This window comes from Chiloscyllium punctatum, chromosome 11 (assembly GCF_047496795.1).
Source record: "Chiloscyllium punctatum isolate Juve2018m chromosome 11, sChiPun1.3, whole genome shotgun sequence".
NCBI lineage: Eukaryota > Metazoa > Chordata > Chondrichthyes > Orectolobiformes > Hemiscylliidae > Chiloscyllium > Chiloscyllium punctatum.
The window spans coordinates 102,843,159-102,987,337 of NC_092749.1; positions in this window are offsets into that span (position 1 = coordinate 102,843,159).

Below are 144,179 nucleotides of genomic sequence, written 5' to 3' on the forward strand. Positions count from 1 at the left end.
CAGGTGGAAGAGCTGAGGGGTATGGTCATGCAGAGGACGGTAGGTCATATAATCTAGCTGCGGCACTGCTGCATGTTTCTCTGGACTGTGGACCCTGCACTGACACAGTGGCTACTTCAGACAGGGCTGTGTTTGGGAATACTATCTAGCTCAGTGTTTGCCTTGGGATCCCAGCACTATAAGCATCCCTCCACTGCCCAGTTCAAGAGCGGTACCCTGTAGGCATGGCACATGCTTAATGAGGAGAGTCGCTTAACCCTCCATGATACTCCCCAAAACTGATACAACCAAACTTTGGGCAGATTCAGCTCAGAGTTAACATTTTGAGTCTTCTCCAGATCTTTGTTCAAACAACATTACCTTCAATCCAGAAAACCAACGTCTCTGTAATCTCAGTCATCGAGTTTCATTGTATGTAGTGACACTTACGTGCACATTCACACAACAACCCCCTGATTCAAGACAGTGTCTGTACCTTCAACACAGTCACTATACCACCCCCCCCCTCCAAAACCTCTTCCCTGTTATTGATGGGAATCCCAGTCTCTTGGCTCCAGTTGTCTCTATCCAATCAAAGGAATCACTTAAAATGGCTGCTCTTCCTGCCCGCACATTATTACCACTATTGATCGATCCTTGAGTCTTTCTCAATTCTCACCTTCACAATGTCCCTTAGCAGTATCATTCTAAAGTACTTTATTCAATTCTACATGGATGTTGGTGACACCCAGGTCTATTTCATACGCCAGGTCTCTCAATCTGATGTTAAATTATCAACTGGCTTATCCAATATCCAGTTTTTGATGAGCAGAAAGTTTCTCCAATTAAATGTTAGAAAAACTGAAGCATTGTTTCTGGTCCACTCTTTAAAGTCAGTTCCCTGGCTATCGATTTGGTGAACTAATATCCAATATGATCTTAAAATGATCGTCTGATCTCCTCTTCATGCCATGAGGAAGACCATCTATTTCTACCTCTCATTATTTTGCTTTAACCCCTCCCTCAGATTGTCTGCTGCTGAAACCCTCACCCGTGTCTTTATTCCCTCCAGGCTCAACTATTGCAACACATTCCTGGTCATCACTTCATGCACTTGAGTTCTTCACAAGCTCTGCTAACTCACAGCAAATTCTGCCTTATTTCCCCTTCCTCATTGACCTACCTTGGCCCTCATTGAAGGAACTTCTTGACTGTAAAATTCTCAGTATTTCAAAACCCTTCTCAAAGCCTCTAAGCTCCCTACCTCTATAATGTCCTCCAAAGCCTCAATCCTCTAACATAGCTGTACTCTTCTAACACTGATTTTTTTTTTTGCATTCCAGCTTTAATTGCTCCACCAATGGTGGCCAAGCCTTGGCCCCAAGATTTGGAATCCCCTCCCTACATCTGTTGGCATTTCTACCTTGCTTTGTTTCTTTAAGACACATACTTCTTTCAAAAAAAAACCTTTGGCTTGTTAACCTAGTATCAACTAGGTGGCTCAGAGTCATACTTAGATTTAGAATTCTCCTGAGTTTATTATGTTAAATGTGCGAGGAAATTTGTTGCTGCTCATGACTCCAATACTGCAGCTGAGCGGGGGTCACAATTTGTTGACTATGTCTTAGACCATAAGACATTGGGGCAGAAATTAGGCCTTTCAGCCCATCAAGTCTGCTCTGCTATTCAATCATGGCTGATAAGTTTCTCAATCCCATTCTCCCATGATCCCATTGACAATCAAGAACCTATCTATCTCAGTCTTAAATATACTCAATGATCTGAAGCTTTTAGGGGTGACACAGTGGCTAGCACTGCTGCCTCACAGCACCAGGGACCTGGGTTCAAGTTGCACCTCAGGTGACCCTCTGTGTGGAGTTTACACAGTCTCCTTGTACATGTGTGGGTTTCCTCTGGATGCTCTGGTTTCCTCCCACAGTCCAAAGATGTGCAGGTTAGGTGAATTGGCCGTGCTAAACTACCCATAGTGTTAGGTGAGTTAGTCAGGGGTAATTATAGGGTAGAGGAATAGGTTTGGGTGGGTTACTCTTCGGAGGGTCGATGTGGACTTGTTGGGCCAAAGGGCCTGTTTCCATGCTGTAGGGAATTTAATCTAATCTTTTAAATTTGAAAATCAGCATCAGCAGCCGGTGCACATTGTAAAGGACAAGCTGTGGCTATGGATATGGTCAAGTTAACAGAGAGGGCCTCAAAGGCATATTGGGAATTGGCACCCCCCCCCAAGATGGAATTTTCCAAGTCATTTCCTGTGTAGCATGAGATCCACAAAACTACCGTAACAGCAGTAACTGCCTTTCCAAATTTCTTGTACCAAAAGGAAGAGGTAGGTGGGGGTGTCATTGAGGGTAAGGGTGGGTGCTACCAAGCAGTCTGAAAAATCACAGTCAGTTTCTGACAACAGTACCCCCCACATTGATTATCTACTTTCTCTTTTGGATGGAAAGCCCTTGAATAGTCAGTCAGCCCTCCCAGGAAATGACCAGAGGGTAAGATGATAACTTAGGAAGGCAAATGCAAATATAGCATTATTTTGAGGGGACTTGAATATGAAAGGAAGGATGTACTTCTGAGGTTCTATAAGGCTCTGCTCAGATCACATTTGGAGTATTGTGCACAATTTTGGGCCCCATATCTCAGGAAGGATGTTTTGCCCCAGGAGCAGGTTCCGTGGAGGTTCACAGAATGGTACCAGGAATGTAAAGCTTAATATATGAGGGACATTTGCAGACTCTGGGATTATACTCAATGGAGGTTAGAAGGATGAGGCGGGGGATCTAATTGAAAGTTGTAGAATACTAAATGGTGTGGACAGTGTGGGTGTTGGGGAAGATGTTCCCATTGGTATGAGAGACTAAGACCCAAGGGCATAGCCTTAGAGTAAAGGGAAGACCTTTGAGAACAGATAAGGAGAAACTTCTTCAGCCAGAGAGTGATGAATCTATCGAATTAATTGCCACAGAAGGCTGTGGAGGTCAGGTCATTAAGAATATTTAAGACTGAGATAGATAGGTTCTTGATTGTCAACGGGATCATGGGAGAATGGGATTAAGAAACTTATCAGCCATGATTGAATAGCACAGCAGACTCGATGGGCTGAAAGGCCTAATTTCTGCCCCTATGTCTTATGGTCTAAGATAGTGCTGGCACAACAGCACGCCAACTTGTGACATGAACATTCACTCTTACCCATCTGCGGTTCACAGCCAGGTGGGTTGAAAATCTTGTAACACTCCTCTGCCTGCCTCTCAATTTGGACATGCCAATTAATAATGTCTCCTCTTGGTCTGGCCTGCTCCCTGTGGATTGCAGCACCCTTCATTGATCCTCTCAATAAGAGGTCTATTAAAATCCCAAACTGGCTACTAAGCTGCTTGTTCCCCACATCATTGCAGTCATGATTTGGAGATGCCGGTGTTGAACTGGGGTGTACAAATTTAAAAATCACACAACACCAGGTTATAGTCCAACAGGCTTAATTGGAAGCACACTAGCTTTCGGAGCGACGCTCCTTACCACCTGATGGACCGTCGCTCCAAAAGCTAGTGTGCTTCCAATTAAACCTGTTGGACTATAACCTGGTGTTGTGTGATTTTTAACTTTGAACATCATTGCATGTTACCATAACAAAGGAAACACAGAAATCTGGAAAGAAAATTTATCAGTGCTGCTCCACATACGATTTTATTAAAGAATGTAATCCTTACAGGTTAACTATTGACCAAGGACAGAATTAATTTCTTCATGTTCATTGTCACTTTGGATGGTTCAGAAAATGTTTCACATTTAAACTTTGGAGAGAAAACCATTCCAATCAGTCACTTTATTATTGAGTGTTTAGGTAGCTCCAATACTGTTCTATCAGAGAACCTTTACTGTCTTGTTCTGTTTGAACAGTTTTGTCACCGTGAGACTCACATGAGGAGTAAGCTCCCTTTGAAAGACAACAGCAGACAATGTTGGTGGTGCCAAAGGCTGCTGTGCCTCACTTGGAACAGTAGGGGCCACCACAGTCTGCACAGTCACCTCCAGCAAGGCTGAAGACAAACCTTTCAGAGGAATGTGGACAGGTCTCCATGTTCGTGGCTTGTAAATAAATGTGCACAAACCCCTCTCAGTGGTGTTTACTGCATTGTCGCACACAAATGATGATTGATATGTGACATTTCATGGTCTCCAAAATCCAAATAAAAGGTCATTTTTCTAACCTGCAACTCAAGCCATATTAAGGAGTGTAAGTACATGTCAAACTGCTCTCCTTTAACTCAATTTTGCTTTCATTGGTGCAGATGTGTTCTGTTTGGGAAGCAGGCAACAGCATTCTATTGGCATTCTGGATTTCTGCTCAATACAGATCCCAGTCTCTTCTGGTTCAGTGAAGATTCTGCTGTTTGTTGGTCTGCTCACCTGCAATTTCACCTACTTTTCTCTTTTGAATTGCAAAATCATACCCCAAATCAAGAGCTGCTTGAAATGTTCGTCTACCTATTATGTTGAGGTTGGAAAGGATGTTAGTGAGGCCTCTTCTGGAGTACTCTGTCCAGTTCTGGTCGTTTTGCTACAGGAAGGAGATTATTAAACTGGAGGAGGTTCAGAAGAGATTTACCAGGATGTTGCTGGGAACGGAGAGTTTGAGTTAGAGGGGTAAGCTGGATAGGCTGGGATTTTTTTCGCTGGAAAGGTGACCTTATACAGAGGAACCTCAATTACCAACATTCGATTATCTGAATTTCGGATTATCCGAATAAGATCGCGAGCTCCCGATCCTTGGCTAACTATACTATCCAGTGTTTGATTATCTGGCAATCGAATAACCAAATGAAATACTCCCCGCTCGTGTCCTTTGGGTAATTAAGGTTCCTCTGCAGAGGGTTATAAAATATTGAGGGGTATAAATAATGTGAAGGGCAGGTGCCTTTTCCCCAGGATGGGGGAGACTAGGGGGCATATTTTTAAGGTGAGAGGAGAGAGATTTAGAAAAGACATGAGGAGCAATTCTTTACAAGAGTGGTTTGAACTTTCTGAGGTGGGTGCAGGCATAGTTACAACATTTAAAAGACATTCGAATAAGGACAAGCATAGGAAGTGTTTGGAGGGATATGGGACAAGCGCAGGCAGGCGGGACTAGTTTAGTTTGGGATTACGGTCGGCACGGACTGGTTGGACCGAAGGGTCTGTTTCCATGACTCTGTAACTCTCTACCTCAGTATGACCCTTACTCCAGATCTATTCACTTATTCAGTTGTGGGGTGTGAGTCTAATTTACAAGGCTGGTATTTATTGCCTATGCCAAATTGTCCTTCAGCCAGTAATGGTGTGCCACTTTCATCGACGCAATTGATTTATTCTTAACTGTCCTGTGCAAGCCACGTTGTTGTGGATCTGGAGCTACATAAAAGACCGGCCCAGACAGGAAATGCAGATTTTCTTCTGCAAGGGATATTACTGAAAGAAATGTTTTTTTTTCTTTAATAAGGATCTAGTCATTTCAAGGTCACCGTTATGGATACTCGCTTTTTAATTCCAGGTTTTCTCCTTAAAAAATGAACTGGGACTTGTCAGCAGTCATGGTGGGATTTGAGATCATACTTCTGAGATCATCACTCAAAGGCAATCCATTCCTCATCCAGTAATGTAAGCACAATGCTGCTAAGGGGCACACACACAAGCCTTTTCCTGTTGCTATCAGTTTCAGTCATAGAGCATCATCGAGATGTACAGCCCAGAAACAGACCCTTTGGTCCAACTCGTCCATGCTGACCAGATATCCCAACCTAATCTGGTCCCATTTGCCAGCACCCGGCCCATATCCCTCTGTACCCTTCCTATTCATATAGCCATCCAGATGCCTTTTAAATGCTATAATTGTACCAGCCTCCACCACTTCATTTGGCAGCTCATTCCATGTACGCACCATCTTCTGTGTGATAAAGTTGTCCCCGTTGACCCTTTTAAATCTTTCCCCTCTCACCTTATAGCTATGCTTTCTAGGGCTCCCTTACCCTGGGAAAAAAGACCTTGTCTATTTATCCTATCCATGACTCTCATGATTTTATGGACCTCTATAAAGTCACCCCTCAGCCTCCTATATTCCAGGGAAAACAGTTTCATCCTACTCAGCCGCTCCCTATTGCTCAAAACCTCCTATCCTGGCAATAGCCTTGTAAATCTTTTCTGAACCCTTTCAAGTTTCACAACATCCTTCCTACAAGAGGGAGACCAGAATTGCACACAATACTCCAAAAGTGTCCCAACCAAAGTGCTATACAGCTGCAACATGATCTCCCAACTCCTATACTCAATGCTCTGACCAATTAAGGAAAGCATATCAAATGTCTTCTTCACTATCCTATCTTCTGCACATCCTTAAATGTTTCTGTCCAGTTTAACAGCCTCGTATTCCCACCTCTTTTCTTTCACCTCTCCCACATGGCAGCTTGCACACTCCTGTACTGGAAGATTTATCCTTACCTTCTCTCTCTTCTTCCGGAACAAGGTAAGCACATAGCCCCCAACAGAGGCAGGGCACAGAAGAGGCATCACTAGTGTCAGAAGAGAGCCGTGGAAAGAGTGAACACTTTGCCAGTTACAGCTTCAAGGCTGCACCCCTGAATTGTCACCCTGGAGTCTGTGTGAGGCACAGGGTGCTGTAACCTCTTGTAACATCTAACCTTGAACATGTTTATGACAGATTGAGGTGAAGTTAAAAATCAGGTGGTTGTGAAGGAACAGAGCTCCGAAAGCTAGTGCTTCCAAATAAACCTGTTGGACTGTAATCTGGTGTTGTGTGATTTTTAACTTTGGACACACCAGTCCAACACCGGCTCCTCCACATCAAGATTGAGGTAAGGCAGACAAAGAAAAATTGTTCCCATTAACTAATGCAAAACTGTTCTCTTTCATTAATACAGCACTGTACCCACAATGTCAATCCCATTACAAATGCATAATATTTGTTGATTATTGCCCAACCTGTTTCTTTGCTTAATGATGGCAATATTAGATGATGTGTTGGAGCAGGGAAGGAAGAGCATCTAGGTGGTAACATTTCATATTGACAGAACTACTCAGTAGAAATGTAGCCACAGGAAGGACTTCCATGTTAACTGGGCTAGTGTCACTGAAGAATTCTCACTGCTGTATCCAGTGAATACTCTTACCCAAGGATAAGAAATTAGGACTCTTGTGATGCAGTGGCAGTATCCCTAGCTCTAAACCAGGAGGCTAAATTCAGGTCCCACCTGCTGCAGAGATGCATAATGTCGCTGCTGAACAAATTGATTGGAAAATATGTACAATCACACTGGAGGAGGATGATAATTACTCTGTGCAATAAGAATTTCTTAGTTTTTGTAGTTTTGTTCCACCTTTCTGACAACATGGGGAGTTATAGGAAGGGCGTACAGTATGTTGCCCTAAGCACATTGACAAGACCATAAGACATAAGACAATAAGACACAGAAGCAGAGATTAGGCCATTCAGCCCATCGAGTAAGCTCCACCAATTGATCATGGCTGACAGGTTTTTCAACTCCATTTTCCCGTTTTCTCCCCATAACTTTTGAACCCCTTGGCAACCATGAACTTATTTATCTCTGTTTTAAATATACTCAATGACCTGGCCTCCACAGATTCACTACATTCTGAGAGGAGAAATTCCTCCTCAGCCCTATCGTAAGGGCGTGACCCTTTATTCTAGGTTTATGCTGTCTGGTCTTAGATCCTCCCAAAAAGGGCAAGTAGCACTCCACACTTACCATGTCAAGTCTCTTAGGAATCTTGGATGTTTCTATAAGGTCACCTCTTTTTCATCTTCAATCCAACAAACACAGGCCCAACCCACTCAACCCTTCCTCACACGACAATCCCTCCACATCCAGTATCAGCCTAGTGACCCTTTTCTGGACTGCCTCCAATATCTATATATATATTCCTTAGATAAGGGGTCAAAACTAGTCAAAGTATTCTAGCTGTGGTCTAACTAGCATTTAGCATTGCTTTAGCAAAGCCTCTATCACCCCCACCCTGACTCCAAATGCTCTTATACCCGACTCTGTTTGAAATTGAGGCCAACATCGCTCGCTTTCCCTGTTCCTTGCTGAATTTGGACTTGAGCTTTTTGAATTTCACACATGAGGATTTCCAAATCCCTCTGTTCCATAGCTTTGTGCAGTCTTTCTCCATTTAAAAAACGTTCAGCTCATCCATTCTTCCTGCCAAAGTGTGTAACCTTACATTTTGCCACTTTATATTCCATTTGCACACTCACTTAACCTGACTATATTCTCCTGCAGACTCTTTGTGTAACTCTCACCACTTGCATTAGCACCTATTGTTGTGTTCTGTCGTATGTTCACTTTCCTCATCCAAGTCACTTTTAACTTTCTTGAATAGGTGGAAGGAGAGGGGTAGTTGAGGGGTGGTGATAGGCAGACAATGGTGGATTATAGATTTCAGAATGCTACGCTCACCTGAATGAATATTGGAGTCTCAAAATGCGTAAACATTCATCCTGCTGCCTCAGGAATCTAAAGCGAAAGCAGAAATTGCTGGATAAACTCAGCAGCACCCTGAGGACGGAAAACAGAGTTAACATTTCGAGTCCAGTGACCCTTCTTCTGAAACCTATGTCCTTTGTCGTTGTGAATAAGACAGAAATCTGTTTCATTGAAAGAGAAAGTGGATTTCCTCTCATGATTTCAGTGCATCCCCATACACTTTCCATCCAATACTTCTGAACTGTAGACATTGCAGTAATGTTGGAAACAGAGCAGCTAATTTTCAAGCAGAGTGAACTCCCAGGAAATGCAATATGATACGGACCAGGTCATCTGTTTCCATTCTATGATGATACTATGGCTTTAAGAGGTGTATTTTGGCCTGAGGTTTTGTTTTGAAGAGAGCTTTGAAGACCAAGATGATAAGCTGTCTATTGAAAGCCCATATGTAAACAGCTTGTGATGCTTTGGATTTTTTTAAAAAGTAGGAACAATAGAAGTAGCCTGAATGGGTGGGCTCCCACATAACCAAGATTTTTGAGTTTAGTTTTTTCGTAGCAGCTGCTGGGGGCTTGAAGATGTGGAAATCTTAATTCCTCTCACGGTTACAACTAAAAGCTAGGATTCACTCCCTGCTGCTGGAATTGCATGTGAAACAACCTATTTTTCTGAATTTGACTTTGTCAATTTTTTGTGTGTTTATGGGATGTTACTATATTGGAACAACCGCTATTTAGTAGTTAAATAATCTATTCTTCCGTTAAGTTTTCCGATAGAGTTAAGTTCTTCCAATTCCTTCTTTCTTTTGTTGTATTTTAACTATAGTGGATGAATAAAGCGTGTTTTGCCTTAATGTTAAGGAGTTTGACCGATCGAATTGCATCCGGAATGCAACACCTTACACTTAGCCTTAAAATAAGTAAAATTTAAGGTCTAGGTTATCTTCTGAATATATCTTGAAAGGGTTTGTTCTGGTACATAACAATTCATAAAATTGATTGAATGATCTAATTTGGCCAGGGACACCTGGGGAAAAAACAATCCCTGCTGCTATCTTTACTTTCCCTTTTCTTCAACCTTTGAGTTCACTGGGGGTCTCATCTGAAAACTGAGCATCTCTGACAGTGTGGCACTCCCTCACTGGCAGCTGTAACACCATTTTGTTCCCCAACAGCTCAGTGTTTTGCTCAGTCTTTCTGGGATGAACCATCTTTGTCGGTGTATTTTCAGTGCAGTGCCTCATTTGGCCACATGATGGCTCTGTCTAATAATGTTGAGGTAATGGTCACAGGCTGGATCTAAACCGAGCTTTGCTATTGGATTGAGGATATGATAATTTTCCTATTCTCTCCCTCCTTGCCCTTGTGGTCCAGGTACTAGTGAAGTGGAATACACCTAACGCAATCTGGATGATCTACATCCCCGTGTCCACCCTACTTACACGATCCAGATGTTCCCACATGGCTCCAGGAATACTCCCCCATTGCAAGGAGTCACACCTGGAAGTGATGCACTGACCGAGACCAAGACCGAGACTGGGCCAAGCTTCATCCAATCACCTTTCTCACAGAAGTGGCACGGTGGGTAGCACTGCGAGGAAGAGGCAGAGCGCCGTGGGGAGAAAGGAGGGCAACACCGCCCAAGAAGGAAAAGACGATCCCTCTGAGGGGATGGGTGAAGGCCTCCCCCTACCCGGTGAGAACCAAGGGGTATCCACCGGCCCACAGCTCCAGGGAACTGGGAGCAGCGTCCCAGTGACAGCCCTGCTGTCAGATAGAGAACGGGGCGATGCGGACCCTGGGTCTGACACGATGACACCAGAGCGGGGAAATGACTCCAACGTGGAGCCGGACAACTACCTCAGCCCTGGGAAGGTCCAGCAGTTTGCTGTCACCACGGGGATGCACGCAGCTACCCCACTGGAGCAAGACCAGAAGAAAATGGACACTGGTAACCCCGTAAACTGTTAAAATGGGGTTTAAAATTGCCAGCATAAATGTGCGTAGCATTAAAGCGGCTACGCGATGTGTTTCAACGCTGGCCTTCCTGGCCAACGTCAAAGCCGATATCCTGTTTCTGCAGGAGTGTGGGATACCGCACCTCAGCAGTTACAGGAGATGGTCGAGCTTGTGGGCCCACGGGCCGTCAGTGTGGTCGGGGGGCAACGATAGCCGCGCCTCCGGCCTGGGTATCCTGTTGCGGGGAGGCAACTTCACCATCTCCGAGGTTAAGGAGGTGGTGGGCGGGCGCCTCCTCGTCGTGGACGTCAAATACAGAAACGCTCCCGTGAGACTAATCAACGTGTACGCCCCAGTGGGTAAGAGTGAACGGTTGGCCGTCCTGCAACAGCTTCCACTGCTGCTGGCTACGTCCAGGCCGGTCATTCTGGCCGGAGACTTCAACTGCATCATTGATGCTGATGGACGATCCGGCGGGGGGGACAGTAAACCGGAAGCTACGTCCAGGGCCCTGATGGAAACGGTCAAAGACGCCAAGCTGCACGACGTCTTCAGCGCCCCTGCAGACGGAGCGCAGCGTAGATACACCTGGTCACGGGCAGACGGGTCTATCTGCTCAAGGATAGATTACCTGTTTGTGTCCCGAACGCTCTCGGTCAGATCCACCGACGTCAAGCCGGTGTTCTTCTCTGACCACTGCCTCCTGCTGGCCGACTGTCACCTACAGGACGAACAGCGGGCGGGCAAGGGAACGTGGAAACTGAACACTAAGCTGTTGACCCCGGGAAACATCGAAGAGCTCAAGAGGGATTACGCAGGTTGGAGAACCGTGAAGCCCCTCTTTGAGTCTCCAGCGGACTGGTGGGAAACGGTAAAAGGGAATATCAAGAGGTTCTTTATCCTCAAAGGTGTCCAGGAGGCGAGAGAGAGGCGGGGAAAACTGTCCCAGCTCCAGGAAAGTATGCAGAACCTGCTCCTGCTGCAGACGATGGGGGTGGATGTCACGGAGGACCTCAAGGAGGTGAAGGGCCAGCAAGCCTCGCTCTTTGCCTCGGAGGCCTCCAGGATAATCTTCCGGTCCAGGGTCCGCTCGGTGGAGCAGGACGAGACGTGCTCACGTTTCTTCTTCCAGAAGGTGCACAAAGAGAGCTCCGTGCTCAGCAGCCTGAAGAAAGAAGATGGCTCGGTAACGTCATCTCAGGCTGACGTCATGAGGATCAGCAAATCCTTCTACGCCAGCCTGTATGACTCGAAGCCGACCGACAGCGCGGCCTCCCAGTCGTTCCTGTCCTCTATCACGGAGGTCCTAGATGACGGAACACGAGAGAGGCTGGACCAGCCGCTATCTCTGGATTAACTGACCAAGGCCCTCGAGTCCTTCGAAAAGAATAAAACTCCCGGAAGCGACGGCTTACCGGTCGAGGTTTATTCCGCTCTTTGGGACTTGATCGGCCAGGACCTGCTGGAGGTGTATGTCAGTATGCTCCGGGCAGGTACCATGAGTGAATCCATGAGGAAAGGCATCATCACCCTCGTCTACAAGCGGAAGGGGGAGAGGGAGGAAATTAGAAATTGGAGACCGATCTCACTGTTAAATGCAGACTACAAAATCTTGTCAAAGGTCATCGCCAACCGGGTCAGGTCTGCTCTGGGATCGGTGATCCACCCGGACCAAACCTGTGCTGTACCGGGCAGGAAGATCTCTGAGAGTCTAGCACTCCTCAGGGATACGATCGCCTACGTGCAGGACAGGGGGGTGGACACCTGCCTCATCAGCCTGGACCAGGAGAAAGCCTTTGACAGGATATCGCATACATATATGAGGGATGTCCTCTCCAAAATGGGCTTTGGGGAGGGAATCGGAAATTGGATCAGACTGCTCTACACCAACATTGTCAGTGCAGTCTCAATCAATGGGTGGGAATCAGATAGCTTCCCTGTAAGATCTGGAGTCAGGCAGGGATGCCCCCTCTCACCCGCCTTGTTTGTGTGTTGCATAGAGCCATTTGCCGAATCCATCAGGAAGGATGCGAGCCTGAGAGGGGTGACTATTCCTGGCAGCGGGGGCCTGCAGGTTAAGGCCTCCCTGTACATGGATGACGTCGCTGTTTTCTGCTCGGATCCGCTGTCCGTGCACAGACTCGTGTGCATCCGCGACCAGTTCGAACGGGCCTCGGGGGCCAAGGTAAACCGAGGCAAGAGCGAGGCCATGCTCTTCGGGAACTGGGCCGACCAATCCTCTATCCCCTTCACCGTCAGGACTGACCACCTGAAGGTGCTGGGTATTTGGTTCGGGGGGGCTGGGGCGTGTGCCAAGACCTGGGAGGAGCGGATCAGGAAGATGAGACAGAAACTAGGCAGATGGGGGCAACGGTCGCTCTCCATCGCGGGAAAAAACCTGGTCATCAGGTGTGAGGTCCTCTCAGTATTGCTATATGTGGCACAGGTCTGGCCTATCCCCAGGACCTGTGCCGCCGCAGTCACCCGGGCCATCTTCCAATTCATTTGGAGATCAAAGATGGACCGGGTCCGAAGAGACTCTATGTACAAAGACCGGTGCAATGGGGGAAAAAACACGCCCAATGCCACCCTCACCCTGATGGCCACCTTTGTGTGCGGCTGCATCAAGCTGTGCGTGGATCCCCGGTACGCAAACACCAAGTGTCACTACGTACTGAGGTTCTACCTGTCCCCGGTGTTGCGAAGGATGGGCCTGGCCTCGCTGCCGCGGAACGCTCCGAGTAGTTGGACCGTTCCGTATCACCTGTCCTTCGTGGAGAAATTTATAAGGAAAAACACCTTTGACCACAAGTCCATCAGGAAGTGGTCAGCACGTAGCGTCCTTGAGACCCTTCGGGAAAAGGAGAGGGCGGATCCTGTCGAGCGGTTCCCTGAGCAGACTGTCAAAGCCATTTGGCAGAATGCCTCATCGCCAGAACTTTCCAACAAGCACCAAGACGTGGCTTGGCTGGTGGTGAGAAGGGCTCTGCCTGTGAGATCCTTTATGCACGCCCGGACTCTCTGCCGCACCGCACGCTGCCCTCGAAGTGGCTGCGGGGGGGACGAGACTGTCACACACCTCCTTCTGGAATGTGCCTATGCAGAGGAAGTCTGGAGAGGAATGCAGTGGTGCTTGTCGAGGTTCGTCCCGAGCAACGCCGTGACGCGGGACTCCGTGCTCTACGGCCTGTTCCCCGGGACTCACACCGAGACGAACATTAACTGCGCCTGGAGGATCATCAACTCGGTGAAGGACGCTCTCTGGGCGGTCCGAAACCTGTTGATCTTCCAGCTGAAGGAGTTGACCCCGACCGAGTGTTGCAGACTGGCACATTCCAAGGTCCAAGACTACGTGTTGAGGGACGCGCTGAAGCTTGGGGCAGCTGCCGCCAAGGCGCGGTGGGGAAAGACCACCGTGTAAGATCGGCCTGCCGAAAGAAGAACAGGGGGCCCATACAGACGTTTTTTTGGGCTCTGCTGATGCCTCAGCCAAATATATGTATATATACAAGATTGAAAAAATGCACAGGATTGTAAAGGACAAGAATAAAGTCGAATCTGTGTTTGTAAATATGGACATGTGTATGGCATGATCCAATGTACAGACCATCAAATCATTTATGAATAAAGTATATTTTTGAAATAAAAAAAAAGCACTGTGGGTAAACTGGCTAAGATCAAGTGTCTGTTCTTATCAGGACAGGTGTCGAGTTGCAAGTCATCTGAGCTAGTGAAGAGATCATCGCTGGATCGTGATTGGGCATTGGAGGATCGTTTGGTTGTGCTGACCTGTGCTTGGTGGATCTTCATACTGGCTTCGGCCTAACGCCAATTCAGGGACCAGCCAACCTCAGAGCTATGGCCTCGACAGCTGCCCGCAGCCCTGGGCAGGGGGTTCGGAACACAGTCAGGGAGACTGTGAAGAAGATTGAGGATCGTACGCCACTCAATCGCACCCTGTTTATTAAGAAGGTACTGTTGGGATGCTGTGGGTTCGCTGCAGTGGACGTGTACTGCCTGCAGGATTTCCCTGGGGCAGGCTACTTCGATGTGACCTTCAGAAGCGTGAAGCAGTGCGAACAGCTCCTGAAGGTCTTCAAGGAGAAGGAAGGGGAGCCGCTGTTTTCCATCTTGTCAGCGACCCCATTGTGTGTGCTTCCTGCACAGAGGAATCGGGCTGTTACAATCCATATGTACAACCCTTACGTTCCAGCGGCTGATGTCCTGACCTTCCTGGGAAGGTACGTCCAAGTTGAGGGAGAAGCCACTGATGTGATCGACCCCTTTGGGATCTGGACCAGTGAGCGGCAGGTCAGGGTAACTCTGAGGGCCGATGACAGTGGGAACATCCTCCACCCACCCTCGAGCTTCGCAATTGGAGGGAGCAGAGGCTACCTGACATATGCAGGGCAGCCGAAAGTGTGCCGAACCTGCGGGAAGTCGGGACACGTGGCGGCGGATTGCAAAGTGACCATCTGCAGGAACTGCAAACAGGAGGGTCACTTGACTAAGGACTGTCAGGAAGAAAAGAGCTGCAACCTGTGCGGAGAGGCGGGCCACATGTATAAGACCTGCCCAAGACGGGGGGGGCCCCACTTACGCACCGATGGCGGGAGGTGGCAATGTGAGCCGTGGACCCCCAAAGACCAGTAAGGTCCACCCAGAGAGCAGGGAAACGGAGTCTGGTGGCACCCAGAAAGAAGAACAGGCTGGAGTGGAGGAGGCGGCAGCCAGCGGAGAGACACAGCAGCTGATCCTAGCTCTAGCCAAGCAGATGGAAGAAATGGAGGAGGAGGTAATCAAGCAGGCGGAGGAATGGATACCTGTTAAAAACAGGAAGAGGAAATGCTGCCAGGCCCCCAAAGCCTCCCAGCAAAGGGGGAAAAGACAGCTGCACGAGGGAGGGACGGCCAGCTCTTCGGAGGGGGAAGATGGACGCAAAGAAGGCCATCACCACCAGAAGAAGAGACAGAGCGCCGTCGGTAAAGAGGAGGGCATTTCCTCCCAACCAGGAAACAACGGACCCCCGAAGTCCACCCTCCACCCAGTGAGAACCAAGAGGTACCCACTGCCCCACAACTACAGGCAACCGAGAGCTGTGATCCTCTGACAGTCCCATTGTCAGACACAGAACTGGACAGTGAGGACCCTTGCCTTGGCTCAATGACACCAGAGCGGGTAAATGACCCCAGTGAGGAGCTGGATAGCTACCTCAGCCCAGCGAAGGTCCAGCAGTTCGTGCTTACCTTGGGGATGTAGACAGCCACCCCAGAGACAGGACAGTCAAATGGACAATGGTAACCCCATAAACTGGGGGTTAAAGAAGTTTCATTTGCTTTCATATAACAGGGCACCCACTCAGTAGGTGGCTTCTGCTGAAGCCACATTCAAATACCAAGAGACTGGACTTTTTTCTTCTGGTCAATGGTAACTGAAATAACTGCACAGGGATCGGTGTTCTGTCACCAAGTCACCGTTTATTTACAAGTGCACAGTACACTGGCTGTGACCAGCCAGATTGGAGTCAGTCCTCAACTAAGGAGATTTTAATCACCTGCTTATACTTTTTTGAGAGTTGGTTCCCTAAACTGAGGAGATTCTAAATCTCCTGGTTATATTTTTTTTAACTCAAGTGGCCAGTCACAACTCCAGGGTGTTGGTGGACACCGCGTGCTCCTTCTCCAAGGACACCCGGGCCCAAGAGACTGGATAGTTAATAAAGGTAACTGTTAATAGGATAACTGTGAAATCGATTAATTCAATTTGTTCTTTTGTAATGTTAAGACATGCAATGTATATAACTATGAACAACATGGAAAATTGTACAAGTACCAGAGATTTATTTACATGAATAAAGTATATTTTGAAATAAAAAAAATGTACTGCTGCCTCACAGCGCCAGAGACCTGGGTTCAATTCCCGCCTCAGGTGACTCTCTGTGTGGAGTTTGCACATTCTCCCCGTGTCTGTGCGGGTTTGCTCCGGTTTCCTCCCACAGTCCAAAAATGTGCAGGTTAGATGAATTGGCCATGCTAAATTGCCCCAAGTGTTAGGTGAAGGGGTAAATGTAGGAGGGTGGGTTGTGGGTCGGTGTGGACTTGTTGGGCCGAAGGGCCTGTTTCCACACTGTAAGTAACCTAGTCTAAAAGTTGACAGATAGCACGACCTTTTGATCGCTCCTATCCTCTATCATGGAGATTCTTGGACAGCAACACGTAGGAGAGGTTGGACCAGCCATTATCCCTCTTTGAGCTGACTAAGGCCCTCGAGTCCTTCGAGATGTGTCAAACTCACAGAATTAATAGACAAAGTCTTTTCCTTGGAGTGGGGGAGTCCAGAACTAGACAGCATAGGTTTCTGGTGAGAGGGGAAAGATATAAAAGAGACATAAGGGACAACTTTTTCACACAGAGGGTGGTGTGTGTATGGAATGAGCTGCCAGAGGAAGTGGTGGAGGCTGATACAATTGCAACATTTAAAAGGCATCTGGATGGGTATATGAATAGGAAGGGTTTGGGGAATATGGGCCAGGTGCTGGCAGATGGAACTAGGTTGGGTTGCGATATCTGTTCAGCATGGACAAATTGGACTGAAGGGTCTGTTTTTGTGCTGTACATCTCTATGACTCTATGACTCTAAGTGATAGCTTACTGGCCAAGTTATATTCATTTCTGTGAGATTTGATTGACCAGAACCTGCTGATGGTGTATGACAGTGTGCTTCTGTCAGGTCGCATGTGGGTGACTGCCCCTATGGAGTTTGCACATTTTCCCCGTTTCAGCGTGGATTTCCTCCAGGTGCTCTGGTTTCCTCCCACAGTCCAAAGACGTGCAGATTAGGGTGGACTGGCCGTGCTAAATTGCCCATAGTGTCAGAGATGTGTAGGCTAGGTGGGTTAGTCACGGTGAATGTGGGGTTATGGGAATGGGGTGGGGGTCTGAGTCTGGGTGGGATGCTCCTGAAGGGTCAGTGGCGACTTGATGGGCCAAATGGTCTCTATCCACATTGTAGGGATTCTATGACCACTAATTGCCATTGTTTCAGCTGCCTCAGCAATAGGGTCTTGAATCCCCTCCTTAAATCACTCCAACGTGCTCCCTTCTCTTTGGCTATCTCTTTAGGATATCTGGACATAATTACTCCTTATGTAGCCTGAAGTCATATTTTTATTTAATCCCTGTCACCCTAGTTTGATCACATTGAAGGTGCTATACAAATATAAATTGTTCTGTATTCCTAATTTTTCCAACAGAGGGTGTGTGTGAGGTTTAATTTTAATGAATGAACCCCATTGATAGATGAACTTTTATTAAATCTACAATTAATTTGCTCAATTAGGTTAATTCTTCATTTTGTAGAATTTGCATAAACATGCAAGGAAACTGTTGTTTTCCACAGGTGAATTCCCGAAGGCTGATATTTTGGAATCTGAGTGATAGGAACACAAGGGTAGTAATCGGGGATCCAACACTGAGACTGCATTTCTTCATTGGTACAATTTGCCTTGTTCATAGTGAACTTTGATTGAGCGAGGGCCACCATTGCTGCAGATGACATTGCCATCCCAATAATTGCATGTCGCATGTTGCAATGTGGGAGAATACAAGAACCATTCTTTTGATATTTGTGAATATGTGCTGCTTTCCCTTTTTTTTTGGTGTTATTCTTGGTTGTTTCTTCTGTTCCCCTCCTTGTATTTCTGTAACTTTGCCACTCTCTCTGTCTTTAGAATAGAATCCCTACATTGTGGAAACAGGCCCCTTTGCCCAACAAATCCATATCGACCCTCTGAAGGGTATTTGGGTGGGATACCCAAATTACTCTACATTTATCCATGACTAATGCACCTAATCTACACATCCCAAAACACTGTGGGCAATTTAGCATGGCCAATCCTGCACATCCTTGTGTTTGTGGAGGAAACCAGAGGAAACCCATGCAAGTACTGAGAGAATGTGCAAACTCCACACAGACAGTCGCCCGAGGTTGGAATCGAACCTGGATCCCTGGAGCTGTGAGGCAGCAGCGCTAACCAGTGAGCCACCATGTTTATTTTTCTGTAGTCCTACTCCTTGCTGGGGAGGTGGTGGCTATTGTGTTATCATCTTTGAAGTGATGTCCTTTTAAGAGCTCAATATACAAATGAGTCAAGTGCCCAGATATTGTCAAATAACCTACAGGCCTCAGGCCCTCTGCAGTGTAGTACTCAAGGCACAGGCTGTATCTGCAGATAGCTCTATGTTTATTTCATGGTAAGCAACTCCATCGGAGATCTTTGGAAACCATATACTTCATTTGCATCATGTTAAGATGACACACAAGTATCATTTCAATAGAATAGTGTTATTATCATTGGACCAGTAATTTAAATAATCAGGCTGATATTCAGGGGATGTTGCATCAAATCCTGTCACAGCAACTGTTAGAATTTAAAATTCAAGAACTAAATCTTGAATTAAAGTGTGATGACCATCAGTGATTGTTGCAAAAATGCATCTGGATGATTGAAGTACATTAGGGAAGGGAATCTCCCATCCATACTGTGGTCTATGTGTGACTCCAAACCCATAGCAATGAGGTTAACTCTTTACTGCCCTCAACAAAGACTTAGCAAGTCAAGGTGGAAGCAGAAAAAACAGTGTCTCTGTTCTTCTTCAGCGCTGTGCTGTATACCCACTTTGTTGATCCATTTTGGGATTACGGTACGTTTGTAACTATTGAAGTGAACTATACCAATCAACAACATTGAAATGTTATTTGAAATGAGATAAGACATTTGATATTAAACACACAGACTCCATTCAGGTCAGGAAGGGGAGGGATGCTATCACCTATCTTTCGTTGCAACGGCTTTGTCATGATGGCCGAATTTGAAAGGGTTTTCAAGAGGAATAATATTCAGCCAAGGACTGGAGTCATTCCAGTGTGATGGACAAATGAAGGGGATAAATACAGAATACTGTGGAACTCAGCATCATGCCTACAGGTCAAATAATCACATTATTAATTCCTCTACACTAAGATTCCAAATTGGATATTAAGTATTAACAGACATAATCTGGAATAGGGACAGCAGCAGACAAATTTCTTCAACCATTCTATAATGGTAGCCTATGTGTGTTATATCTCAGAGCCGTGCAGAGGTGATACTTGTTTCTAAGTCTGCAACAAGTTTGTTCACAAGAGTTCTGAAATACCTCTGTAACCATGAAATATCTCCACTCAGGCTCGGTTTCCATCTTTATCCACGGTATCCATTCACTCTGCGTCCACATCCAGGCATAAGCAGTCAAGCACCATGTGCAGAGATAGGTTAACAGGCACACATAAGCAAAGCAGAACCATTCAACCCCAGGCAGTCTTTTGGACCAAGCAGGGTAATGTCATGAACTGACTCCAGGGCACTGCATGTGAACAGTACATGGCATTCCAATAGGACCTCAACTGACAGGACCAATCTACAAGGCAGTGGGCTGGATCCAGTAGAGATTATTGGGGTGAACATCAATTCCTGAAAATATCAGGGGGTGTATGATTATGTTAAGGGACAGGCACAGAAGAGATCCAAACACATGCTGGCTATTGGGTGACACCTTCAAAGCTAATCCAATATCCTCAGCTGTCAATAGGGCAACAACACCAAAAGGAAGGGTTTTGGTTATCCACCCTGACACAGTTGTCCATTAACAGATTAGTGACTGCTACAGACTGAATATTGTCTCCTCTTCCACTTCCAGATGGCTTGTACCCATGCAATCACAGAAGGTGCAACATTTCCCCATTTCTTTCCTCCCTCCTCAATACCCAAGTCTCCAGACACACACCTCCACTTCACTCAATCTGGTCTACTGTATTTGCTGCTCACAATGTGGTCTCCTATAAATTGGCGGGGGAATGAAACTGTGGTGACTGTTTTGTTGAATACCAGCATTCTGTCCATAGCATTCAGCCCACAGATGCCAGGTAAAAGACCATCTCCAATAACAGACAATCTAACTACCGCCTTTGATGTTCAATGCTGCACCATCACTGAACCATGGACCCCCGCGCCCCCCCCCCCACCCCCCCCCACCCCCCCCCATTTCCCCCCCACCCCTCACTATCAGAATCCGGGTGGTTAGCGTTGTTCAGAAACTTAACTGGACTCACCGCACTGCAAGACCAGATCAGAGACTAGGAACTAGACTGTGGTGAGTAACACACCCCCTGACCCTTCCAGAGCCTGTCCACCACTGACTAGGCACAAGTCAGGAGTATGATGGAATATTCCCCACTTGCGTGGGTGGGTGCAGTTCCAACAACACTCAAGAAACTTGATACCATCCTGGACAAAGCTGCCCACTTGACTGGCACCACATCCACAAACATCCACACCCTCTGCCATCTATGCTCAGTAGCAGCAGTGTGTACCCTCTACATGGTGCCCTGTAGAAAGTCGCTAAAGATCCTCAGACAGCACCTTCCAAACCCATGATCACTTCCATCTTGAAGGACAAGGGCAGCAGCTACATTGGAACACCACCAGCTGCAAGATTCCCTTCAAGCCACTCACCATTTTGACTTGGAAGTACATTGTCGTTCCTTCAGTGCCGCAGGATTGGAATCCTGGAATTCCCTCTCTAAGTGCATTGTGGGACTACCTACAGCACATGGACCGCAGCAGTTTGAGAAGGCAGCTTACCCCGACCTTCTCAAGGGCTAACTAAGGATGGGCAATTAATGCTGGCCCAGCCAGCGAGGCCAACATCCCATGAGTGCATAAGAAAAAAGATCCTGAGCCTATTCCACTAACCTGCCACTCCATCATACCAACCTGTTCCCTGGGCAACATCTCTGTCTTGGGCTAGTTGCAGTGCTCCAGCGAAGATCGGCACAAACTGGAAGAACAACACCTCATTTTCTACTAGGGGATGGCATGGTGGCTCAGTGATTAAGACTATGTGTTTAAGGTTAGTTAGCAACCTTAACTGGGAGAAAGGGAGCACTGCAGATGCTGGAGATCAGAATCAAAAAGAGTGGTGCTGGAAAAGCACAGTGGATCAGGCAGCATCCAAGGATCAAGAGAGTCATAGAATCATAGAGATGTACAGCATGGAAGCAGACCCTTCGGTCCAACCCATCCATGCCAAACAGATATCCCAACCCAATCTAGTCCCACTTGTCAGCACCCGGCCCATATCCCTCCAAACCCTTCCTATCCATATACCCATCCAAATGCCTTTTAAATGTTGCAATTGTACCAGCCTCCACCACTTCCTCTGGCAGCTCAGTCCATACACCTACCACCCTCTGTGTGAAAAAGTTGCCCCTCAGGTCTCTTTTATATCTTTCCCCTCTCACCCTAAACCTATGCCCTCTAGTTCTGGACTCCCCGACCCCAGTGAAAAAACCTTGTCTATTTATCCTATCCATGCCCCTCATAAGTTTATAAACCTCTATAAGGTCACCCCTCAGCCTCTGACGCTCCAAAGAAAACAGCCCCAGCCTGTTCAGCCTCTCCCGATAGCTCAAACCCTCCAACCCTGGCAATATCCTTCTAAATCTTTTCTGAACACTTTCGAGTTTCACAACATCTTTTCGATAGGAAGGAGACCAGAATTGCATGCAATATTCCAACAGTGGCCTAACCAATAACCTGTACAGCCACAACATGACCTCCCAACTCCTGTACTCAATTCTCTGACCGATAAAGGAAAGCATACCAAACACCTTCTTCACTATCCCATCTACCTGCGACTCCACTTTCAAGGAGCTGTGAACCTGCACTCCAAGGTCTCTTTGTTCAGCAACACTCCCTAGGACCTTACCATAAAGTGTATAAGTCCTGCTAAGAGTTGCTTTCCCAAAATGCAGCACCTGGCATTTATTTGAATTAAACTCCATCTGCCACTTCTCAGCCCATTGGCCCATTTGATCAAGATCCTGCTGAAATCTGAGGTAACTTTCTTCACTGTCCACCACACCTCTAATTTTGGTGTCATCTGCAAACTTACTAACTGTAGCTCTTATGCTCGCATCCAAATCATTTATATAAATGACAAAATGGACCCAGCACCGCTCCTTGTGGCACTCCACTGGTCACAGGCCTCCAGTCTGAAAAACAACCCTCCACCACCACCCTCTGTCTTCTACATTTGAGCCAGTTCTGTATCCAAATGGCTAGTTCTCCCTGTATTCTGTGAGATCTCACCTTGCTTACCAGTCTCCCAAGGGGAACGTTGTCGAATGCCTTACTGAAGTCCATATAGATCACTATCTCTTTACTCTGGAGGCTTCCTGCCTCTATTCCTGATGAAGGGCCTTTGCCCAAGACGTTGATTTCCTGCTCCTCGGATGCTGCCTGACCTGCTGTACTTCTCCAGCACCACTCTGATCTAGATCTAGATCTAGATCACATCTACCACTCTGCTCTCATCAATCCTCTTTGTCACTTCATCAAAAAAGTCAATCAAGTTTGTGAGACATGATTTCCCATGCACAAAGCCATGTTGACTATCCCGAATCAGTCCTTGCCTTTCCAAATACATGTACATCCTCTCCCTCAGGATTCCTTCCAACAACTTGCCCACCACTGACATCAGGCTCACCGGTCTATAGTTCCCTGGCTTGTCCTTACCACGCTTCTTAAACAATGGCACCATGTTAGCCACCCTCCAATCTTCTGGCACCTCACCTGTGACTATTAATGATACAAATATCTCAGTAAGATGCCCAGCAATCACTTCTCTAGCTTCCCACAGAGTTCTAGGGTACACCTGATCAGGTCCTGGGGATTTATCCACCTTTATGCATTTCAAGACATCCAGCACTTCCTCCTCTGTAATGTGGACATTTTGCAAGATGTCACCATCTATTTCCCTACAGTCTATATCTTCCATATCCTTTTCCATAGTAAATACGGATTCAAAATATTCATTTAGTATCTCCCCCATTTTCTGCGGCTCCATACAAAGGCCGCCTTGCTGATCTTTGAGGGGCCCTATTCTCTCCCTCGTTACCCTTTTGTCCTTAATGTATTTGAAAACCCTTTGGATTCTCCTTAATTCTATTTGCCAAAGCTATCTCATGTCCCCTTTTTGCCCTCCTGATTTCCCTCTTAAGTATACTCCTTTATACTCTTCTAAGGATTCACTCGATCTATCCTGTCTATACCCGACATATGCTTCCTTTTTTTCTGAACCAAACCCTCAATTTCTTTGGTCATCCAGCATTCCCTATACCTACCAGCCTTTCCTTTCACCCTGACAGGAATATACTTTCTCTGGACCCTTGTTATCTCATTTCTGAAGGCTTCCCATTTTCCAGCCATCCCTTTACCTACAAACATCTGCCCCCAATCATCTTTCGAATGTTCTTACCTAATACCGTCAAAATTGGCCTTTCTCCAATTTAGAACTTCACCTTTAAGATCTGGTCTATCCTTTTCAATCACTATTTTAAATCTAATAGAATTATGGTCGCTGGCCCCGAAGTGCTCCCCCACTGACACCTTAGTCACCTGCCCTGCCTTATTTCCCAAAAGTAGGTCAAGTTTTGCACCTTCTCTAGTAGGTACATCCACATATTGAATCAGAAAATTGTCTTGTACACACTTAATAAATTCCTCTCCATCTAAACTCTTAACACTATGGCAGTCCCAGTCTATGTTTGGAAAGTTAAAACCCCCTACGAAAACCAACGTATTATTCTTACAGATAGCTGAAATTTCCTTACAAGTTTGTTTCTCAATTTCCCTCTGACTGTTAGGGGGTCTATAATACAATCCCAATAAGTTAATCAACCCTTTCTTATTTCTCAGTTCCACCCAAATAACTTCTCTGGATGTATTCCCAGGAATATCCTCCCTCAGTACAGCTGTAATGCTATCCCTTATCAAAAACGCCGCTCTTCCCTCCTCTCTTGCCTCCCTTTCTATCCTTCCTGTAGCATTTGTATCCTGGAACATTCAGCTGCCAGTCCTGCCCATCCCTGAGCCATGTTTCTGTAATTTGTACCTGTCAGGAACAAGTTGAAGCTTTTGGACACAGTAGAGTCTGATGACACTGCCAGTTCGCAAGGCGGCCATGTTTGTCAATCAAAAGTTGCCGCAGAAGCAGAGCGGAAGAGTCGGACATCGCACAGAGCCGTGGTAATAGGGGACTCCATCGTGAGAGGAACTGACCGGGGTTTTTGTGGCAGCAGACGGGATTTAAGGATGGTGTGTTGCCTTCCTGGTGCTAGAGTGAAAGACATCACGGACAGAGTGCAGGACATCCTCAAGGACGAGGGTGAAGAGCCCGAGGTGGTGGTACACGTCGGCACAAATGATGTCGGGAAGAAGAGGAGGAACATACTACAGCGAGACTTCGGAGAACTAGGAAGAAGGCTAAAAATCAGGACGTCCAAGGTGGTTATCTCCAGTTTGCTTCCAGTTCCTCGGGCTAGTGTGGCCAGAAACCGGGAGATAATGGACTTGAACGTGTGGTTGGGGAACTGGTGCAGGAAGCAAGGTTTCAAGTTCTTGGATCACTGGGGTATATTTTATGGTAACCATAAATTCTACAAGAGAGACGGCTTGCACCTTAATAGATCAGGGATCAGCATTCTGGCAGGCAGGTTTTCTGCTGCAACACCGCTACATTTAAACTAAGTAGCAGGGGGGAGGGGACAAGCTGGATGTTTAAAAAGGAAATTGAAGGGGTAGTTAGAACAAGAGAAGTCAAGAAAGACAACTGTATCAAGGAGGCAGAAAACTGGAAAAGGCATCATGCTGTAAAGTTGAGTGAAGTAAGGGTTGAGGGGAAGGGTGAGAGCAGTAACAAATTAAAAATTCTATATATGAATGCACGAAGCATTAGACACAAGGTGGATGAGCTTGAGGCTCTTTTGGAAATTGGCAGATATGATATTGTGGGGATAACTGAGACGTGGCTTCAAGGGGACAAGGCCTGGGAAATGAATATTCAAGGCTACACGTGCTATCGTAAGGACAGACTGATGGGCAGAGGGGGTGGGGTGGCCTTGTTGGTAAGGGAGGATATTCAGTCCCTTGCGCGGGGGGACCTAGAGTCAGGGGATGTAGAGTCAGTGTGGATAGAGCTTCAAAACACTAAGGGTAAAAAGACCCTCATGGGAGTCATCTACAGGCCCCCAAACAGTAGTCTGGATGTCGGATGTAAGTTGAATCAGGAGCTGAAATTGGCTTGTCGCAAAGATGTTACTACAGTTGTTATGGGGGATTTTAACATGCAGGTAGACTGGGAGAATCAGGATGGTATCGGGCCTCAAGAAAGAGACTTTGTGGAGTGCCTCAGAGATGGATTTTTAGAGCAGCTGGTGCTGGAGCCGACCAGGGATAAGGCGATTCTGGATCTGGTATTGTGTAACGAGCCAGAATTGGTCAGTGATCTCGAAGTGAAGGAGCCATTGGGAAGTAGTGACCATAATACAATAAGCTTCAATCTGCAATTTGAGAGGGAATGGGTACAATCGGAAGTGACAATATTTCAGTTGAATAAAGGGAAATATGGAGCTATGAGGGAGCAACTGGCCAAAGTTCAATGGTGCAATACCTTAACAGGGAAGACCGTGGAGGAACAATGGCAGATATTTCTGTGTATAATGCAGAAGTTGCAGGATCAGTTCATTCCTAAAAGGAAGAAAGATCCCAGGAGGAGACATGGGCGGCCGTGGCTGACGAGGGAAGTAAAGAAACATATAAAGTTAAAAGAGAAAAAGTATAACTTAGCGAAGATAAGTGGGAAAACTGAGGACTGGGAAGCTTTTAAAGAACAACAGAGGATTAGTAAGAAGGAAATACGGAGAGAAAAAATGAGGTACGAAGGTAAACTGGCCAAGAATATAAAGGAGGATAGTAAAAGCTTTTTTAGGTATGTCCAAGGCAAAAAAATGGTTAGGACAAAAATTGGGCCCTTGAAGACAGAAACAGGGGAATATATTACTGGGAACAAAGAAATGGCAGAGGAATTAAATGGGTACTTCAGATCTGTGTTCACTGGGGAAGACACAAGCAATCTCCCTGAGGTAACAGTGGCTGAAGGACCTGAACTTAAGGGAATTTATATTTGCCAGGATTTGGTGTTGGAGAGACTGTTAGGTCTGAAGGTTGATAAGTCTCCGGGACCTGATGGCCTGCATCCCAGGGTACTGAAGGAGGTGGCTCGGGAAATCGTGGATGCGCTGGTGATTATTTTCCAGAGTTCAATAGAATCGGGGTCGGTTCCTGAGGATTGGAGGGCGGCTAATGATGTGCCACTTTTTAAGAAGGGTGGGCGGGAGAAAGCAGGAAATTATAGACCAGTTAGTCTGACCTCAGTGGTGGGAAAGATGCTGGAGTCTATTATAAAGGATGAAATTACGGCACATCTGGATAATAGTAACAGGATAGGACAGAGTCAGCATGGATTTATGAAGGGGAAATCATGCTTGACTAATCTTCTTGAATTTTTTGAGGATGTAACTCGGAAGATGGACGAGGGAGATCCAGTGGATGTAGTGTACCTGGACTTTCAGAAAGCTTTTGATAAAGTCCCACACAAGAGGTTAGTGAGTAAAATTAGGGCGCACGGTATTGGGGGCAAAGTACTAGATTGGATAGAGAATTGGTTGGCTAATAGGAAACAAAGGGTAGTGATTAACGGCTCCATTTCGGAATGGCAGGCAGTGACCAGTGGGGTACCGCAGGGATCCGTGCTGGGACCGCAGCTTTTTACAATATATGTAAATGATATAGAAGATGGTATCAGCGATAACATTAGCAAATTTGCTGATGATACAAAGCTGGGTGGGAGGGTGAAATGTGATGAGGATGTTAGGAGATTACAGGGTGACCTGGACAAATTGGGTGAGTGGGCAGATGCATGGCAGATGCAGTTTAATGTGGATAAATGTATGGTTATCCACTTTGGTGGCAAGAACAGAAAGGCAGATTACTACCTCAATGGTATCAAATTAGGTAAAGGGGCTGTTCAGAGAGATCTGGGTGTTCTTGTCCACCAGTCAATGAAGGCAAGCATGCAGGTTCAGCAGGTCGTGAAGAAGGCTAATAGTATGCTGGCCTTCATAACAAGAGGGATTGAGTATAGAAGCAAAGAGGTGCTTCTGTAGCTGTACAGGGCCCTGGTGAGACCACACCTGGAGTACTATGTACAGTTCTGGTCTCCAAATTTGAGGAAAGACATTCTGGCTATTGAGGGAGTGCAGCGTAGGTTCACAAGGTCAATTCCTGGAATGGCAGGATTGCCTTACACGGAAAGACTGAAGCGACTGGGCTTGTATACCCTTGAGTTTAGAAGACTGAGAGGGGATCTGATTGAAACGTATAGGATTATGAAAGGATTGGACACTCTGGCAGGAGGAAACATATTTCCGCTGATGGGGGAGTGCCGAACCAGAGGACACAACTTAAAAATACGGGGTAGACCATTTAGGACAGAGATGAGGAGAAACTACTTCACCCAGAGAGTGGTGGCTGTGTGGAATGCTCTGCCCCAGAGGGCAGTGGAGGCCCAGTCTCTGGATTCATTTAAGAAAGAATTGGATAGAGCTCTTAAAGATAGTGGAGTCAAGGGTTATGGAGATAAGGCTGGAACTGGATACTGATTGGGAATGATCAGCCATGATCATATTGAATGGCGGTGCAGGCTCGAAGGGCTGAATGGCCTACTCCTGCATCTATTCTCTATTGTCTCTATTGTCTATTCTCTATTGTCTATTGTCTCTATTGTCTCTATTGTCTATTGTCTCTATTGTCTATTGTCTATTGTCTCTATTGTCTATTGTCTCTATTGCCTCTATTGTCTCTATTGTCTCTATTGTCTCTATTGTCTCTATTGTCTATAATTGCTATGACTGATGTTTCGAACATAAGCTCTTCATCAGAAATATTTGTTTGGATGTGGGAGGATACGAAGGAGAAATTGTTGACATTCAGGACCAAATCAGCCAATCGAATGAGTGCGTCTATGGAAAGGGACTCGTTGGGTTGGTGGGAGAGGAAGAAGCAGAGGGCTTGGAGGCCTTAGTCATGGCAGATGGATGTGTATAGGGATTAGATGTCCATGGTGAAGATAAGGCGTTGGGGGTTGTGGAACCAAAAGTCATGGAGGAGGTGGAGGGCATAGGTGGTGTCCCAATTGTATGTGGGGATATCGTGGACTAAGGGGAACAGGACAGTGTGAAGGTATGCGGAGATATGTTCGGTGGGGCAGGAGCAGGCTGAGATGATGGGTTGACTGAGGCAATCAGGTTTGTGAATTTTGGGTAAGAGGTGGAACCAGGTTGTGCGAGGTTCCTGAATGATGAGGTTGGAGTCTGTGGATGGGAGATCCCCTGAGGTGATGAGGTTGTGGATGGTTTGGGAGATGATGGTTTGGTGATGGGAGGTGAGGTCATGGTCCAGGGGATAGTAGGAGGAGGTGTCTGCGAGTTGGCGCCTGGTTTCAGCAGTGTAGAAGTTGGTGCACCAAACTACCACAGTGCCCCCCCCTTGTCTGCTGGTTTGATGGTGAGCTTGCAACTTTAACTGTTGTAAATTAGGAATAAACTGGATTCCTAGGTATAATGGAGCAGCATGGTGGCTCAGTGGTTAGCACTGCTGCCTCACAATGCCAGAAACCCGCTTTTGAATTCACCCTCAGGTGACTGTGTGGAGTTTTCACATTGTCCCTGTATCTGCATATGTTTTCTCCAGGTGCTCTGGTGTCCTCTCATAGTCAAAAAATGTGTAGGTTAGGATTGGCTGTGCTAAAGTGCCAACAGTGTTCACGGATGTGCAGGCTAGGTGAGTTAGCCATGAGCAATTCAGGGTTACAGGGATAGGGTAGGGGATGGGCTTGTGTGGGATGCACATTGGAGGGTTGGTATGGATACAATGGGCCGAATAGCCTGTTTCCACACTGTCAGGATTCTATGAACTGCTGGAGAGTTGAGTGGGAGGAAGTGATGGGTTCTCCTGATTTTTCCATTAGCAGAAGAGGAAACCTTGGAAAAATGTTGTAAAATTCAATTTGAAGCCATCTCGGCAGTGACGTTAGAGCGGGCAACTTGGGGAAATCCCATAGGAGGACAACTGCTCCCCTCAAAAAATAAGCTGAGCCAGTTCAACAAAATGGGAAAAATTCCCACTTCAAGAGGAGGAAGTAGGGTAGAGACTCAATACATTTTATAAATGCTTTTAATTTATGTAGTTGAATCATAGAGATGTACAGCACAGAAATTGAGCCTTCAGTCCAACTTGTCCACACCGACCAGATATCCTGAATTACTCTAGTCCTGTTTGCCAGTATTTGGCCAAAATCCCTCTGAATCTTTCTGATTCATGTACCCATCCAGATGCCTTTTAAATGTTGCAATTGTACTAGCCTCCACCACTTCCTCTGGCAGCTCATTCCATACACGCACCATCCTCTGTGTGAAAACATTGACCCTTAGGTCTATTTATATCTTTCCCCCTCACCTTAAACCTATGCCCTCTAGTTTTGGACTCCCCTACCCTGGAGAAAATACCTTGGCTATTTACCCTATCCATGCCCCTCAAGATTTTATCAGCCTGTACAAGGTCATCCCTCAATCCTCCAGTGCTCCAGGGACAATAGACCCAATCTATTCAGACTTTCCCTGTAGCTCCAACCCTCCAGTCCCAGCAACATCCTTCCTGTAGCATGTGCTATGATGCACCTCAGGAGCAGATTGAAATTAAACTGATGTCTCCTGTCTCAGAGGTAGGGACATTATGACTGTATCACAAGAGGCCTCAGCTAATATTTTACCTATACTTGATAACCAACTCTATCAAAGTGAACAGAATGACCTATCCAATGTGAAGTCCAAAAGAGGACCGATGAGATCATGGTCTCCCAGTGTTACAAAACCAACTTATATTCACATAGCACCTTTAATGTAATCCATGCTAATTTCTACCCTTGCAATCCCCGTCATTGAATATATGTCATCTTAAAATCTGATGTCAAAAAAACTCTAGCATAACAGGGTGCTGTTGCCAGGATGGTGCCTGGACTAGAGGGTTTGTGTTTTGAAGAGAGGTTGACTAAGCTTGGAGTTTTCTCTCTGGAGAGAAGGAGGAAAAGAGGTGACCTGATTGAGTTATACGAGATAATGAGAGGCATAGATAGAGTCAATAGCCAGAGACATTTCCTCAGGGCAGGACTGACTGGCACGAGGGGTCATATTTTAAGATATTAGGAGGAAGGTATAGAGGAGACGTCAGAGATAGGTTCTTTACACAGAGAGTTGTGAATGCATGGAATGCGTTGCCAACAGTGGTGGCGTTGGAAGCAGAAACATTAGGGACATTTAAGCAACTCAAGTGAATTGAGGGGTGCGTAGGTTCGGTTATTATATTTTACATTAGGATTAATCCTCGGCACAACATCATGGGCTAAAAGGCCTGTTCCTTGTTGTATGTTTCTATGTTCTATGTTCTAACAAAAAAAGAGATCTTGAGCATACTGGAGCTAAAGTAGTTACAAATCACACAACACCAGGTGATGAAGGAACGGCGCTCCGAAAGCTAGTGCTTCCAATTAAACCTGTTGGATTATAACTTGGTGTTGTATGATTTGTAACTTTGTACACCCCAGCCCAATACCAGCATCTCCAAATCATGGAAGCTAAAGAAACAATTATTAACATCTAAAAGGGAAAAATGTATTTTATTGACAATTACATTCACTCAATTTCTTGTTTTGTCCTTAATTGCAATTAAATTACCCTGTGCCATAAACTGATTCATCAAATGATCTAATCACCAGCAATTTAAAGAGGTTAACTGTGGATCTGTTGCTACACAATCACTGCACTCCCTTGCTGCCTTGGATCAAGGCATCGCTGTGATTCTCGATAGCATCTTGTTGAGAAGTACTTGAATTTATTAACCAGCCAATGTCAACAAATTAATTGAGGCTCTCAATAAAACGGCTTGTATCCTAGATCTTACCAATTGTTCCGATCATTTCCATGAATTTAATTAAATAGGATTTTCATGCTATTGAGTAACTACCTCAGCTGTTGTTGTGCCAAAGTGGACGTAGTATCATGCTGAAAACAGTGTGATCTGATACCTAATTAAAAATGAAATCTCAAGGGTACACTAAATGACGATGTGGCTATATTACAGTAAGCATACTTTTAATATGAAGACACCAGCATAAATTGCATTTTATCAAAGCTTCAGTTTAAACACACATAGTAAAAATATCTATCCTCAACAGCATTATGTCGAATGTTAGTTCCAATTCCACACTCAAGCTGCTTGGTCACAAGCGCAGACACATTTGTTCTCAACGTCGTCCTGAATTAATGAAACATGAATTAACATTTTGACCATGGACAATATTAAAAGACAACAAGAGTGATTGGGAAGATTACAGAACAGAGTGGAACGATGCAAGGCCATTTATCCCATTTAATCCATTTCTTCCACGTTACATACCATCTATTTTACCATGGCCTCCACTGAATACGTTGGTGCGGCCACATTTGGAGTACTGCGACCAGTTCTGGTTGTCCTACTATAGATATTACTAAGCTAGAAAGAGTGCAGAAAGGATTTGCTAGGTTATTATCTGGATTGGAAGGTTTGAGTTAGAAGGGGAGGTTGGATAGGCTGTAACTTCTTTCCCTGGTGTGTAGATGACTGGGGGGTGACCTTATAGAGGTCTATAAAATCATGAGAGGTAGATAGCCAACAGCTTTTCCCTAGGATAGAGGAGTCCCAAGCTAGAGGGCAGAGGTTTAAGGTGAGAGGAGAGAGATACACAGGGGTCCAGAGGGGCAATCTTTTCACACAGAGGGTGGTGAGTGTCTGGAATGAGCAACTTTGTCATTTGACAAACATTTTGTCAGGTACATGGATGGGATAGGTATGGAGGGATAGGGGCGAAATGTAGGCAAATGGAGCTAGTTTAATGTGAAAACTGGGGCGGCACAGGTAAGTTGGGCCGAAGGGCGTGTTTCCATGCAGTAGACCTCTATGACTTCACTCTGAGCTGTTGAACAATATTCCTTGCCGCCGAAAGATGAGAAGTAATCACTGAGCTCAGTGAAGGCAAATTTAATTGTAATGTTCAAAAGGGATTCTGATCGTTGTCTGCAGATGTAAGATTTGGAAATCTAAGAGGAAATGACAGAGGAGTGGAAATTGCTGAGTTGTTCTAATGGACATCCATACCAATATGATCGGCCAAATGGCCTTCTTCCTTGCTGTAAATATTCTATAATCCTGTAATGCTACAAAATTTCCAGTCTATTTGTTCATCGCTGAATTCCCACTATCCAGCTATAGTGAGCTGGTCACCATAAGTAAACATTCTGCCCAAGCCCTCCTTCCTATATCGAGTCACAAATATCATTGTGTCTGGTGTGATATTTGTTTCTGGGACTTTTTTTTCGAAGTCCTATACCAACTCCTTCCTGAAGCTCAAATTGATGTTGTGCTGCTTAATGTCATTTCTTGCATTATGTCACTTCTGCATTTTCTTTGAAATGAAATTGAAATTGGTACTGAGTGCCAGCTATATTGAAATATTCATAACTTTGCTAGGTAGGAAAAAGTGCTGCTCTGCTCTCCAGTCATACTATTGTCAAACTTTTATTTTATTTATTAGATTCCTTACTGCATGGAAACAGGCCCTTCAACCCAACCAGTCCACACCGACCCTCCGAAGAGTAACCCACCCAGACCCATTCCCCTCTGACTGGTGCACCTAACACTATGGGCAATTTCGCATGGCCAATTCACCTAACCTGCACATCTTTGGACTGTGGGAGGAAACCAGAGCACCCAGAGGAAATCCACGCAGACACAGGGAGAATATGCAAACTCCACACAGACAGTTGCCTGAGGTTGGAATCAAACCTGGGGCCCTGGTGCTATAAGGCACAGTGCCAACCACTGAGCCATCGTGCAGCTTAATTCTTTTCCTTCTTTTCACTTAAGATTTTGTACCTGGACACCTAAGATGGCACCATGAATTGAGACATTGCACACTTTTCACTGCACTCCTGTATCCCTTTACTTGAGTACACATAACAATAAAACCTAATTCTAATTCTACTGCACTCAAAACATTAACTCTGTTTCTCTCTCCATACATACTGTCAGACCTGCTGATTTTCTCCAGCAACTTCTGTTTCCATTTCAGTTTTCCAGCATCCGCAGTTCCTTATTTTTATGTTTAAGACATGATCTAACTGTCTGTTTTGCAACAATAAATCAATACTTCAAATCCAAAAGGAAGATAAGCGAAGTAGCATTTGATTTTTGGGCGTGAATATTTTCTGCAGGCTTCTGAACTCTTTCAAACAAAGTGAGGGTGTGAGGGCAGGAGTTCAGAGATCTGTGTGGACTCATTGTGATTGTGCCTGGGAGATACAACCATCAACACAAAAACAGTCAAGTTGTTTTTTGGAACACCTCCATAGGAAGGATGTAGAGGCACTGGAACGGGTGCAGAGAAAGTTTACCAGGATGTTGCCTGGTATGGTAGGAAGATCCTATGAGGAAAGGCTGAGGCACTTGGGGTTGTTTTCATTGGAGAAAAGAAGGTTTAGGGGTGACTTGATAGAGGTGTACAAGATGATTAGGGGGTTAGATAGGGTTGACAGTGAGAACCTTTTTCCACGTATGGAGTCAGCTATTACAAGGGGGCATAGCTTTAAATTAAGGGGGGGTAGATATAGGACTGATGTTAGGGGTAGGTTCTTCACTCAGCGAGTCGTAAGTTCATGGAATGCCCTGCCAGTAGCAGTGGTGGACTCTCCCTCTTTATGGGTATTTAAGCGGGCATTGGATAGGTATATGGAGGATAGTGGGTTAGTGTAGGTTAGGTGGGCTTTGATCGGCGCAACATCGAGGGCCGAAGGGCCTGTACTGCGCTGTATTCTTCTATGTTCTATGTTCTATGTTCTATTTCTTCAGGAGTCTCAACCATTTTCTTATACTGCTGTGAGTTCCATTGGAGTCCAGTCAAAACGATGGTAAGAGACCTCAATGAATTTTTCAATGAGATTTGTAAAGGAATGTCAACCACACCAATGTTCACCCTACCTCAGAGAAAGGCATTCCTCCTAGGTACAGACACAGTGCCCAGTGTTTTTGGATATCATGCCTTTAGATAAACAAACTTTAGGCCAGTGGTGGATTACACAGCAGAAACTGGCTCTGAAAGTCTAATAAAGTAGGTTTCTGGAGGAGTTAAGCGGCTTATGCGGAATAGAGTTAGCTCAGTTGGCTGGATCATTGGTTTAGAGAGCAATGTGAGGCCAACAGTGTGGGTTCAATTCCCCTCACTGGTTTGAGGTTACCATGAAGGACTCTCCTTCTCAAGTTCTTCCATCACCTGAGGTCTGGTGATCCTCAGGTTAACTCACCACCAGTCACTTCTCTCTAATGTGAGAGTAGCCCCTATGGCCTGGTAAGGCTATGGTGACAAAATGCCAACACTGGGCTCGTTTATTGGTGATTCCAACCACAATGTCTGTTCTGCAGCAATCCCAGTACATGTTCAATTTGGAAAATTCTTATTAACCTGTGAGGTTTGTTATGAATTTGCTCATTGTGTCCATCAAACAAAAAAAGGGGAAGTATAAAGGGGCAGCATCTGCAGTCCTTACTTTTACCCAAGCCACCTAACCTGCACATCATTGGACTGCAGGAGGAAACCCATGCAGACAAGGGGAAAATGTGCAAACTCCACACAGACAGTTTCCGAGGCTGGAATCGAACCCAGGTTCCTGCTGCTATGAGGCAGCAGTGCTTATTAGAGAGAGATAACTCGTGGTGGTTTACCACACCTCAAGTGAGAAGGAGAATTTTTGATGGAAACCTTAGCCAGCACAGGAATTGAACCCATGCAGTTGGCATCACTTTGCAAGAACTGACCAGCCATCCAATCGAACTGACTCCTCAGATAGAAATACACATGCAAACAAACAGGAATATGTACAGACTGAAATACACAGACAAATACATACAGAAATGTGTACACACTGAAATACACACACAAACAAACAGAAATAAACATAGGCTGAAATGCGCACACAAACAGAAATATATACAGACTGAAATACATGCACAAAAACAAACAGAAATATGTACAGACTGAAATACACACACAAATAGAAATATGTACAGACTGAAATACACAAATACATACAGACTGAAATATGTACAGACTGAAATACACAAATACACACATACAGAAATATGTACAGACTGAAATACGCAAATACACACATGCAGAAATATGTACAGACTGAAATACGTAAACACAAGCAAACCGAAATATGTACAGACTGAAATACACACACAAAAACAAACAGGAATATGTACAGACTGGAATACACAAACACATACAAACTGAAATATGTGCAGGCTGAAACACGCACACACAAACAAACAGGCATGTGTACAGACTGAAATACACAAACACAAACACGTACAGACCAAAATACACATGCACACTCAAAGAAATGGGATGCACACAGATAAATGTGGGTATAAAAAACGCACACTCATACCTTCTGTGCTCGTGAACTATCCTCCCCTTCCTATCCTGTTCCACTGTGAGAAACTGTCCAATTATCCTTATTCATCTCTCTGCTGCTGTGCTAATATCATGAAATGATACTACTCATAAAGAATTGATCTTCCACACCTGACTGGAGCAAGAAATCATTTTTCAACATGAGTCATGATTGTGCAATACTATACAAACTCACTGTGAGTGACTTTTTTCAGAACCTTCCAACTGCCAGTCAGACTCATGGAAATGCTCAAAACAAGGACCAGGAGAGAATCATTAGCACTTTCTTCCAATATTCCACCCCGTCTTTACAAGTTGTCTTTTCTCATTAAGATTGGCAAACGCCGGCCTCTATTCTTTTCTCCTTGCTTGAATCCAATGGACACATAGATTAAAAACATTGAAAAGTGGTAACATCTGTTACTTGATGAGCCCTGGGTTGAGAGCTCATGATCCATACTTCAGGAATGCAGGATAAAACAGAAAAGATGACAACGCAATCAAAACTGATGTATTTTTCTCGTCAAAATGGTTATCAAAATTTGAAGAGCAGTTGTAGTCACTAGAAATGGCAACTTTCTAGTTAATATTGCCTCTGTTTTGTGTTTCATTCTGCTTATAGATTATTTTACCATTTAACTGTAGTGTGCCTCTTCACTACTTGTTTGCATGCTTTCCCTATTCAGCTCTGTGGAGCTCTTTCAAATGTAAAATGCCTCATTTTGATTTTCTGACCCAGTTAAAGACAATTGTTAGACAGATTCCTGTGTGGTTTCTGTGGTTAAAGGCTGATTCATGTCAGTCACATTCTGTGGCTTTCAATTGCCAGAAGTAAATGGGTGTACAGCTGTTGCAACTATCTTTACATACTGATGGTGGTGACCAGTGGCCACAACAAACACTATCGCTCTGCATCTACACTGCACTTAAAATGTCAGTCACTTGTGTTCAAGACTGGGCATTTCATCACCTCTTGTGCTGGAAAGCTCAACTGTTAACTGCACAGAATTGACCATTTTAATTAGTTTGCTTTTGACAACCATGTAAACCCTGTTGAACGAACTATGGTGGTTTGAAAGATACATGTCAATAGTTGTGCCATACGAGAAGTCTTTGCCACAGAATTCTGCACTGTTTTACTCTCAGTCCTCCAACAAGGATTTGACATTATACCACAGGGAAGCTAGTCAATCTAGAGGATTGATTGCTTATATAAACTGGCAGCATTAATTTGGTCCCTGAGGTGAGGTATAACACTGTTACATGAGTAGCGTTCAAGTGTTAGAAGAGCAAAAAGTAAGTGCTTTTGTTACTCAATACATTTTCATACAAATTATTTTTCTAAATATGTATAGTACAGCCCAATTCACAGTATTGTTCCCAGTCATAGTATCAATGAAAGGCTATTGCACTAATGCTCAACTTTAACACTGAAATTTGCAAAGAATACTTGTTACATAGAGTACATGAGGATCCATTAGACATTCCTGTTGCTGATATCAGTGGCCGTCACAAGTTGATACAACAGATTTCTATGCCATTCCTTCCATTATTTTAAGACAAGCTTTTGCCTACTTGTGTTTAAAAGATGTAACATTTCCACTAGTGAACAGCAGACAGCCAAGCGAGATGGGTAAGTGATCACCCGTTAATATCACCAGCAACAACTTCTCAGCTGAGACAGACATGATACTAAGGTGCTCACTGTTTATATCACGTCATATTTCTTCCGTGCACTTGGTTTTACATTAACTGCTGAAATCTGGTCTGAAATGTGCAATACAAAGTCTGTGAACAGTGCTGTCCCAGGGCTATTAGAAATGCATGCTGGATGTTTGCCAGTGTTACAGGGAGCCACTCACAATATAATTATAATGTGATGATGGCGGTTTTGCACTGTGGTGGGCAAAATTTTAAAAATCACGCAACATCAGGTTATACTCCAACAGGTTTATTTGGAAGTACAAGTGCTTTCAAATAAACCCTTTGGACTATAACCTGGTGTTGTGTGATTTTTAATATAATTATAAACGGTGCTAGGGACCTACAAGTTTGGTGATATACTTGATACAGGGTATGGAGAGAAACTGGGAATGGGATGCTGAGTTTGTATGATCAGCCATGGTCATATTGAATGGTGGGGCAATCTCGATGGGCCAAAAGGCCTACTCCTGCATCTATTTTCTATGTTTCTATGTTATCATCATATTGTTGCACTACTAGACTATTGGACACACCTGACTTAAGGTCAGAAACAAACATTGTAACCAGCTTTAATATGGTACATGAATTTGCTTGAAATCAATGGTAGCAAATGGTATTGCAGTAATCCTGAGATACTGGACACAGCCAGGGTATCAGGGCCATCTCTTTGAAATGGTGAAGGCAAATCATTTTCAACTAAATAATGAGCTAGACGGCAATGACAAAAACAAAATCAAATTAGAAGTCAAATAAGCAACGACTATAGTAAAGTCAGTTCGTATTCTATTATTGCCACGGACAATTTTAATTCACGCATTGTGACTGATGTAAATTTTCCTTTTGATTCAACAGAGGGGCAACATAAATATATTGACTATGCAGAGGTTAAGGAAATAGGCTACAGCTTAAAACGCACCCACAGCGGATGTAGCAGGCTAATATTAACCCTTTACCAGCTGTTGTCACTTCGGGGGGGGCAATCTGATCAGAAAATACATCTGCGAAATGCAAAACTAGCCTCTTGCAGTGCAGTGGTAGTGTTCCTAGCGCCTGAGCCAGGAGACCCACGTTCAGAGGTGGATAATAACTTGGTGGCTCAGTGGTTAGCACTGCTGCCTCACAGCACCAAGGTCCCAGGTTCGATTCCAGCCTTGGGTGACTGTCTGTGTGGAGTTTGCTCATTCTCCCCGTGTCTGTGTGGGTTTTCTTGGGGTGCTCCGTTTTCCTCCCACAGCCCAAAGACGTGTAGGTCAGGTGAATTGGCCATGCTAAATTGCACATAGCGTTATGTGCATTAGTCAGAGGGAAATGGGTCTGGGTGGGTTACTATTTGGAGGGTCGGTTTCCACACTGTACGAATCTAATCTCTGACCAGATTGATTGGAAACCATATTTAGCAGATAACCATATTTAGTAATATTCTTCCAAAGATTCTGAAATTCGGGCATTCTTGCCTGACCCAAAAGTGATTTGTAGTGCCTCAGATCACAGAGATTGAAGTTCACAGAATGAAGCAGTTCCTGTATTAATACTGATTCCAACTGCAATCAAACTATCTCCAAACCAGTACTGTGACATAGACATCATTCTGCTACTGGCAACCTGTTCTCATTTCCATAGGAAAATAGACATGTTTCAGGCGGTTACCGAGATACCACATGGAATAGCAACAGATACATCGCTACTTCAATGTTAATTCCTACATGGCAAAGCACTTAAAACCAAGTGAAGATTTCTCTTGACTTGGTGTTAGAGCATATGGAACAGGTGAAGCAGAAGTTCATAGTAGAGGGAAGCTTAGTTCACCAAAGACTTACAAGGATGTTGCCAGGATTGAAGGGTTTGAGCACTGGGAAGAGGCTGAATAGGCTGACGCTATTTTCCCTGGAGAGTCAGAGTCTGAAGGGTGACCTTATAGAGGTTTATAAAACCATGAGAGACATGGATAGACATGGAAAGATCACTGAGTGAGGTCTTTGTACTGAAGTTAAATGGGGTCCATTCAATTATCAGGCCCTCCTGGTGCCCTAATGTAAATATAGTCTGGTTCAAGTAAGAGATGCCTTTGACTTGCTTGGACAGAGTCAAACTCCAATGTTTGTTTCCTTGATATGCTCCTATACAGAACCTAACTGTGTTTGTGACTATTTATATACATAAATATATTTTTTATAAATAAAGTATATTTTTAAAATTAAAATCATTTTGAAGTATAGTAGGATAGTGGTGGTTAACAGGTAGATAACCAAGAATCCTAATTTCAAATCCCAAACATGATGGCAGCATGGTAGTTCTGTGGTTAGCACTGCTGCCTCACAGCGCTACGAAACTGGGTTTGATTCCAGCCTCGGGTGACTGTCTGTGTGGAGTTTGTACATTCTCCTCGTGTCTGTGTGGGTTTCCTCCCACAGTCCAAAAGATGTGCAGTTTAGGTGACTTGGCCAAGCAAAATTGCCCATAGTGTTTGGGGATGTGTAGGTCAGGGGTAAATGTAGAGTAATAGGGGAATGGGTCTGTGCGGGTTATTTTTGGAGGGTCGGTGTGGACTTGTTGAGCCAAAGGGGCTGTTTCCACACTGTAGAGATTCTATGAATTTACAAATCTTACAGTTTGAGTGTTAGCACCTAACATTCCACTCAGATACCAGTGAAAGATTAACACAGTCATGCCTGCCTTTACTTTAATCTTTTTAGTTGAAGAATTCTTGAACTGTCCTGATCAATAGATATGAGCTTGAAGTTATTACAAACAGTGTGTAGATTTGATTTCTTTCTTCTAAGTAGACTGTTTTTGTATATGGAGAAGGTGAGGACTGCAGATGCTGGAGATCAGAGTCGAGAGTATGGTGCTGGAAAAGCACAACAGGTCAGGCAACATCTGATGAACAGGAGAATCAATGTTTCGGGCAAAAGCTCTTCATCAGGGATGAGGGCTTGTATTGTATATGTATCACTCTTGACAAAACCTCTTCAAAATCTAAATTTCAATGTGTAATTCACAATACATTTGAGTTAAGCAATAAGCTGAATGTAGGTGATAGAAAGTAAATGGAATTGAGTGGGAACAAATCACTGCAGATAATAGACAATAGACAATAGGTGCAGGAGTAAGCCATTCATTATGATCATGGCTGATCATCCACAATCAGTATCCTGTTCCTGCCTTATCCCCATAACCCTTGATTCCACTATCTTTAAGAGCTCTATCCATCTCTTTCTTGAAAATATCCAGAGACTTGGCCTCCACTGCCTTCTGGGCCAGAGCATTCCATACACCCACCACGCTCTGGATGAAGAAATTTCCTCTCACCTCTGTTCTAAATGGCCTACCCCTTATTTTTAAACTGTGTCCTCTGGTTCTGGACTCAGCTTGGAATCTATCTTCCTGTTCTTGCCACCAAAATGGATAACCACACATTTATCCACATTAAACTGCATCTGTCCACTCACCTAGCCTGTCCAAGTCACCCTGTATTCTCATACATCCTCCTCACATTTCACCCTGCCACCCAGCTTTGTGTCATCAGCAAATTTGCTAATATTACTTTTCATACCATCATCATTAATGTATATTGTAAACATCTGCAGTCCCAGCACTGAACCTTGTGGTACCCCACTGGTCACTTCCTGCCATTCCAAAAGGGACCCGTTTATCACTACTCTTTGCTTCCTGTAAACCAGCCAATTTCCAATCCAAGTTAGTATTTTGCCCCCAATACCATGTGCCCTAAATTTGCTCGCTATTCTCCTATGTGGGACTTTATTAAAGGCTTTCTGAGAGTCCAGGTACACTACATCCACTGACTCTCCTTTGTCCATCTTCATAGTTACATCCTCAAAAAATTCCAGTAGATTAGTCAAGCACGATTTCCCCTTCATAAATCCATGCTGACACTGATCTATCCTGTTATTGCTATCCAAATGAGTCGTAATTTCATCTTTTATAATAGACTCCAGCATCTTTCCCACCACTGACATCAGGCTAACTGGGCTATAATTCCCTGTTTTCTCTCACCCTCCGTTCTTGAAAAGTGGGACAACATTAGCCACCCTCCAATCCGAAGGAACTGATCCTAAATCTATAGGTCATTAGAAAATGATTACCAATGCCTCCACAATTTCGAGAGCCACCTCCTTGAGTACCCTGGGATGCAGACCATCAGGTCCCGGGGACTTACCAGCCTTCAGACTTAACAGTCTTCCCACACCATTTCCTGCCTAATATAAATTCCCTTCACTTCATCCATTACCCTAGGTTCTTCAGCCACTACTACATCTAGGAGATTGCTTGTGTCTTCCCCAGTGAAGATAGATCCAAAGTACCTATTCAACTCTTCTGCCATTTCCTTGTTCCCCATAATAAATTCACCTGTTTCTGTCTTCAAAGACCCAATTTTAGACTTAACCATTTTTTTTCTTTTCACATACCTAAAAAGGCTTTTACTATCCTCCTTTATATTTTTGGCCAGTTGCCTTCGTACCTCATTATTTTCTCCACATATTGCCTGTTTAGCAATCCTCTGTTGCTCTTTAAATGTTTCTCAGTTCTCCGGCTTCCTGCTCATCTTTGCTATGTTATACCTCCTCTTTTATCTTTATACAGTCCTTAACTTCCCTCGTCAGCCCCGGCCGCCCCTGCCTCCCCTTAGGATCTTTCTTCCTCTTTGGAATGAACTGATCCTGTACCTTCTGCATTATATCCAGAAATACCTGCCATTGTTGTTCCACTGCCATCCCTACTAGGGTATTGCACCATTGAACTTTGACCAGCTCCTCCCTCATAGCTCCATAGTTCCCTTTGTTCAACTGCAATCTGTAGTTGATGGAATCTGTACAGAAAACAACAAATGCTGGAGATCACAGCAGGTCAGGCAGCATCCATGGAGAGAGAGCAAGCTAACGTTTCGAGTTTAAATGACTCTTCATCAGAGTATGTCTTTTTCAAATATCTTGCAGCACATTGACACCAAATAACTAACCAAACCAATTTAAATTGCTGTGCTACATGAAAATCTCATTGCTTTCACTGCCCCCAAGGTAATGAGAGACAATGATTCAAAGAATTTTGTGAGATAAGTTATGATTGTTATTGAAAGTAATTTGAAAAGCCATTTCTGACACTGCCTAATAAGTCGATCTAACATCTTGTTTATTTTATTTACTGACTGCGTACAAAATTATGGGTTAGAATGTATTGTGCACCATTCATCGCACAATTTGAAGCTTCTAACACACTTCCAATTAGCCCTGTGGGTGCACATTGCTTGGGCTGCAATTTGAAAAAAAAGGCAGCTCACCAAAATCCTCTCAAGTGCAATTAGGATGGGCAATAAATGTTGGCCTAACCAGCAATGCCCACACCTCATGAACAAATAAAAACAAAATCTCAAGCTCAACAAAAGGCTAAAGGACGAGAAAAAGAAATCTTGATATTTTCGGTAGTTTCCAATCTATCTGTTAAGAGATGTTATTACACACCTCTGGTGAAAATGGGACTTATACCTTGGTCTCCTGGCTCAGAGATCGAGACACTACCAGTGCACCTAAGAGCCCAGCTTTGCATTTCATCAATGTCTTTCTTTTACTTTTAAGGAGACAATTATTCTTGAATTGCACAGGCAGACCTGGGTTTTACTCTTTAGTTCTAAGATTTAGTTTATTTTACATATCAACTTTCAGATGTTTTATTACCAACATATATACACTGTCAGGTCATGAACATGCCATGTTTTCACTCATGACTGGTCTTGCAAAGAAATTATTTTATAATGCCACACTATAAGGAGAATGGTAACGGTCTTTTCCCCAGGGTGGGTGACCTCAAAACTAGGGGACATATGTTCAGGTGAGAGAAGAAAGATTTAAAAAGGAGGGACAACATATTTTACACTCAGAATGGTTCGTGTGCAGAATGAACTGTCAAAGAAGATGGTGGATGCAGGTTACAATGTTTAAAAGATATTTGAATAAGTTCTTAAGTAGGAAAGCTCTGGAGGGATATGGGCCAAGTGCAGGCAGTTGGCAATGGTTGAGTTTGGGAACACAGTCAGCATGGGCTGGTTGGACTGCAGGGTTTGTTTCCATACAGTATGACTCAATAACAGTAACAAACCATAATTATAAATTCGCCATAACCCAACTTTGGATGATCAAGTAGATATAGCATCTCAATTCTATTGTCATTGAAAGATAAGTACTTAATAATCAGTAGTAAATAAAAGTTGAATTTTAAATAATGCCTGCTATAAAGCATGGTCCAAACAGACTGTGAGAGAGCTCCTCCAACATCTTGCCAGTAGCACTGTCCTTGATGCTCATGGTATTTTTAATCAAATTCTTCAGAGATGTTACTATTCTTATCTGGAGTAGACAGGATTTATACCTGGGTTCTCTGGATTAGAGACAGGGACGCTACCACAAAATCACTACCAATGCCTTCTATAGAAGCACAAGCTTTGGAACAGCTTCACTGGACTTGAAATGTCAACTTTTTCTTTCTCACTATAGATTCTCCCAGACCTGCTGGGTTTGTCCAGCACATTCTGTTTTCTGTTTTGAACCAAAGCATGTTCATAAAATGAGACACTCACTCCATTGTACACATGGATTCAATCAAATTGACTATTACTATTTTATTAACAAATTAGATTTCAACAACTTTCAAGTTAAGACAGTTATTCCCAAATGGGGCATAAAATCAGTGCCATAGTTTTGAATTTTCCAAGCATCCTGTGTCTGTTAAAGCATAATCCTGCCTCAGAGCATAATTTCAATTCATCTCATGAGGAAAACCTTTGAGAATTCTGAATCGATGGCTTTCTGTCAGTATGAAAACTGAAAATGCTATGTCACAAGGAAGGAAGAGGTTTCATAGGAAGTGGTGGAGGCTGGTACAATTGCAACATTAAAGAGGCATTTGGATGGGTATATGAATAAGCAGGGTTTGTAGGGATATGGGCCAGGTGCTGGCAGGTGGGACTAGATTGGGTTGGGATATCTGGTCAGCATGGACGGGTTGGACCAAAGGGCCTGTTTCCATGCTGTACATCTCTATGACTCTATGTCTGCAAGCAAGGTTTTGGATGACAGTTTCAAGTCAGTTGTGAATCTTTGAAAACTGTGACTTTTGTGTTTGTTGAAAATTACTTAAACAGTCCTTGATTGTTACATTTTGTTGGATTATCACAGAATCCCTCCAGTTTGGAAGCAGGCCATTAGACCATCAAGTCCACACCAGCCCTCCAAAGAGTATCCCACCTCGACCTTCCCCATCCCTGTAGTACTGCATTTCCCACAGTTAATCCACCCAGCCTACACCGCTCTGTGACACCATAGCAAACCCATCTAACATGCACATCTTTGGAGCGTAGGAGGAAACCAGAGCATTTATAAGAAAGCCATGCAGATACAGGGAAAGTGGGTAAACATCCCCACAGACAGTTGTCCAAGAGTGGAATTGAACCTAGAACTCTTGCACTCTGAGGCAGCAGTGCTAACCACTGAGCCCCTGTATCATAGTCAATAAAGTTTGATATTATTCAGTGTTCTAGTTTTGCCTGATGATTTATCTTTGTTGAATTTGAAACACCTGAACTAAACAATTCAAGCAGTTAATTGGTACCATTTAATTAGGCTTGCGCAATCAAGTTGAACGAACCTAAATGATCTAACCAACCCATTAAAACTCCCGATTGTGAATGTTTTCCATTAACTTTTCGAGCAAGTTGTTGAGGATTTTCTATTCCAACATAAATTTAAACAGTATACCAGGGTTTTGTGCCACAGTGTAGGATCCCTATGTCTGAGACAGAAGAGTCTGGGTTCAAGTCCCATCTTCAGGCTCTGAAGGTGTGTCAAACTGAACAGGTTGGTTTGAAACAACTAGCAAGGAAATATTGTTAAGTCCGCTGCTTCAGCATAGTTACTGTTGACTGTAACCATCGTCTGAATGTACAAAATCATGGAAACCTGTCCAGTTGCATGCAGCTCTGATGCTATGCGTTGGTTGAAATGGTACCTGTGGCCATTTGCTGAAGAATTCTTGTCAAATTCCTCCTCCCAGTCTCAAAGGTAATCCAGCAAGCTCCTGGACAGCAAGGTTACACATGCTGTATAAGAACATAAAGAAACGGAGAAGAAGCAGGCCATCTGGCCCCTTGAGCGTGCTCCGCCACTCAATAGGATCATGGCTGATCTTTTCACGGATTCAACTCCACTTACCTGCCCACTCACTGTAACTCTTAATTCCTTTACTGTTCAAAAACTTATCTTTACCTTAAAAACATTCAATGAGGTGGCCTCAACTGCTTCAGTGGGCAGGGAATTCCACAGATTCACAACCTTTTGGGTGAAGAAGTTCCTCCTCAACTCAGCCCTAAATCTCCTCCCCCTAATTCTGAGGCTATGCCCCCTCTTTCTAGTTTGACCTCCAAGTGGAAACAACCTCCCTGCTTCTATCTCATCTATTCCTTTCATAATTTTATATGTTTCCATAAGATTCCCCTCATTTTTCTAAATCTCAATGATTATGGTCCTAGTATTATCAATCTCTCCTCATAAGCCAACTCTCTCGATTCTGGTATCGACTTAGTGAACTCCCTCTGCACCCCCTCTTACTGCATGACTACATAACAAAATTCTCATGCTTGATACTACTTTGCAAAGTCCTGAGAGCCTTTCTTTACTAGAAAAGACCAGTCCCACTCAGGGGCCAGCCTAAATACTCATAGACTCCATATTCTGCTGAACCGCTCTTAGTTTCAGTAGCTTTGTTGTAAATGACAAACTTTAAAGCATCTTCTACCTGCTAAACTCTGCAGGCTAGTCAACTCTACCTATCCTTTGCCTACATTTCTTTTGTATAGATTAGAATCAGTCTTTCAGAAATTGTGTTAGGGTGCAGAGCTTCTTCTGAGATCCAACTATCTGTTGCCTTTGAGTGTGTTAAATAATCTTGCAAGGGTTTTCTTTTTATCTGCCTTTTTTTCCAATACAAATAACCCTATGCCTGTGGTTTTATATCTTCTTTCAACGGCATGTTTAAAACACGAATTCCCACAACTCAGGCCTTGCTTTACTGTGTGCAATCGTTCTGTAAACATACTGGATCTACTATGGCCACTTTCACAGGAAACCCAGTTTTAAAACAGCACAAAATGCTCTTCTTAGTACTCATTCCAAAGGCAGGGAAGTGAGTGCTTCAGTGCCCAGCATTCTACACCATTCTCCTAATTGAACAGTTGACCAATGTTTACTGCAAAGCAGCTATTACTTCCCGTGTCTTATTAAGTATTACAACACAAACATCCATTCAGCTCATCTAGTCCATGCCAGTATTTAATATCCGACATAAGCTTCATCAATCCACTCTTCTAACCCTATCAATATATCCATCTATTTTTTTTCTTCTTATTTACTTTCCATTTGAAATCATCTATGCTATTGGCATCAATGAGTCTCTGTGGTAGCAAATTGCACATTCTGAATTTGTGCTCTATTCCTTAAAATTAATGTCATGGGAGATTCTGTTTATTTTTGAGACTGAAGGAACAACTATAGGTGCGGTATCTTCGAATGACATTAAAGGTCAGAGAAAGGTATTAATGTCATGTGACCACCATAGACACATGTACCAGCAGAGGGAGTCTCTGCTAGGAAGTGAAATATAGGATCTATATTTAACAGCATGTGAAATTATAATTCTGAGTGACTCTAATGGAATATATTGTTGTTTCTGTCCCAGGAACATCATAATAGCATGGTAGAGATTACTAAAGGAGGGGACCTCAAAAATAAGGGCATAATTGCTTTGAAGGATGAAAGGCAGAGACATCAAGAAATAATTCAGTGTCTGAAAAAGTTGAGTTGGGATAGCTGTTGCAAATGGTTCTCAAAGTAGGACCAGGCAAGGTTGTAAAAGGATGCTTTGAAGTACATGGGGACCGAGAAGTAAATGTGTTAATGTAATAAGGACTCGTGAAGCTTGCAGGGACAAGGAGAATATGAGAGCAATGTAGGACTTAGAATCATAGAGTCACAGCACAGAAACAGGCCCTTCAGACCAAATCATCTGCGCCAATCAGACATCTCAATCTGACCTATTCCTATTAGCCAGTATTTAACCCTAAACCCTCTGAACCCTTCCTATTCATTTACCCATTCAGGTGCCTTTTAAATGCTGTAATTGTACCAGCCTCCACTACTTCCTCTGGCAGCTTGTTCCATAAATGCACCACCCTCTGTGTGAAAAAGTTACCCCTCAGGGCCTTTTTAAATCTTTCCCATCACACCTTAAACCTATGAACTCCCCTGTGGAAAAGACCTTGCTTATTCAGCCAATGCAGGCCCTCATGATTTTATAAACCTCCACACATCACTCCTCAGTTCCAGGGAAAATAGCCCTAACTTATTCAGCCACTTCCTATAGCCCAAACGCTCAAACCCTGGCAATATCCTTGTAAATCTTATCTGCACCCTTCCAAGTTTCACAATATCCTTCCTATAGAAGGGCGACCAGAATTATATGCAGTATTCTAAAAGTGGCCTCACAATATCCTGTATAGCTACAAAATGACATTCCAACTCTGACACTCAATGTTATGACCAATGAAGGCAAACATGCCAAATGCTGCCTTCACCACCCGGTCTGCCTTCAACTCCAGTTTCTAGGAACAATGCACCTGCACCCTTAGGTCTCTTTGTTCGGCAACACTCCCCAGGCCCCAACCATTAACTATGTAAGCCATGCCCTAGTTTGCCTCATCAAAACGCAACACCTCACATTTATCTAAATTAAACTCCATCTGCCACTCTTAGTCCATTGGTCTATCTGATCAAGGTCCCATTGTACTCTGTGATAATTGCCTTCACTACCCATACACCACTTATTTTGGAGTCATTTACAAATTTACTAACTATACCTCCTATTGTCACATCCAAATCATTGATATAAATGACAAAAAGTAGTGGACCCAGCAACAATCCTTGAGGCACACCACTGGTCACGGGCCTCCAATCCTAAAAACAACCCTCCACCACCACCCTACCTTCAAGTCAATTTTGTATCCAATTGGCTGGGTCCCCTACCTTCAAGCCAATTTTGTATCCAATTGGCTGGGTCTCCATGGATCCCATATGGTCTAACCTTATGAACCAATCTACCACATGGAACCTTGTTGAACGCTTTGCTGAAGTCCATTGCCTTTATTAATCTTCTTTGTCACCTCTTCAAAAATCTCAATCAAGTTAATAAGACATGATTTCCTATGCATAAAACCATACTGACTATCCCTAACCAATCTGTTCTTTTTCAAATGCTTGTAAATCTTGCTTCTCAAAATCCCCTCCAACAACTTACCAACCACTGACATCAGGCTCACTGGTCTATAGTTCCCTGACTTTTCCTTACAGCCCTTTGTAAACAATGGCACCATGTTAGCCAACCTGGGAATCTGTTTAGCCTAATTGGCCGGATCGTTGGTTTCTAGGCAGTATGATGCCAACAGCGTGGGTTCAATTCCTGTTACCGTGAAGGACCCTCCTTCTCAACCTTTTCCCTTGCCTGAGGTCTGGCCCCCAGGTGAAATCACCACCAGTTGCTTCTCTCTAATGAGAGCAGTCCCAATGATATGATGACACAATGACAACATTAGCCAACCTCCAGTATTTCAGCACCTCACCCATGGCTATCAATGATAAAAGTATCAAGGAGTCCAGCAATCGCTTCCCAAAAAGTTCTGGGAAACACCTGATCATGTCTGAGAAATTTATCTACCTTTACACATTTTAAGACCTCCTGTTCTGTTGTATGAACTCTTTTCAAGACATCACTATTTATTTCCCCAAGTTCCCTAGCTTCCATGTCCTCCTTCATGGTAAATACTGACACAAAATATTCATTTAATAGCTTGCCCATCTCCTGTGATTCCACATGTAGAGAGCACACTGACCTTTAAGGAACCCTATTCTAACCCTGGTTACTCTTTTGCCCTTAATGTATTCAGAGAATCTCTTTAGATTTGTATGGAAGAGAACTCATTCAACTGATTTCAGGATTAGCGGATGTTTGCAAAAGGTGAAAGTGGGGAATCTAATGAAGACAATAATAAAAATCAATCCTCAACTGATGAAAATACAGATTGCAGCAACAAGGGATTGAGACTGGGAGATTGACAGGCAGTACGCAGTGGAAATGAAGTAAGGTGGTTTAGTTGTCATAGACTATCAACCGAGTATGCGTTTGGAAACTTCACTCACGGTCAAAAAAGACAAAGCATTGTAAATCAGGGTGGCGCGGTCGTTCAGTGGTTAGCACTGCTGCCTCACAGCACCAGGGTCCCAGGTTTGATTCCTGCCTCAGGTGACTGTCTATGTGGAGTTTGCACGTTCTCCCTGTGTCTGTGTGGGTTTCCTCCCACAGTCCAAAGATGTGCAGGTTAGGTGAATTGGCCATGCTAAATTGCCTGTAGTGTTAGGTGCATTAGTCAGAGGGAAATGGGTCTGGGTGGGTTACTCCTCAGAGGGTCGATGTGGACTGGTTATGCTGAAGGGCCTGTTTCTTCACTGTAGGTGATCTAATCTTAAAAAAAAAATCCACCTGCTGGAATACAACCACCCTGAGGAAATTTCAGCTCATCTTGATTTCAGAACAGGTGGAAGGCTGAATAAGCAGCAGCAGGAAATTTGAAATTAAGGATTTATTTTTATTCGTTTTCAGTGTGTGGTTTGTTGGTCAATACTAGTTGCCCCTGAGATGATGGTGGCGAGCAGCTATCTTGAACTGCTGCACTCCTGTATAGCACAGTGCTGTTAGGGAGGAACTTCCAAGATTTTGACTCCTAGACAGTGGAGGAACAGTGACACGTGTCCTATTGAAAGGTCAGGCAGGTTGGCAAAGGTGCCAGGGTTACCTTGTTAGTAAGAAATGAAATTAATTGGATAGCAAGAAGCGATAGAGAGTTGGTAGGCATACAATCTGTATGGGTGGAGTTGAGGAACTGCAAAGGGAAAACAGAGCCTGATGGGAGTTTAGTACAAGCTTCCTAGCAGTGGTCAGGATGTGAGGCAGAAAATAAATCAGGAAATACGAAAGGTATGTACTATTACAATAATCAGGTGGGAGCTTCAATATGCAGATGGATTCGGGAAAATCAAGTTGGTAGCAGATCCCAGGAAAAGGAATTTGTGGAACGTCTACAAGACTTTTTTTTATGGTGCAGTTTATGGTTAGCCTGATCTTGGTTGTTGGTAATATTTTAGAGTCCATTCGTAAGGATAAGATTGCAGAATACTTGGAAGCGTACGGTAAAATAGGGCTGAATCAAGGGAAGGTCATGCTTGACAAATCTGTTTGAATTCTTCAAGGAGATAATGAGCTAGTTGGAAAAAGGAGAGCCAGGGGATGTGACCTTTTTGGATTTCCAGATCACCTTTGACAAGTTGCCACACAGGAGGCTGCGAAATAAGATAAGAGCCCATGGTGTTGGAGGCATGATACTGGTGTGGATAGGGGATTGGCTGACTGGCAGAAGGCAGAGAGTGGGGATAAAGGGGTCTTTTTCAGGATGGAAGCTGGTGACCAGCTAGAGGATTCAATGTTGAGGCAACAAATTTGCGTTAGAGAGTCATAGAGATTTACAGCATGGAAACTGACCCTTCAGTCTAACTCATCCATGCTGACCAGATATCATAAACTGATCGCCAGGATTTAACACGTATACCTCTAATTCCTTCCGATTCATGTACCCATCCAGATGCCTTTTAAATATTGTACCAGCCTCCACTACTCCCTCTGGCAGCTCATTCCAAACACGCACCACCCCCATGTGAAAACGTTGCACCTCACGGTCCCTTTAAAATGTTTCCTCTCTCAACTTAAACATATGCCCTCTCTAGTTCTGGACTCCTCTAACCTGGGGAAAAAGACCTTGTGTATTCATCCAATCCATGATTTTATAAACCTCTATAAGGTCATCCCTCAGTCTCCGACGCTCCACCGAGAACAGCCCCAGCCTATTCAGCCTCTCCTTATTGCTCAAATCCCCCAACCCTGGCAACATCCTTGTAAATCTTTTCTGACCCCTTTGAACAACACACTTCCTACAGCAGAGAGACCAGAATTGTACACAGCATTCCAAAAAAACTCATCACTGTTATGTACAGCTGCAACATGATCTCCCAACTCCAATACTCAATGCACTGACTAAGGAAGACAAGCATGCCAAACGCCACCTTCACCAACCCGTCTACCTTCTACTCCACTTTCAAGGAACTATGCACCCTTACCACTAGGTGTCTTTGTTTGTTATATGTGTACGATTTGGATGAAGGAATTGGGGGCATTATTGCTGAGAGTGGAAATCATACAAAGACAGGTGGAGGAAAAGGTAATTTTGAGAAGGCAAGGAGACTGCAGAAGGACTTGGATTAGTGGTGGTGGAAGAGCACAGCAGTTCAGGCAGCATCCAATGAGCAGCGAAATCGACGTTTCGGGCAAAAGCCCTTCATCAGGAATAAAGGCAGTGAGCCTGAAGCGTGGAGAGATAAGCTAGAGGAGGGTGGGGGTGGGGAGAGAGTAGCATAGAGTACAATGGGTGAGTGGGGGAGGAGATGAAGGTGATAGGTCAAGGAGGAGAGGGTGGAGTGGATAGGTGGAAAAGAAGATAGGCAGGTCGGACAAGTCCGGACAAGTCAAGGAGACAGTACTGAGCTGGAAATTTGAAACTAGGATGAGGTGGGGGAAGGGGAAATGAGGAAGCTGTTGAAGTCCACATTGATGCCCTGGGGTTGAAGTGTTCCGAGGCGGAAGATGAGGCGTTCTTCTTCCAGGCGTCTGGTGGTGAGGGAGCGGTGGTGAAGGAGGCCCAGGACCTCCATGTCCTCGGCAGAGTGGGAGGGGGAGTTAAAATGTTGGGCCACAGGGCGGTTTGGTTGATTGGTGCGGGTGTCTCGGAGATGTTCCCTAAAGCGCTCTGCTAGGAGGCGCCCAGTCTCCCCAATGTAGAGGAGACCACATTGGGAGCAACGGATACAATAAATGATATTAGTGGATGTGCAGGTAAAACTTTGATGGATGTGGAAGGCTCCTTTAGGGCCTTGGATAGAGGTGAGGGAGGAGGTGTGGGCACAGGTTTTACAGTTCCTGCGGTGGCAGGGGAAAGTGCCAGAATGGGAGGGTGGGTCGTAGGGGGGTGTGGACCTGACCAGGTAGTCACGGAGGGAATGGTCTTTGCGGAAGGCGGAAAGGGGTGGGGAGGGAAATATATCCCTGGTGGTGAGGTCTTTTTGGAGGTGGCAGAAATGTCAGCGGATGATTTGGTTTATGCGAAGGTTTGTAGGGTGGAAGGTAAGCACCAGGGGCGTTCTGACCTTGTTACGGTTGGAGGGGTGGGGTCTGAGGGCGGAGGTGCGGGATGTGGACGAGATGCGTTGGAGGGCATCTTTAACCACGTGGGAAGGGAAATTGCGGTCTCTAAAGAAGGAGGCCATCCGGTGTGTTCTATGGTGGAACTGGTCCTCCTGGGAGCAGATACGGTGGAGGCGTATCTGCTCCCAGGAGGACCAGTTCCACCATAGAACACACCAGATGGCCTCCTTCTTTTGAGACCGCAATTTCCCTTCCCACGTGGTTAAAGATGCCCTCCAACGCATCTCATCCACATCCCGCACCTCCGCCCTCAGACCCCACCCCTCCAACCGTAACAAGGACAGAACGCCCTGGTGCTCACTTTCCACCCTACAAACCTTCGCATAAACCAAATCATCCGCCGACATTTCCACCACCTCCAAAAAGACCCCACCACCAGGGATATATTTCCCTCCCCACCCCTTTCCGCCTTTCGCAAAGACCGTTCCCTCCGTGACTACCTGGTCAGGTCCACACCCCCCTACGACCCACCCTCCTATTCTAGCACTTTCCCCTGCCACCGCAGGAACTGTAAAACTTGTGCCCACACCTCCTCCCTCACCTCTATCCAAGGCCCTAAAGGAGCCTTCCACATCCATCAAAGTTTTACCTGCACATCCACTAATATCATTTATTGTATCCGTTGCTCCCAATGTGGTCTCCTCTACATTGGGGAGACTGGGCACCTCCTAGCAGAGCGCTTTAGGGAACATCTCTGAGACACCCGCACCAATCAACCAAACCGCCCCGTGGCCCAACATTTTAACTCCCCCTCCCACTCTGCCGAGGACATGGAGGTCCTGGGCCTCCTTCACCGCCGCTCCCTCACCACCAGACGCCTGGAGGAAGAACGCCTCATCTTCCGCCTCGGAACACTTCAACCCCAGGGCATCAATGTGGACTTCAACAGCTTCCTCATTTCCCCTTCCCCCACCTCATCCTAGTTTTAAACTTCCAGCTCAGTACTGTCTCCTTGACTTGTCCGGACTTGTCCGACCTGCCTATCTCCTTTTCCACCTATCCACTCCACCCTCTCCTCCTTGACCTATCACCTTCATCTCCTCCCCCACTCACCAATTGTACTCTATGCTACTCTCTCTCTTTCCCCCCACCCTCCTCTAGCTTATCTCTCCACGCTTCAGGCTCACTGCCTTTATTCCTGATGAAGGGCTTTTGCCCGAAACGTTGATTTCGCTGCTCGTTGGATGCTACCTGAACTGCTGTGCTCTTCCAGCACCACTAATCCAGTATTTGGTTTTCAGCATCTGCAGTCATTGTTTTTACCTTGCAGAAGGACTTGGACAGACGAGGAGAGTGGGCAAAGAAGTGGCAGATTGAACATATTGTGGGAAAATGTGATGTTATTTACGTTGGTAGGAAAAGTAGAGACATGATCTATTCACTAGACAGGGAAAGACTTCAGAAATCTGAAGCACAAAGAGGCTTAGGAGTCCTAGTTCAGGATTCTCTTCAGGTTAACATGCAGTTTCAGTTGGTAGGTAGGAAGGCAAATGCAATGTTAGCATTCATTTCATGAGAATTGGAAGACAAGAGCAGAAATGCACTCCAAAGGCTCTACGAGGCTCTGGTCAGACCGGATTCAGAATATTGGAGCAGTTTTGGGCCCCGTATCTAAGGAAGGATGTGCTGGCATTAGAGGAAGTCGAGAGAAGGTTCACAAGAACGATCCCTTGAATGAAGGGCTTGTCATATGAGGGGCACTTGAGGATTCTGGGATCATACTGATCTGGTTTAGAAGGATAAGGTGGATATTTCATTGATTTTCATGAGAGACTTAAACAATCAAGGTATTTTTCGATGTATAATTTCAGTTATATCACACTGTAAACTTTTGCTATAAATTCTGTGTCTCACAATTGTGTACTCCACAACCACCTGATGAAGGAGCAGCGCTCTGAAAGCTAGTGCTTCCAATTAAACCTGTTGGACTATAACCTCGTGTTGTGTGATTTTTTTAACATGGGAGCAGAGCACTGTCTTAAAATGACTGGCTACGGGAAGGTCTGAGTCCTACTTGCGCATAGACTGGAGGTGTTCTGCAAAGCAGTCACCCAGTCTGCATTGGGCCTCTCCAATGGAAGCTGATCTGTGCAGTAGAATATTATTACATTCATTGGTAGCTTTGAAAACAAATACTGGAATTTCTAATTCCAATTTCATCAGAGGCAAAGGGCAGCTCTGGTTTATAAATGATGCTGTGCGTGCAGCACAAATGCCATCAGCTTTCAGAAATTTGAGGTGAGATATAGCCGACCAAAACTCTAATAACATTTCTTAAAAATAAAGATCACCTTTGATCTACCATTCTACGTCTGAAAGACAGAAGATGCTGCTCCTTAATAATGTCACACTGATGAGGATTTTAGTCCCCGTGACACAAGACATGCAATGGCGAACCATACTGTCGCTAGGTGCGATCACAGTTAAGTTTGTTTGTTTATTGGCCGGTTATATATGAAGGATGGAAGCACATCCCATTCAAACAAACTGCTTAATATTTACCTCAGAAAGATCTGAGGTAAAGAAATCCCAGGTGAATATTTGCACACCTGCCTGAAACAAAAGGAATAGAATCTGTAGATAATACATATCAGTAAGCCTTGAGTTAAGGGAAAGAACTGATTAAGTGATGCGGACTTTATGGTTCATTTTTCATATTTTTTTAAAATGTGAATTCTTTCACCATAGAGCACTCTGCCTTCCTGTAAACAAGTCTGGTGAGCTCTTGTTGTCCGCACTTCTACGGCAATAATGCCCCTCGTCAGGTAAGGAGTACTAAAGAAGATGATAGATTCTTGGGGATAATCAGGAATGTGAATTTGAGGCTTACAATCAGATCAGACATCACCTTATTGAATGCTGGCACAGGTGTGAAGGGCTGAGCGGTCTATTTTGTTCCGTATATGTATGCTCATATATGCAACTGCACACACAGTGCTCCATGAGCAGTCTTGCATTCATTCATAGGATATGGGCATCACTGACTTTGCCAGCATTATTGCCCATCCTTGATGCTCTTGAGAAGGTGGTGATGAACTATCTTCTTGAACTGCTACAGTCCATTTGCAGTAGGTAGACCCATTATGCTGTTAGAAGGTAAGATTCAGGATTTTGACTCAGCAACAGTGAAGGAACGGCGATATATTTCCAAGTCAGGATGGGAACTGCTTTGGAGGGGAATTTGCAGGTGGTGGTGTTGTTCCCATGTATCTGCTGCCCTTGTCCTTCTAGATGGAAGTGTTTGTGGGTTTGAAGGGTGCTGTCTAAGGAGCCTTGTGAACTTCTGTGAAACAGCTTGTAGATGGCACACACCGCTGCGACTAAGCGTCATTGGTGGAGAGACTGGATGTTTGCTGATGTGATGCCAATCAAACAGGCTGCTGGATGATTTCAAGCTTCTTCAATGTTGTTGGAGCTGAATTCATCCAGGTAATCAGAGAATATTCCATAACAGTTCTGGTTTGTACCTAGTAGATAGCGGACAGGTTTGGGGGAGTCAAGAGGTGAGTAACGTGCTGCAAAATCCTAGCCATTGACCTGCTTTTGGTGCCACAGCACTTATAAAACCCATCCAGTTCAGTTTCTGGTCAATGGTAACATCCCCATTGCTGGATTTCCATGACGATAGTATTTGTGCTTCTTTACTATTGAAGCAAGTCCTCACTACTCCAATCCTCTTGCTGATTAGGAATTTTTGAACCCTTTGACATTGATTCTCTGGCCATTAGATAAATGGGCAAATATCTGGGTCTGGGGTTTCGGGGTTTCCTCGCTTCTTATGGGGAATGTCTGATTTTTAAGGAGAACCCACTGTGTAGGATGTTATTTCACACAAACGCATAATTTGTCTGCCACATTTGCACTGATGTTTTTCCATGTCTGACTTGCCAAGTTTGCTTCCATAATTCCGCTGTTTTCCCTGTCTTTTAACTGTGAAATCTCTTTGCTTGTGACTTCAAGGACACCGAAACTTTGTGTCGGAGAATTCCACACTCTAATCTCTGACCGTGCAAAGCTGATTTTGTTCTCTAACCTCTCCTTTAATTATGTTTTGACTATCTTTCTGTCTTGCTGGCTCACAAGAAATAGTTCACCACTTATCACCTCCATCAGGCCAAACCTCAACTTTCAGTTTTTTGAAGATTTTAAATTCAGGAGAAAGTGAGGACTGCAGATGCTAGAGATTCCAGTTTAAAAGTGTGACATTGGAAAAGCACAGTCGGTCAGTCGGCATCCAAGGAGCAGGCGATCAACGCTTCCAGCATAAACCCTTCCTCAGGAATGTTCCCGAAATGTCTACTCTCCTGCTCCATGGATGCTGCCTGACCTGCTGTGCTTTTCCAGTGCCACATTTTTTCGCTGCTTCTAAATTCAAGATGGCTTCACCAGGCCGGATGTCAACATGTCAGGAGATAGTTGTGGAGCAAAACATTCCATAAAGCTGCGTTGGTCTAATTGTTGCTCAGAAAGCTGTCTTTAATTATCTCTGTGGGCAGGCAGGGTCCTGAAATATGAGATCCGGGCTGGAAAACAGGGTGATGGGGGAGAACTAAAGAGTCAGTGGAAATTGAGGATGTTACACAGGGGCTCAAGGACCATGAGCCACTCTAATGTCCTACAGCTGCCTATCACTGAGCGTAAATGAACCCATGTGGGCGGAGTTAGAGCAGATGAGAAGGAACACTCTGGAAAACAAAATAGGGTTTGAGTCTCTGGAGGAAATATAGGGGCTACATGGACAGAAACACATGAGGGAGCTAGATTAATCCTTTTCTGATGTAACTATAGGTCAGAGCCTGATACATCAGTGTTCACCATGTCCAGCAATATTTAATATGAATGCATGATAATTAGTATTACCTTGAATTCTAAGCCTGAAAAGAATTCTTGGTTTTCTCCTCTTTTTGACCAGTCTGCCTTGAACTCAAACTCATAGTGAGACATATTTTTAAAAATAAGAGAAATAATATGTATCACTAGAAATATTTCAAGGAGGCACACAAAATTCTCAGCTAATTGTTGGCAAGGTACACAAGGCCCAAAGTGTTTTTTATTTGTGTGGTTGAAGGCTGCTGAGTTGTTTCATAAAGTGTGAAAATATTGGTCCTTTGTTGCAAATATTCCACATCCACATTAGGCCAGTCAGAAGACTGGGAAATGGACGGCCATTTTAAAAGTGTCCTATAGGAATGAGGTGACTTTCTTCTGACATTTTAACTGAGCTCCCAATGGGTGCATCTCACCTTCCAGTGCAAGATGAGCTTTATCCTTACAGGGTCCAGATGGAATCGTGAGGAGAGAATGACCCTGAGAGACAGAGGTGTTGCTGAGAAGGGCATTGACTTTATAGTACAGAGGCAGGCCATTCAGTCCAAAGGGCAGTGTGTCGATGTTCCATATGAGCCCTCCTCCTACCTTACTTCAATAAATGCCACATGCTTTTCTTTCCCTCATGTAGTTAACTTTCATGTACTTCCCTTAAACAGCCACATATTTTCTAAACCAGTTCTGAGACACAGCAGCGATGGCTGGACTCGATGTAACACTTATACGAAAGAAGCAATACCGATGTAACATCGATGTGCACGGTGAAGTTATCATTTTATGTGCCATCAGCAATGATCATTGTTCAGGCAATGTTGACTTTGATGGCCAAGAGCTGGTGGTATATTAGGTGCTGTAGCTCAGTTTAAGAACGAGTTTAACACATTATGTTGTGACTGGGAATGACACACCTGCAATGTGAGTTTAGTGTCACTTGGCCTTCATTCATGCAGCTTGTAATGGTCTGTTTGTTTTTGAAGGGTTATTACCAGTTGCTAGCCTTATGCTTTGCAGCAATGGGCAATAAAGGCGGATGCAGAAAGGCAGGGCACAGATTGTATTTGACCTTTAAGGTTCTTGTTTCATGACATATTATATTACTGTACTATTCAAAGCACACGGACGTAGCATCTTAACAACTTTTAACCTTTGCCCTCCTCATGTGTGTCTGAGTATTGGCACATTTATCTTTCACTGTTCTCTGAAAAACAATGTGTTACCATTTGCTCCTGGAAGATACCAGTTGTTCATTGCACTTTACAACATAGCAACAGATTTGCATCGTGCAGCAACATGAAGAATGGAGGAAAAGAAAGCAGCCATACACGTAATGGATTTCAATTTGATACAGCTATCGCTGCCAATAAACTGGCAAGATGCCAATAATCAGGCCTTGACCCCTGATTTAAAGGTGGTATGTTTAAAACCAGCCCCTGCTTCTGGTTGTTATGCAGTGATTCCTTCTGGGAATATTTAGAGTCATAGAGTTGTACAGTATGGAATCAGACCCTTCAGTCCAACTTGCCAATGTCGACCAGATATCCTGAATTAATCTAGTCCCGTTTGGCCCATATTCTTCTCGACGTTTCCTATTCATGTACCCAAGCATTTTAAATGTTGGAATTATACCATCCTTCTCCACTTCCCCTGGCAGCTCATTCCATACATGCGCCACCCTCTGCGTGAAAATGTTGCTCCTTAGGTTCCTTCGAGAGAGAGGTCTTTTCCTCTCTCACCTATGCCGTCTATTTTTGGACTTCCCTACCTGAGGATAAAGACCTTGTCTATTTACCCTATCCATGCCCCTCATGATTTTATAAGCCTCTATAAGGTCATCCCTCAGCCTCCGATGCTCCAGGGAAAACAGTTCCAGCCTATTCAACCATTCCCTGTAACTCAAACCCTCCAACCCTGGCACTATCCTTGAAAATCTTTTCTGAACCTTTCAAGTTTTACAACATCCTTCCAATAGGAGGATGTTCAGTTATTGGATCCTCCTGGTGCCTCAAATCTCTGCAAATATAATCTTTTACAAGTAAAAAATGCCTTTGGTTTGTTTGCTGAATAGAGTCAAGCTCGAAGGTTTGTTTCTTTCTGCTACTGTACAGAACCGAACTGCTTTAGTGACTGTATGTATATAAAGATATTTTTACAAGTAATGTATATTTTTGAAATTAAAAAAAATTAGGGCAGAACCAGCCTCAGCTGTGATGCACCCCCAGGTAGAATAGCTCATTGATACTCACTGCCTGGAGTTTACATCAAGGTATGTTTGAAGCCTCAGCAAGTTGGTGTCGTCAATGTGAAACACAAGGCAGCAGCAGAAGCTAGCATTGTTAGAAAATCGTTGGAGGGCAGGTAGGAACATAGAAGGTGTGTTCTATGGAGGGGGTGGGGGGAGAATAGGGTGTGTGGACGGGTCACAAAGAAAAAGCAGCATAAAAATTGAGAATTAAAACTGCTCCCCCCGGTTAAACCGTGTTTTAGCATGGCAAAATGTTTGGGACAAGTGACAACGCCAACTTAAGATGAGATAGATTTTTAAGCAGCGTCTCAAAGAAAGAAAGAAAGGTGGAGAGGTTTGAAAAGAGAGCTCCAGGCCTTGAATTGGAGGGTAGTAAATTGTGGCCACTGTTTGCTGCTGGCAGTGCCATGAATGTTGGAGGAAAGATGATGGGGAATGCATAAAGGGTCAGATTCAGAAGAGTGCAAAGAGGGTGGCACAGTAGTTCAGTGGTTAGCACCGCTGCCTCACAGCGCCAGGGTTCAATTCCAGCCTCGGGTGATGGTCTGTGTGGAGTTTGCACATTCCCCCTGTGTCCCCCGTGGGTTTCCTCCAGGTGCTCTGGTTTTCCAAAGATGTGCAGGTGAGGTGAATTGGCCATGCTAAATTGCCCATAGTGTTCAGGGATGTGTAGGTCAAGAGCATTAGTCAGGGATAAATGTAGAGTAAATAGGATAGGGGAATAGGTCTGGGTGGGTTGCTCTTCGGAGGGTTAGCCTGGACTTGTTGGGCCGTAGGGCCTGATTCCGCATTGTAGGGATTCTATGATTGTATGAAAACAGAGGACTGTAGTTGGAAGAGGTTCCATAAGAATATATGGAGAAGGAGAATGCCTCTCAAACCTGCTCTGCAATTTATACGCGTGGTTGATTCTCTATCTTAACGCCATTCCTGATTCCCTTAGATTTCAACAAGATACCAATCTCAGGCTTCCAATGTTTGTCATTGAAAGCCTATGATCAGAGGTGTACCACAAGGTTCAGTACTGGGAACCTTGCTGTTTGTTATGCCCATTAACGATTGGGCTGTGAATGTAGAAAGTATAATTGGTACACTATCACCTGATGAAGGAGCATCGCTCCGAAAGCTAGTGTGCTTCCAATTAAACCTGTTGGACTATAACCTGGTGTTGTGTGATTTTTAAACTTTGTACACCCCAGTCCAACACCAGCATCTCCAAATCATTGGTGCATTTACAGTTGACATAAAAATTGGTGGATTTGTTGATGGTGAAGAGGATGGTCTCAGGGTCCAAAAGCTTGTGATTTTATTTGAAATGTTGGACTCTAATTTGAAACTGTTGGACTCTAACCTGGCGTTGTATGACTTCTGACTTTGTCCACCCAGTCCAACACCCAGGGTGTACTGAGGAACAAAGGGACCTTGGTGTGCAAGTCCACAGATCCCTGAAGGTGTCAGCACAGGTGGACAAGGCGATGAAGAAGGCATATGGGATACTTACCTTCTTTAGCCAGGGTGTAGAACACAGAAGCAAGGAGGTCTTATTACAACTTTATAAAACATTGGTTAAAGAATGGGTGGAACCCTGTGTTCAGTTCTGGTCGCTGCACTGTTGGAAGGGTGTGATTGCACTGGAGAGGAGATTCACCAGGATGTTGCCTGGGATGAGAAGTTTCAGTAATGAGGAGAGATTGGATAAGTTAGATTGTTTACCTTGGAGTAGAAGAGGCTGAGGGAGGGGGCCTGATTAAGGAATAAATAATTATGAGAGGCATACACAGAGTAGATCATGAGAATCTCTTCCCTGTGGCAGATCCATTTAAGACCAAAGGGCACAACCAAAAGGTGAGGAGCAAATGGTTTGGAGGAGATATGAGAAAGCCATTTTTCACCCAGAGGGTGGTTGATATATGGAATGTACTGCCTGAAAGGGGGTTGGAAACAGATACTCTTTCAACATTTAAGAGCTATTTGAGTGAATACTTAAAACACCAGAGCAAGATAGGCAATGGACCAAGTGCGGGTAAATGGGATTAGCGTATTTTACTAATTATTAGTCAGCACAGATGAGGCGGGCCAAAGGGCCTGTTTCAATGCTAGATGACTACTTTTCTCAGTTTTTAAGATTTTTGTTTCTTGACATGTTACATGACTGTACATTCAAAGCAGAGTGACCTACTACCTTAACAACTCTTAACCTTTGCTCATATATTTATTGAATGAATATCCAAAGATTTTTCTCAGTCCAAAATGTTGTCCTCTTGTCTTGAACTGTTCCGCCAATGCTGGACTCTCTCGCCAGGGGGAATCATCATCTCATCATCATCTACCCTGACAAGCTCTCCCAAAGCCTTATCGGTTTCAATGAGATCTAGGTTAAATTTCTCTAACGCTCAGAGAATTTGCTCAATCTTCCCTTCTAGGAAAAAGTTCTCATTCTCTGTATCATTCCAGCGAATCTTCATTGCACCTTTTCAAAGCCAATTATGTTCTTTCCAGATATGAAGTCCAAAACTGTGTCCATTATCTCACCTGTGGCTTCCTCTGTAGAATTGATATGAATAGGAAGGGTTTGGAGGGATATGGGCCGGATACTGGCAGGTGGGACTAGATTGGGTTTGGGATATCTGGTCGGCATGGACAGGTTGGACCGAAGGGTCTGTTTCCAGCTGTACAACTCTATGACTCTATGACTCCTCACTCCTGTGTCCCGATTGCTTTGCGAGGTCATGTTGCGGCTGTGCAGGTCATTGGTTAGGCCACTGTTGGAATATTGTGTGCAATTCTGGTCTCCTTCCTATCGAAAAGATGTTGTGAAACTCGAAAGGGTTCAGAAAAGATATACAAAAATGTTGCCAGGGTTGGAGGATTTGAGCTGTAAGGAGAGGCTGAACAGGCTGGGACTGTTTTCCTTGGAGTGTCGGAGGCTGAGGGGAGACCTTATAAAGGTTTGCAAAATTACGAGGGGCATGGATAGGGTAAATTGGCAAAGTCTTTTCCTTGGGATCAGGGAGTCCAGAACTAGAGGGCATAGGTTTAGGGTGAGAGGGGAAAGATATAAAAGAGACCTAAGGAGCAACTTTTTCACACAGAGGGTGGTACGGTTATGGAATGAGCTGCCAGAGGAAGTGGTGGAGGCTGGTACAATTGCAACATTTAAGAGGCATTTGGATGGGTATATGAATAGGAAGAGTTTGGAGGGATATGGGCCGGGTGCTGGCAGGTGGGACTAGATTGGGTTGGGATATCTGTCGGCATGGACGGGTTGGACCGAAGGGTCTGTTTCCATGCTGTACATCTCTATGACTCCTCACTCCTGTGTCCCAATTGCTTTGAATTAACATACCATTTGTTTTATTAACTGCTTGCATGTTACAAGGATTTCTGAATCTCTCTGAATCCCAGCATTTAATAGTTTCTGACCATTTGAAAATATTCTGCTTTTCGATTGTCCCAACCAAACTGAATAACCTCACATTTCTTGAGATTATGCATCATGTGCCAACTTCTTGTGCATTGATTTAACCTTTCTTCCTTTGCAGATCCTTTGTGTCTTCCACATGGCGCCTAACGTTGGGTTATCAGAATACTTGGATGTATACCACTCATTTTCACCACCAGGATGAGGGAGGCCATGATAGAATTGAAAACTAGGATAAGGATTTTAACACGTTGTAATTTTTAAGGTTATTAAGTTGGATAACTATGCAGCCTCAGTGTTTGTGCTGATGCGTTGATCTTTTTATTGGGTGATAGATGGCTTAAATGAGACCTGAACTTATGGGATGTTCACTGGAACTTAGTCTAAAATATTGGTCATGATCTAGCCTTCTTGAAGTGCTGTGAGTAGACCCACATGGATCTCATGAGTGGTTAAAAAAAAGTATTAATAAGATTAAAGTAGAAATCATAAGTCTGACTTCAATAGGTCTTTAACACCTTGATTTAGACATTTAAGACAAATGGGTATTGAGAAATCATGTAGTCATCACTAAATACTAAAATGCATGGAGACACAGCATAATTAATACGTAATCCTTGTGTGATCCAAAGGTCATGAAATTGTTTATTTTCATAATATTCTTGAGTGAGAATGTAAAATATTGTCCTATGGCCTGGGAAGCTGAAGAATAAAGATCATTTTAAAATACTTGAGCTGGGGCAACACTGGCTCTTGTGGAAGAAGTGGATTGGTCATTCTATTTCCCAAACACACGGGTTTTCTCCAGATGCTCCAGTTTCCTCCCATAATCCAAAGATGTGCAGGTTAGGTGGATTGGCTATGCTAATTTGCTGAAAATATGTTGCTGGAAAAGCGTAGCAGGTCAGGCAGCATCCAAGGAGCAGGAGAATCGACGTTTCGGGCATAAGCCCTTCTTCAGGAATGAGGAAAGTGTGTCCAGCAGGCTAAGATAAAAGGTAGGGAGGAGGGAGTTGGGGGAGGGGTGTTGGAAATGCGATAGGTGGAAGGAGGTCAAGGTGAGGGTGATAGGCCGGAGTGGGGTGGGGGCGGAGAGGTCAGGAAGAAGATTGCAGGTTAGGAAGGCGGTGCTGAGTTCGAGGGATTTGACTGAGACAAGGTGGGGTGGGGGGTGGGGGGGTGGGGGGGGGGGAGGGGGGAGGTGGTGGTTAGCGGCAGATCCGGAGGGAGGTCTGTTGCTGGAGGCTTCAGATTTGTTCTAGGTACTGGTTGGGTCCAAATTTTGTTGGTCGGAACGTAGTCTGGAGTCCGTGTGGGATCAGTCGGTTCCGTAGGCAGGTGCTGAGGAAGGACATGTGGCTGTGGTAGCGAGTCTGTTTGAGAACGTGGCTGAAGAGCTTTGCCCATGGTATCTAGGGATGTGCAGGCTAGGTGGATTAGCCATGGAAAATACAGGAATACAGGGATAAAGTAGGGGGTGGTGAGTCTGGTGGGATGCTCTTCAGAGAGTCGTGTGGAGTTGATGAACCAGATTGCCTGTTTTCATGTGTTAGGATTCGATGATTTGAAGGTCAATTGTTTGCATTCTATTATTTGTTTTTATTTCCATTCATTACATTTTTGAAATTAAGTCAGGAGTAATAGATCTCTCCTTGAGATCACTGGATTCTAATTTTGCACATTATCCTTTCTGTTATGAGCTTCTGGTTTTCAATACCCATCAACAAAAACAACAACAACTTATATTGATACAGTGTCTTTAACGAAAAAAATCCTAAGGAGCTTACTAGGAGCAATAGAAAACAAAGTGTGATACTAAACCAGAGAAATATGTTTTCAGAAAGGTCTTAAAGGAGGGGATAGAGAGATGGAAATGTGTACGGAGGAAATTGGAAACATCAGGTCCAGTCAACTGATGGTGAAATACTGATAATTGGGAGTAGAATTAAGCCTACATCGAATCAGTCCTGACCTTACGAACATCAGAACAGGTTGTTCAGCCAGCTCCTGATCCTGTTTCTTATATTCTTATGACCTTGTATGAATTCGTTCCGTGCTCCAATCACTTGACTCTTCACTCATCTCCCTCACCACTGATCTTCCCTGCCCCAGCTGCCGATTCATTTCAGCTTCTCCTGTTTTTCTTTAGACTTTCAGCATTCACAACATTTCACTTTTGTGATCGGCTGTCTTATCGTCACCTTTTTGTCAGTGTGCGCCAAACTACTCTCTGTTGTAGTGAATTACTGCATTTATACAAAGCTCCAAAGTAAATAAACTGGAGGAACCTTTGAAGTAGGAGATATTTTTACACGTCAGAGAGATACCTGGTGATAGTTCATGGGTCATGCATCTATTTTCAACACATTTTATGACGCGAATTTAAAAATATAATTAGATTTCACCATTGCTATCGATAGCTACCTGAGCAAACTTCTATCCCAACCAAACCAAGTGATTATCCAATTCTATTCTCAATGGAATTAATGACTTCAACCTCTTTTGCTAGGAGTTTGCTCCCAGTTGATTACTGAGGGAGGAAAAACCTTTCCAATCTGCGGTCTCACTGGAGGCTGGTTAATTTTGTACTTGTGTCCTTTGCTTATGCATTTACAACTCAAATTAAAGACTAATTAGATCTGTACAATTTGCACCTTTAATATCAAATCAAAAAGACTTATCTGGGAACACTGAGCCACAAATTGGGGTGTATTGAGGATTGTAATCCTGACTGCTATATTGAAGCACTTCATTATAAAATCCCATAAGTCACGGTGTGGTATACATTTGGGCAATAAAAAGGTTTGACTTTGAATTTGTTAATGAGAGCATTAAAGAGATTAATGCACAATATTCCCTGCTTTACTAGCCCTGTTGAAGAAAATCTCTTTAAACCAATAATGCCAGAGAAAAAGAATACATTAGTCATCGCTAAGTGCTAATGTAATCTTTTTAAAAGCTCCAGTGTGTGTTTCGTATGTCAATTCGGATTTGCAGAAGATGCTGTCTGGGCAGATGCAAGTTGATTTAGATGTGGTTAGATCTTTTATGGGTGATGAAGAATATCACAGCTGTAAAGAAACAGCCAGAGAAGAAAGCAGCTGGCCTACAGCTCTGAGGCTCAAAGACCATCCAAAGAATGCTGTAAAAGCATTTCCTTTCAACTACACATTGAAAACAGTGAAGAGGGTGATTCACCATGGAGATGGTTAAAATAACACCAGGGCAGACAACACTTTTGAATTTTTATATTTCTTGAAAGATATGGATCTTTTCCAAAATGCTTTTTGGAGCAGGTTAATACCCTGTAGGAATGAAGCCAAACACCTGGGATTTTCTAAGGCTGGGTTTTGGAGGAGACATTAAACCTGCAGCACATTGAAGGGTTGCTCTGAGGCAAAATTCCTGTTTGAATCTCCAGATGAGCCTTTCAGCTAGTCAAGGTGTGGTTCTATTTATAAACAGTGGTCAGAAATTCCTTCACTTTAACAGGGGCTGCTTGCTTTATATTTGAGCCGGTGCTAGTTAGCGGAATGGTTGCCCACATTATTTTGTAGCACAAGGAGGGGTCTTATTTTCTGAATCTAATATCACAGAATGACACAGATTGGGGCTATGGTCCAGGGTGACCAACAGTTATGACCGGGGTTGGGGGGGGGGAGACGTGATTCCCAAATAGTGGATGTCAATAGTGGAGCTTCCTCATTTCTCTTCCCCCCACCTTATCTCAGCCCCAACCCTCGGACTCAGCACCGCCTTCTTGACCTGCAATCTTCTTCCTGACCTCTCCGCCCCCACCCCCTCTCCGGCCTATCACCCTCACCTTAACCTCCTTCCACCTGTCACATTCCCAACGCCCCTCCCCCAAGTCCCTCCTCCCTACCTTTTATCTTAGCCTGCTTGGCACACCTTCCTCATTCCTGAAGAAACGTAGATTCTCCTGCGCCTTGGATGCTGCCTGTCCTGCTGCGCTTTTCCAGTAACACATTTTTCGAACCTCTTCTGCCCCCTCTCCAAGTCTCCACATCCTTCCTCTAATATGGCGACCAGAATTGAACGCAATACTCTCAGTGTGGCTTAACCAAAATCTTATAATAATCTGTAAATGCAAGAACAAACAGGATTTTGGCTTTAAAATATCCTGTATGATGTGGAGGTGCCAGTGTTGGACTGGGATGGACAAAGTTAAAAAATCGTACAACACCCAGGTTATCATCCAACAGGTTTATTTGGAAGCACTAGCTTTCAGAGCACTGCTCCTTCACCAGGTAACTAGTGAGGCAGGATAATGAGACACAGAATGGGTGGCATGGTGGCTCAGTGGTTAGCACTGCTACCTTACAGCACCAGGGTCGCAAGTTCAATTCCAGCCTCAGGTGACTGTCTGTGTGGAGGTTGCACAATCTCCCTGTGTCTGTGTGGGTTTCCTCCCACAGTCCAAAGTTGCGCAGGTGAATTGGTCATATTAAATTGCCCGTAGTGCTAGGTGCATTAGTCCGAGGGAAATAGGACTGGGAGGGTTGGTGTGGGCTTGTCGGGCTGAAGGGCCTGTTTCTACACTGTAGGGAATCTAGTCTAATAGCAAAAGATTACAGTGCATGAGACTGTGAACTTTTGCTGTAAACTCTGTGCCTTATATCCCATCCCACTCGTGACCTGATGAAGAAACAGCAGTCCGAAAGTTAATACTTCCAAATAAACCTGTTGGACTATAACCTGATGTTGTGTAATTTTTAACAATATTCTGTCTGGTTAGACCTTAGATGAAGAGGCTTTTAAACATAAAACCCACATGCAAAATGGAATAGAACAACGTATTTGATGTCTTTTAAAACTCAAGTCAGTAATGCTGTGAAGATCAGTGAATTTGATTTTGTGTTCTCCAGAAAGGGAAGAGATCCAGGTGTGCCTGGATGACTCTGTAACAGGATTTACTTTTCTTCTGAATGGCATATCAGTATTCTAAAAAAAGCCCACAGCAACACTGTCTTCATGGATGGCCTCAACAAAAATAAATGCTGTTACTGATGCCCGCAGAGCAGGCAGCCTGTCAGAATCCTTTATTATTTCAGCACACTTTAACTGTTGCAGTAGGCAAGTGTTTTTTTTTAACGCCTGACCTCTCAATCAAACTGAGATTCTGTAAAGTTGCATTTCAGTTCAGATCCATCGCTGGTGATGTATTTTCTCTCTGCGTCCAAACAAAACAGAGATTAAGTTTTTTTTTAAAAAAACGCAACCCCTTTAATTTGCCTCGTGGTGGAAATGAGTTGTTAACTAACTGGCGTTGTCAAGCCAATGTACTGTATTTGGAAAAAATCATATTTAAGGATACTGCTTACAACTGGCAGAGGCTTCCTTGTCTATCAGTACCTTATCAAGGTTTTATCTATTAGCCAGCTTCCTGCTTGAAACCTGAGCTGATTTGCCTGCCAACCTTGGCTGAGGTAGAACCTGTCTGTGTTGTGACTGGGAGATATTGCTGGAAATCTTACATCACACCTGGTCTTCGTTGTTCATAGATCGACATCAAATATCAGTAACACTGGGTTATTCCTTCATCTTGAACACTCTAACAATTGTCCTATTACTTTACTCATGTCAAACACATTGAGGAACAACCACTCAAACTTTAACCTTTTCATTTGTCACAAAAGCTTCAGCCATGTTGTTTGCTTAACCACGGTTAAAATTGTATTCTACATTGGCAAGGCCACATATTGCACACGATTCTGGTTTCCCTGCTACAGGAAGGATGTTATTAGACTGGAAGGGGTGCAAAAAGGATCTGCAAGGATGTTACCGAGACTGGAGGGATTGAGTTATAAGGAGAGGCTGGATAGGCTGGCATTTCTTTCCCTGGAGCGTAGGAGGCTGAGGGGTGACCTTGGAGGCATTTATAAAATCATGAGGGGGCATGGATAGAGCAAATAGGCAAGGTTTATTTCCCCAGGGTAGAGGAGTCCAAAACTAGAGGGCATGGGTTTAATGTGAGAGGGGAAAGATTTAAAAGGGACCTGAAGGGCAATTTTTTCACACAGACAGTGGTGCGTGTATGGAATGAACTGCAGGAGGAGATGGTGGAGGCTGGTACAATTACAACATTTAAAAGACACTTGGACAGATACAGGGATAGGAAAGGTTTAGAAGGATATTGGTCAAATGCTGGCAAATGGGACGAATTCAGTTCAGGAAACCTGGTCAGCATGGACAAGTTGAGCCAAAGGGTCTATTGCTGTGCTGTATGACTCTCTGACTCTTAAGTGTAATCATATGGCCTCACTGTTGCAGTGACACACTTGTCACATTGTAACATTTTTAACAAACTTGCATTTTAATAGTGCCTTTCAGGGGCACCTGACATCTCAACATGCTTTACAACTTATGACACACTTTGAAAGAGGAGTCATTTCAAGAAGTACGAAACCATTCCACACTCAGCTAAAGTAATAATGGTTAGGAAAAAACAATGTTGTGGCACTAACTGAGGGATAACTATAGCCTGGTTCTTTGAAGTCCTACTACAGAATCCTTTTACATTCATCAAGACTAGACGATGGGGCCTCATCATCGCATAGTGCAACCCATCCTTGGTTATGCAATGAAGCATCAGTCTTGATTTTTGTATACAATCCCATACAGTGGGACATCAAAGCAGGGTTACCAACTGAGCCACTGGTGATACTCAGTGCAGTTAAAATGGAAATACAGGCTTCACCATATAAATTGCATATTATTGTAAAATAATAGAAATCCCAGACACAAAATCATAACGATTCTACTCGCAAGCCATCATCATTATTCTGATTCACAGAATTTGTAGGAATATTCTTTCTCATCCTCTGTCTCTCTTTCTTGCTTTATTTTTCTTTGTTGTCTCATTCTCTTTCTGTATCTCTCTCTCGCCTTCTTTATGTATATTTAAGGTCGGTAGATGTATTGTTAATTGGGGAATCAAAGGGTTGTATGGGTAAAATGCAAGAAAGTGGATGTGAGGAGTGCCAGATTAACCATGATCCTGTTGAATGGAGGGGCTGGATTGAGGGGCCGAATGGCCTACTGCTGTTCTTATTTCTTACGGTCTCTCATATCCGAACACCACAACCTCCTCTTCCACTCCCTTTATCATGACATCAAATGTTTAAGACATATTGAAGCCTTCAGGCATAGGCCTCAAAACTGTGGAACTCCATTTATCCTTCAGTCTTTCTTCATTTAATACTAGTATCATGAGGTCACCATAACCTCTGAACTTATCTCTCTTATGCGACACTTCCAACCTTTAGGGTAGTCTGCACAATGGGATTGGAATACAAATTCAGCAAGCGCATAACGTGTGCAACGTAGAGATAAAATTGGACCGAGTTCACAAAATGCGATTGATTCCCTGACTCGCACTTTCAGCTGTAGCTAAAGTCAATACTCACCTTCTCCAGGTCTTGACATTTTTATTAATCAAATATTTCCCCCTTTGCTTGCTAGCTGATGGCCAACAGAAATATGTGCCTTGACAGATTTCTAAATGAGTCAAGAAAGATTCATGCAGCCAGGTAATGCAATATAGCTTTTCACAGAACAGGAAAAGAACTGAGAACGATCTATGGGAACTAATTTTTACATGTATAAAATGGAGTTGCAAGATATTCTTTTGCAAACTGCCTTAATTCTGTCCAGGAAAATAATTGGTGATAAATTTTTCAGTCCATAAAAAAAACATTGCAAAAGGCTGCCACAAAATATTGAATGAGATTGCGATCAATCCACAAACAATAATACTGGAATTCTCCAGACAGATACGAAATAGGAAGCTGATCAAAATGTCTGCATTCTTGTCTCCAGGAATAAGAGATACTGAGGTATACTGCAGGACTGGAATACACTACAGGACTGGGCTATGCTGCAAAATGAGATACACTGCAAAGTGACAAATACTGGAGGAGTGAGTACACTACAGGACTGGGATACACTGTAGTACTTAGGTTTACTCCAGGACTGAGACATATTGCAGGACTGATATATCGTGTAGGGCTGGGGTAGATTGTACTAATGAAGTATGCTATACTGCTGAGACATATTGCAGTCCAGAGAAATGCTGTAGGACAGAGAGACACTGCAGTACTGGGATATGCTGCATCGTTGAGGTATAGTGCTGTATTGAGGTATAGTGCAGTATTGAGGCATAGTGCAGTGTTGAGATACAACACAGCGTTGAGGTACACTGCAGTACTGAGGTCAAAAGGAACCTCAGCTATCCTGCATTCAATTATCCAAATATCAAATTATCCTAACAAGATCGTAAGGTCCCAATGCTTGATTAAACTATGTTATCCGGCATTTGATTATCCAGAATTCAATTAACCAAACGAAATACTCCCCGCCCATGTCCTTCAGATAATCGTGGTTCCCTTGTACGTGCAGTCCTGAGATAAACTGTGGTCCTGAAATATTCCTCAGTGATGAGCTGGCTTTCAGGTGAGATGTCAAATCCTGGCTCCATTTACCTTCTTTAATATGCGTGGAAGATTTCTTGACACAGTTAGAGCACCGAAGTTCTCCCTCTTGCTTCTAATTAATATTAATCCCGCATTTATCATCCAAGAATCCCTAACCAGGTTACCTGGTCATACCAGATTACGGTCTGTAAGAACTTGCTGCGTGTGAGGTGGCTGTTACATTTCCTAAACTCCATCAATGACTACTCTTCAAACACACTTACATTTTTATACAGCACTTTGGGATGTCCTGAAGTCCCGAAAGGTGCTATACAAGTGAAGTCCTCTTTTCTTATATCTCATCATGTAATGCAAATGGCAAAGAGAGGGCCATGTTGCCAACATTATTTCAGGAAGGCCCTTCTCAACAAGCTTATGTGATCAGTAATCTACTTGTGGCACTCATTGACCATGCTATCTTCTTCCTTCCTTGTGAAAAAAGTGCCTGTTTTTCCTTGTCGCCATCTCTGCTCTCATTCCCTGCGGTGAGAACCAAGATGTGCAGGATATCGGAGAACTGGAAGGATAAAGTTATCTGAGACAAGCCCCTACCCCCACACTTAATGCTCTAACTCCTTCTTACACCGTCTCCTCTTCCTTCAAAGACAGGTTTCTGATTTTCTGAGGCATCTCAGGGAGGTGTGGTCTTGTTGGGCCGAAGGGCCTGTTTCCACACTGTAAGTAATCTCATCTAAAAGATATAACTGGCACTCAGCGAACAGGCCAGAGGATGACAGGTTTTCGATACCTTGTTTATTGTCACCTGGCCTAACCCACACAAGGAAGCACAAAAGCAAGCAAAGGTCATTCAGCCACCAAGCCATTTGTTAGATATCCAATACAATTCTCAGTGTCATGAACTCTACCCCAATTATTGCCTCCCACCACCACAACCCCCCACCAACAATCACTTCCCACCCCCCAAAGACTCTCTTTTCTGCTCCTTAAGTCTGTGCCAGTGGAACTGCACCTCTGCAAAGCCGCCTTTATCCTGGTGCTGATTTAACTTGGATCAGGGGAGATTTCAGCTCCAGACGGCAGTTTCAAGAACTACACACGTCCAAGAGGCTACTGCTGGGATAGGAGATTGAGCTGTGCAAATGCCAGGATCTAAATCACGGGAAGTTGTTCCAATAGAATCTAAACTAAAACAATTTCATATGAAAAAGACCCGAGGCGAAAGGAGAAAAACAACATGCAAAGAAATCAAACCTTTTGAGAAACAAAGTCAATTCCATCAAAATTGTAGGTCTAGAGACATGTATAATTGACGTATGGCTGTTACAGGTTTCTGATGAATAGTTAGTAAGCTGAACGGTTAACTCTATTCCTCACTCCACAGAAACTGCCAGACACCTACTGAGTGTTTTCAATCTTTATTCTTTTAATCCCCTTGTGGGACAAGGTTGTCACTTGCTAGCCAACATTTAATGCCCATCTCTAGCTATCCCTGAACTCCAGGTTAGAGTCCAATAGATCTATTTGGAAGCACTAGTTTTCAAAGCACTGCTTCTTCATCAGGTGACAACCACCTGATGAAGGAGCAGCGCTCCGAAAGCTAGTGCTTCCAAATAAACCTGTTGGGACTATAACCTGGTGTTGTGTGATTTTTAACTTTTTCCACATCAGTCCAACACTGGCTCCTCCAAATCATATCCCTGAACTGAGTGACTCACTAAAGTGATTTCAGAGGGCAGTTGAGAGTCAACCTTATTACAGTGGGTCTGCAGTCACATGTAGGCCAGACCAGGTAAGGATGGCAGATTTCCTTCCTTGAAGAACATTAATGAGCCTAATTGTTATTTTTTTCCCTGATAATTGCCAATGGTTTCACGACCATTCATTTCAGATTTTTTTAAAAAATTGAATGCAAATTCTGTCATGGGACTTCAAACCTGGGTCCCAGAACATTAGCTGAGTTTCTGGATTAATAGTCTCGCGATAATACCACTAAACTATCACCTCCATTCGGTTTTATTTCAGGTTTCTAATATCCACAGAATTCTCATTTTAAATAAATAACCATTTTTCCAAAGAACAATCTTTATTTTCAATGAATAACCCATTTTCCTGAAAATAGCTCATTTTCCTTTGACTAATATTATTTAAATTAGTCACTTTCCAGTCATTTTAGGCATAGAAAAAATTCAATTTTAAGAAATCCTTTGTTCTGGATCATGTTGTGATGATGTTATTGGAGGCTTTCCATTTTAAAGCTTTCAGCTAGTAACGCAGATTATAATGTGGATTGACACTGGACAAATTGCTTATAAAAGGTAAAGCCAGCTCAAGATAGTGGTGCAAACAGTTCACCTTTGAGAGTGCAGGAGGTAAAATGGAAGTAACAAAGTCAAGTCCCTACAATCACAGCACCCTTCAAAACTCGTCATGACCTCAAGAAAATATTGACAAATGCAAAGCACTGAACGTCAGCATCATGGCTGTCATAGATAAACCCATCCAAAGGAATGCTTTGGATACACTTACTAGAACCAATATTTCAAGGGAGGTTCCAAGGGCTTTTGTGAGATTGCTAAAAGGGAAGCTGCTGTCTCCATTTCTCTCTCTCTCAAAAAAAGTTGCAACCATGTTCCCATGGAAGCAGTTTCTGAGAAGATCTATCGGGAAGTGTAAATCATTGACATAACTTTAACATTCACTACTACAACTGCATCCAAGAAGCCAGCTAACTCAGACTAACATTTACCCTTTGTAAAAATTTACACTTTGATGACAATTTAAACTGAATTTTCTGCCTTTCTTTTCATTCTCTTGTAGGGGTTGGGTGGGTATCGCTGGTTATTTATTGCCCATTCTTAGTTGCCTTTGAGATGGTGGTGTGGGCTGCCTTCTTGAACCGGTGATATCTGAGGATATTTGTAGATAGTACACACTGCAGTTACTGAGTTTCAATGATGGAGGGAGTGGATGCTTGTGGATGTGGTGCCAATCAAGAAGGCTGCTTTGTCCTGGATGGTGTCAAGCTTCCTGAGTGACTGGGTGTTTCCCAAAGCTTTATTGGAAGCTAGGGAAGTGATTGCTGGGCCTCTTACCGAGATATTCGTATCAGCGATAGCCAAGGGTAAGGTGCCAGAAGACTGGAGGTTGGCATAGATAGCCAAGGTCTTTTTCTGAAGATGGGGGAGTCCAAAACTAAAGAAAGATTTAAAAAGGAGCTGAGGGGTAACTTTTTCACAAAGAGGCTGCTGCGTGTATGGAATGAGCTGCCAGAGGCAGTGGTGGAGGCTGGTACAATCACAACATTTAAAAGGCATCTGGATGGGTATATGAACAGGATGGATTTAGAAGGATATGGGCCAAATGCTGGCCCATATCCCAAAAGATTGGGATGCCTGGTCAGTGTGAATGAGTTGGACTGAAAGTCTGTTAGCGTGCTCTGACTCTATGACTCTATGATTCTGTGAGTATTCTTGGAGTTGCACTCATTCAGCCAAGCGGGGAGGATTCCATCTCATTCACGATTTGTGCCTTGTAGATGGTGGACCGGCTTTCGGGAGTCAGGAGGTGAGTTACTTGCTGCAGTATTACTAGCCTCTGACTTGCTCTTGTAGCCACTGTGGCAAGTCCAGTTATAGTAACTGCCAGGATGTTGATAGTGGGGGATTTGGTGATGGTCATGCCATTGAATGTCAAGGGATGGTGGATAGACTGTCTCTTATCGGAGATGGTCATTGTTTGACATCTGGGTGGCGCAAATGTTACTTCCCACTTTTCAGGCCAAATCTTGATGGTCTTCAAGTTTTGTTGCATTTGGACACGGTCTGCTTCAGTATGTGAGGAGCTGCAAATGGTGTTGAACATTGCACAACGCATCGATGAACATCCCCATTTCTGACCTTATGACAGAGGGAAGGTGATTGATTAAGTAGCTGAAGATGGTCAGGCCTCAGATATTCCCCTGAGGAACTCATGCAGCGATGTCCTGGAGCTGAGATAACTGATCTCCTCCTATTGGCCAGCTATGAATCATATCAGTGGAGACTTTTCCCCCAATAGCTGTGGATTCTGGTTTTGTTAAGATTCCTTGAGGCCTTACTCAGTCGAATGCGACCTTGATGTCAAGGGGTGTTATCTCACGTCACCTCTGGAATTCAGTTCTTTGGCCCATATTTGAATCAAGGCTGTAATGAAGCCAGAGTCTGAACCCAAGCTGGGCATCCCTGAGCAGGTGCTGCTCGATAGCACTGTTTATGGCATCTTCCATCACTTAACTGATGATCAAGAGTTAGTGTCTTCCTTTAAATATTATTAAAAATCACACAACACCAGGTTATGGTCCAACAGGTTTATTTGGAAATAAACGTGTTGGATTCTAACCTGGTGTTGTGTGATTTTTAACTTTGAGAAAGTGAGGACTGCAGATCAGAGTCAAGAGTGTGGTGCTGGGAAAGCACAGCAGGTCAGGCAGCGTCTGAGGAGCAGGAGAATCAACGTTTTAGGCATAAGCCCTTCTTCAGGAATGAGGCTGTGAGCGAGGGTGTGTAGAGATAAATGGGAGGGGGGGGTGGGGCTGGGGTGAAGGTAGCTGAGAGTGAAATAGGTGAATGGAGGTGGGGGTAATGGTGAAAGGTCAAAGGGGATGGTGGAGCGGATAGGTGGGAAGGAAGATGGACATATGGGACAGGTCATGAGCTCGGTGCTGAGCTGGAAGGTTGAAACTGGGATAAGGTGGGGGGGTGGGGAAATGAAAAAACTGGTGAAAGCACTAGCTTTCGGAGCACACTGCTCCTTCATCAGGTGGTTGTCACCTGATGCCATGGAGTTGGAGGGTTCCAAGGCAGAAGATGAGGCGATCTTCGGCATCGGTTGGTTAGAGAGTGGCGATGGAGGGGACCCAGGAAATGCATGTCCTTGGCGGAGTGGGAAGGGGAGTTGAAGGGTTCGGCCACTGGGCAGTAGGGTTGGTTGATGCGGGTGTCCCAGAGATGTTCTCTGAACTGCTCTGCAATTAGACGCCCTGTCTCCCTGATGTAGAGGAGACTGCATTGTGACCAACGGATACAGTAAATGACATATGTGGAAATGTAGGTAAAACTCTGATGAATGTGGAAGTCTCTTTTGGGGCCTTGGATTGAGGTGAGGGTGTAGGTGTGGTGCACATTCTGCGATTCCTGCAGTGGCAGGGGAAGATGCCAGGAGGGGAGGGTGGTTTGGTGGGGAGTCACAGAGGGAATGGCCTTTACAGAAAGCGGATAGGGGTTGGGAGGGAAATATATCTCTGGTAGTAGGGTCCATTTGTAGGTGGTGGAAATGATGGAGTATAATATGATGTATATGGAGGTTGGTAGGGTGGAACGTGAGGACTAGGGGGCTTCTGTCCTCGTTGCGATTGGAGGGGTAGGGTTCGAGGGCAGAGGTGCAGGAAGTGGATGAGATGTGCTGGAGGGCATCATCGACCACGTGGGAGGGGAAATTGCAGTCTTTGAAGAAGGAGGCCATCTGGTTTGTTCTATGGTGGAACTGGACCACCTGGGAGCAGATGCGGAGGAACTGGGAATAAGGGAGAGCATTTTTACAGGAGGCAGGGTGGGAGGAGGTGTAGTCCAGGTAGCTGTGGGAGTCGATGTGTTTTTAGAAGATGTTGGCGAAGTTGATGAACTGTTCAAACTCCTCGTGGGAGCATGAGGTGATGCTGATATAGTCATCGATTTAACTTTGTCCACCCCAGTCCAACACGGGCACCTTCAAGTGTGTGTGTGTGTGTGTGTGTGTGTGTGTGTGTGTGTGTGTGTGTGATCAGCGAATGAGTTCTCGTATCACATCTTCATTATTTTTCTTGGGTTTGCAAGTAATAACTCCACTCTTTCTTTAACTGAAGAAAACTTTATAATTGGCTTTTATAGCTCACAATCAAAACAGTTAATTACATTTTAAACTGGGAGAGGTATAGTCTTGTGCTTCAAAGCATTTTTTTTGGATTAGATTCCCTGCAGTATGGAAACAGGCCATTCAGCCCAACAAGTCCACACCGACCCTCCAAAGAGTAACCCACCCAGACCCATTCCCCTATCCCATATTTCCCCCTGACTAATGCACCTAACACTATAGGCAGTTTTGCATGGCCAATTCACCTCACCTGCACATTGTTAGATTATGGGAGGAAACCCAAGCACACACAGGGAGAATGTGCAAACTCCACACAGACAGTTATCTGAGGCAGGAATCAAACCCGAGTCCCTGGCAGTGTGAGGCAGCAATGCTAACCACTGAACTCTCATTGTGAGCAAGCAAGAGGATTGAACCAAAGACAACCAGTTCAGTGCATCTCACCTGGCCTCAGTAACTTGCATCTCAAAAACACAGGATCTGTTTTGTACAAGCATCAATCAGCTGTGGTCACTAACTTCCCCAAGAAATAATTTTCTCATTTCGTGCAAACCTTCCCCAAAGAAAATTCTGCTATCCGACAAAACAGCTAAGGGATTACGCATTGAAAATAAAGCCGCTTGTGGTTAATAATCAGGTTGGATATGTAAGAATGAATGATTAGGTGGGAGATTGTATAACTGTACTACTGACATATTGTGTCTGTACGGGAAATGCTGACTGTCAACACACATTCAGTTTATCTCCACATGTAAGTAAATGATTAAATGAATTTTATTAAGTATCATATATTTTGATTTGAAAGATATCAGTCAGGAAATACAGCAGATGCCAGCAATCTAAAGTGAAAGAAGAAATTGCTGAAAACAAGTCAGAGTTTCATTCAGCAACTAGAAGAAACAAAAGACGACATTTCAAGATTTGTCTTTCTTTGGAACTTCTCATCCAATTGCTCGATGAATTCACCTAAACTGGAAAGGTGAGGAAGTAGGGCTTCCATTTTTATTCCCTTCTCAGGGGATATCTGCAAATGGCTGGATGATGTCAATGCACTGGTCAGCTGGCAGAACAGTAGCAAATGGAATTCAACCCGGGAAAGTGTTAGGTAATGCACTTGAGAAGATCCAACAAGGCAAGGGATTACAGTGTGGGTCCTGGAAGTACTGGGGATCAGAAGGACCTTGATGTGAACATCCGCAGATCCCTGAGGGTAGTAACTATGACTCTCTCTAGGTCGCATCTCCCATGGGAGCCTGGCTTGGCTGGTTGCTCTGCTGCTAGTTTTTACAGGTATTTGACTATCACCTCGATGGTCTAGCCTCCTCATTGGAAATAATTTGCTGACTCGTCAAATTGACCACTTGAGAACAAACATGAAACCGTTATTGATCTGTGAGGATCACAATGCACGATAGCCTCAGGTATCACCACCAAAAGAGTTGTGGATGATGGGTTGGGCTGCATTACCAAGAACAAACACCCTTGTACATGGCAGCAATCAGCGAGAAATGCCAATACCACCTGGAGTCCGGTGAGAATCCCTACAGTGCTGAATCAGGCCATTCAGCCCATCCTGTCCCTCCAAAGAGCATCCCACCAAGATCTACCCAGCCTTGTAACCATGCATTTCTAATGGCTAATGTATCGAGCCTGCACACTGTGGGCAATTTTGCCTGGCCAATCCACCTAGCATTGGACTGTAGGAGGAAACTGGAGCACTCAGAGGACACCCATGCAGACAAGGGAAGAATATGCAAACTCCACACAGCCAGTCACCTGAGGCTGGAATCCAACCAGTGTCCCTGGCACTAAGTGGCAACAGTGCTAGTCACTGAACCACCATGTTGCCCTGTTTGCAGCATCCATGGTGTTTTTTTTTATTTACACCTTTGATATTTGAGTTTCACACCAACCAGTTCAGAGATGTTACTGCCCACCTCTGGAGCTGCTTGGATTTGAGCCTGGGTGTCCTGGCTCAGAGGTATGGACACTACCAGTGCACTGATAGTGACTTGGTTTCCCTTGCTCCTATGTCAATTTTGTGCTGTGACTGTAGACTAATGAGCAGCTAGATATCCCAAAAGAACTTTGACATAAACAAGATACCACCCCATCAATATCAGACAGTAAGCTCTCTCTAAACAGATGGAGGAGATGGGATGGAGACTCCAAAGATGGCTTTCTGTCTCCTCAAACCCATCTGGTTCTGTATCGATATGGGGACAAGATTCCAGGAGCCAGGATCAGAAGACCCAACTTACCAGTAGGTGTGGACTTTAATGTTATGGAAGGGAATGTTGAGGGAATCCCAACCAAAAGCACGTGAGTCTACCTTACAGACGCCAAACTTCTATAACAGCTTATAAAAGTGAGGGCGCAGGTAATTCAGAGAATAGCATGTTGAGAGCAGGCCATTATGCCAAGTGTGATGGCAGATACTCAGCTGAACAGCTCAGAGCTTACAGGTGCCCTGTGTGGAAACTCAAGCTTACATCCAAGATTAGCCTCGGCGAACATGGTAGGCACCCGGAATTGAGAAGCTAAAGTGCTTAGACAGAGACAAGATTGATTCTAAATGTAAAAGAAGACACCAGCTGTGGGCTGAGCAAGAAATACAACTATTCCTTCAATCACAACAAAGTTTTGCAGAGTGTAAATTTATTAGTAGGCGATTAGGGGTATGCTCAAGAGTCAAACACTGAAGGAAATCTCAGATAGGTGCAAGACGTTGCAAAAATCCCACACGGCAACCTATCCCCTGCCCCCTGACTGGACTGGGGAAGGTATGTTGGAAACAGATGCATGGTGGCTCAGTGGTTAGCACCGCTGCCTCACAGGTTCAATTCCAGCCTTGGGCAACTGGCTGTGTGGAGTTTGCACATTCTCTCTGTGTCTGTGTGGGTTTCTTCTAAGTGCTCCAGTTTCCCCCCACAATCCAAAGATGTGCAGGTCAGTGAATTGGCCATGCTAAATTGCCCATAGTATTAGGTGCATTAGTCAGGGGTAAATATAGGGTAGGGGAATGAGTTTGGGTACGCTACTCTTCGGAGGGTCAGTGTGGACCTGCCGGGCTGAAGGGCCTGTTTCCATACTGCAGGGAATCTAATCTAAATGGATGGTTTGGCCCAGGAAAGGGGTGGGGGGGGGGGGGGGGGGGGGGTCTTTAATTCACATGAGGGTTATTCAATCACTAGGCAAAAGTGAGGACTACAGATGCTGGAAACCAGAGTTTAGATCAGACTGGTGCTGGAAAAGCACAGCAGGTCAGACAGCATCCGAGGCGCAGGAAAATCGATGTTTCGGGCGAAAGCCCTATTCAATCACTCGCAAGTTTCTCCAATCAACAGGGCATTAATGAACAACTTACTCAGGCTTAGGAGTGACTGGGTCAAAGAAATACTCCAAGGTCAGAGCGCAGGGACTGAAATTCATTGAGTGCATCACTAACCTTTTGAATTCTGGCTATGACTCAAATAGACTGGATCTTAGATTGACAAATTGGTAATGAAAGAGGCCCAGGAACGATAGGAGGAGTTGATGGCCTTGTGGTATTGTCCCTGGACTGTAAATCCAGAGGTCAAGGCAATGTTCTGGGGGCCTGGGTTCAAATCCTGCCACAGCAGATGGTGGAGTTTGAATTCAATAAAAATCTGGATGATGACCACAAAATTATCATCAACTATTGGGAAAATCACATCTGGTTCATTAATGTCCTTTAGGAAAGGAAACTACCATCCTTACCTGATCTGGCCTACATGTGACTCCAGACCCACAGCCATGTGGTTGACTCTTAACTATCCCCTGGGCAATTAGGGATAGGCAATAAATGCTTGGCCTAGCCAGTGACATTCTCATCCTGTTAATGAATTAAAAAAAAGGTAAAAGCCAGAGGACAGTGGGTGAAGAAAAGACAACAATTCAGAGAAACTCAAATATCCTATAAAAAGGATAGGCATCAGTTAGCCCACCAAATTACTGGGGGCTCTGGCTATTTCTCGATGTACTCTTTCAGAAGAGAAGCTTGAAATAAGTTTCCACAAAATTGGTCAGTGCCAACCGAAAAGGCAAATATTAGTGGCTTTTCAAAACGTGCAGGAAGGAGGAAGGAGGAGGACTTCTCCTTCATCTCCGTAGATGAAGGAGAAGTCAGTAACACCATCTTAGAGATAGACATGAAAAATTCACCAGGCCCAAATGGGAAGATATCCTAGTCATACCTTCGGAGGGTACTACATGCCTATGTTGTATCTATTTGTTATGGTTATGATCATCTGCGAAACCTGGACACTCTCAAAAAGACTGAGAGTCTTCATTCCCAAACCTGAAGGTCAGGAAAACTGTAACAATATTTATAATGTGGGGCCCATTACTGTCAGCCCAATTCTGCTTGGTATATTCACTAAGATCGTGGCAAAGAGGCTTAGTTCTGTTATTCAGAGAAATCCTCAGCAGAAAGAGTGTCTTGCAGAGACCCTGGGTTGCAGTGAAAACATCACAATCCTAAATTACATCATTCAGGATGCAAATGGGAAGAAGAAGGACCTTGCAATTGTTTTTACTGATCTGGCTGAGGCATTTGACACAAATAGTCATAAACATGTAATGAGGGCTCTTGAGTGAGTACGTCTGCCCAATTCATTCATACAGTTGATTAATTGCCTTTATATGGATAATTCAACGATCATTGAGGGCAATCACTCAAAAACAAACCCAATTAAGATTCAGAAAAGAGTTGAACAGGGGACTGTGTCCCATATGCTAATCAGCTTAGCGTTGGATCCATTAATAAGTACTCGGGCAGAAGGTAGATCAGGAAGGACATTACCCCCTGGAGGATGGAAGAATGAATTACTTTGCTTTAGCTTTCACAAATGACATAGTACTGATGAGTGACTCTTATGGTGGGATGTGATGAGGGTGACGATGGCCTAGTGATATTACCACTGGACTGTTAATCCACAGACCCAGGTAATGTCCTGGGGACCTAGCTCCAATTCCCATCATGGAAGATAGTCATATTTAAATTCAACAAAAATCTGGAATTAAGAGTCTAATGATGACCATGAATCCATTGTTCGCAAAAAAACCCATTTGGTTCACCATTGTCCTTTTGGGAACAAAATCCGTCATCCTTATCTGGTCTGGCCTACATGTGACTCCAGATCCACAGCAGTGTTGTTGACTCTCAACTGCCCACTGGGCAATTAGGGATGGGCAATAAATGCTGGATGAGCCAGCAATGCCCTCATCCTGTGAATGAGTTAAAAAAAGGAAGAACCTTCAAATTATTCAGTCCTTCTGGGAGAATATGGGGTTAGCTATTCGATCGCCTAAACCAAAGAGTTCCACGTCATGTACAAAGCCCTTGCTGTATGATTTTGAAGAAGGTTGGACTTTGAGTGGTGGAAAGATTCCATTTATATTCCCCCCTTCCCCATCCCCCCACCCCCACAACCATCAAAGGAGACCTTGAGAAATATTCTGGAGCACATATTGACTTGTGGATTGAAGGGGGTGTGTGGGGGTGAGGGGGTGTCACAGAAACTGAGTGGGTCAGGAAGTTAGAGATCCTGGTTAGCCAATCTGAATATGGCTGCCATCTGCCCTAACCTCAGGTCACTCGTCACCCCCAGCCTACACAATAATCTTATTTTAACAAAACAGTTTACATAAATTTGATTTAATCGTAAGAAAAGCCACCAAACCGCACCTCCACCGACTGCTGCATGCAACAGATGGCATTTCATGTGCTGAAACAATGTTGGAAGTCTTGTGTTATCAAAACTAGAAGTGCAGATCACGATTGCTCTCATAAGGAAGAGGGAATCCTTGCAAAACTCTAGGGATATGCCTCTTTTCAATTCTCAAAGATTAACAATTTAGACTCTGTTAGGAAATTGACTCAACTTAAGGTCTTGAAAGAGGAAGAGCATTTTACTGTTGAACTGAAAACAAGTCCTTCAATGGTGAGTGTCAACCTGCAGAAACTATCGGGACAGATTACAACAGAATTCGATCCAACCCTGTTGATGGTGGTGGATGGAGAGATTCGGAGTTGGCTAAATGGGTTAAACTATCAAGCCACGGAGTTGGGATCAGCTATTTTAAGATTGACATGACCTCCAGCTCTTGGATGCAATTAGTATGTAATATAAAATCACCATGGATTATTGCTTCACGGTAACCTATATTTGAACAAGACAACTTTAGCTAGATATAGGCCTCCAGCCCAGAAAGAGCATAGGAGATGTGAGTCCCCACTGGAAACTATATCATATATGTCAGGTTCTTGCACATTCATGAAAAAATCTAAGAATTAAGAGGCACAGCACTGCTAAAATATAAGAATATGTTGGGGAATACAGTTGGGTAATCTACATCAATCTCTGCCTGAAGAATAAAGAAGACCATCTTTGGAAACCAGACTTGTTCTTCAACAAGATAGTCGTGGTCAACGTGACCGTAGGGTTTGAAGATGACAATAAATCTCTGGAGAAGGCACGATTGGAAAAGGTTTTGAAATAGAGGCATTTCGATTGGCAGGGCTGACAACTGGAATAGAAACCCATTCTGTACTTTGGATTTGTGACGGGAGTGAGAGGCAAGGGGGAAGAACAAAACAACAGCTCAATGAACTTCCCAGGGATCCAGTGGTTCAACTCATTTTGCACAGTAGCATGACATAGCCCTGATGTTGGACATTTGCATATCTTAACTGACAGGTGAGAGTTTAATTAATTGCAGGGCGTTGTATAGATTAGATAGGTTATGTTAGCGATATGGGTGAGGTGTAAGGGCACTATAGGTATATTTCAACTATGGGTGATGGGAGGGGAAAACAAAATGGGATATGGTATTTGTTATCTGTACATAATAAGTATTAACTGTGGAGGGAGCAACAGATGATTTTGTTTTTCAGTATTCCAACCAAAACAGTAATAGCCTCAGTTTCTGACCAGTGGGTGTTTCCTATATGATTTGTTCAGTAGCCCCTCAACCACTGATATGTCAATAATCCCATCATTTTCCACTAGAAATTCTTACATGTTGACACGTAGCAAGCAAACTTGGACAAGAACTCACCTGAGTGTCCTCCAAATAGCAGGGAGGATAAAGGGAAGATGGTTAAGAAGGAATAAGAGACACTTGCCTTTCTTCGCAAAAGCAATGAAAACAAGAGCAGAGGGAATTTTGTGGAACAATGCAATAATCCCAACCTGGGCCAGAAGTTCCAGGTTCCAATCCTAACTGTTCCATGGATGTGTCATCAACAGGTTGGTTCAAAGTATCTCCAAGAGTGGAGAAGTTATTCTGGAACTGTATTAAACATTGGTTCGGTCACAACTGAAGCATGGATGCAGTTCTGGTCCCCATATTATAAGGAGGATGTGATTACACCAGAGAGGGTGCAGAGAAGATTTACCAGTAATGCTGCCTGGACTGGAAGGTCCAAGCTATGAGCAAAGATTGTTTTCCATGGAGCAGCGAAGGTTGAGAGGGGACCTCATAGAGGTGTGGAAGATAATGAGAGGCATAGAAAGAATGGATAGGAAGACACTTCTTCTATTAGCAGATGGATCAAAATCCTCAGAAAAAGTTGCAGAGGAGATTTTTTTTCCACTCAGATGGAACTGACTACCTGCAAAAGTAATTGGGTTAGAAATTCGCATAACCTCTCAGCAGCATTTAGATATTCACTAACTGCTATAACTTCCAGGGCTCTGGAACAAAAGCTGGAAATTGAGGTTAGTGTCAACAAAACTTTGTTGACCAGCATAGATCTGATGAACCAAATAACCTTCTCTGCACTGCAAGTGACTAAAAGTTTACAAAGTTCTGTTTTGAGAATTAGACTTCAAATTATTGTGTTTTTAATGTCCTTCTATAAACATTAAGGTACAGCAATGAAAGCCCTCCTTACAGGGTTAAAGAGTATAATGCATAGCTAAAACCTTTCTAACAGGCTTAAAATAGCATTGATAATCAAGAAATAGTGTTGGCTTAACTATCTAATTGTTAAATTATTAACTATATAACTGTTGAAGAAAACAGCATTTTAAGTAATAAGAAGTGATTCTCTCACCATAGAAGCTTACCTGTGTGCATGTTTCAATTTGTTCTGCCATTTTGTTTCCTTCAATTCAGCCATTAAATTGCCCCCAACACAATTTTTTTATCACATCATCATCCCTTCTTTAGTGTTAATACCCCTAATGACTGAAACCTGCTATCGCAGGCCTTTATCTCTTAAAGACATGGAATTATACTCAGTAAGTCTTCTTTAAGAAACCACAACCCTGAAAAGTAAAGGTATGGTAGATGCAAAACAAGGAACAATGAAAGGACAGAACAGCAAACAAAGTGAGTGTAAGGAACAAACAAGCCCTGCACTCAACATAAAGGGCACAGACCTGTAATAAGAAATTTAAAGCAAGTATTTGCCTTTGGATTGGCATCTTTCCTGAACTTCAGCTATTTAAGCAAGATATGGTGTGTTATTTTGCAGAACAAACCATAAATGATTCCAAGAGGCAATCTCTTAAAGTATTACTTGCTGTCAGCAAAAGGAAGCTTTGCAGATTAAACACATTCGGTTTTTTGAAGACAATAAAGCAGATCCAGAGAAGATCTGGACAGTACCTGTGGACCAGCTCAAAGTACAAATCAACTCCTGGATTAAAAGACACCACCTCATGTCGTACAAAAAAAAAATCTCAAAAGTCTATTGATATCTATCACCACATCCTACAGCAGAGGACATGAGTGTGATTTCTCTGAAGAAAATCTGCAGACAGACTAATCTTGTTGGTAATAGCCTCTACTGCAATAGAGAAAGCCTTCAGTAAATATTTTCTGGGTGAGGAAAAGGGCCTCACTATTGATGCCTTGCTGCAAGATGGATGCTAGCATGAAGCCATTGTGACAGGCCAACAGCCATTGAGTACATTGAGTGCAGACAGCACTTTTGCTACAGTAAGCAAAGTGTGCTAAAGCAGCAAGATCTACATTTGGTTTGCCCCTGAAGACATCTGCCATTTCTTCACATCTGTGAAGCATGTGAAGACAAGAATACAAGCTGAAGACATTGGGCACTCATATGGAGAACTGCCAGGTGACCAGCAAGGTGATACCACACCACAACGCTGGTAGCATGGAAAGCCATCTAAATAAACACAAGCATATTAACAAAATGAACAGCCAAATGAATTAAAAGCAATCTTTCGATTATCAAGCCTTCACATACCGTACTAATGGCAAAAGACACAGAGAACCTTTTATGACCAGCAACATTGCATGCCCACAAAAGGCAGGTTGACACACCCCAAAACCACCAAAACTCCCTTACCCATCCTCAAAAAACACATATCCCAGTAATGGTGTTCCAAGGTAAAACCTACAAAAGACTATCCCACAGACTACAAGGGATCATGAATTCTGTGCAGCTGCACAGTCACACTTCAGTGACAATGCGGAAATCTTCCACCTAGTGGATGCCAATGGTGGCAGGATGAGCTGTATGCACAGATCTTTATGGGTTAACTATTCATAGACTCAAACTAGACCCACAATGGTGAGAATGAAAGAATCCCAGGACTTTGCTCTTCACCGACTGGGGAGAATGAAACAGATACACTAGCTTAGCAGGTGGAGAGCCACCACAACTACACACCAAGCAGACAGCATGAATCAGAAATCCAAGCATATATACCTGGGTACCAGCAAAGGTTTCTAGGTTATAAAATTAGCCGAGGTCGAGTGACGTTGTTGGCGATCATGGAGCCACATTGCACAGGAACAGAGCTCAGTCCTGACATATGTACAACAATCATGCACAGAGTGGCAAAGAACACTATGATGATGATTGTGTAATGATGCTGAGTGACAGCAAGACAAGCAATGTGGCACTCAAGAGTAAAACCTTTCTCTCTGGAATGGATAAACAATCGACAAATCAGGACAAGTTGTTAACCTCCAAAAGGTTAGAGCAATTTTTTATTTATTAATCTTATTCTCTCTGTTTTCACAAGGCTGTATAATTGAGTTGACAGCAGGTACCTATTACTACAACGTCTAACCGTATGGGATTTTTTGGAAAAAGAGACATGTTGCCTTATGTCCCGCAACAGAAATGTGATGTATCTTTTAAGACATGCTGATGAAATAGTACAAAGCTCCAGATGTCACTGGAATAGACAGACCTCGGAGACTGTCCAGCAGCAGGGAAAGTTAGAGGGAATGTAGTTCCAAAGACTGAAGGAAACTGGGATTTTCAACTTGGAAAAGAAACATCTGCGAGGTGATCCCATAACAGGCATTAAACAACAATGAAGATATGGGAAACAGGTTCAAGCTGGTGGAAAGTACATTTGGAATGAAGTTAATTCTTCATGTAGAGATTATTCCACATAATGGAATAGACCTCCAGCTAGACTGATGGAGGCTGAACTGATCACTGATTTCTCACATCTTAACCCAATACTGCTGATGTTAGTTGCAGGTTCTGGCAGGGATGAGACCAACTAACTTTGCATGGACCACTAACTGTACCTGGTTTTCCTTATCAGTGTGGACCAGTATTAGTGCAGTTACTAAGCGAGTCATCAGTTGGAAATAAATTCTTGTCAAATCATTATCTACTGACGAGGAGGACAGCTAAATGTTTGAGTATAACAAGTGTTTACAAATTGGTGTGTCAATTGGATAGAGTCATTTTACTTTCTCATTTTTCTTTTCTGTGAAAACAACACTGCAATTGCAGCTTATTTTAAATCTTTTACCTGTTCTACCTTTTGGTGATGTTACAAATGGTTGAGATTTGAGTTAAGTACAGCTTTTTGGGAAATATCGACCCCCTTGTTTTAAACGTCATGTCACTCTATTCTGATAATGCCCCACAGCAGAGAGCTTAAATGATATCCCTTTAGATTACTATCTTTTGGAGGACTGCTATTTGTGAGGGAGTTGGGGAGTTTTATGAGTGCAATTAAAAATAGTTTTAAACTTTCATTTATCAAGTGTTCAAGTACTTTAGTTGGAACTTATTGGTTATTTGTTGCCTATAATGGGGCCAGATTTGATAAATATTTCAATGTAAAGGATTTTTGTTAAAAGTAATGGTGGTGCTGTAGGGAGAAGGTCCGTTTTCTTTCCATTGGAGATCCATATAGCATCACCTATATTGTTGTGTGTAATGATTTCCTTTCTTTACGTATTGATTACAAATTCACAGAATGCGTCATTGTTAAACAGTCACATGTGTCAAACTGCCAGTGTGAATTTCTTCATAAAACCCTTTTGTCTTTTCTCTCAACCTTAATGCTTCAATCCTTGTCAATGGATTTTGTCCAAGCTTTTTTCTAACTATTTGGTCTGGTGTCTAGTTTTCTTTCTCGTTGTCTCTCTTAGAGTTAAATTGGAACATTTTTCTGTGTTGAGTCCTCTTTGTGGGTGTAAACTGTTGTATATAATCTGTGTTTTCATCACTTATTGTATAAATCTAGTCAAATAAAGGAGTAAGCGGGCCTGTTCCTATTTCCTATGTTTCTATACTTATGATGGAGGTCAGTCAGCTCACTTGGCCAAATAGCTTGTGACAGTCGATTTGCCTGTATTGCTGTTGTAATCTGACTGACATTCTTATCGCCACTACTGTTGCATTTGGTCTTAAAGTACTGGTAATCACAAAACAAAGTCCTGTCCATTAGCTAGACCACAATCTTTTGTGAAGACAGTCTATTCACAGGGCACAAAGACTGCAGAACGTTCCCCGTCTCACTGTTACTGGTACTCACCTGCAGAAACCAGGTGAGGACAGAAACAGACTGGACTGTGGTGCTCCCCACAGCTTGCTAACACTCACAGTAAAATGTCAGGCATGAGGAGTCATGGCCTCTTCCCTCAGATATTGAGGAGGTGGCAAACGATTCCCAACAAGTCCAGAAGAGGGAAGAAAAGCTAAATGATGGAGTTTAGCCCCAGTGATCCCAGAGATGAATGGCTGGTTGGAGAATATAGAAGAGGTAACAGCCAGGAGCTGAAAGACCAGTTCCTGGTGCTGTAAGAAGATTGAACACAGACTGTCCTCTCCAAAATGATTCCCTAAGTCTGTTTATTTTGAAATTGATCTCAGAGCATTAAGCAGATGGATAGGACAAAGGGATTGAAGTTTACCTAAAGATAAAATAGGAATTATTCTGATCATATTTTGCTTGGCTTTACTGTTTGAATTTTACTGCTATTTTCAAGGTTAGAAATGACACTGCTATTTTGACAGTTGAACAGAAAATGGCACAACTATTATTGAAGATGGTAAAAAGTAACTTTGAGTGTTACAATGAGGAATTCCATCCAAATCTGTCCCCATTGCTGCAAGATTGCATGTGGCTATTTAACCACTGCCATGACTCACCAAGCAACTCACTCTGCAATCTGATACTGAGCCTGACTCATATCGAGCTTGTTCATAATGTTAACAGGCAAAGTCATTACCTGTGATAAGGCTGTGTTTTTCCATCATTTATTTGAAACACTAAACAAGGTGTCAGCTTTAAATCTGTCAGTCCAGCTGTGAGGCATATGCCAAGGACTAACCCAGGATTTAATTAAAGCCAGTAGGATAGTGAGATTGATGGACATGTTTTGTGTCTGTCCCAGGCCTGGTATGAGTGAATTTACCTAACATTGCACTTAATACTTATCAAAATATTTTTTCAATGTCTGCGATAGATTTACAATTTTGTGAAATTGGTGACTGGATGAAGCTTCTATTGTAGAAGCAGGTGAATTATGATTTCCATTGAGAACTGGAAGTATTCTGTAACAGTTAAAAAGTTGAAAAGGTACATAAAGATACCAATGTACATATGAAGGTTTTTAACCAGTTATTTATTATGTTTGGGGAATAAACAGCCACATGGACTCTGTTATACTGTATACCAATGATACATTAATGCTTTATGTCATATGTTAACAATGTTGGAGGAACCAAGACGGCCATTTGGAATATGCTGTATTACTTTTAAAATTCTTTCATGGGATATGCGCATCACTGGCAAAGCCAGAATTTGTTATCTATCCCGAACTGTACTTCAGAAGGTGGTAATGCGCTGTTGCGAGCTATCTGGTGTTGTTAGGAAGGGAATTTCTCTACAGAGCGATCCAGTTATTTCCATTGCCTGACTGTATTGAAACCAACCAGCTTTTAATGTGAGTTTCTCATTCTTTTATATTTGCACCCAAAATCACTGTTGTTGTCAGCTGTGGCACAGATTTGTAGTTTCATTCTGACCTTGGTACATTCAAATGCTGTTTTCCACACTTGTTCTTCAAAATAGTAAATTAACAAAAAAGCATAACTTAGTCTTTCCATTGAAGACAAGATTGGCAATAAGATTTCACTTGAAATTACCACATCAGTTGCGGTTAATTGCTACAAAGACAAGGGGTGTACAGCACAACTGAAAAGCTACGAGCAACAGCAGAAGCCTGCAGGAAGAAACACTCCTGTATCTGCTTATACAGCTGAGTTATACACTGTCAGGATCGGTGGAGGGGTCTAAAATACAGCTAAAGCTTGTTTGCTTCTTGCAGAAGACATTTTGACAGAACTGATCCATAAAGCATTCTTTTGTCTTTGTGAGAATGTTTTGAAGTCATTTCTTTTATACTTCCTCGGTGATAGGGAAGTGCATGCATGCACGCTGAAAGGAATTCTGTTAGCATGGAAAGGACTCGTGCAATGATTGATGACCCACTACCTTGATCACCATGCATTTGCCCAGGGTGGTCTCTGCTGTGACTTTAAAGCCACATAAACCTCACGTAGCAAAGGCAGCACAAAAGGTATTTCAGCTAAAGAAGGTGCACGAGTTCATGTGGAAAGCAATTTGGCTGGCTTCCAGTAACACTCCTGTTTGTCAAAACATATATCTTTCTGTAAGGCAGTCCTCAGCATGAAAGGCATGAATTGCAATGTTCCTACTTATTCACACCAAGGAGAAAAATGCTCATTTAATCCTGGGTATCTTATCTTTGGTAAGTAATGTTGTTTGTCTTCCATTGTTTCCTATTTTAGTTCCTACCCTCTTGAGAGAACAGGGAAGCACAATCTAAGCCCAGACTCTTGGCCTTATTTCCATACGGTGCAGCTGGCTAGATTGTCACAAGACAACCCCTTCCACAGTCACACGGCTGAGCTGAGCATGGGAATTCGGGGATAAATTTGGTTTTCCATTTGGATCTGAGTTGGACTGAACCAATAACAGGAGATGGGTAAATCATGATTTGGAGATGCCGGAGTTAGACTGGAATGTACAAAGTTAAAAATCACCCATCACCAGGTTATAGTCCAACAGGTTTAATTGGAAGCACTAGCTTTTGGAACGCCGCTCCTTCATCAGGTGGTTGTGGAGACAACCACCTGATGAAGGAGCAGCGCTCCGAAAGCTAGTGCTTCCAAATAAACCTGTTGGACTATAACCAGGTGATGGGTGAATCAGACAGCCTTCCACATTGCCGGATCTCTGGCACCTCTGCACGAATTGTGACTTCCCATGTTTCAATAACTGTGACACAAGAAGTGTGACTTGAATAATTTAATTAATTAAAATTAAGCAATTCACTCCTGTTGAGGGTGAGATCTTAGTGGGGTGCTTCTTTTGTCTGGACATCGTTGAGTAAAGAAAGCTTTACATGTGGCAGAGCTCTCAATAGCCCAGAGACTTCTTAGCCTTTTTAATTCTTGTGTTTCATATATTGTTATAGGTTTCTGAAACAATATTTTTCTAACCTTTCTGATTTGCAGAGTATTTAAAAATTCATTAGATATGGGTGTCACTGGCTAAGCCAGCTTTATTGCCTAGGGGACAGTTAAGAGTCAATCACATTGCTGTGGGTCAGGAGTCACATGTAGGTCAGACCAGGTAAGGGGATGGTAGTTTCCTTCCTTAAAGGATATTAGTGAACCAGATGGGTTTCCCCCCCAACAATCGACGCGTGGCCATCATTTGACTCTTAATTCCAGATATTTATTGAATTCAAAATCCACCATCTTCCATGGCAGGATTCGAACCTGGTTCCCCTGAACATTCTTTTGGGAATCTGGATTATTCCAGATAATTCCACGAGGCTGTTGCCTCCCTCCCCATCATTACTGCTGGCAATTTTTGCATACATCCTAAATTAATCAGACAAAAATGCAGGGAATAAGGGAAAGTATTTTCTCTGATACAATATGCAAAAGTTGATCAGGGAGTATTAGATAAATCAGCTGCACACATACATTGAATGTCATGTCCATGTTTATATTCCACGTGAGCCTCCTCCTGGTCTTCTTCAAGATCCAACCGTTTCAGCACGTGTTTGCCTGTATAAGGTTTTCAGGAAAATAGGGCAGTTTAGACCAATATCCATAGAATTTCGAAGAATGATAGATAATTGTATTGAAACATGTAAGGATTTGGAAGGGAATTGATAAACTGGATACTGGGGAAGCATTTTCTTTTGTGAAGGAGACTAAAACTAGGGGGTATTGTTTAAGAATAATGAGTCTCTATCTTAAAAAGGAGATATGTTTTATCTTTCTCATAATCCATCTTTGGATTTCTCCTCTCCAGAAAATAATAGGGGCTGGATCATTGAACTTGTTCTTTTGCTGAGTTAGATGGATTTTCAAATCGAAAAGAAAATCAAGAGTTAGGGATGAAGGCAGGAATGTAGAGGTGAGACCACAGTCAGATCAGCCATGATCTTATTTGGGACAGCACGGTGGCTCAGTGGTGAGCACTGCTGCCTCACTGTGCCAGGGACCTGGGTTTGATTCCAGCCTTGGGTGCCTATCTCTGTGGAAATTGCACATTCTCCCTGTGTCTGTGTGGGTTTGCTCTGGTTTTCTCCCACAATCCAAAGAGGTGCAGGTTAGGTGAATGGGCCATGGTAAATTGTCCATAGTGTTCAGGCATGCGTGGGTGAGTTGCATTAGTCGGGTAAATATAGTAGGGGAATGGGTCTGGGTGAGTTACACTTCAGAGGGTTGGTGTGGACTTGTTGGGCCGAAGGGCCTGTTTTCACAACGTAGGAATTCCAATTTTCATTCAGTGACAGAGCAGGCTCGAAGGGCTGAGTGGCCTACTGCTCCTCTAAGACATAACCTCCCATGCTCCGACTCCTTTCTCTCTCATGTCCATATCCAAACTCCCTTAAATGTATCTCTATTATTTGCACCAACCACTCTGTGATAGCAAGTTGCACATTCTCAGCATTAACTGGAAGATTGAGCGCTGGGCACACAGAGAGTCATAGAGATGTACAGCACGAAAACAGACCCTTTGATCCAATTTGTCCATGCCAACCAGATAATCTAAAGTAGTTTAGTCCCAATTGCCAGCAGGTGTCCCATAATTCCTTTAAACTCTTCCTATTCATATACCCATCCAGATGCCTTTTAAACGTTGTAATTGTGCCAGCTTCCTCTGGCAGCTCATTCCATACACACACCACCCTTTGCACAAAAACGTTGCTCCTCAGATCCCTTTTAAATCTTTCCCCTCTCCTTTTAAATCTACGCTCTCTAGTTCTGGACTCACTACCGTGGGAAAAAGACCTTGTCTATTCACCCTATCCATGCCCCTCATGATTTTATAAACCTCGGTATTTAAGGTGTTTGGCAAAAGACACAATGAAGATAGGAAGGAGAAACAATGCTGTAGTTGAGATGGCGATGCCTGATCGTGAGGTGACAGACTCATTCAAGGCATTCAAGAAGGCATTTGATTAGTTAGCTGAAAAATGAAAAAGAAAATGTGCCGAGCCGATGGGAGAAGATAGGGGAATAGCACTCAGTGCATTTGTCATTTAGACAGCCAATGAAGGGCAGGGCAGTTGATATAGTTTAGATGGATTTCAGGAAGGCGTTAGACAGGATGAATATAAAGCAAATATTCCCCTTAGTTGAAGGGTCAATAACAAGGGCATAATTTTAAAGTGAAAAGCAGAAGGTTTGGAGAGAATTTGAGGAAACATATTTTTCACCCAGAATGTGGGGGTGCACTGCCTGAGAGGTAGTTGAGATGGAAAACCTCACAACCTTTAAAAAGTATTTGGATGAGCACTTGAATTATTATAACATTCAAGGCTATGGGCCTAATGTAAGAAAGCGAGACTGGTGTTTGGTAGTAGTATATGTCTAGTGGTACAGACTTGATGGGCCAAAGAGCCTCCATCATATGACGTTATGATATTATGAAACTATGAAAGGCTGAATGCTCACCATCTGTGTTGTAACAATTCTGAACTGGCTGGAGAATTATCTTCTGAGTTACCTATTGGATTACAAGATGACTTTCGTATTGGTAACCTTTTGTTCTGCTCTTTCCCACAAGTGAAACCAACTCTATCTACATCTCCTCTCTCCAACTGTTTCATGATTTAAACAATTTTGAGTTGATTTGGTTTGAGCACTGCAATGACAATTTTATGACTATTTGATGAGATGACACATGGAATATTGAGAACAGTTTTGGTCCCAATTACCTCAGACACTCTGTTGGAGACAGAGTGCAACAAGGGTTCACCAGACTGACCCCTGAGGTTGGCGGGATTGAGTTATGAACAGAGAATGAAAAATCTGGGCTTACTTTCTCTCGAACTTTTAATTATAAAAGGTAATCTCATTGAAACCAACAAAATACTGAACACGATAGATAGGATGGTCCCCCAGCTAGGAGATTTAAAACCAGGGGATACAGTCTCAGAATAAGGTGCAGGTCATTTATGACAGAGATGAGGAGGAATTTCCTCCTCAATCTTTGGCATTCCCTGCCCTGGATGATTGTGAAAGCTCAATTGAGAGCATGTTCAAGACAGAAATTGATAAATTTCTAGATACGAATGACACCAAAGGACAAGGGGATGATCAGCCATCACTTGTTTGGAAAATAGAGCAGGCTTGATGGAAAAAATGACTGAGTTATAGTGTTCTACAGCACAGAAAAAGGACCTTTAGTACATTGAGGAAAGGTGATATGATGGCTCAGTGGTTAGCATTGCTGCCTCACAGTGCCAGGGACCTAGGTTCAATTCCACCCTTAGGTGACTGTCTGTGTGAAGTGTGCACATTCACACTGTGTCTGTGTGGGTTTCCCTCGGTGTTCCACTTTCCTCACATGGCCTATAGCTGTGCAGGTTAGATGGTGAAATACAAGGAGAGGGTAGGGGGCTGGATCTGGGAGGTATGCTTTTTGGATGATTGATATGGACTTGATGATAGATGGTCTCATCTAGAGATTCCATGAGTCTGTGCCCATCAAAAACAACCACCTAACTGTGCTGATGCCACTTTCCAGCACTTGGCCTGTAGTCCGCTCTTATTTCCTATGTATCTCTGTTTCTACAATGTCACCTTTCAGCTGTCTGAAGAGCAAAGGGATCCATACTATTCAATCTTCCCTGAAAAATATCTCATTGCATTTCTTATCCATCTTTAGACCCTCTCCTTAGATACAGTCTATCTTTTTGATGGTATGCCATTGGGCAAACCAAGAGAAATAAATGACAGAGATTAGCATAACTAAATACAATATTTCATGGCTGAAGTGGTAAAAGATAATAGAAGCTATGCCCCAAATCTAGAATGCCAGCCACTAATTGTGAATCACAATTTACGATTCCGATATTTGGGGAAGCAGTTATAGTTCGAGGTCAAGGTGAACAAGGCGGATGTGAGTAATAGTCTAACTTGGATATCCACAGTCACAATTTGAATAGATCCTCGTGTCCCACTTGAGGAATAAGTGACCATATCTTTCCTAGCTCACCTCCAAGTGTTGACCAAATGCTCCATGGGAGGTTGGAAACCTGGGACTTCACCTCTTGGGCCAATTGCCAGATCGCATTTGGTAATGTTGACATTCAATTGATCAGGAAGGATCCCATTGAAAACGGAGGCTGTCATTCAGTTGTGAATTGTGTTTTCATCAGGGTAATAGAATTTCAGACAAGGGGATGGATTTTTATTTTCAGTCCTGAGTCAATGGGAGTGTTTTGTTAACTGTCAGCTGGGGGTATTCTATGCAAAGCCACATTTTCCCTGCAGATATCCGGAGGTTCAACATATGTTAGCACAGGATAACACTCAAGCTAAGGTCAGTCTCAATGTCCCAGAAAATAAACCCTCATGACTTCCTAAAGGTGGATATCTGTCACTATTGTGTGTGTTGGCTCATAAGCCAAGTTGAGCAGCAGTTAGGTAAGCCAGGGTTAGTGAAGCAGTACATAGTCAGTTAGCTCTGTTGTCCAAGGTGCCCCTGTTTCCTCTCTTGTTTTAACCTTGGTTCCAGTGTCTTGGAGACATTGCCCATCATGGGTCAAGAATGATGCCAAGGTATTTTGTCTTTGGGTCGTGAGTGAGTCGTTGACCTCAGAAATGGGCATGAAACTCCCCCTTGGCCTTGCAGTTGTTCAAGTGGAAGACAAAACAACAAAATTTGATCCAAGTGTCCATTTTCTAACATAGGCTTTCAGAGAACATTTGGTTCTCCAGCATTGGTGATCTCACAATGACTGAGAGAAACTAGCAATGGGTCAGAGAGTCCATTATAAAGCAAGGATATCTACTACAAGGAGGACATTGGGTTAGTATTGTCAATCCTCAAGAACTGTCCTTGAGTCTCAAGGAATGAAAGGTTAATTTCTACCACATGGTAGTGAGAAACCCAGGAAAATAGACAAAGAGACATTTTATTTTTAAAATGTGTTCCTTATTCCCATTTACTTTGAATCTTTCAGATTATTCTTGACAAGAAATTTGGAGGTTTTAGAAAAACGATGGTTTGAGAAATAGTCAAGAATCACTAGTTAAGCTCTTGGAGAACTTTATGTTCTAATTGGTACAGGAAGGAATTGAACTTTGAGAATGGATGTTTGAGGTGACTAATGAAAAAAATGTGTGGACTAGCCAGTTAAAGGTTGGAAGTTTCATGATTAAACCTCCAGGAGTACCTCCAGGCACAGTTGGTAACCCACATAGAAAGGGGACTGAGAGACTTTACCTTCTTCTGGGATAATGTTTGAAAACAACTGCAGAGTCAATTGATGTGTCATTCTAAGCATCAAGCTTATGTTCCAAACAGCAATCTGTATCCTTAACCACTGAATGATATTGTTTGAGTGTGTTACTGCCATGTGAAAGATAGATTCTGGGTTTCAGCTCTACTCCACTCCTTGGTTCACTCATCGGGCACAATAACTTATTGTTTGCAACTTTCTCCAGTTCATTAATAAGATCATCAGCTAGAATTGTAGTAAGTGTTGCTACTTGTAAACATCAAGGAGAGGAGTGCCCTGCCATCAAGTGTTTAGTCACTGCCCCACTTCACTTTCAAGAAATGGAACAGATCATGACTCCAATTGCAAGTGTGCATGATGCTTCCTGCCTAAAATGCATACCTGCATGGAAGTGAATGAGGTAAGGACCAAAGCCAATGAGCTCCAAGGAGAAGATGCTGGAAAATGCTTCTCCAGTCAGGCAGCATTCATAGAGACAGAGAAACAGATCACCCTTCACAAATCTCAGAATGCAATGAACTACCATGCTGGTGCCTCTAGGCAGAGACCTTGCTTATCACTAAGATTAAAATAAAATACAACTGCTTGGCATGGTGGTCCCTCGGTGGCACATGGTAGCCTCTCAGCAGCATACAGTCCTCTTTCGGCAACACATGGTGGTCTCACAGCTTGGCGTGGTGGTCCATCAGCGGCCTGTGGTGGCCTTCCAGCCCAATGTGGCCTCAACTTCTGGTCTCAAGGTGATTCCACAGCAGTCTCCTGGCCTTGAGAGTGTCAAGGTGAAGCCCAGCACCGTCTGGCATTTAGGCCCGGTGCGGTCTGGAAATGAGGTGCCTGTGTGGACTGGGTTGGAAAGACTGTTGTTCTGAACTTCATATTTCTCTATTTTCTAACTTACTCCTACGATCTGTAATGCTGGATTTTTTTTTATTTCTTTATTTTTCGAATTCTTTTTTGTTAAGAATTTGCACTTAAGAATCTGTACCTAGGTACCTTGTGTCGAGGATGGCACCGTAAATGGTGACTTGTAAACTTTTCACTGTACTCATTTGAGAACATGTGACAATGAAGCTGATTCCATTCCTGTTCATTATATAAAATGTCAAATTCCAACTGATCTCGTGCCAGATCTGAAATCTTCCTTAAATCTCCCCCACTTGTTAAATTCTTAAATTGAACCACTCTGAACCACTCTAGCAACCAATGTTGAATCAGTTTGGACGGGCTATTGTACAGTTTCTCATAAAATATAAAACTGTTAAAGGTGCGTTTAATGAAGAAATTGTTTCATTCATTCGTTTTGGCCTCTTGTGCACTCACCCCTCCTTCCTTTTCAGCGACCCAGCCTTTAAGTTCTGGAATTTCCAACTCTACACTTCTCCAGTTCTCATTCCTTCTGCAGCTTGCTTTCAAAAACCTGCTTTTTTTAAAAAACCAAGCTTTGACTTGTCACAATAACTGCTTTCATAGTTCAATATCAAATTATATTCTGGCCTGCACTCATGCTCCTGATCAGATTTTTGTCAGGCATCTCAGGATGTTTTATAATGTCATACATGATATATAAATGCCTGTTGTGAGGCAGAAGTATAACCGAGATCTGAATTAAATAAGGAATCAGCAGGAACAGTTTTTTTTAATTGTTTCCTGCTGCAGTTTCTCATGTTACCAACCATACATTGCTGTGATATGTAGAGTAGAGCCTGTTGATGGGGTTGCTTTGGTACAAATGGAGCGCGGCCTAATTATATTTCACTGTCTTCATCAGGAATGAAAAGATCATTAACTCAAGGCTCAAGGAAAGCAGGGAGAACAGACGGCTGTCATGTCTTTTGTAGAAAGCGTGCTTTGCACACTGGAGCGTGGAAAATGTGAATGACATCAGTATAAGGCAAGCTCCATCTCTGTGTACTGAATTACTGTCAGGTTAAAATTCACGCACTCAACCAAGTACTCCTGCTCTGTAACTTTTTAATCTCACCAACTTGGTGCTAAGCAGAAAGAAGTTGATGAGGCCTTCATTTCGAGTCTCCTTTGTGAACTGGAGTAGGTAGGTCAGTGACAGACAGCATTATTAATGGCTTTGAGATCTTTGTACGCTTCTGGTAGACTTATGTTGACTGAATGCAGTCATTAGCTTCAGGATTTGCAAATATATGGTCTAAAGGCACTGAAAAGAGTTGCTATTGGTATATAAAAAGAACAACACCAGCTATCACAATAGACATTTCAGTTCCCAATAGATGGCAGCATTTTACTACTTCATGGTCATAAACTAAACAGTTTGCAAGACAACTCCCGCTGAATAAAGAAAGGGTGAAGGTTTTATGCTTTCATGATGGGCTGCATTCACTCGTTTGCTCAGCATAGCTGCCAGGATTGATTGAGTTCCCATAAATCTACTGAGGCTATGGCTGTTCCCATCCAGCTCCAATGTAACTGCTCAGCTACACACCACCCTCACCCACAATTAACCCCACTCCAGGTCAGGACAGAGTTGTCTCACTTGGAGGGAGATAGGTGCCTGATTTCATGCAGATTAAATGGGTGAAAGTAGACTGAGTGGCAGGAAGAGCTCCATGACAAGGCAGCATTCCAAATGCTTGTGATTTCAAATAAACCTGTCGAGTAGCTTTTATTTGTCATTTCTACCGTATACACCAAAAACAAGACAGCGTTGCTCCAGGACTGAGGGTCCTGGATGAAGAAGTTGGTGTCATATGACTTCCGACCTTGTCCACCGCCAGCATCATACACAGGATGATGCAGAGCTCAGTGGAGTAGAGAGAGACAAGGGAAATGTTTTAGTCCACCAAGTGGGCATCACTGGGAAGGTTGGCATTTACTGCCCATCTTTCCCAATTGCCCCTTAGAGAAGCACAAGCGAACTGCCCTTCCTGAATGTGATTGGGAAGAGAGCTGGACCATTTCGGATTGATGGTTAAAAGGCTACTGCATTTCTGACCGTCTGGACATATAAGGCCAGACCAGGTAAGGGTGGCAGATTTCTTTCTCTAAAGTGCATTGGTGAACCAGGTGGGTTCTATAACAATCTTGTATTTTTGTTTGGCGACAATTTCTATTCCAGATTTATATATTTAATGAAATTTAAATTCCCCACGTGAAACACAGAGTATTAACCTAGATCTCTGGGTTAGTGTACGCCATAATCAATATACTGTCATACCTATTATAGCAATCTAGACTGCACTGCTTGTAAGGATGGAAGCAGATTCACTGGGAATGTTAGAAAGGGATAAATAATAGGGATATTTGGATGAATTGGATAACTGTTTTAACAAGCTGCAGCAATCATAGGACGTTGAATGGCCCATGCCAGCTCTGGGATAGTTACCAGTGACACTTAAATAATAACAGATCCCAATATAGTGTCAAAGGATGAAACTCAATATACACTGTTCATCTACATGGTAATCCTGTTTCCAACTTCTCACACCTCACTATTATGCAGACCTTATTGTCCCATACCCATGATTTGATGTAAAGATTGAAGTTTGAAATACAGTATACAAAGATGGTGTTATCTATTTAATACATCCCAGAGCAATGCATAAGTGATGCTCACTCTAACTGTGCAACACGTTCCTCTCACAATACTTTTAAAAATCTCTGCAATCACAAAATCATGCTTATTCCAGCTCTAACTTCTTGGTGTTTCCATTTATCTTAGCTGTGAGTCATCACCCAGGCTTAAGCAAACAGGAATAGTTAGTATCAAGGATCAGAATCCATAATCAAAAGCAGAACAGTTAAACCATTGAACATTATATACAAGAGTCCAGAAGGGAGACTAAGGAGCATGGAACAGGATTAGGCCATTTAGCTCATCCAACTTGTTCAACTTTTCACAGCTCTGGCCTAGCTCCACCTTTTCCCCATATTCTTAAACTTCTTTGCTTTTCAAAATAATACCAATTTCAAACTCAAAATTAAGAACTGATCTAACATTTGTCATTTGCAGAAGAGAATTCCAAACCTTAATTGCATTTTTGTTTTTAGACTGACTTTGTTTATTTTGTTACAGTAAAAGTCTTAAAACATTCAGCCTTGTCCTTCAGCTCATTTCAGTCGCTGGCAAAACCATTGATTTTTAAAGTCATTGGTCTTAACAGAGTTTGCAATGAGTTGTTACTTGTGTATATTGTCCAGGTTAATGTGACAGCTAATTTGAATGTCCCAACGAATAATCATCTAAAGGACGATTTAATAAAATTTGTGAATGTTGACTAAAGGATAAAAGTAGTCAGAATGCAAGCATAACTCTTACACCTGTCTTTGAGTAGCAGACAGAGTTGTAGTTTAACATTTCATTTGAAAGGTGTCTCCTTTGGCAATACTGCTTCCTTCAGTACTGTGTTAAAGTGCCAGCTTAAACTGTGTCTTCATATCCTCAAAATTCCACCCACAACTGTTACACCCAAAGTTACACCAACACCCCAACAGTTCAGAAGGGGGCCTGTGTTCTGCAAAGTGACAGGCCTATCAATTTGTGTTCTAAAGTATGCTCCATGTTGTAGCTGTCCCTCTGTGGTCAGAGTGTTGAAGCAGTTTAGCAGAGGCAACAGTGGAGCTACACTTGCCTTTAACACATCAATTTTCCTCCAAACTCCATTCCTAGATTTCCCACATTAGCGTGATATTCCCCACTCTATACAATTCTTCAGATATGAATCCTACAAATTATGATAATGCAGAGGGCTGATATGGAGAGTCTTGTAGCTATTGTTGTAGCAACAACACAATGTGTTTCAAGCTTATGGCTGAATACTAATCAAAGGAAATGATAGGAAAAATTCTGGCCCTCCTCGTCAAATACATATCAAACTGCAATATATCACAAATTTTACATCGGCATCCATTTTGTCTCTGCAAAGATTGTCTTCCTGTTGTCAAATTTCTGTCACACCCTGTGAAATCCATGTTTGAGACAGTCAGACTATTGTCCCTGACTGGACAGGGGAACTGATTGAGTGACAGTGATGGGAAGTATCTGAAGGTAGAGCTGCAGATTCAGGCTCTACTGAGGCTCTGCTTCTCCCAAGACAGTGATGGCAAGGCCCTGATTGAAGACCCTGTGTTTCCTCTCAGACTCATATTGCTCTGTTAGGATTGTACAGGCAGCACAGTATAGACTGTACCATGGTGCTTCAATAGAGAATTACCTCATATTCTGTTTGAAGGAGTGTGAATGGTTTAACTTGCTGAGCTTCTTCTGTGACTCTAGCTGCCTTTTGTATTAACACAGGAAAAAACATATATATTTGACGAGCGGATATTTTGACCTGTTGTGTGTTTTTAGGGACTACGTATATCTTGTGGTCATCATGAGACTCTTAAGGGGCATATATCTTTAGGAGTGGCACAGTAGCTCAGTGGTTGGCATTGCTGCCTCATAGCACCAGGGACCCAGGTTTGCGTCCATCCTTGGGCGACTGTCTGTGTGGAGTTTGCATGTTCTCCCCGTGTCTGCATGGGTTTCCTCCAGGTGCTCCGGTTTCCTCCCACAGTCCAAAGATATGCAGGTCAGGTGAATTGGCTAAATTGTCCATAGTGTTTGTGGATGTGTGGGTTAGGTGCAATAGTCAGGGGTAAATGTAGAGTAATAGGTTAGGAGAATGAGTGTGGGTGGATTATTCTTCAGAGAGTTGGTGTGGACTTATTGGGCCGAAGGGCCTGTTTCCACACTGTGAAAAGATTCTACAATTACTGTGCAGTACCAGGATGTTTAAAAATCAACCCAGTGTATTGTAAATTACGGACAGTCTTTATAGGGATGCGTCTTTCACCTCAGCAGGTGTATGCCATTGTTTGTGCTCCACAGGAACCTGCTTTCAACCAGCTTCAACTCACTGTCTTGACATATCCCTTTTTTCCCATCTCCCTCTTGTGCTTATCTAGCTCCCCCTTGAATGCAGCTATGCTATTCATCTCCAGAACTCCATCTGGTTATGGGTGGCACATCCTCACCACTGAATAAAGAAGCCTTCTCTGAACTCCTTACTGAGTATATAATATCCATACAATACTTCATATTCATTCACGGGGTGTGTATTTATTGCCTACCTCTAATTGCCCAGAGGGCAATTTAAAAGTCAACCACATTGCTGTGGATCTGGAGTCATATGTAGGCCAGAGTAGGTAAGGATGGCAGTTTCCTTCCCTAATGGGAATTACTGAACCAAATGAATTTTTCCAACAATGGTCGTCATTCGACTCTTAATTAGTGAATTTAAATTCTACCATCTGCCATGACAGGATTTGAACTCAGGTCCCGGAAACACAACCTGGGATTCTGGATTAACAGTCTTGCAATAATACTCCAGGCCATTGCCTTCCCTTGTAGATGTATTATATACATATATTCACCATTGAATACATGAAGAATTACTGACAATAATAACCTAATAACCTGAGGAAGAACTTACACTGTCCTGGAATGCATGTGACTCCAGACCCACAGTAATGTGGTTGATTCTTAACTGTCCTCACAGCCACTCAGTTCAAGGGTAATTAAGGATGGGCATCAAATGCTGGCCTTTCCAGCGTTGTCCGCATCCCATGAAAGAATAAATAAAAGCTCTCCATTGATCTCCCACATCCTTTCAGTCCTTCCTGTTGCACATTGCCACTTCCAACAGAAATGTAATAAACAAGTATAGGAGTAGACCATTCAGACTCTACCAATTTCTTCACTTCCCCTCCCTCCACCTTGCCCCAGTTCCAACCTTCCAGCTCAGCACCATCCTCATGACCTGTCCCACCTGTCAATCTTCCTTCCCACCTATCTGTTCCACCCTCCTCTCTGACCTATCACCTTCACCCCCACCTCCATCCACCTATTACACTCTCGGCTGCCTTCCCCTTAGCCCCACCTCCCTCCCATTTATCTCTCCATCCCTGAGGCTCCCAGTATCATTGCTGATGATGGGCTTTTGCTCGGAATGTCGATTTTTCTGCTCCTCAGATGCTGCCTGACCTGCTGTGCTTTTCCAGCACCACTCTAATCTTGACTCCAATCTCCAGGATCTGCATGTACCCACTTCCGCCCAGTCAGCCCATTAAACCTGCCCCAACATTCAACATGGTCACGGCTGATCCTCTATCTCATTGCCAGGCACTCATGCTCTCTCCCAGAACCCCTTGGCACCCTTAGCCTCTAGAAATCTATTTCTCTCTCAGACGTAGTCGGTGATTTGGCCCCCATAACTTTCTGCGGTAATACAATTCCATTATTTCACCACCGTCTGCAGGAAGAAACTTCATTTCATCTCAGATTGAATTGGCTTATGCCCAATTCTGAGACCCTGATCCCTGGTTCTGGGGCACACCACACCTCTCTAATCCCAGTCATTATTCTGCATCCCATTTTTCGAGCCTTATCAGAATTATCCATGTTTCAGTGAAATACCCATTTATTCTTCGAAACAGAATGCGCACCCCATCAAACCACTCTCCCCGTGTCTGCGTGGGTTTCCTCTGGGTGCTCCGGTTTCCTCCCACAGTCCAAAGACGTGCAGGTCAGGTGAATTGGCCATGCTAAATTGCCCATAGTGTTAGGTGCATTAGTCAAAGGGAAATGGGTCTGGGTGGGTTACTCTTCGGAGGGTCGGTGTGGACTTGTTGTGCTGAAGGGCCTGTTTCCACACTGCACAGAATCCAGTCTAATCTAAACTAACTTCACATCATACAACAAATTGCCATCCCAGGAATCAGTCTGATGAAAGTTTGATTTTGATTTTATTGTCACAAGTATTTTACTGTAAGAATACAATAAAATACGGTAAAAGTGTTCATTTGTTCCCATGAAATGGCACCATTTTGAATCATTTAAGAATAAGGAAGTAAATGAAAGATATATCTTGGAGAGAGTCTATCAGACCTAAGCCGGCTCATCACCATCAACGAAACCTGTGCCGCTATCCCTCCAACACCACTTCGCCACCGTCTATGCCAATGTTGTAGCAAAATTAATAAAACTCAAATTTAGAAGCAATTCCATCAACTTTATTAAATCAAAAGCTTTTGAGAGGGGCAGCATGATTCTGACCCTAGCCACGGGACTTAACCACGCCATCTCTCCCCAAACATCAGGTACAGCAGTTTACATAGTCTGGATGATGTGTACGGCAAAAGCCCACGAAAGACGGTTTCTTGTGTTCTGCGCGCGTGCACGCAGTGATTGCTAGTTCCAGGAACAGCGTACTACGACGTTGTGTTCTGTATGTATTTCTTCTTTAGTTAGTTTCTGTTTTCACCGGACCCAGGCAACATCGAAGTCAACGGTCCTCAGGCGCCATCTTTGCCGCTGGGCCGATACTCCTCCTCCACCACCACCACCGCCTCCACCACTGCCACCTACACTAGACCTACCAATGTCAGAGTCATGTCTCTCGCTGCTGTGCCCACCTCACCGTGATGCCCTTCCGCTGCCAGCACTTGACCAACCATCAATGAGATTACCTGTCCACAGGCGGCATCTTTTGCTGCTGAGCCTACCTCGCCGACATCACCTCTGCTGATGCAGCAGCCACCGATTCCAGGCCTTGTGCTGGCTCTGGAAAAGTAATTAATGGCTTACTCTCCTGTGGGCTGGGCCTGCTTGAGGTCCACACCCTGGGTCCACTTCAGGTCCTGTACTGGGCTCTCATTGCCACCAATGCCGTCCAAGCTCAGGACAAGGCAAGTAAATGAAAGAAAAGCAGTTGAAATGGACAAGTTCTGGCCTTGGAGCCCTACACCATTGCCATCTTGGACTGGAGGAACCAGAAGACTCTCCCTCTGCTGCACCCCCTCAGCAGAGTTGTGGGTGGGGGGGAATCTTCCAGCTCCTCCAGTCCAAGATGGTGGTGGTGTAGGTTTCGGTCATAATTATATCTCTTCTTTGTTAAGGAGACCAAGACTGTGCACAAGACTCCAGCATATGGTCTCACTAAGGGCATGTGTGAACTCAGTAAGGCTTCCTCACTCCTGTCCTCAGAATGAAGGCTAATATACCATTAGCATTCTTAACTGTTGAATGCATCTGCAGTCACGTGGTAAATCTTCGGGAAGTCCAGCTAATCAAGGAAAACAAACATCTCCCAATCCACCCGGACCTTAGCCACATCCTTCAACCTCATCGGAAATCCCAGAAGCCTTTAGAACCCAGAGCAATTGACCTTCAGCAATGGAGCTTCAGCCGCGGTGAAGGTTGTAATGTCAAATGAAGTTTACAATAAATCACAAAGTAACACCTCATGAAAGACCCAACACAGAACATTCCTGTCATTGTACAATCCACTGTAGGCGCACGTACGTGTTGCACAACTAGAAAATTAAATACCTTCCAATGTTCTGCTGAGGTAACCTACAACAGACCATGGAGTGATAAGTGACAACATATTGCCAAACAGAAGGCATCACGGTGATCTATTCCAGCATTCCTAGCACAACTATCTACTTTAAGAACCTGAATGTAAAAAAATCAGAATTCCTGCTCAGCCATTAAAAAAATAATTTCCATTTAGTTTTCAATTGCACTTTGCTCAACAATATCAGTCTTTAGCTATTGTCCTAAACTAATTCTGTTCCCTTTGAGATCTAATTACAGCAGGTTACCAGCTCAATTTGAGTTAAGTCTATGGATCTTTGATCCATTTACCTAACTAGGTGATAGGCTACATATTTTAATGTCATTCTCTTTCTTCACCTTGTCACTTTCCTTCATGTTTAACACCTTTTCTGGGTTAGCCTCACAGATTCTGCAGTTGCCAAGCCTTCAATTCATAAACTGTTATCCTCCAATGCCTTGTTTTCTCTCCTGATAACCGACAGCAGTGAATTGAAGAGACGTGCTGTCCCTAACCATCATTACCCGGCAAAACCGGGAATAACAAGCTTGGATTTTCACCAACCTGCTGTATTTTTCCTTGAAGTCACTGGGCCAGCCCCTAATGTCCTGTTGATAGCGGTTGAGCGACCAACTTGTTCAGCAACATTCTCAGAGGTATTCTTGGACGAATTGTCGGCTGCCTTATCTTTAGTCCACCTGAGCTTTGAGAAAATGTGCAAAGTTAATTTGTGCTCTAAAGGCCTCAGATTGAATTCTAACCACTTTTCTGTTTGCTGAGAGAGGTTTAATCTGCCAAATGGACCACGTAGGTCACAGGGGATGGATCATTCCTTCACCCTCCCTACCTCCTCCCTCTCATGCTTTGCCTCTTTCATTGGAGATCTTGCTGAGATTAGGAATGTATGGCATTAAGGTCAAAATGTATCCGGCCATTCTATAGCTCAATACATTAATGCACAATTTGTGGCTCCTATTTCCTTGTTTAAATCTGCAGGCAAGGTATCATAAAAGGAAGAAATTTCCAATATGTAATTTGGTTTTTGATCTACTTTGATTTGCAAATATTCTTCAAAGGGTTCAGAAATGTGTCAGTTTTCGACTGAGATACCTCATCAAAAATACTCCCAAACTACTTCCTCTTTATTGTTCTCTGACTTTTGTTTGTATTTTGCTGGCTTTTTTGGAATTTTGCACAGACCCTTTCCACCAGACCATGCCAATTATATGTGGGTGTGCCAAAGGCTTTTTAACGTGGGAAATGATCAAATCTGAGGTCTGTCCTGTCATTACAGATTCCCTACAGTGTAGAAGCAGGCCATTCAGCCCATTCAGCTCACACTGACCCTTCAAGAGCATCCCATCCATCCCTGAATTTCCCATGACTAATTCACCTAGTCTGCAAATCCCTGGACTATGGGCAATTTAGCATGGCCAATCCACCTAACTTGCACAGCTTTGGACTGTAGCAGGAAACATGAGCACTTGGAGAAACCCCACACAGACACCGGGCCAATGTGCAAACTCTACACAGACAGGGTGGAATCAAACCTGGGGCCCTGGTGTTGTGAGGCAGCAGTACTAACTACTGAGCCACCGTGCACCCCTTGCCAAACACTTTTCTCTCTCTCTCTCATACACACACACACTCTCTCTCTCTCTGACCCCTGAAATTCTTGAAACAGGGATATTGAAGCATTCCACAACAGTCACAGTGTCTCTGAGCAATTCAGCACAAAGCTAAGATGAAGCCATGAACTGTGATTCCTTCAGACCACACTGTAAAGACAAGTTATACATTGCTTCTGCAATCTTCCCCAGGGATGAGAATTATAAATACACTCTGGATTTGAGGTGATTCCAAGTCCGTAGGTCTTTTCCAGTCTCCCACTACACCTCTGGCAGGAGAGTGGTGAGACCACCAAGGGAATAGGCACAGGAAGAGGCCAGTTAGTTCCTCATGCTTGTTAAGCTATGGAACAGTGTTGAGGTTAATCTGTAGCTTGACTCCATATAGGCAATTTTGCCTCATATCCCTTCAGCTAACTGAGTGTTAGATATTTTCTAATTAGCCTATGCAGAAGTGTTACTAGAAATCTCTGGAGCAGGTGGGACTTAAACCTCCTGGCTCAGAGGTAGGGACACTACCACTGTGTCACAAGTGCCCACTAACCCATTTTAAAATTAATGACTGATATGGGATCAATTGCTGTTTGTGGAAAGGGAGTTGCAATTTTTCCCATGCTCTTGATGAAGAAACATTTGCTAACTCCACTCTCTGAAAGGGCTTGTCCTAATATTCCAAATATATCCCCTCTTCCTATAATCCCTAAATAGCTAAGCTGTTCTTTCATAATCTACAATATCTCTTCCCCCTTATTATTTTGAAACTTTGGTGAAAACACTGCCTAACCTTTCTAAATTTCAGGGAATCCAACCCTAGTTGTTTACCCTGTCTTTATAACTTAATCCCTGGAGCCCAGGTATCAATCTGGTTAGCCCACCTAATGCAATGTTCAAATTGATATTTTGACAGGAGAAATTCCTATAGGAGTTCACTAAAACAAACTGCACGTAAATCATCCAAGTCAACAATTTTTATCTCTTCCAGGCTGGATTTCAAGCCAGTTTGAAAGCTTTCAGCCATAGTATTTTCAATACTCCAAGTGTGATCTCACCAAGATTTTGCCAAGCCTGAAATTTGCCTTCTTCCCCCATGTATTTAGATTCTAGAGATATACAAACCACCATTCAATTTTCCCTTTAATTATTTTCCAGACTTTTTCGTGAGATTTTAACATGTGGGGCACCTGGGGATCTCTTCAGATTTCCACCGTTGATAACATTTCACCATTTACATTCCAATCTTCTGTGCTTTTTACTTCCAAAGTGGATCATTTTGCCCACATTGAAACACATCTGCCATAGTTTGCTTGTTGACTCAATCAATTTCTTTGTCATTTATACAGTCTTTGGGTCAAAAGCAAATTTGGGTATGTGATTCTCAACGGCATCATCGAACACTAATGAATGCAGTGGATAGTTGACACAGCCCAGCACAAATCCTTCCAGGACACCAATAGACCTATTCTGTTTGACTTTTAAATTCATTCAGGGAATGTGGGCTCTGGTGGCTGAGTCAGCGTTTATTACCACCATTAATCGCCCTTGAGACGGTTGTGTTGAGAATCCTTCTTGAACACCTGCACTCCACTTGCTGGTAGCAAGGGGAAGGTCCAGGATTTTGACCCAGCAACCCTGTTTCCAAGTCAGGAAGATGATTCATTTGCAAAGGAATTTGCAGATGGTCGGGTTCCCATGCAACTGCTGTCCTTGTCCCTCCAGATAGCAAGAGTCATGATTTTGGAAGGTCCGATTTCAGGACCCTTGTGAATTTTTGCAGTACATCTTGCTGATAGCACACACTCCTGCTACTGCACATCAATGATGGAGGGAGTTAATGTTTGTAGATATGATGCCAATCAGGGGAAATGCTTTGTTCTGAATAATGTCAAACCTCTTGGGTATTGTTGGAGCTGCACTCCTCCAAGTCAATGGGAAATATTCCCTCACACTTCTGATGTATGCTTTGTAGATGGTAGACAGAATCTGGGGAGTCAGGAGGTGAGTTGCTCACTGCAGGATGCCCAGCCTCTGATCTGTTCTTACAGCTACAGCGTTTTAGTCTAGTCAGTTTCTGGTGAATAGTATTCCTCACAATGTAGGTAATGGAGGGCTCAGTGATAGTTCTGACATTGAATGTCGAGGGGCCGTGATCAGATTCTCTTTTGTTAGGGATGGTCATTGCCATAAACTTGCTTAGTGTAATAATGCTCATCACCTGATAGCTCAGGCCTAGATATTGTCCAGATACTTCTGCGTTTGGACATGGACTGCTTCAGTGTCTGAGGAGTTGTGAATGGTGATGAACATTGGCCATCATGCAAACATCCCCACTTCTGACCTTTCAATCGACAGAACGCCATTGATGAAGCAGCTAAAGATGGTTGGACCTAAGACAATACCCTGAGGAACTCTTGCAGAGATGTCCTGGAGCTGAGATGACTGATGTCCATCAACCACAACCATCTGCCTGTTTGCCAGGTTGGATTCTGACCATTGGAGACTTTTGCTCATGATTCCCATAATGCTTTGTTTCGATTGGGCTCCTTGAGGCTACATTTAGCCAAATGCAGCCTTGTTGTCAAGGGTGAAAACAGGAATTGTTGGAAATTCTGAAGAAGGGTCACTGGACCTGAAGCATTAACTCTGATTTCTCTCCCCAGGGGCTGCTGGACCTGTTGAGATTTTCCAGCAACTTCTATTTTTGTTTCAGAATTCTAGCAATTGTTGTCTTTGTTTTGATATCAAGGACATTTACTCTCATAGCATCTCACCTCTGGAGTTTAGCTGTTTTGTCCACATTTGAACTGATTACTAACCTAATCATCTCTATTTACCTCAGCCTCATTCCTTGAACCTTCCATTGGCCATGCACTAGAATTCTGGGGAATCTCCTGAAAAATTCAGCCCCTGCAGATGTTTAGTCACAGTTGACTATCAGAACGTCACAAATCCTTTGTTTTTCCCTGAATCCCAGGATGAAGTTCACTCAGAGGTCTGCGTTCCTGGACCATAACTTTGCTCTGCTATGTCCAATTGACATTTACAGTTGTAACTCTTGACATGAGGTGTTTATTTATTAAACCATGAGCAAATGGCAAGCTGTCATGAAGACACTTCAGAACCAGATGGCAACAGGAAACTTCAACTGCTCATGGTTTTTCACAGTTGGCCTTGCCTTGTGCTAAAAGTGGGCCGGGCATGTCTTATTTTTGGCTCATTAAGCGAACCAATGTTATTGCGCCACAGGTTTTTAAGCATCAAAATTCAACCTCACCCAACCCATTCTCTGATCAGTTTCTGCCATTCAGTGTTTCAGAACCTTGGAGCTGCCCATTACAACGTCTTATGGCTTTTGCCCACAGCTTCTTCATTTTTTTTTTAAAAAGCTGAATATATTGAGGAAACCATTAAAATTACAGTGCGTTCTCTTCAAATCAGGATTTCTGTGGCAATCCGCTGCAGGTTATTGGCTTAGCTCATCTGATCCTTCTTAACTTGAATGATTCACATGGCTATTCCTCACTGGACAGACAACTAATGATAATTATGTTATGCCTAAAGATTACAGTGAGAAAGACCGTGTCCCCTAAACTTTTCTATACATCTCTCAAAACCCAATGTACAGATTTTAAACTATTTGGTGCTAAATAGCTTTATGTTTTTTGATAGGCAAAAGTGAGGATTGCTGATGCTGGGCATCAGAGTCTTGTTTAGAGTGGTGCTGGAAAAGCACAGCAGGTCAGGCAGCATCCGAGGAGCAGGAAAATCGACATTTTGGGCAAAAGTCCTTCATCAGCGTTCAGTCCTGATGAAGGGCTTTTGCCCAAAACGTCGATTTTCCTGCTCCTCGGATGCTGCCTGACCAGCTGTGCTTTTCCAGCACCACTCTAATCTCGACATTTATGTTTTTTGATGGCTGGTTTGTGACTTGTGAAACTTTGTTGGGAGATGATTATCTGTCGGTAAGGAGATGGGAGCAGGATGTACAAAGTTAAAAATCACAAAACACCAGGTTATAGTCCAACAGGTTTATTTGGAAGCACTAGCTTTCGGAGCACTGCTCCTTCATCAAATGGTTGTGGAGTGTTAGACTGTAAGAAACAGAATTTATAACAGAAGTTTGCAGAGTGATGTAACCGAAATTATATATTGAAAATTACCTGGATTGTTTGTTTAGCCTCTCATCTGTTAGAATTACCATGTTGGTTTCAGTTCTTTTACATGTAAATCGCAAAACATTTTTTAAAAGTTACATTCCCAAGTGAACTTTAACAATTGGTGTCGTTGGCCCAGATAATGCATTAAAGGTGCGACGTGCCCTGTGTGAGGCTGTCTCTGCCACAATGTTCAGATTGATTCTGACCATTGGACAGTTGGACTGAACATCCCAGTCCAACACCGGCATCTCCAAATCATGACTATCATTGACACCATGAACTGCTGGCATATAGTGGAGAAGATCTCCAAGAAGATCGCATGTATTGAGACTAAACAAACAATCTAAGTCTTTTTCAATATGTAATTTCAGTTACATCACACTGTAAACATCTGCTCTAAATTCTGTGTCTTACAATCTTATACTTCACAACCACCTGATGAAAGAGCAGCGCTCCGAAAGCTAGTGCTTCCAATTAAACCTGTTGGACTATAACCTGGTGTTGTGTGATTTTTAACTCTGTACACCCCAGTCCAACACCGGCATCTCCAAATCGAGAGCAGGATGGATTTTGAAAAAAAAAATCCCAAAATGACACAGAGCATCTTGTGGTATCCTGTTGCCTGACTCCAATCTGGTAAAGTGCAACTGGTTTGACATTCCCAGCATCAGTAAACTGAAACCTTGCCAGCACTCTTTGTAATGAAAAGGTATATTTCGAGAAAGTGAAAATGTTAATTAAAGGACAATGGGAGAGTTTTTATTACGACAACCCAAAGATAAATAAACAGCTCAAGGTACAATTCTACCTACCTGTTACCTAAGAGACCTCACGTCTCATACCTGATAAATCATGGACAGCACTTTGCTGACAAAGGTCCAGTTTACCCTGCCAATGATAGCGCAGTATTGGACACGGAACAGGCAAACAAACATGGTCTGCCAGCCGAAGGTATTTAGCACTCTAAACAAAATCTGTCTCCATACACTTAAGATTAGCACACAACTTAATTTTAAAAAGGGGGAGAAAATGCCACAGCAGCTAAGTTGGAATCTGATAGTCTTGTAGCACGCTGCACTGCTTCACTTAAAATTCTTTCAAAATCTAGTTCAAGTGAGCAATAATGGATGAACAGGTTTAAGCTGTCCTTCCCCAGTCAATACACAGCGAGACTTTGTATACTGCCCACCTACTGTTCTCATTCACAGGAAATCTGCATCATTGAAAGGAGATTACTTCCCTTGACAGTAAGCAGTGGTGAGCAATGAAAATTATTCCATTTGTCAGGAATTTAGCTTAACGTTAAGAAGCTGGTATTGCTTTCTTTGGAAAGGGGACTTTGAGGTGACCTAGTTGAAGTCCTTGAGATTAATGATGGCAATTGACACAGTCAATCCAGGCAAATTACACACTTTGGGGAAATTTTCAAAGCTCTGGGGGCATAGGTAAAAATGAGAGTGCTAAAGATTGCTTAACAGAAGAATATACAAGTTGTAAGTGCTCAGGTTTAATCTCAAATTTGCCATGAGCCTAGCTCATGCCGACTGAGATTCCTGAAGAAGGGCTTATGCCCAAAACGTCGATTCTCCTGCTCCTTGGATGCTGCCTGACCTGTTGCGCTTTTCCAGCAACACATTTTTCAGCTCTGATCTCTAGCATCTGCAGTCCTCACTTTCTCCACAGCAATTAAGTACTATGGTTGTTCATGAGAATTCCAACATTGGGAAAGGAATGAATGGCCAAGATACCCAAACCTGATTGCTATCAGACAGAGGCACAAGAAGGAAAGTTTTGTGGCTGTTAATGAGAACAAGCTTAGGTTCCAATCTGATGTCCCACCTCCACCATAGTTTACTGACAGCAACTGTCCAGACTCATAATTGTAGGTAGGATAGCAAAAAGCGGAAATAAGTTCAAATTGATCCAAAAAAGTGTCAGCATGGGGGCTCAGTGGTTAGCACTACTGCCCCACAGTGCCAGGAACTTGGGTTCAATTGTAGTCTTGGGTGACTGTCTGTGTGGAGCTTGCACATTCTCCCCATGCCTTCGGGTGGTCTGGTTTCTTCCTACAGTCCAAAGATGTGTAGGTTAGGAGAATTGGCTGTGCTAAATTGCACATAGTGTTCAGGGATGTATAGGTTAGGTGCATTAGTTAGGGGTAATGTAGAGTAATTGGGTAGAGGAAGAGGTCTGGGTGAGTTACACTTTGCTGTGAACTTGTTGGGCCAAATGGCCTGTTTCCTGTAGGGATTCAATAATTCTATGAAAGATAAGCGAGGAACATCCCCTTTAATTTCTAAAGGCATCCCTGTGAGGAACTAACTTTAATCAAAGCAGAACACCAACAGAATTAATGTATTTATTAAAGCTAAAGTTGAACATCTCCGTTGCTTAAGAATTCAGAATGGGTCATAACAGCAACTGATTTTACATAGCCTCTGAAGCAAAAACAGAAATTGCTGGAAAAGCTCAGCAAGTCTGGCAGCATCTGTGGAGAGAAATCACAGTAAATGTTTCAGTTCGAGTGCAGTTCTTTTGGTTTTTATTTGCTTACCCCGATTGGCTTTTAAAAGGTTTAAACAGTCGAGCCAGCACTGTGACAGAAACAAATATTTTTGTCTATTCGTGTTGGCTCATTTAGCTTGACGAAGGGCTTATGCCCGAAACATCGATTCTCCTGCTCCTCGGATGCTGCCTGACCTGCTGTGCTTTCCCAGCGACACTTTCTCAACTCATTCAGTCTGTCATAGATTTTAAGGAGCTAAAGATCAACTTCACTCTCAAAACATGTCCCTGTATGGTGTGGTACAACATTAGGATGATAAATCAGTTTGACCCATTGGTTTGAAGGATGGCCCAACACACTGCCTCTAATGAATTAATTTTGTAGTTTATATGATTTACAAGGTTCCTTGCAACAACTTACTGAATTGATTTTTAAAAGCAATTTTCCTTTCCTGTCAACATTTTGCTGATTTTCGAGGATCAAGAGTAGCTATTCCACATACAAGCAGTATCACTTTCCTGTTCTCCTTCAATCGATATCATTACTATTCTTTCATCATCACTGGAATATTAGCCTTCAATTGACAATCTAATATCTTTGGAGAGTACACTTCACCAACAGATCAAAAGTAACACCCACCACCATTTTCTACGAATTAGGACAAAGGATGAAAATGGTCAAAGTTCCAGGAAGACCTCAAATGTTCTTCAAATTGTTTCATAGAACCTTTTACACCTCACTGAGAGGACACAGGAAGCCTCCGTTTAATAAATCATCTGAAAAATAAGTCCCTCCAACAATTATAATCAGGAAAGAAAATTTTTAAAAATCATGAAAATTTTACAACTGCCCTTTTCCAGTCTTCTTGAGTTTTCAGCCTTAAGGTGAGACCTGAATGATTATTCACTGAAACACAGTTAACGGCTGTAATTTTATTTTCTATGGTTAGGGTGAGGAAGCACCTCATCCAGAATAAGGATCAAATCTCATCTTGTTGATGTTAACCTGATTCACAGGCTACTCCTTTAGCCAATCTTACGAATTACCACAAGGGATGGACAATATGGAATGACTGGACAACAAGGAATAATGAAGGAAAGAGATTAGAATGGAGGAATGGTAAAGGAAAGATAGGAAGGACATGAGGTAAGGATAATGGGCAAGAGACGGATAGAAGGGTTGTGAACTAGGGAATGCAAATATGAAGTGATTGGCAAAAGAATCAAAGGCACTATGAGGAAAGAATCAGAGACCTACAGCCCAGTGAGAGGCCCTTTGGCCCAAACTGGTCCATGCCGACCAAAATGTCCATCCACACTAACCCCACTTCCCTGTACTTGGCCCATATCTTTCTAAATCTTTCCAATCCAAGTATTTGTCCAAATGCCTTTTAAATGTTGTTAATGTACCCACCTCAACCACTTCCACTGGCAGCTCATTCCATATGCGTACCACCCTCTGTGTAAAAAAAGTTGTCCCTCAGGTTCCCTTTTATTCTTTCTGTTCTAACCTTAAACTGATGCCCTCCAATGAGTATTTTTACACAGTGAATGATGAGGATCTGGAATGCACAGCCTGAGAAGTAGAACATAGAACATAGAACATAGAAAAATACAGCACAGTACAGGCCCTTCGGCCCTCGATGTTGCACCAACCGAAGCCTACCTAACCTACACTAGCCCAATAACCTCCATATGTTTGTCCAATGCCCGCTTAAATGACCATAAAGAGGGAGAGTCCACCACTGCTACTGGCAGGGCATTCCATGAACTCACAACCCGCTGAGTAAAAAATCTACCCCTAACATCTGTCCTATACCTACCACCCCTTAATTTAAAGCTGTGTCCCCTAGTAACAGCTGACTCCATACGCGGATAAAGGTATGGAGTGAGTGGAAGAAGATTCAATTCTGGCTTTCTAAAGGAATCGAATATAAGTTCCTGAAGGGAAAATACAATTGCAGGACCACAGGAAAAAGGCAGTGGAGTGGTACCTTGTAAATTGCTCTTGCTGAAACCTGGGATGGGACGCATGATCCAAGTAACCTCCTCTTGTGCTGTCACCATTTTTACAATCACAAAACATGGTGTCCTGAAGAAGAGCAGGAAGTCATAGTTACAGTAGGGAAGTGAGATTCCCAAGCGATCTCACAGCAACTCAATCTATAAACACCATCGAAAGAACCCCAACTCTCGAGACTATCTAAAAACACAAAACTATGACAATAAGGCATCTGTCCAACCTTCCTAGACTCACATTGTAATAAAAATGCACCTCTAGTTCCCTGTACTTTATTCTATAGCAAGCTCCACCATCAACTCTGCAATAACTAACACATGGAAATGAGGCCTGACCAGAAATTAAGTTGTAATGCATCGTCTCTGGGAATAACACTCCCCTGAGCTATGTTGTACATGCCTGAATGGGCCCTTGCAAAATCAACTTTTGAGAGTTTTTACATGGCTTCACTGATGAGGTGGAACTGCATCCTTGAGAACTAACTCACTCACGTTCCACCACCCAATCTGCTAAATCTAGTCTAACATGGGGAAGCAATGGCCTAGTGGCTTTACACTGGACTGTTAATCCAAAGACCCAGGTTTGAATCCCCCCACAGCAGATGACATTTGAACTTATTACAATAAAATCTGAAATTGAGAGTTTGATGATGACCATGGGTCAATTGTCAGAAAACCGCATCTGGTCTACTAATGTACTTTAGGGAAGGAAGCTGCCATCCTTACCTTACCTTACCTTACATGTGACTGCAGACCCACACAATGGGGTTGACTGTTAACTGCCCTCTTGATAATTAGGGACTGGCAATAAATGCTGGCCCATCCTGTGATGCCCTCATCCCATGAATGAATAATTTTATAAAACATTCCAGGGAGGCAAGGCCACAACCGTGTCAGATTAGAATATGTAACCCCTCCAAGAGTACTTATGCCTTCTATAAATAACCATTCCACAGTACAATATCCTCTGACTCCCCATATCTTGTCCCCCATTTAAAAGGCACAAGGAAGGGGTATGATGGAATACTCCACACTCACTGGATGGGCGCCGCTCCAACAGCACTGAAAAAGCTCAATGCAATCCAGGAGCAAGCAACCTGCTTGATCAACAACCCCATTTGCCACCTTAAACATTCATTCCCTCCACCACCTTGGCAAAGGAGTGTACCATCTCAAAGATGCAATGCAGTAACTTCCCAAATACTCTTCAGCAGTTCCTTTCAAAACAACAACCTCTGCCATCTAGAAGAAGGAAGGCAGTTGGAACTGACCTGCAACTTCCGCTGTAGGGCACATTGCATCCTCAATCAGAGTGACTTTGTTGGCCTTCACTGTTGTTAGGTCAAAATCCTGGAACTCCCTCCCTCACAGACCTTTGAGTGCACCTACACCAAGTGGACTGCAGTGGTTCTTGAAGGTGGCTCATCACCAACTTCTCAAGAGCATTTTGGGACAACCAGTAAATTCTAGTCTTGCGAATAATATCTAGATTCTACAAATGGAAAAAGGTACATGCAAGTTAATGTTTTATGTATCTTCCATGGCACTGTTGCACAATTGCTCAAGTTACTTGCAAACAGGCATGACTTGTGCTAATAACTGAAGAAGTTAACACATTATTAAATTCTTGTTCAAAGTCAATAATGAATATCTCCTACAGAAAGTAAAAAAGAATCTTCTAATTTTTAATTTTACAACCCTTAGTTTAATAATGCTGAAATCAACATTTAAGAAATCTACAATTCTATCATTTCAATTATGTCAACTCTGCTTTGTGAACTGAGCTGAAAAGAATTCAGTATTGTTCTTGAAGCATTACATTCTGTAGTCTGGTTTTCTATCTTGAAATAAGTCTTCACAAAATAAATCTTTTAAAAGTGGTTTCAGCTAGCATTATATTCCTAAACTTTGTTTAATAGCTCATAACTACACAGCCTATAACTTTTGCCAGTGGTTTTACAAGATGGCTTTGTTCTGTCTCTCTGGTTAATGTGCCATATAAATTCATTGCACATTTATTGCCTCATGCTGTTTGGTCATAAACTCTTCTGTTCGCTTACCACCCTGTGTAAACATAAAGATATCAGGTGAAAACTAGAGAGGCCTCCACTGAGATCTCTGCTGTTCTTTAATTCTAGTTTCTTATGCATCCCCAATTTTAATTTCTCTGCCATTGGTGGCTGTTTTTTCAGCTGCTTGAGCCCTCAGCTCCAATAATTAGCTTACCTGCCTCAACATCACTATATGTGGGAGTTTGATTTCAAATCTTGTTTAATAACGCCTCTGTGATGAACCGTGGGACATTTTTTTAACAATGTTCAAGGTGCTATATTAATGCAGATTACTGTTGATCAAGGTTTTGTTTAAGGTGCACAGATGATATCCTACCAAGTCCTTGATTCTTTCATAAGGATTTCTGGAATGCAGCTAAGTTGTTTTGCGACAGTGCAGAGCAGAGACTGAGCACTTCAAAAAAGAAAGAATGGAAAATTGTGCAAATAAACTTCTCTTGCATCTTGAGTCATAGAGCTCTACAGCACAGAAACAGACCCTTTGCTCCAACAGGTCCATGCCGACCTAGATGGCCTAAGTTCATCTAGTCCTGTTTGCCAGCACTTGGCCCATATTTCTATCTAAACCCTTCCTATTCATGTACCCATCCAGTTGCCTTGTATATGTTATAATTTTACCAGTCTCCACCACTTCCTCTGGCAGCTCATTCCACACACGCACCACCCTCTGTGTGAAACAGTTGCCCCTTAGGTCTTTTTTAAATCTTTCCCCTCTCACCTTAAACCTACACACTCAAGTTTTGGACTCCCCTACCCCAGGAAAAAAAACCTTGACTATTCACCCTATCCATGCCCCGCATGATTTTATAAACCTCCATAAGGTCACCCCTCAGCCTCTAAGGGTCCAAGGAAATTACCCCCAGCCTATTCATCCTCTCCCTATAGCTCAAACCCTCCAACCCTGGCAACATCCTCCTAGATCTTTTCTGACCCCTTTCAAGTTTCACAACGTCTTTCCTATAGGAGGGAGACCTTTGTCAAAAAAGGGGAAAAGGGCTGGGCCTAGTAATTACAAGCCAGTCAGTCTAACCTTGGAAAACCCTGAGGGACAGGTTTCTTCATTTCAATCTTCATTTAAAAAAGCACAGGTCTGTCAAAGACAGCCATCAAGGGAAGATTTTGCCTGACTAATGATCAAATTTTTGAGACAGTAGCAAGGAGAGAGTCAATAAGGCTGGTGTATTTGACTTAGATTTCACCAATGCTGAGGATAAGGTCCAATGTGACAGATACAGAAGTGGATATGATGGTGACCAAAGTAATTGGTGAGTCAGATCCACAATTTTCTTAGAGGCAGAAAGCAAAATGCAATGATCGTTGTGTGTTTCAATGACTGACTGGAAGGCTGTTTCCAGTGGGATCTCACTGGGTTTAGCAAAAGGTTTGTTGCTTTTTGTCATATGTACATATGATTTGGTACTGAATGTAGGGCCTGTGATTAAGAAGTCCTCAGATGACATACAAATTGGCTGTATGGCTTATCATTAAAAGTGAAGCTGGAAACTGAAGGTATGGACTGGTCATGTGGAAAATTGAGTTAAATCGAAAGAAGTGTGAGGAAATGTATTTGGGAAGGCAAACAAGCCAAATGAATACAGAATAATTGATAGGATACCGTAAAGTGTAGAGGAACACAAGAGTGTTTGTCCAGGGACCTCTGAAGGTGTTCGGCTGGGTTGATGAGGTGGTTAAGAAAGTATACAAGACAAATTTCTTGATCAGCCGAGGCACTGCGTATCAGAGCTGGAAGATTACACTGGAATTTCAGAAAGCATTTGATAGGCCACAATCCATTTCTCTGGCTACTGTCCTGTAGGAAAGTATTTTACAAATCCTCCACCCTGGTTAAAACGTAAAAGGTGGTTAAAGGAAAAGTCAGTCCACAATCATAGCATGTTAAGACTGTGGAAGGACAAGTTAAAATATTAAGAATGAAAAACAGAGATTAGGGCTGTTACGGTGCAGTGATAGTGGCCCTAGCTCTGCGCCAGGAGACCTGCTCTTTTCTCTGCAAAGGTTGATTAGAAAATGTATAAAAAGGTGAAGTAACTGTCAAGTTCTTATATTTTGTTAATTTCCTTTAAGACAATAAAAGCTAAACATTATAATATGCTTGCATTTGATTTTCCAAAGAAGTATAAAAAAGCAGCCAGAAATACAATTCAACTTTGGGTAGAATTACCTTGTATTCTCAATTTTCTTCATTAAGTTAACCACGACAGGCAATGGTTACTGCCCACATCATTAAGTTCCAATTAAGCAACAATTAAAGGGCAGATGCTCCTTAAAACCAGCTGCCTGTTCTTTTTTGTGTCGTTGACTTGCATGATAAAAGTAGGGTCCTGTTTGAAATATAGTTGAGTGACTACAGACTGTTGGAAAAATGCTTATGGCAAAATCTGACACTGTTTATGTGTGGTTTCATTAAAACCCTCGGCCTTTGACTTGACATTTCAGACCTTTGTTAAAATGCCTTTGATAGGGCAGAGTACATCTTGTCACTTTCGAAGAATGACCTTTAGTTTCCTTTACCTGGAAAGGATCTTTACTACATCAGCATGCGAATTCTGAATTCCTGAATAATTATTTCCTAATTCCTTCTTTTTGTCTCAGACTTAATTTCCAAGGTTTTATCACGTTATATTAAATACCAAAAGATGGTACTTCATGCTTTATTGAATATTGCAGTTCTTGTATGAAAAGGATTGTTACCCCTACAAGTTAATGTCTTTATAACAACAATTTATATTTGTATAGTGTCACTAAGGTATTGAAACATCTCAAGGTGCATTTATAAAACCAAATATGACACCAAGCCACATAAGAAGATATTGGGCAGATGTTACTGGTCATGCAATGAGCCTGTTTAACAGCTAGAGTGCAGGTAGCCGCTGTGTCACAGCTAGCACTGGGAGACCTGTGGGATTAAATCCTGTTAGTCACCCCACTTTCTGCTATCCAGGTTCCCAGCTCCTGCTTTTGGGCTCTGCCATCTCTTTATATTGTCAGCACCAGTGTGAGAGGTGGCCAGTGCCTGTATTGCTGTAATCCCTGAGGAGGAAGATTGTCTCTGGAGCGTCTGATGAAAATGAGGGATCGAATGATTAGATTCAGTCAGGGCTTCCCCCACAATAAGGAGGAAGGGTTGATGGGGGTCGTTGTGAAGGATATGGGGGTAACTAACTGGGTCCTGCCATTAGGCACAGGAAGCCAGTGGAGGAGAGATCTGTGTCACTCCCCACGCTGCAGAAATGATTGGTTTGCTTGATTGAATACCAGCAGTTGCTGAAAATATGTTGATGGAAAAGCACAGCAGGTCAGGCAGCATCCAAGGAGCAGGCGAATCGACGTTTCGGGCATGAGCCCTTCTTCAGTTTTCAGCTCTGATCTCCAGCATCTGCAGTCCTCACTTTCTCCTAGAAGATGAATACCAGCAGTGACAGGATTGAGGTCCTAACTCAATGGACCTCAGGGTGCCAAGACCATCCTCAATCCCTCCATTACCAGCTTATACTGAGGGAATTTGGGAAGGCAACAGAGTGCATACCTGCCATATTATACTGCCTCTCCACTGTCTCCCAAACTAATCACGAGAAGAATTAATATGATTGGTAATGTTGATTGAGACATAAACATTGAGCAGAACTCCAACAAGAACTCACTTTCTCTCTTCGTGTTAGTGAATCTTCTACTTACCCCTGAGAAGGCAGACTAATTAATATTTCACCCAAAGACAGCAACTTTGACACTGCGATATTTCCTCAATACTGCAGAGAAGTGTCAGCCGAAATGATAAACTTAAGTGGTTTCAGTGAGACGTATAAACCCAAATCTTCTGACTCAAGGTTGCCAGTAAACCACAATCACATATTTTCTGTGGATCATCAATTGTTCTCATTCCCGTACTGTACAAACCAGGAAACTTCACATATCTACTCTCTACAATATTAGAGAGAGAAATAAAATAAAACAATATGTGCTGTTTTTAATCTTAGGGCTGCAGCATTTGCAGTGTTTAGCTTTTATACCGGGCATATGTGGCTGTCCTGTCAGTCAGTTTTAAATTCAAGACTACATAACTTGCACAAGAATCACAATCACTTACATTACCTTTATTCAATTTATGTTGCAAACATCACAGCTACTGTACCTGTACTTCAATATTATTATGTATTATTCAAAAAGGTCCACACTTCAAAGTTTCACCAATGACTTAGAGTTATAGAGTCACACAACACGGATACAGACTCTTCGGCCCAAGTCATCCGCTCCGACCAGATATCTCAAACCAATCTAGTCCCGTTTGCCAGCCTTTGGCCCATAAACCTCTAAACCCTTCCTATTCATATACCCATCCAGATGTCTTGTACATGTTGTAATTGTACCAGCCTCCACCACTTCCTCTGGCAGTTCATTCCATACACACACTACCCTCTACGTGAAAAAGTTGCCCTTTAAGTTCTTTTTAAATATTTTCCCTCTCCTCTTTATACCTATGCCCTCTAGTTTTGGACACTCCTACCCTTGGGAAAAGACCTTGGTCATATCCTTGCCCCTCATGATTTTATACACCTCTATCAGGTCAACCTTGAGGAGCTCTCTCCCAGTAACGCTGCCTGAAGGTCCACCCCTTATATATACAAATCTAGATGCAGTTAATCATCAGCCATTGATGCGTCTTTGGCAAATTCTAGGAAATTAGCTGCCTTGCCCACCCGTACCCCAATAATTTTGGACCAAGTTGTTTCTCATCATCAGCAGTTTCCAAAGTCAAAATGGCAAGTCGCCGGATATTGTTACAGTTGTCCATAGTTCCATCTATTGTGCTCGCTAATTTATAGTTCTTTTTAAAATTTGGCCGATTGAATTACGTTTTGATCCCAACTGAATTCGATCGAAATGTTTACATGGCACCTTCTCTCTGGACTGTTACATGTAACAGATGGTACCAAATAACACGGGACCATCTTGTACTGCATGGCAGCAACCAGTTGGGATTCAAATCGAGCCATTTACATGAGCCTGGCTTAAATCTGCCATTTTATAACAGCCTGGTTCGAATCAATTTACTCCGCTGCCAGTTTGAAGCTGGCATCAGGAAGCGGGCATCTGCATCCTGAGCCAACATGGCAGTAAACATTTACATGGTACATTTGGAACAGCTGTAAACTGTGAACAAACCCAATCTGACATCTGTTGTGTAAATGGGATATTAGATACCAGAACTGCTCAATAGATTATTAATCAGGGAGACTTCAGGCACGGCTGTAGATCCCTACAAAGCTAGTTCACAAGTTAACGTGTGTGTGTGTTTATGTATATGTGGTTGTGTCTGTATTTGTGTATGTTTGTGTGTATATTTGTGTATGTTTGTGTATTTGTGTATGTTTGTGTATGTTTGTGTGTGTGTTTGTGTATGTTTATGTTTGTGTGTGTTTGTATGTATATTTGTGTGTGTGTTTGTGTGTGTATTTGTGTATGTTTGTGTTTGTGTTTGTGTGTGTGCTTGTGTATGTTTGTGTGTGTATTTGTGTATGTTTGTGTGTGTGTGCTTGTATGTGTATCTGTATGTTTGTGTGTGTGTGTTTGCGTGTGTGCTTCTGTATGTTTGTGTTTGTGTGTGCTTGTATGTGTATTTGTGTATGCTTGTGTATGTGTTTGTGTGTGTGTTTGTGTGTGTGCTTGTGTATGTTTGTGTGTGTGTTTGTGTGGGTATTTGTGCATGTTTGTATATGTGTTTGTGTGAGTGGTATACGCTTCGTTGGGTCGGTGTGGACTTGTTGGGCCGAAGAGCCTGTTTCCACACTGTAAGTAATCTAATCAAATCTAATCTAATGTATTTGTGTATGTTTGTGTTTGTGTGTTTGTGTTTGTGTGTGCATGCATGTGTTTGTGTGTGTGCACCTGTGTGTGTGTTTGTATATATGTATCCATATGTGTGTGTGTGTGTTGCAGGGGGAGGTGGTGTTGCTGGGTGACAAAGGGAGGATGCTAACCAGATGCCAACTGCCCCACTTCAAAGTAACAGGGGAAAGCACAGAGCCAAAAGCACCTTTGATTACACCATTTAGTGCCCCTGTTAGAAATGGCAATAAAATGTCCCAAATTGACCACAAAAGGAAACTTGGTGCGGAAACTGGGTGGCATGGTGGCCCAATGGCTGCCTCACAGCACCAGGGACCTGGATTTGATGCCACCCTTGGGCGACTGTATGGAGTTTGCACACTCTCCCTGCTTCTGCATGAGTTTCCTTCCACAGTCGAAAGATGTGCAAGCGAGATGGATTGGTCATGCTAAATTATCTTGTAGTGTCCAGGGATGTGCAACTTTAGGTGGATTAGACTTGGGAAATACAAGGTTATAGTGTAGGGGGTGGCGGGTCTGGTTGGATGCTCATCGGAGGGTCGGTGTGGATTCAATGGGCTGAATGGCCTGCTTCCACACTATTAGAGATTCTATTAGAGGTGAGGGATTCCACTGGATAGAAAGGAGAAGGTGTTTTTTCCATTGCAAAGTAAGTGAGGACTGTCAGAATTATACCTCACTTTGATTGCACCAAACACATTGACTAATTTCAAAATGACCCACTCTACTACATGGTAAGCAATCGTGGCTGGAGGACAGGGTGAAGCTGCTTTAACAAGGTATCTGAGGTAAAGTCCTGTAAAAAGGAGCCCAAGAGCTTCAAACAATTTAGATCTAATCACAAAACACACTTTCCAAACCTAGTTTACAGTGCTAATTAATTGTTGTCACTTCATTGACACAGAAGGACACACAGTTTGCTTGGCTCACAGCCTCTGCCTGATACCTAAGATCACAAGTTCAATGCATGCCAATTGCTCGTATGACTCTGTATCTAACCTTTACTATCAATATGGATTTGTTTTCTCTGCTTAAAATAAACGTGTTTGTATTCTGCTCAATGCTCACTGAAAAGTGAAATTATGGGACTTCTGATTCCTTTCGTTTTAACTGGATGGAAAACGATCAACTAACGAGGAACTAATTCCTACTCTGTTTGATGAGTAACGCCTCTTAATTAAAGCTTCAATTCTGATTTATCGTGCTGTCCAAAACATTCCAGTTTTTCTGGTGTTGTTTGTATCTTCTTGTTCTGTTTACAATTATAAGTAATGAAAAGGAAGATATGCATTTAAGTAGTGCTGTTTAATTTGTACAAGGGTACAGGGGGATGAGGAGTGGGCAGGAAAGTGGAATTGAGGCTGTGGGTGAGATCAGCCATGATTGTATTGAATGGTGGAGTAGGCTTGAGGGGCCAAATTGCTTGCATCTGCTTTTTGTTCCTCTGTTCTTTACAGCCCCACAGTCATTCCAACATGCTTTAGACAGATTAAGTAATTTTTAAGTGTAGTCACTATTATCGCATAGAAAATGCACTAGTCCATCCTTGCAAAGTATGATCCCACAAACAGCATTAAATGCGGCTGAGCAATCTGTTTTACAGAAATTACACCCTCCTCCACAGGAACCCAGTTTGGTTTTGGAATAGAGCCACAGGATATTTGTATGCCTCTCTTTAAGAAAGCTCTGATCTGAAAGATAGCTCCTCTGTCAGTGTAGTGCTCTGTCAGTAAAGACTGGGGGGTTGGCCTTGGGGCTTGTGGTCCAATATTCAGATATGAGGAGCTGCAATCTCCAGAAGCAGAATAAGACATTGTGGGTAAAGGGAAGGCGATGCAAGATAGGACAACATCATTGGAATGCAGTGACCTAGATGCTGTGGGGCAGTGTAGTGCTCACATTAGAATCATAGAATCCTTACAGTATGAAAGCAGTCCATTCAACCCACTGAGTCCACACTGACCCTCCGAAGATCATCCCACCCAATGCCCATAACCTTGCATTTCCCATGGTTAATCCAGCTAACCCGCACATCCCTGGACACTACAGGACAATTTAGCTCGGCCAATCCACCTAACCTGCACATTTTTGGACTGTGGGAGAAAACCAGAGTACCCAGAGGAAACCCACACAGACACAGGGGAGAATTTCCGAATTCCACATAGGCAGTCACTCAAGGGTGGAATTTAATCTGGGTCCCTGGCACTGTGAGGCAGCAGTGTTAACCACTGGGCCATGGTGCCACCTATTATTGGAGGATATTACAAACAGCGGGATCATTAAGAGATTTAAACATGATGAGGGGAATTTGAAATGAGGAACTATCAAGTGATGTAGACTACAGGCCACAAAGACAACAGATTCTTGACGCAGATTGACAGAAGGGATTTGTATGGGCTGAAATTATCGAAGATTCAGGACTGGAGTAAAAATATCTACTTAACATACCAGTGTATGACCATTTCTCATCAGCAGGATCTCAATATCCAATGAATACTCTGTATAGCTGTTCCAGTCGTTAAATGTTGCAGGGGAACAAATCCCAAATTCGAGATAGGATAGTGAAGAAGGTGTTTGGTATGCTTTCCTTTATTGGTCAGTGTATCGAGTACAGGAGGTGGGAGGTCATGTTGCGCTGTACAGGACATTGGTTAGGCCACTATTGGAATATTGCATGCAATTCTGGTCTCCTTCCTATTGAAAAGATGTTGTGAAACCTGAAAGGGTTCAGAAAAGATTTACAAGGATGTTGCCAGGGTTGGAGGATTTGAGCTATAGGAGAGGCTGAGGCTGTTTTCCCAGAGAGCGTCAGAGGCTGAGGGGTGACCTTATTGAGGTTTACAAAATTATGAGGGACATGGATAGGGTAAATAGGCAAAGTCTTTTTCCTGGGGTCGGGGAGTCCAGAACTAGAGGGCATAGGTTTAGGGTGAGAGGGGAAAGATATAAAAGAGACCTAAGGGACAACTATTTCACACAGAGACTGGTACATGCATGGAATGAGCTGCCAGAGGAAGTGATGGAGCCTGGTAAAATTGTGACATTTAAGAGGCATTTGGATGGATATATGAATAGGAAGGGTTTGGAGGGATATGGGCCGGGTGCTGGCAGGTGGGACTAGATTGGGTTGGGATATCTGGTCGGCATGGATGGGTTGGACTGAAGGGTCTGTTTCCATGGTTCATCTCTATCACTCTATGATGCTCTGGGTTCGAGTCCCACTCTGGGGTTTGATGACCAGGGAAGGGTGTTCCTAATATGGTCAAACAGGTTGAGGAACTAATTCTTCTTCTGTTGAATTTGTAACACCTTTTAATGCTTGACGTGGTCCTCAAGCTCCATCTTCTGGCTAGATGGACCTATTCAGGTAAAAATAAGCTGCTGGGAAAACACACATAAGCACGTACATTGTCTGCTTCATTGTGTCCCCAAACACGGGAAGTCCTCTATGTTTTTTAAAAACATGTATGTTGTCTGTCAGGATTATATGTTAAAAAAGTAGCATGTAAAACTATATTTACATGAACATGTAGCCTGTGGCTCATTTGATAGCAGTCTTCCCACTCCAGTCACAAGGTAGTAATTTTAAACATAATCCCATGACGTGGGGCAGGTAATCCAAGCTGGCATTCCAGTGCAGTACTGAAGGACCGCTGCATTGTTAGAGGTGCTGTCTTTTGGAGAAGATATTATACTCTGTCCCCTCCTGGGAGGTCGATGTAAATGTTAGCCATGGTGTGGAGGTGCGGTCTTGGACTGGGGTGGACAAAGTTAAAAATTTTAATGCATTGTCTGAGCTGAGATGTCACATTTTATTATAAAACCTAAAGTTATCTCGGGGATGTGACTTGAAAGAAGTTTTGGGATGTTTATATTAACGAATCAAAACCTGGAACCCACTCTCAGTGATTAAAGACTTAAGGCTTAAGCAGTGGTTAGCACTGCTGCCTCACAGCGCTAGAGACCCAGGTTCAATTCCCGCCTCAGATGACTGTCTGTGTGGAGTTTGCACATTCTCCCCGTGTCTGTGTGGGTTTCCTCCGGGTGCTCTGGTTTCCTCCAACAGTCCAAAAATGTGCAGGTTAGGTGAATTGGCCACGCTAAATTACCCGTAGTGTTAGGTGAAGGGGTAAATGTAGGGGAATGGGTCTGGGTCGGTTGCTCTTCGGAGGGTTGGTGTGGACTTGTTGGGCCAAAGGGCCTGTTTCCACACTGTAAGTAATCTAATCAATCTAGGTTTGTTCACTGTATTGCACAGTTGTATGACACTTCTACTCTTCAACTCTAAATTCTGTGTCCTATGATCCTGCCCCATTCGCTCCCTGAGGAAGGAGCAGTGCTCCAAAAGCTTGTACTTCCAAAGAAACCTGTTGGACTATAACCTGGTGTTGTGTGATTTTTAACAATGTAAATTTTATCCAGCGTTATTTTGAAGAGCAGACGTTTCAATCCCAAAGCTTGAATTAACACTTCTGATTGTTATTAAGTTGGGGTAGGTAGGACTTCACATTGGACAAAATTGGCGGTCATGTTTACAAGGAGAAAGTGAGGACTGCAGATGCTGGAGATCAGAGCTGAAAATGTGTTGCTGGAAAAGCGCAGCAGGTCAGGCAGCATCCAAGGAGCAGGAGAATGATGTTTCGGGCATGAGCCCTTCTTCAGGAATCTTTACAAGCAGACTGTCGAGAAAACGGAGGTGTCCACAGGCTAAGAGAAGCCCTCTACTGAGGCAAATCCTTCCTTCTCATACAAACTGACAACAGGAATTGCAGACACTTAGGTGACCCTCATGGAGGGAGGGAGGGGGGTGGCGAGCAGAAACCTTAAACACACTGCAATTATAAAGCAAGACACGCAAGGCTTTTTCTCATTGCTCGTCAACCTTCAAAATGCATTGGTTCTTTAAAAAGAAGAGAAAACGGCCACGGTTGTCAGTATTTTGTGTAATTGTAGGTGATGTGTACACTGCCTCCTCTTTGTTCCAATAACCCAGCGCCAGCTCACTCTGTTTGCCGAGCTCCAGAGGATTTGTTGACAAGTTCTCCTCCAGCAAATTGTGTTTAGACAACAGTACAGTATATTTCATTCAGGTCGGCTGCACTGACGAGACCAAGGTCAGTTTTATATTCTGTTGAAATCATAAATTGACACTTGAGATAAACAGAATGTTTATTCACTCCGTGTGAGCTGAAGCTGATATGTAAATTTATCCTCACTCTTTCATCAAATTTGCATTCGCCCTCTTAATCAAACACCGTGGGCCTCCAAATCAAACAGATTTTTAATGATGGTCAACCAATTATGACCCGTTGCCATATCAGGAAGTGAAACAGCAATTTAGATTCAAATAGAAAGTGGAGTAGCTATTGTCAGGCAGTTCAACAATAATTGGATCAACTTTATTTTTGGGGGGGTGCAAGTGAATGTTCTAGCGCCTGTTTGGCGATTAAACTGCTCCCCGCACCCCCCATTCTCAGCGCTTAATTTTGCTTTGTTTTATCTGTCTAAAACAGGCTTTATTCACCTGCCGCTTCGTGATGTGGAGGAGACACCTACCCAAGAGATAGGCGCCTGAGCTCATCATCCTTAGAGATCCCAGGCTCCACTGAAAGCGCAAAACCCTTTCTTCGTAGGTTGTCATATTTGCATTTAAATGATTGATTTGCAGCCTCCCCCCTTCCTTTACCGTAATCTTTGAAAGTAAGCAGGAAAGAAGTGTGCGTTTTTGACATCCGTCGAAAATGTAACAGCCTTTTGCAAACACAGACTTGAAGAGCAGGCCAAGTTAGACTGCTGAACTTTCCTTAATTTAACTCTGACCTTTTATCAAGCAGCACCTTTGGAAACGAGCCCCCACCCGTACGCATACACACACACACACAACCCCCTCCCCAATCACTGTAAAGAGAAAACGCCAGCAAGTTGCAGATTGTGACTTGAAAGGATTGTGAGTTTTACAGACAGTAATATTGAAGAATGTAGATGTCTGGGTGAGAGACAGGAGTTTTTACAAACGCACTCCAGACTTGGCTCACCTGGGCACAGATTTGAAGGTGGGGGCAACAAAATATTTAGTCCACGTTGTGGGAAAAAAAAGCAGTGATTTGCTGGTGAAACTCAGCAGGTCTGGCAGCATCTGCGGGGAGAAAGCAGAGTTAACGTTTCAGGTCAGTGCTTTGTTTGAAGTTGGCTTGAGAGGAGGTGTCTGTCTCGTTTTGTAGCCCCGTTGCTTCTCACGAACAAAACCCATTGAAAAGTTAACAAGTTCAGGGCAAATCAACTGACAACGCAGACAAAACAATGGGATGGGGGAAAAGAGAGAGAGAGAGAGAGCGAGAAACGTGTCTTTATTTAAGATTCTTCGTCTAAGAGAGCGAAGAAAGTGCAGTCCTCGCTAGGAAACTTCACTCTGGGCAGCGGGAATGTTTTAAATGAATAGTCCGGGGGGGGGAACCAGTGTTTGCAAAAAAAAACTCATTTTACAGACACAAGGGAGTGACATGTGCTGCTGTTCACCCACTTTAGTGCTTGTCTTACACTTTAAAAACAAAATTCAGCAACAACAGAAAAATCATAGTGGCTGTCAAATGGCGATCTAATAATGTCAGCAGCACATCAGCGAGGCTAGGTACCTCTTTGCGGTGGCCTGTGAGAGATTTCCTCCATTCACAGTGGCAAACGATGCCACACACATTCTGTTTGTTCAACATGAGCAAACAGATTGTCAACTTGCTGATAATTTTTGTACTGACAATGTCACTTACAGCTGTCAGTCCTTTGCCTGGCCTGTTTGCTTTATTCAAATATGAACCGAGGGGACCTCCCTTCCACCGCTTTCTTCTGCATTAAATTCGCATCAATTCACTCCGGCTCGACCTTATCTGCAATTCATGGGGAGGCCAATCATCTGCTTGGATGCTTTGGAGTTGCCATGGCGGGGAAACAGAGGAGTGAGCCCTCTCTGCTAGCTCCAGGTCGCTGGCCTGTGCTTCTCTCTGGTTAAGATTATGTGTTTTAGTGTGAGTGAAATACACCATGTTTTACCATGTTTTGAACCAGTCACCTTTCTTTTCGTGTCTTGCCCCGTCCCACCCCCCGCCAGTAATACAACTCGTTTTATTTTAAGGTTTGCTTGCTTGGCAACATAGCCACGACACCAACACATCTAGCCAGAGGGTAGTGAATCGAGTGGAATTCTGGCTGGAGAAGCTGGTCCATCAGGTAAAGTCATGGCTGGAGTAGACAGATTTGTAATCAGTAAGAGAATCAAGGGTATTGAGGAAAAGGCATGAAAGTGGAGTTCAGGATTATCAAAGACCGTTCTGTGACTACCTGTCAGGTCCACGCCCCCCCCTACAACCCACCCACCCGTCCTTGCACCTTCCCCTGCCACCGCAGGAATTGCAAAACCTGTGCCCACACCTCCTCCCTCACCTCCACCCAAGGCCCTAAAGGAGCCTTCCACGTCCATCAAAGTTTTACCTGCACGTCCACCAATATCATTTATTGTATCCGTTGCTCCCGATGCGGTCCCCTCTACATTGGGGAGACTGGACGCCTCCTAGCGGAGCGCTTTAGGGAACATCTCCGGGGCACCCGCACCAATCAACCACACCGCCCCGTGGCCCAACATTTCAACTCCCCCTCCCACTCTGCCGAGGACATGGAGGTCTTGGGCCTCCTTCACTGCCGCTCTCTCACCACCTGACGTCTGGAGGAAGAACGCCTCATCTTCCGCCTCGGAACACTTCAACCCCAGGGCATCAATGTGGACTTCAACAGTTTCCTCTTTCCCCTTCTCCCACTACACCCCAGTTCCAAACTTCCAGCTCAGCACTGTCCCCATGACTTGTCCGACCTGCCTATCTCCTTTTCCACCTATCCACTCCACCCTCCCCACGACCTATCACCTTCATCCCCTCCCCCACTCACCTATTGTACTCTATGCTACTTTCTCCCCACCCCCCACCTTCCTCTCATTTATCTCTCCACCCTTCAGGGAGCCCCTCTCCCACTGCAACTCCCAGGTCATTTCCTCTGCCTTGAAGCTCTTTAACCATGTCCTAAAACAGACTTGCTACTACAGCCACATTTGCTTCCTCAGTGCCTGCCTCTGTAACCAACTCATCCCACACAGATTCCGGACCACCTTTAAACCAGCAGAGTTCGGAACCGAACAGGACAAACAGTACAGACTACAGATTCAAAAACACCAGCAATGGTTCTCTTTCAAGATCCTCCGCTCCACGTTTGCAGCAATGCGCCGGCACCTAACCTCTCTACAGTCAGCCCTGCCTCAGCTGAGGGCCACACTCTCTCAGAACTGCAAAGGACCCACTCTGTACTATATCCTCAGGAGAATTCATACCTCTTTCCTGATGGAGGGCTTTTGCCCAAAATGTCGATTTCCCTGCTCCATGCCAACCAGATATCCCAACCCAATCTAGTCCAATCTAGACATGTGGATAAATGTCTGGTTATCCACTTTGGTGGCAAGAACAGGAAGGCAGATTACTACCTCAATGGTATCAAATTAGGTAAAGGGGCTGTTCAGAGAGATCTGGGTGTTCTTGTCCACCAGTCAATGAAGGCAAGCATGCAGGTTCAGCAGGTTGTGAAGAAGGCTAATAGCATGCTGGCCTTCATAACAAGAGGGATTGAGTATAGAAGCAAAGAGGTGCTTCTGCAGCTGTACAGGGCCCTGGTGAGACCACACCTGGAGTACTGTGTACAGTTCTGGTCTCCAAATTTGAGGAAAGACATTCTGGCTATTGAGGGAGTGCAGCGTAGGTTCACGAGGTCAATTCCTGGAATGGCGAGATTGCCTTACACGGAAAGACTGAAGCGACTGGGCTTGTATACCCTTGAGTTGAGAAGACTGAGAGGGGATCTGATTGAAACGTATAGGATTATGAAAGGATTGGACACTCTGGCAGGAGGAAACATATTTCCGCTGATGGGGGAGTGCCGAACCAGAGGACACAACTTAAAAATACGGGGTAGACCATTTAGGACAGAGATGAGGAGAAACTACTTCACCCAGAGAGTGGTGGCTGTGTGGAATGCTCTGCCCCAGAGGGCAGTGGAGGCCCAGTCTCTGGATTAATTTAAGAAAGAATTGGATAGAGCTCTTAAAGATAGTGGAGTCAAGGGGTATGGAGATAAGGCTGGAACAGGATACTGATTAGGAATGATCAGCCATGATCATATTGAATGGCGGTGCAGGCTTGAAGGGCAGAATGGCCTACTCCTGCATCTATTGTCTATTGTCTATTGTCTATTATCTGTCAGCACCCGGCCCATATCCCTCCAAACTCTTCCTATTCATATACCCATCCAAATGCCTCTTAAATGTTGTAATTGTACCAGCCTCCACCACTTCCTCTGGCAGCTCATTCCATACACCCTCTGCATGAAAAAGTTTCCCCTTAGGTCTCTTTTATATCTTTCCCCTCTCACCCTAAACCTATGCCCTCTAGTTCTGGACTCCCTGACCCCAGGGAAAAGACTTTGCCTATTTATCCTATCCATGCCCCTCATAACCTTGTAAACCTCTATAAGGTCACCCCTCAGCCTCCAACACTCCAGGGAAAATAGCCCCAGCCTGTTCAGCCTCTCCCTGTAGCTCAGATCCTCCAACCCTGGCAACATCCTTGTAAATCTTTTCTGAACCCTTTCAAGTTTCACAACATCTTTCTGATAGGAAGGAGACCAGAATTGCACGCAATATTCCAACAATGGCCTAACCAATGTCCTGTACAGCCTCAACATGACCTCTCAACCCCTGTACTCAATACTCCGACCTTGTGACCAGTGACAGCAAGCATACCACCATCTGTTCAAAGATGTTGTTGCACACTTCCACGATGGGTGGTATTTCATCCTCAATCTCCTTCTTCAGAGGTAGAGACACTACCATGGCAGCACACTAGTGAAAATGAAAGAAGTATTCTGGGTGCCCTGTCACTATTCTCTTTTATTGGACATTCAGAAAGAGTGGATTATTTTGCTGTTTGTGGGACCTTGCTTTGCACAAAATGGCTGCTGTGTCTCCAGTATGAAAACAGAGGCCGAACTTCGGAAAGAACCGAATTTTCAGTGAAGCTCTTGGGGATGTCCTGAGTTTTTAAGTCTGTTTGGTCATCTGCCCACTCGCACCGCACCCAGCAAATCAACATTGTCATCTCAGGTGCCTGCAGCCAATGGAACAGTTGCTGACACTGGAGGAAGTCATGAGTGTTGGGAAAGGGTGTCTCACATCTGGTAAAGTGGATGGGAAGATGGCAGATCAGCCATGATCTTATTGAATTGTGGAGCAGACTGGAGGGGCTGAATGGCCTACTGTTCCTGTTTCTTATTGTCTTCTGGAGATTAAAGACTATCCTTTCCATTCTTCTCCTCTAAACTGCCTGTGGATGAAACATTTACCAAACATCTCCCAATATCTCCTTATTTGATTCCATGTCAGAAATTAACTGAATATGTGCCTGTGAAAGAACTGGTGTGACTTTGCTACATTAATAACGCGGACTTACAGTGTTTGCAAAGAAAGGATTGATCACTCTTTGTCACAGTCATATAAGGATGCTGTTCGTTATTTTGGTATGTTTTCTGTGTGGTGGATAGAAAGCTGACTGGAGGGACCCAAAATGCAGATCTGTTAGGATGGGCATGGATTTGTGCGGTGACAACGCATTTAAAGATATTGGAGAAGGACAGGAGGCAATCGTTTGCAGTGAGGGTGCAGTCAAAGGCTTGTTTTTGTTTGAGGAGAGCATTGATGACAGAAGATTTGAAGGAGATGGGGCAGTATCAGAGGAGACAGTAGCAGTATCCGATAACATAGGACCAGGAAGGGAACTCCATTCTCTTGAGAAAGATGCCAAGTGGTGACTTTCTTCTTAGGCAGCCCCTCAGGATGGAACGATGCTTCCATTCTCCAGTCCATTGGCTTCAGAGATGGCCGATAAATCCAATGCACAATCTGTGGACTCAGCCACCTACAGGGCGGGTGAAGGTACAAGCAGATGAATTGTTTGGAGGGGTTTGTGCACTCTCTCCAAAACCTAGACTTTTCCAACAAAGTCTACCAATCTGTTTGATGCCTTCCAGAATATAACTTTTGCAGTTTCAGTTGGTCACAAGTTGGGGACTTCCATGAATGAAATTAGATGTTTTCACACCAGGTGAGTGATGTTGCACTCTCTGGGTAATGCTGCCACAGTTTATGGCGTCCGTAGGGACTCAATGGGAGTTGGAAACTCTATATCCTTGAATTTTCTACTTGGGCATTATCTCTGGGGAAAGAGATGGAAGCTCATGGAGATAGTCCCGGTGATCTCCTGGATAAAGTGGTGGACCACAGACCAGGAGAGATCACTGATGGCACATTTCAATAAAGGTGTGTGCCCAGGAGACCATGGCATTCACAAGCAGCACTCTGCACACTCTGTTCAGAGGCTCAAGAGAGTCGCTGTGTGAAGCAAAAAAGCACACAGTGCAATTAAATCATAAATTGAATAGAATTGAATAGCCTTTATTGTCATGTGCACTCAAATGAGTGCAGTGAAAAGTTTGTAAAATCGCCATCTGAGGTACAGGGTACCTAGATACAGATGCTTCAGTGTTTGTTACAGAATTGAAAGAGTAAGACAGTCTAGCATGGGAATACAAAGTTTCAAAAAGTACATAACTCACTGAGCGGCAAGTCAACCTCTCTCAGATAAGTGCGACAGATGTCACATGGTCAGATGCTAGGTGGTCGCAGTGTCCCTGTGGTCAAACCTCCCGGACGACCTCCTACCAGAGCTGGCATTGGTCAGGATGCGCAAGCTGATGGTTCTTGCAAGTTGTTGAATTTTTTTTCGTCTGCCTGAACAAAAAACTAGAAACAAAAACCTCTGCCCAGGAGAATGGAATTCTTCAGCTTTCGCTTGCTGTTTTCTGACAACACATTACAAGCTGTCATCAGATCCTGATCTGATTTATCGTGAAGAATTTAAATTAGATTTGGGGGGATTATCCAGGTCAGTTGCAATTGGAAGTCTACTTGCAAACTGTGTGGAAAATATTTCAAACTCCGCAGGCAGTAATGACCCACTTTGTGAATTACCTCTTGAACCCTTAATACTTGTACAGCAACAGTTTATTTAAACAACTGGGACATCCTGTGAAATGCAACACTGACAACACTATCTTCCACATAAGAATTTCTGGAACTGATCATGAAGTTAACTGATGTTTGTCAATGGGCTAATACAAGACCTGCACTACAGAGCATCCAATCAAAGTAATGCCTCCGCAGACATGTTGAGTGTGACACTAAGTTCCTGAAGAAGGGCTCATGCCCAAAACGTCGATTCTCCTGCTCCTTGGATGCTGCCTGACCTGCTGCGCTTTTCCAGCAACACATTTTTCAGCTCTGATATCCAGTATCTGCAGTCCTCACTTTCTCCTGTGACACTAGGTGTTGGTTACACAGGAGTTTTGCATTTAGCAAAATTGCATTTAACAAGATTGATAAGGGCCCTTGTTGAACAATTGTAGTGTTCCTACCTCTGAGCATAGAGGCTGAAGTTCTGCTGCAGAGGTGTGTAACAGCATCTCTGAGCAGATTGATGAGAAAATGTCCAAGCAGGCTTGATGGCACAGGATTGCTGTTCCATTGAGGAGTTCGGTTTATGAAAAATATCGGTAGAATGAACAACACCTATATGTGGTCATGTGGACTGCATAATGGCTCAGTGGTTAGCGCTGCTGTTTCACAGTGCCAAGGACCTGGGTTCAATTCCAGCTTTGGGTAACTGTCTGTGTGGAGTTTGCACATAGAGTCAGCGAGATGCACAGCACAGAACCAGACCTGTTGGTCCAACTCATCCATTCTGACCAAATATACCAACCCAATCTAGTCCTACCTGCCAGCACATGGTCCATAACCCTTCCTATTCATATACCCATCTTGATACCTTTTAAATGTTGCAATTGTACTAGTCTCCACCACTTCCTGTGGCAGCTCATTCCATACACGTATCACCCTCTGAGTGAAATAGTTGCTCCGCAGGACGCTTTTATATCTTTCCCCTCTCACCCTAAACCTATGCCCTCTAGTTCTGGACTCCCCCACCTCAAGGAACAGACTTTGACTACTTATCCTATCCATGCCCGTCATGATTTTATAAATGTCTATAACGTCACCCCTCAGCCTCTGACGCTCCAGGGAAAACAGCCCCAGCCTATTCAACCTCTCCCAGCTAGCTCAAACCCTCCAACCCTGGCAACAACCTTGTAACTCTTTTCTGAAACCTTCCAAGTTTCACAACATCTTTCCGACAGGAAGGAGACCAGATTTGCACACAATATTCCAACAGTGGCCTAACCAATGTCCTGTACAGCCGTAACATGACCTCCCAACTCCTGTACTCAATACTCTGACCAATAAAGGAAAGCATACCAAACGCCTTCTTCACTATCCTATCTGCCTGCGACTCCACTTTCAAGGAGCTATGAACCTGCACTCCAAGGTTTCTTTGTTCAGCAACACTCCCTAGGACCTTACCATTAAGTGTATAACTCCTGCTAAGATTTGCTTTCCCAAAACGCAGCACCTCACATTTATCTAAATTAAACTCCACCTGCCACTTCTCAGCCCATTGGCCCATCTGATCCAGATCCCTCTCGCAGTGTCTGCGTGGATCCTCCGGGTGCTCCGGTTTCCTCTCTCAGTCCTAAGGTCAGCAGGTTAGGTGGATTGACCATGGGAAATTGTCCCGTGATGTACAGGGATGTGTGGCAAGGTGGATTAGCCATGGAAAATGCAGGCAGAGGGTCTGGGTGGAATAGTCTTTGGAGGGTCAGTGCAGACTCTATGGCCAAATGGCCTCTTTCTGCACTGAAAGGATTGTATGAAGTAAGTCAGACCTTGCCATCCCTGCTCACCACTTAATGTTTCCCTTGTGCCCTCCCATCGCCATCCACGCCTTGATATTGACTTCCTATTGCTCAGTTTTAATGAAATTGAAATCAGGCCTTGGCTTTAAAATGTTCACACACCCACAGCGCATAGGTCCCCTCTTGAATTATCCAACCTTTCCCAGATCCCACGTCCCTCCACACCATCCCCATTAAACAAAGTGTTCGCCTTCACTCAGTGGTCACACCCTTACCTTGATAGAAACCCAATGCTTTCAGCTTGACTCTCAGATGCAAGTACGTAACCCAGACTGGCATTTCAGGCCAGGTACTGATGAAGAGTTGACTGCTAAAAACACACTGTCTGATGCAACATTGAATGTGTAGGATCCTGTGGCATGGTCAGGAACAGAGCAGGATGTTCTGTCAACTAGTTGTCCTTCAACTAATATCACTGGAGTGGATTACCTGGCTGTTATCTCATTGCTGTTTGTGGCATCCTGCTGTGTGCAAATTGGCTGCTCAGTCTCATTCCTTTCTACAGTAGCTGGACTTTGAAATAGATTATTACCTGCAAAAAGAGCTTTGGAATATTCTGGAGTTGTGAAAGATGTTACGAAAATGCAAAAGGTTGCTTTCTTTGCTGTGCATACCTCATCCAATTGTGCCATCTTTAGCAGGCAAACCTTCAACCAATTTGACCGCATTTTCTCTGATTCCATCCTTCTCTCTGTTTCCTTTCGAAAGAAAAGGTCTTCACCAAGTTTTGGCTAGTTCTCCTAACTCTTCCACTTTGGCTCAGTGTCCATTCCTTTTAGCCTTTGAACTCCTCAGTTTTCTTTCCTAGTATTTCTAATATTCAGATACATATTTCGAAGAAAATGACACTTGAGTTTGTCATCGCCCTTACCAAGGGTGAATAACCTTGTTTAATAATTTGTTGATAAGTTTATGATTGAAATGGATATACAATGAAGTAAAATTACTTATGCACAGATATGTAGATTTGACTAACTTTATATAGAATTTGAAAGAACCATACATTGAACCCACCTTGTTCAGGCATAATATTACATACATTAGATTAGATTCCCTACAGTGTGAAAACAGGCCCTTCGGCCCAACAAGTCCACACTGACCCTCCGAAGAGTAACCCACCCCCATCTAACTAATGCACCAAGCACTATGAACAATTTAGCATGGCCAATTCACCTGACCTACACATCTTTGGATTGTGGGAGGAAACCCACGCAAACACAGAGAGAATGTACAAACTCCACACAGACAGTTGCCCAAGGCTGTAATCGAACCTGGGACCCTGGTGCTGTGAGGCAACAGTGCTAACTGCTGAGCCACCGTGCCACCCTGTTTCTGGGTGAGATGTGAACTTGGGCCTTCAGGCTCAGAGGTAAGGACCCCACCACTGTGCCCAATGTCCTGATTTTTTGCACAGATGAGGCTGATGGAGCTCAGTTTGGAATGTTTCTCCTGTGCATGAGGGAGAAGGAATAATTCCTCCAAAGATATCTCCCTGTTTGCTTTAGTTACCCTGCTCTATGTGCTGTTTCCAACTCATCACATTCCAGAACTTGCCTGGAGTTAAAATTGAGGACCTAAAGTGATTTTTTTTTACATACTATAAATTTTGCCAAAAGCAGAAACATACAATCGTGTGCAAGGCGCCACACGTGTTCTCACATAGGACCCTGTCTTTGTAAACAGAAAGAATATGTCCACATAGAGTCAAACAGCACAGAAATAGATTCCTCGGCCTAACCAGTCCACGCCACAAAGGTTGGTGGTGTTGTAGATAGTGTCGAGGGCTGTTGCAGGTTACAACATGACATTGACAGGATGTAGAATTGGGCTGAGAAATGGCAGATGGAGTTCAACCTGGATAAATGCGGAGTGATTTGTTTTGGAAGGTCAGATTTAAATGCTGAATACAGGGTTAAAGACAGGATTCTTGGCAGTGTGGAGGAACAGCAGAATCTTGAGGTCCATGTAAGTAGATCCCTCAAAGTTGCCATCCAAGTTGATAGGGTTGTTAAGAAGGCATATGGTGCTTTGGCTTTCATTTACAGGGATTGAGTTTAAGAGGCGTCAGGTTTTGCTGCAGCTCTCGAAAACCCTGGTTAGACCACACTTGAAATATGGTCTCATTATAGGAAGGATATAGATGCTCTTGAAAGGGTGCAGAGGAGATTTACCAGGATGCTGCCTGGATTGGAAGGCTTGTCTTATGAAGAGAGGTTGAGTGAGCTCAGATTTTCCACACTGGAGAGAAGAAAGGAAGAGAGGTGACTTGATAGAGGTGTACAAGGTAATGAGAGGCATAGATAGAGTAGATAGCCAGAGACTTTTCCCCAGAGCAGAAATGGCTGTCATGAGGTGTCTTAGTTTAAGGTGATTGGAGGAAAGTTTAGGGGAGATGTCAGAGGGAGGGTCTTATTGCAGAGAGTGGTGGGTGCGTGGAATGCACTGCCAGCAGTGGTAGTAGAGTCAGGAACATTAGGGACATTTAAGCAACTGGTTGATAAGCACATGGACGGCAGTAAGTTGAGGGGTGTGTAGGTTAGGTTGATCTTAGGTTAAGATAAATGTTTGGCATAACATCATGGGCCAAAGGGCCTGTGCTGTTCTATGTTCTATGCCAAATATAATCCCAAACTAAACTAGTCCTACCTGCCTGCTGCTGGCCCATATCCCTCCAAATCTTGCCTATCCATGTAATTTCCAAATGTCTTTTATATGTTGTAATTGTAACTTCCTCAGGAAGTTCGTTCCACGTGCAAACCACCCTCTGTGTCAAAAATTTACTCATCATGTCTTTTTTAAATCTCTCTCCTCTTTCACCTTAAAAATTCCTGCTTGACCCAGGTTAACAAGCCCAATCAGTTACCTTGTAGACAATAAGGTCAACCTGGTTCCAATCACTGCCCAGGTATGGAACATTTGTGTTACAAAGAAAGGCTGGATAGGCTGTGACCCTTCTGCCTTGCTAATTTACCATACCCCACTTCACCAGAATGTCTTTCAACTAGTTTCCATTATGATCCAATTGTGTGAGATTTTGAACCTAATAACATTTGGTTAGCTGATTAAAATATTCTATGAGGAGCTGGGTTGAAACTGACAAATTAATTGATTTCAAAAATTTGCTAATATTTAAATTAACATTCATAAGCTGAATGCACAGTATTGAAATGAGGCTATTTCAACTCGTTTTCAAATATCTTGTCTTCTGTTTCCTTCATATTTTCCTTTTGCAGTAAAGAAGTGCAACTTGTCTGCATTTTAGTCGCAGTTGTCCTTTTGGCCAAACAGCAGAGTTGCAAAGATTGTGACACTTCGAGGAAAAATATTTTTTCCTCAGACAGGTCAGTCAGCTGCCTGTGGGCTTTTCACCATTTTTAACCACCTGATGGAATTTTATTTCCAACCAGTGGAGAATCTTCATCAGTCAGTCATATTGTCACCTGGTTACCAATCAGAATGACCTATGATTACCATTTGGAAGCAATAAACTGGTTAGTAAGGTTAGATCCCAAGGAATCAAGAGGGAGTTAGCCAATTGGACGCAACTGGCTTGAAGGTAGGAGACAGAGGTTGTGGTGGAGGTTTGGTTTTTGGACTGGAGGTCTGTCACCAGTGGTGTGCCACAAGGATCCATGCTGGGTCTGATGGTTTTAAACATTTACATAAATGATTTGGATGCAAATATAGGAGTTTGGCTAGTAAGTTTGCAGATGACACCACACTAAGTGGTGTAGTGGACAATAAAGAAGATTATCTCAGAGTACAATGGGACCTCAGTCAGATGGGCCAAGGAGTGGCAGATGGAGTTTGATTTAGATACATGTGAGGTGCTGCACTTTGGTAAGGCAAACCAGGACAGGGCTTATGAAGGATGAACATTCCTGATGAAGGGCTTATGCCCAGAACGTTGACTCTCCTGCTCCTCAGATGCTGCCTGACCTGCTGTGCTTTTCCAGTGCTGCACTTTTTAACTCTGATCTCTAGCATCTGCAGTCCTCACTTTCTTCCAGGGCTTATATAGTTTATGATAGGACACTGGGGAATGTTGCCAAACACAGAGACTTAGGGAGGTGGGTGTATAGTTTGTTGAAAGTGGAGTCAGGTAGACAGGATGGTGAAGAAAGCGTTTGGCATGCTCGCCTTCGTAGATCAGAATATTGAGTATGGGAATTGGGGCATCATGCTGCAATGGACATTAGTGAGACCACTTTTAGAATACCGTGTAGAATTCCGGTCGCCCTTTTATAGGAAAGATGTTGGTAAACCCGAGAGGATGCAGGAAAGATTTACAATGATGTCGCCAGGACTGGAGGGTTTGAGCTATTGGAAGGTTGAATTAATCAGTCTTCTTCCCTGCCATTATTAGACTGATGATTGACTCTTGAACTTCAAATAATGTTGATTTTGTTAATGTTGACTTGTCTCACGCATGTCCTGTACAGTTAAGCAACCTATATGCCTCACTCTGTCTAAGTTCTTTTTTCACCCTATGATCTGTATATCCTTGATCACTGTAATCGCTCTATACTGCTCGCAAACAAAGCTTTTCACTGTACTTAGGTAAACAGGGAGTAAGTGAGGAAAGAGATCGATCTGAGATGGGTACAGCTGAGAACAGACGTGAG